This window comes from Camellia sinensis, chromosome 9, assembly GCF_055761805.1.
Source record: "Camellia sinensis isolate YWXY chromosome 9, ASM5576180v1, whole genome shotgun sequence".
Taxonomy (NCBI): domain Eukaryota; kingdom Viridiplantae; phylum Streptophyta; class Magnoliopsida; order Ericales; family Theaceae; genus Camellia; species Camellia sinensis.
This window is the reverse complement of record NC_138969.1, coordinates 159,100,417-159,244,595: the sequence shown is the minus strand read 5'-3', so window position 1 is coordinate 159,244,595 and position 144,179 is coordinate 159,100,417. Positions and strand designations below refer to the sequence as shown.

At 37.4% G+C, this 144,179-nt stretch overlaps 2 protein-coding genes and 1 pseudogene across 8 annotated transcripts; all 3 read left to right on the top strand.

Moving 5' to 3' along the window:
- Positions 1 to 46,764: 46,764 nt before the first annotated feature.
- Positions 46,765 to 118,155, top strand: LOC114322539 (protein MOR1). Of its 7 annotated transcripts, none has more exons than XM_028269886.2 (54): positions 46,765 to 47,180; positions 47,353 to 47,458; positions 47,588 to 47,711; positions 57,596 to 57,675; positions 57,793 to 57,970; positions 58,070 to 58,134; positions 59,975 to 60,057; positions 65,581 to 65,666; positions 65,827 to 65,940; positions 72,592 to 72,711; positions 73,750 to 73,852; positions 75,070 to 75,206; positions 75,481 to 75,546; positions 75,667 to 75,781; positions 75,880 to 75,920; positions 78,308 to 78,379; positions 78,500 to 78,604; positions 78,715 to 78,820; positions 82,141 to 82,253; positions 82,338 to 82,425; positions 82,637 to 82,737; positions 86,110 to 86,217; positions 86,410 to 86,515; positions 86,596 to 86,675; positions 86,759 to 86,908; positions 87,034 to 87,109; positions 87,248 to 87,372; positions 87,461 to 87,571; positions 87,661 to 87,810; positions 87,921 to 87,995; positions 88,089 to 88,170; positions 88,259 to 88,386; positions 88,473 to 88,574; positions 88,659 to 88,733; positions 88,827 to 88,922; positions 89,014 to 89,115; positions 89,221 to 89,322; positions 89,844 to 90,026; positions 90,099 to 90,210; positions 90,480 to 90,556; positions 90,633 to 90,712; positions 95,605 to 95,667; positions 95,792 to 95,918; positions 113,494 to 113,616; positions 113,729 to 113,806; positions 114,029 to 114,187; positions 114,276 to 114,434; positions 115,248 to 115,345; positions 115,481 to 115,637; positions 116,006 to 116,122; positions 116,211 to 116,306; positions 116,639 to 116,710; positions 116,794 to 117,088; positions 117,539 to 118,155. In XM_028269886.2, exons 1-54 carry the CDS (start codon positions 47,021 to 47,023, stop codon positions 117,802 to 117,804), a joined length of 6,093 nt encoding a protein of 2,030 aa, XP_028125687.2. In that variant the 5' UTR covers positions 46,765 to 47,020; the 3' UTR covers positions 117,805 to 118,155. The 7 variants fall into 7 exon arrangements, with proteins under 7 accessions (XP_028125687.2, XP_028125682.2, XP_028125681.2 ...); XM_028269881.2 differs by having other exon boundaries at positions 117,536 to 118,155; XM_028269880.2 differs by having other exon boundaries at positions 117,530 to 118,155.
- A 2,174-nt stretch (positions 118,156 to 120,329) lies between these two features.
- Positions 120,330 to 121,189, top strand: LOC114322566 (protein DMP7 pseudogene; annotated as a pseudogene).
- A 4,684-nt stretch (positions 121,190 to 125,873) lies between these two features.
- On the top strand, positions 125,874 to 128,167 carry LOC145799852 (uncharacterized). Its single transcript, XM_082889484.1, has 3 exons — positions 125,874 to 126,483; positions 126,945 to 127,095; positions 127,561 to 128,167. Exons 1-3 carry the CDS (start codon positions 125,874 to 125,876, stop codon positions 128,165 to 128,167), a joined length of 1,368 nt encoding a protein of 455 aa, XP_082745610.1.
- The last annotated feature ends 16,012 nt before the right edge of the window (positions 128,168 to 144,179 follow it).

Here is a 144,179-nt window from a genome sequence, read left to right as displayed (position 1 = left end):
TAAATTAAATTTCCAACTGTGGGATTTTCTAATATTAAGTTTAATTTCTAAAAACACATAAAATGAAATTTTGTTGTATTTTTCAGAAATAGCAACTGTCATTGATGATGATGCTGCTGCGGCTAATGTTGGTGGGGATCAGAACCTCGGGACAACTGGCTTGCCAATCCTTGTTGTTGCGACCTCTGTGGTCAACCCGGTTGTTATGACCTTTGTGGTCAACCCTGTTGTTGCTCCTGCTATTCTGAGAGGCTCGCTCAATCATCATGAGTGCCCAAAGAAGTTCACAGGAGTGAATTTCAAAAGGTGGTAGCAGAAGATACTATTCTACCTAACTAATCTTAGCCTTGCGATGTTTTTGAGTGAGGATCCACCAACCGTGGAGGAAAATGAGCAAGACAAACAGAAGGTCATGACTCTAGATGCTAGTCAGGCTTCTTTTGACGAAACTATGCTCTAAATGGCTTGGTAGATTCACTTTTCAATGTGTTTTATGCCAAGAAGTCGGCAAAGGAGCTATAGGATGCTTTGGACAAGAAGTACAAGATCGAGGATGCTGGGGCAAAGAAATTTGTCGTTGGCTGGTTTCTAGGCTTCAAAATGGTGGACTCAAAAATCGTCATCAGCCAAGTCCAAAAGTTCAAAGTAATTCTTTACGATATTCATACAGAGGAAATGTTCCTGAGTAAATCATTCCAGGCAACTGTGCTGATTGAGAAACTACCTAACGGCTAGAAAGACTTCAAGAACTATTAGAAGCATAAGTGAAAGGAGATGACAGGCGAAGAGCTCGTTGTCAAGCTCCGAATTGAGGAAGACAACATGAGGAAATGAGGGAATACGTTCACTGTGAAAGCAAGCATGGTTGAGCATAGCTAGTCCTCGGGGGTAAAGAAAAAGTGACAACGATATTGTGCTCGTGGTGGTGAGTATGAATCCCCGTTTGTTGAAATTTGTGCTCAATTTGGGATTATTCACCAGACCACAACGCCTTACTCCCCTCAGTCAAATGATGTTGCTGAGCAGAAGAATAGAACGTTAAAAGAAATGAAAAATGCATTGTTAATAAGTTCTGGGTTGCCACAGAACTTGTGGGGGAAGCGATTCTCTCCGCAAATTACATTCTAAATAGAATACCTCGGAAGAAAGTAGACAAGAGTCCATATGAATTATGGAAAGGCCGCAAGCCTTCTTATAATTTCCTATGAATGTGGGGGTGTCTTGCAAAAGTAGCGGTACCTACACCCAAGCGGGTTAGAATAGGTCTGAAAACTGTGGATTGTATATTCATTGGTTATGCACAGAATAGTAGTGCATATAGGTTTCTTGTGCACAAGTCAGATATTTCATATATCCACAAGAACACTATAATATAGTCAAGAAATGCGTCCTTCTTTGAAGACGTATTTCCTTGCCGAACCTGAGGAGAGGATCAAAGTTCTGAGAAAGAACTTGAAGATGATCTAGTAGATGATCAAGTAAATTATCAAGATGAAGAAGTAGATGAGCCAAGAAAAAATAAGAGAGCTAGGACTGCCAAGTCTTTTGGCCCGGATTTCTTGCCTTATATGTTAGAGAAAGAATCTCAAATTTTTCATGAAGTTGTGACTTCACCAGAAAGTCCTTTATGGAAAGAAGCAATTAAGAGTGAAATTGACTCTATTTTATAGAACCATACTTGGGAATTGGTTGATCTACCCCCAGGCAGTAAGGCCTTGGGGAGTAAGTGGATCTTTAGAAGAAAGATAAAGGCTGATGGGTCAATTGATAAATATAAAGCTATGCGAGTTATCAAAGGATACAGGAAGCAAGAAGGCATGGATTACTTTGATACGTATTCACCTGTGACAATGATAACATCCATTCGCATGGTGATTGCCATAGCAGCTTTACGTGGTTTGGAAATACATCAAATGGATGTAAAAACATCTTTCTTAAATGGAGATTTAAATGAAGAAATCTACATGGAGCAACTCGAGGGGTTTTCAGCTCCAGGACAAAATAAGAAAGTCTGTAAGCTTGTCAAGTCATTATATGGTTTGAAGCAAGTTCCTAAACAACGGCATGAGAAGTTTGACAACGCTATATTATCAAATGAATTTAGAATCAATGAGTGTGACAAGTGCGTACATGTTAAAGACACTGACAGAAGTTATGTTATTTTGTGTCTATATGCAGATGACATACTCATTGTTGGTAGTAATGATGAAATGATTAGAACTATCAAGAGATTGTCAAACTGTTTGACATGAAAGATATGGGCCTTACAGATGTCATTCTGGATATTAAGATTACCAGTACATCTAGTAGTATTGTACTTTCTCAGTCTCACTATGTTGAGAAGATACTTGAGAAATTTGGTAATCAAATACAAGTGTGTCTAGGACACTGGTAGACGTAAGTCTACATTTGACCAAGAATAATCGTGAAAGTGTCTCTTAATTAGAATATTCTCGGGTCATTAGAAGTTTGATGTAATTGATGAGTTGTACAAGGCTGGATATAGCTTACTCTTTTAGCAGGCTTAGTAGATACATGAGTAATCCGAATGCCATTCATTAGAGGGGCATTATACAGGTGTTAGGTTATTTACGCTACACCCGAGATTATGGGCTGCATTATACCAACCCAGCAGTACTAGAAGGGTATAGTGACGCTAATTAGATGTCTGATATAAAGGACTCCAAATCCATTAATGGTTATGTGTTTACCCTCGGAGGGGCAGCTAGGTCTTGGAAATCTTCTAAGCAAACGTGTATATCAAGATCAACGATGGAATCTGAGTTTATTGCTTTAGATAAAACAACTGAAAAAGTTAAATGGCTTTGCCAGTTTGTTGAGGATATTCCACATTGGCCGAAACCTATGCCTACTATCTGTATTCATTGTGATAGTCAATCGGCAATTGAACGGGCATAAAGTAATATGTATAATAAAAAGTCTAGACATATCCATCGTAGAGTTAATTCCATACGACAACTACTCTCTAATGGAGTTGTCTCTCTAAACTATGTAAAGTTTAAAGACAACATTACAAATCTGCTAACCAAAGGGTTAACTCAAGAGTTAGTAGAAACGTCATCAAGAGGAATGTGGTTAAGGCCTTTAGTAATGTTACCGGAATGGAAAACCTAACCTAGTTGACTGGAGATCCCAAGATCTAGGTTCAAAGGGACAACCTAATTTCGTATAATGGGTGAGTCACTAAAGAGATAAAACCTCTTGTCCATTCCTTTGTACAGTGATACCCTGTGAGAGTGGAATGTTAAGCTAATGCTTTTAATGACCTAAGTGATATGAATAAACAACCGTGGCATAATGAGATACCTTATATAAGTCACATATGTGAGTGCGAAGTGGGGCCGTTTCTTTAAGAATTGGTAAGGTCGAGTTCTTTAAAAACACTCACCAAACCAGGCTAATATTCCAAGGCCATACCGAACACACCAGTGAGAACAAGAACAATGGTTGGACTAACTCCTGTGTGAGGTCTATTGTCTCGGTTTACACAAACGGTAGAACAGTTCAAGACATTACGTTCACTAGTCAGCCAGTAAATCTGATAGGCTTTCACTACAAAAGGTTCAAGATCAACAGCTACCTTTTCTGATGTAGGGTTAATCTGTGTGTTCATTCTCAGCATCTTTGTTGTAAACATTGTTTGCTTTCTTTATTTGGTTAATTTTTATTCATGTGGGGGATTGTTGGAAAAAATGATTTTATGGTGACTTTAATGAGAAATTAAAGTAGGTCCCAACTATTGGTTGATGTGGGATTAAATGGGTTTAGATTATTTGTAACAAGGTTTTTACACTACAAAAAGAATGACCAAAAATCATTAAGAATTGAATGAGAAATTGTCTCATAAAGATGGCTTCATGAATGAGGTATTCGGAATTGCGTATAACTACCAATCCCACATTGATTGTAAAGAAAAACTTTGATAGGTATTTAAGCCTCAAGATTTTGATAAGGGCATGAGCTCTTTGAGGCATCCAAATTTTCTAAAGGAATGGAGTTATGGATACTTCAAGGATGGGCTTGGGCCAAAACTATAGTCCAAGTTGGTTATACAAAAATTACCACACACGAGCGCGGCCCACCCGCTCGGACCGAACCGAGCCAGGTTCAGGTCCATGGGTCTTGGATCTTGGATCTTGGGGTTGGGCTTGAGGCTTGCGGCTTGCTGGAATGGTCAGGTTTAGGTTGGACTGGATTGGTGGTGCACCAACTTAATCTTTTTGGGCCAAGTCTACTGCAGATATGTATATACACACAGGTTTATATTGTGTGTAACTCACACATTGAATCCCCATCAATTCTGTGCATTACTCCAGTAGTTTTGCAGGAGTAATGGGCTGCATTGGTTGCTAGCCTTCATGGCTGGAGGCTCCTCCTCTTTTCTCCATGGTATATAAATAGAGACCAACTTCTTTGGTTGTCAACATAGATTTTTTGCCTTCTAGAATTATACAATCATTTTGCTTGCTCCTATAATTTTCTTCCTGTGTGAGAAAGTGCTGCCATTGTCGGTTCACCAAAGCTAACAAAAGGTGCTTCTGCGTTAGCCGGTCTAAACCGTCGTATATTGGGAGATAGAAGTCGACATACCTTCAGCACCCATGATAAGGTGGCTAATCTGTTTTAAAGAAACTGTGGTATCTCACAGGTTTCAGTTTGTCTCTTTACCATTTTTCTTTTTGATATGTATTTATATTCATCATGTTTATGTTCTGGAATTTATTTTATTAAATATGAATTTATTTGTTTTGTTTAAACTACATAATTTGTACAATGAAAAAGTCATAATTCAAAAAGAGTTCTTCCTTTGATAATCTCAATTTGGTTTACTACAATAAGATGGAATAGAATGATTGTTCCTTTATAATGGTAATAATTGTTTCATTTGGAATTTATTTGCATCATTGTTTAGGGATAAATTACAAATACTGAGATTTACTTGAAATACGAATTGTCCCCTATAGTTCTAGAAATTACAAATATCCCATTGTTAGGATTATTTATTTAGTAGAATTAATAGGAAAAAAAATGAAATTCATGACTACTCTCCTCTATAATAATAAAATTACCTGAATTATTAATTGAAATATATTTTTGATAACATTAAAAATTGTTAATTGACTTGATAATTTATTAATAAAATGTGTCATTTATTATGCGATTAGAAACTAGAAGGGCGTGATGTAATTTCTAAAACCACATGAGACAATTCATATTTTAGATAAATCTCAAGGGATATGTTTGTAATTTATCCTTAAAATCAACCAAATACGAGAATAAACATGATGGAGTGATAATTGATAATTCCATTTCACTTCATTCGTACAAAAGTTTAAATGGAATGATTATTTCGTTAGAATGTCAATTTTTATGGTTGGTTGAATAATAAATAAATAAAAAGAAATGAAAGAAATATAAATTCCAAATAAATTCACTTTTCACCTATTTATGCCGGCAACATAAAAAAACACATGAAACATAAACTTAGAAAGTTGATAAATTATTTTATGGAATAGGTCGCTTCTTTTTTATGTTTGGATTCATCACAAGCAATTTTTTGAGTCACATAATTGAGATATTAAAGCAAATTGCCATTTGAAGCCATTTTACAATTTGATAAGAAATTTATATAAATGATACGTTTGTGGGAAATTCTAATATACACCTCTTTAAAAAGACATAGTATATGCACCCTTAATTATGTAATTTTTTTTTTTAGTTATGATTAATTTTCTTCTTTAGTCATAACATTATTTTAGTTATGACTCGTGAATTCTTTAGTTATATCTCATATTGTGTTTAGTTATGAAATTTTTTATTTTATTTTATTTATTTATTTTTTTTTTTTGTAGTTTTCACTTAGAAGATTGAAGGCTCTGTTTGGTTTAATTTTTAAAATGAGTGTTGAGTTTTATTTTGAAAGATAAGTTGTTGAAAAGAGTTTTGAAAGTTGAAAATTTGTTTAGTTATATGTTTTAAAAATAGTTTTTGGATGATTTGTAATTTTTTTTTATTTTTAATTGAATAGATGGGTGTGAGAGAAAATTTGATTGATTGATATGTAGAATATGAGAGAATGAGAGAGGAGAAAGGAGAAATGAGAGAGAAAAAATGATTGATTAATTTATTAATAATAAAAAAAAAAAAGGAGAGAAGAGAGAAAAAGTTGAGTTTTGAGTTTTATTTTAAAAATTAGTTAACCAAACAAGCTTTTCAATTTTTTTCATTCAAATCATGTTTTAAAAATCAAATCAAATACTATCGAAGTTATGTCCGTTTTCATTTTAGTTATAAAGGACAAGTGTTTCCCGTGATTTAATACCATTTCTTATGTCCCTGAAACAACAAAAATTGCTATTTGGAAATTATATTGTTTTATTGAGTTTTTAAAGTCAATTTTTTATTTTTTAAATGATAAATTACAAATGCACTCCTTAATTTTTACTTAAAATACAAATCTTTTCAAATTTTTAATCACATAATAAATGAGTTATTTTATTAATTAATCATCAAGTCAATTAACAGTTTTTAATGATGTTATAAATATATTTCAAGAGAAATTCTACTATGCACATCCCTTGAAATGAGTGTACCATATGCACCCCTAGTTATGTCATTTTCTTTTTTAGTTATGACTAATTTTTTTCTTTAGTTATAACATTATTTTAGTTATGACTCATGAAATTTTTAGTGATCTCTTATATGATGTTTTGTTATGATTTTTCTTTTTTAATTATAACTCAGAAAGTATTGAGTTATGTCATTTTATTTTTTAATTATAAGGTGCATATGGTACCGACCCTTTAAAAGATGTGTATCATAAAATGCATATAATCTTTTCCATATTTCAATTAACAATTCATGAAATGTTATTGTTATATAGGAAATTAGTTAGCAATTTTTTTTTTTTTGTTAATTTTATTAAATAAAAAAATTTGGTAATGGGACATTTGTAATTTCTAGAACCCCATGAGACAATTTATATTAAACAAATCTTAGGAAGTGTATTTATAATTTATCATTTTTTAAATAAATACTAGCTTGACAAATTAAACAACAAAAAGATATTTTAAATTTCCAAAAAATAGAAAATCATAGGATAATTATAAGTGTTTTTTCACTTTCTTTATCAAACTAGTTTTTACTTTTTTCTATATATATATATATATATATAGATATTATATGAATAGCCAACCAAACATGATAATTCATCACGAATAATTAGCTCTCTATTTAAACTATTTGGGCATCATTAGACAATAATATGGTGATCCCTCCAATCATCACATTTGCGTAACCAACAACCACACCAGGCCATAATATGCGATTATCAATAATCTCCTTCGGTCACCACCTCTTAAAATTATCTCTTTCACTTATTTTTAAAATATATATACCAAATATGTCTTTATTTTTGTTTTTACCAAAAATAAACATAAACAAATTTAATATTTTCTCTAAACAAACACGATAAACTATATGTAAGAATATCCATAAAGTGGCCCATATGCCACATATTTGTTTTATTTATTTATTTATTTATTTATTTATTTATATATATATATATATATTTATTATATATATTTAATTAGTTTAATAGTTGATGGGTAACTCACGTCTGTTCACTATCCCATATGGCGGTTTTATGGGACCTTACAACTTCCCAAATGGTGGGAAGTTATAAGGAGTTACACTTGGATATGGGTCCAACCTTATCTACATATATGCCTGTGATAGTCATCAAACACAGACGCTGTTTTGTGAATAGAATATGCTTGAAACTCTGTTCCTTCCACTTTTCCCATATAGTTCTGTAAAAGTGTTCAGTGAGTGGGTTTTGTTTATACATTTAAGATTTGACCATTTGTTTATACATTTAAGATTTGACTATTTAAGAACAAGATTCAAAGACTTGAATATCATGGCAGGAGGTATTCTTCTCTCTGAATTAATATTATTTTAATTCTCACAATTGGTATCAAAGTCACCTTCTGTCCTTGTTGTTTAGCGTTATTGTATGTCAAGGGGACCAAATCTTATTGCGTTCTGTTTTATACACTTCTTGGGCCTCTGTTCCGTTATGATTTCGACATGATAATTTTCTTCGTGTGTTCGATTTGTTTTGTTGGTAATAATATATTATTTTGGTTTACGCTTCCTAATATTTTGATCAGTTTGAGTACACCACGTCTCTGCTTTTAGCCCTTTGTTTATTTTCTTCTGTCAATGAGGTTTTGGAACTTGCAGGCTATCATACTTTTGAATATAAAATTGATAGTCTAATACTTAACAGTGAAGTTTCAGTCAACATGGTGCCATCATTATACATGACTTGTGATTGTGCCATATGGTTTAACATTATTTAAAGTTTGAATTATCAGAATAAATATTCATTGTTTGATTCATCTTAATATATATATATATATATGTATATGAAACTTGATGGATTAAAATATTAATTTGATGTCTATCAAAGATGAATTATTGCATGATGAATTACTTAGAGGGATTAGTAGAATTCATTCTGTTATGTGATTGTAGTATTTGCATCTAAAATTACTCCCGTTCTGAATCTATTTCATCTTGGAAAATTATTGTATGTCATTAAGCATTGATTTTTATTTATTGGCAAACATTAAAAACAAAAAACAAAAAACAAAAAAAACTGTGTCCTTTTATTTTGTATCAATTCTAGAAATTATCATGTTTTATTTGGATTTATTTGGTTTATTTTAAAAGGCATGAAAGGCATAAATTTATTTCTAGAATTTTCATAAAGAAATTTTAACATGTTGTTAAGGATGTTTTGCTTATTATAGTTGCATGTTTAAATAGTAAGCAAATTCAATTGAATTTCATGCAGTGAATTATACCATGTTCTTTTAGTTTTTATAATTTTTGAGATTCATTGGCATGTTATCTAAAATAATGTAATATTATATTACATGCATTAAGGTAATTATTTATGCATTGAAAATTCATGTGAAATAAGAGCATGAATACACTATGTGTTGGGCTTATGGAATTTATTTTGGTCCAAATTTTAAGCAAAATCTAGTATAAGGTTGAATTACACGTGTTTGGTCTTAGGATTTTTCATGTGATATTACTCTGATTGTATGTATTATACATTATGTGCATTAAAAGATTATGTATTTGTTGTGACTATAAGGATTTGCTCACATTAATAAATTCTACCATATTTAAAAAATTTATTAAGACATAAAGATGTGATTCTTAGTATTTTGATCACATAAAGTTAAAAATTAATTTGGCATTTTTATATTGCGATTATGTTTTATAAATAATTTCTTAGTCCCACAGGAAAGTAATTATTTATGAAATTTAATTGGAATAAGATAATGGATTGGGTATTAAAGGGATTGAACACTCTAAACCCACAGGTATGAGTTTTCTTTTCCTTAAATATTTTGGAACCCATTAGTCTTATTGTAAAGTAATAGCAAATCTAATACAGTTTAGTGACCTCTACCCACAGGAAGGTTTAGATTTGTTATTGAATTTGACATTGGTTGATTCAGACTATAGTTATTGTTTCAAAGCATTAATGATGTTCTTGGTAATTGCAGTGATTTCTACCCCTGCACTGTCTAATGAGTCTTCTCGTATTCCATTCTTGAACGGTGATAATTTTTCGGACTGGAAGGACAAAATCCTTCTAACATTCGGGTGCATGGACCTCGATCTAGCACTCTGTGTGGATGAACCTCCTGAACCCATGGTCGAGAGTTCTGCTGCAAAAAAGAGTTCTTATGATAAGTGGGAGCGATCTAATCACTTAAGCCTAATGCTCATAAAGTCATATATCAGCCAGAGCATTAGGGGCTCAATCTCACCATCTAATAAGGTCAAGAACAACATGAGGGCTATTAAAGAGTAATTTGTTAGTTCTGACAAAGCATTGGCAAGCACCCTAATGAACAAACTATCAGGAATGAAGCATAACAATTCTAGGAGTGTGCGTGAGCACATTATGGAAATGAGGGACATTACAGCTTGTCTTAAGTCCTTAGAGATTGAGATTTCTGAGTCATTCCTTGTCAATTTCATACTCAATTCTCTTCTTGTGGAATGTGGAGCATTCGAAATTTCTTACAACACACAGAAGGGAAAATGGTCTATCAATGAACTTTTGACCATGTGTGTTCAAGAAGAGGAGAGATTGAAGCATGAAAAAGTGGAAAGTGCTCATTTAGCAACACATAAAGGAAGGCAATAGAAAAAGGGCAAAGGTGATCAGAAATGGAAGAAGCTTGGTAAAGTGCCATTTAAAAATCATGGCAATAAGGATGCATGCTTCTTCTGCAAGAAAAAGGGTCACATGAAGAAAGACTGCTCCAAGTATAAGAAATGGCTTGATAAGAAAGGTAATTTCATATCTCTTGTGTGTTATGAATCTAATTTTGTTAATACTCATCAATATGATTGGTGGATTGATTCGAGTTCTACAATTCACATTGCTAATACCATGTAAGGCTTCCTCAGCCTAAGGAAACCGACGGGAAGTGAACAAGGCATCTATTCAGGCAATGGGATGCGTTCGCACGTCGAAGTTGTTGGAACTTTCAGACTTGTTTTAAAAAATAGCTTTGTTTTGGATCTTGAAAACGCAATTTACATTCCATCTTTTTCAAAAAACTTAATTTCTATTTCTAGACTAGTATAGTTTGGATTTGAATTTCAATTTGTTGGTACAAATTTGAGTTTGTTTAAAGACTCTGTTTCTGTAGGATTTGGTACTTTAATTAATGGTTTGTACAAATTAAATCTGGATCCTGTTCTTGAACAAAATCTTTTAACCTTGCATGATGATATCGGCATTAAACGTATTATTGTTGATGAGTCCTCCTCTATTCTTTGGCATAGGAGATTAGGACATATCTCCATTGAGAGAATAAAGGGGTTGGTTAATGATGAAGTCCTTCCGACTCTTGATTTTACCAAATTTGGTATTTGTATGGACTGCATAAAGGGAAAGCAGACCAACAAGACCAGTAAAGGTGCCAAAATGAGTGAGAAAATTCTCGGAATCATACACACTGATATTTGTGGACCATTTACTCCACCTTGTCTGAATAGTCAGAGATATTTTATCTCATTTATTGATGGCTTCACACGATACATGTATCTCTACCTCTTGTTTGATAAGGCCGAGACACTTGATGCCTTTAAAGTTTATAAAGCAGAGGTAGAGAAACAAACAAAAAAGAAAATTAAAATTGTGAAGTCAGACAGGGGTGGAGAATATTATGGGAGGTACACAAAATTGGAACAATTACCAGGTCCATTTGCTAAGTTCCTTAAGGAAGAAGTCATTATTGCACAATATTCAATGCCTAGCACACCACAACAAAATGGTGTTGCTGAAAGAAGGAACAGAACACTTATGGACATGGTAAGGAGCATGCTTAGTTATTCTAATGTGTCTATAAATTTATGGAGTGAAGCTTTGAAAACCGCTGTGTATATCTTAAACAGGGTTCCATCCAAGGTTGTTTCCAAATCACCGTTTGAGTTTTGGAAAGGATGGAAGCCAAGTTTAAGACACTTACACATTTGGGGTTGTCCAGCTGAAGTGAGGGTGTATAACCCACATTTAAAGAAATTGGACCCCAGAACAGTTAGTGGTTTTTTCATAGGCTATGCAGAAAACTCCAAGGGTTACAGATTTTATTGTCCTTCAAATTTACTTAGAATTGTTGAAGCCAAAAATGCTAAGTTTATTGAAGAAGTTGACCCTATTGGGAGTTATCCTCGAAAGATAGAGTGGAAGGAATCACGGGATCCGGATACAACACCCATGAATATAGGTGAATTGGTTGTCTTTCAAGATAATTAACCCGATAGTCTTGAACATCAACAAATTCAAGAACTTCCACCATAAGAGGAACAAGTCAACATAGAGCCTGTACCTCAAGTCCCAATTGAGACTACAGAATTAAGGAGATCCTCACGAGCTAGAAAGTCAGCAATTTCTGGTGATTATTTTGTATACTCAATGGAGTCTGATTTTGACATCGGACCTAAGATGATCCTATTTCATTTTCCAATGCCATGAATAGGGATGATTCTAAATTATGGTATGATGCCATGAAGGAAGAGTTGGAATCTATGGCTAAGAATCAAGTTTGGAAAATTGTCGAGTTGCCTAAAGGAGTTAAAGCTGTTGGCTGTAAATGGGTCTATAAGACCAAGAAAGACTCAAATAGTAATGTCAAACGATATAAGGCCAGACTTGTAGCCAAGGGTTTTACTCAAAGAGAAGGCATCGATTATCATAATACATTTTCTCCGGTTTCTAAAAAGGATTCATTTCGAATTATCATGGCATTAGTAGCTCATTTTGATTTAGAGCTACATCAAATGGATGTGAAAACAACATTTTTAAATGGGGATCTTGAGGAAGAAGTATACATGAGCCAACCTGAAGGTTTTTGTTCTGATAAAGATAGTCACTTAGTTTGCAAGCACAAGAAATCCATATATGGACTAAAACAAGCTTCCCGACAGTAGTATTTAAAGTTCCACAATGTTATTACTTCATATGGTTTTACGGAGAATGTTATGGACAACTATATATACCTTAAGGTTAGTGGGAGCAAATACATTTTTCTAGTTCTATATGTGGATAACATTTTACTTGCATCTAATGATTTGGGATTGTTGCATGATACTAAACAATTTCTTTCCCAAAATTTTGAAATAAAGGATATGAGTGAAGCTTCTTATGTCATTGGCATAGAGATTCACAGAGATAGGTCCAAAAGGACATTAGGACTATCTCATAAAGCCTACATTGAAAGAGTTTGGAGAAATTCAAGATGAGTGATTGCACTCCTAATGCAGCGCCCATTTTAAAGGGTGACAAATTCAGTTTAAATCAATGTCCAAAAAAGGATTTGGAAAAGGAACAAATGGTTAGCATTCCCTATGCGTCTGCCATAGGCAGTTCAATGCATGCTCTGGTTTGTACACGACTTGACATTGCATTTGCAGTTGGGATGCTTGGAAAATACCAAAGTAATCTAGGAATGGAACATTGGAAAGCTGCAAAGAAAATCATGAGATACTTAAAGGGAACCAAGGTATGACAACCCTCACCACTGATTAATGTTAAACTGTGACTGAGCATGATAAGTAACTGATAAGAACGAAATTCTGAACTGATTGTATGAGTGTATTGTTTCGAAGGCAGTTCTATCTGTTTGATTTCTGAATGAATCTGTTCATGTTTTAACTTTGAACTGCGAATTGAAGGTCTTATCGGCGACCGAACTAGAAATTAATTAGTGTTTTATGCTAATTAGAATTTATGTGATTTTATGGTAGGTTTAATTGAAATTTGATTTGGAACGATTAAATTAGATTAAATAATGTTAAATTGTTGAATCAAAGTTAATTACACTTTTGCCATACTAGTGGGCCACTTTATTGATACATGTTTGGAGCTTAATTAATTTTTGTCACACCATTTGCTCATCTTCTTGAGACCAAACCGTGAGAGAGGGAGAGTAGGAGAGAAAACTTGAGTTCATAAAAATTGGCTTGAAGAGTTAGGAGAATTGAAAGGAATTTGCAAAATTGAGCTTTCATACTTGAATTCAAGACCTAAGGCAAGGAGTTTATCCTCTTATTCATGTGTTTAAATTGTTTCTTGCATGATTCATGGAAATTTGGTGACTAGAGTCAAGAATTGAGTTAAAGGGTTGATTTGAGTAGCTAATCCATGCATGCATGCACATACTCTAGCATTTTGAGGTTGTCTTCATAAGAATTTCCACATGCATGTCTCCATTTGGGTTGTAGTCCATGAATTCATCATGTTTTGGAGTTCAAACTTGCATTTGGTTATGTTTTGGAACATTGGAATCCATTAGAACACTTGCATGTGATGTTCTTGCATTGTTCTTTAAGTTTCCTTTGAATTTGTGTTCAATTGACTTACCTATGGGCTTTGATTTTACAAATTGATCTTTGAAACATGTTGTATTATGGGTTTTCAAGTGTTTTCCAGAAAATTAGCCCAAAAAAATCGAATTTAAAGCTTTAAAAATCGAGTTTCATACTTGAGGATCAATATGAAAATTTTAGATTTTGGACCCACGCTCGAGCGTAGGACCTCACGCTCGAGCGTACACTCTGAGTACATGCACTGCCGCTCAAGCGTAGGAAGTCACGCTCGAGCGTGAAATGCATATGCGTAGAAGTTCATATGTTTTGCAGTCCGCTCGAGCGAGAGAATTCATGCTCGAGCGAGGATTTGAGTCTCACGCTCGAGCGGAGGTCGAGCGTCTGTCAAACGTGAAAATCATGCATCCAGTACTTTTTCATGAGTTTATAGTCTGCTCGAGCGTGGGAAGTCACGCTCGAGCGGAGCTCCTTTGTCTGCATGTCCGCTCGAGCGTAGAAAGCCACGCTCGAGCGAGACCCTTGTTTCAACAAAAATTTGAAAAGTGTTTTAAAGTGCATTTTTGCATCATCATTCCATCCTAGACATTCCTAGGTCAAGTTTAAGGCATCTTAATGAGGATAATGTTATAGAACCACACCTATATAGTTAGGGGCTAAGTTATTAATCCCGAGTGCGTGTTCGTTCTGCAACTGTAGGGTTGACATCCGAGGACGCTCGTTAGCTTGTCTCTAGCCCAGTGCTCTGTGAGTAACAATGTTGTAAAGATATGTTCAATTATGATTATTTTCTAAATGATCAACTATTCTGCTTACTGAACCGTTATTGTTTAATGAATGAATGTTTGTCCTACTTGTAAACTGTATCCGTGGCATCCATAGCAATTTACTGTTACTGTACTGTTACTGTTACTGTCACAGAGATCTCTGTCGGTTCCTATGTTTGGAACCACTATTGTTTACTGTTATGATGACCATCAACTGACTGTTTGGTCTATTAAGACCTACTGTACTGTTTTGCTAATGGATGTACCACATATGACTATTATGGTTCTAAATGATTGATTCACTGATGTAATTGACTGTTCTAATTACTAAAATGACATTCATTCTTAACCCCTTTACGCATATGTTATTCGCTAGGCTTTATATATATATATGTAGGTGTCCAGGCACCGGACCAGAGCTAGGAGCGTCGGGTTAGCTCTTGTTTTGTCAAAGCCAACCATTGTGCCTCACCTCGAGATTCCAAGTGCATTCAAGCCACGGCTGTTTTGGGGTGTCCAGATGCACCCTTTTGTTTCTATCTTGTAATGAATGTTTAAAACTCGGTTGTACAGTTTTAGTTAGGGATTTGGTCCCTGACATGGATGTTTGCATATACGTCACATGTACATATGTTTTGGTTATCGATGTGGCATGCTTATATAAAAAGTCTTTTTGCATCCAAATTATCATAGCTCATTAGACATCTTTTATTTACTGTTTTAGCTTCCGCCAGCCCCTTTACTCTGTATTACTGTCATTATTGTTAAGCACGCCTTCGGTAATCACAGATTACTGGGCGGTTACGGTGCTAAACCCATAGGGGCGGGTTTGGGTCGTGACAGAGTGGTATCAGAGTGATACTAAGCCACGAGTTATACCGCATACACATGTCCAAATGAGCTACAGGATGTCCTAGAAAAGTGATTAGGGCATTGCATGAGCATTGATAAAAATGTGTGTGGCCGTGATATGATTATATGTGCTAATGTGATAATGTGCTTAGGTAAGCAATTCCTATGTTATAATTACTGTATTGCATATAGTGAAATGGACAATGCAAGAACTACTGATGAATCTGAATCATCCGAGGCAAGGATGGCAAGGTTGGAAAGAACAGTTGAACTGTTGACCGAAGACACCAACAAAACCAACAGCCCCCACCTTCTCCAGTACAACCTGAACAGAATGTTAATGATGATATAATTGCTCTGACATAGAAGTTCAGTAAAATGAAACCCCTATCATTCTAAGGAGGCCTCGAACCACTAAAGGCCGAAGCATGGGTTCTGGAAACCGAAAAACTATTTGAGGTGTTTCCGTGTTCGGAGGCACACAAAGTGTTACTGGCTATCTTTACTCTACAAGAAGAGGCTAGACGGTGGTGGATGCTCGTCCGTGACACCAACAATGCTATGACTTGGGCTCAGTTTAAGGAGTCCTTCTTTGAAAAATACTTTCCCCAGGGTGTCCGAGACTGCAAAGTGACTGAGTTTGAACAGTTGAAGCAAGGTACCATGTTAGTAGCAGAGTATGAATCAAAATTCACCGAACTCGCCAAATATGCACCACACATGGTGGACACTGATTATAAAAAGGCCCGGAAGTTTGAAGGTGGGCTTAATGTCGAGATACTTGATCGAATTAATGTTCTAAAGTTACTGAAATATGTGGATGTTCTTGATCGAGCAATAATAGCTGAGTCGAACATCGAGGCATTGAAACAGACTGAAACACCAGCGTCTGAGTGGCGCGGTAAGAGACGGGGCTTCAAGTTTAAGAAAAGCCGAAATAACTCATTGAACAAGAAGCAAAATATAGGGTCAACAACCAGCTCTAGTCAAGGAAACAACTTCATACCACCCTGCTCCGAATGTGGAAAAAGGCATAAAGGAGTTTGTTATAAAATTTCTGGTGCTTGTTACAGATGTGGCAAGGTGGGCCACATGGTTAAAGATTGCCCTTCCACGTCTCAAGGCAATAGTAAAGCTGCAGCTAGTGCCGCAGCATCAACTGCCCCACCAAAACCCAACCCCAAAGCTACTGGAAAGGAGCCTTTAAGGCAAGGCCGGGTGTTTGCACTTGTACCGGGAGATGTGCAGAATACCGAGACAGTTGTGTCAGGTATACTCTCAATTTGTGCTCAAAATGCTTATATTTTGATTGATTCGGGGTCTACACATTCATATGTCTCGCATGCTTTTTCACGGAAATTAAATAGACCACTGGAACCCATGAACTATTTGTTAGCTGTATCTTCACCCGTTGGGGGATCCATGACTTGTGCGTATATGTATCCTGCATGTGAGATTGTTGTGGGAGATGCACATTTATATATTGACTTATTGCCATTGAACATTGACCATTTTGATGTAATTTTGGGAATGGACTAGTTAACAAAATATCATGCTACCATAGATTGTGTAACGAAACAAGTTGTTTTTCGTCCACCTGGATTACCTAAATTTGTGTTTAGTGGAGTTGGAGTAGTAACTCCCCCATATCTGATTTCATCCATGAAAGCATTTAAACTGATTAAAAAAGGTGTAAAGTGTATCTATGTTGCATATTGACGGTACGTACTGATACTAAAGCTGATGTGGACAGTATTCCTATAGTCAGAGAATTCCCAGATGTTTTTCCAGATGATTTGCCAGGGGATTTGATTGATAGGGAGATTGAGTTCATCATTGAAGTGTTACTGGGTACACAGCCAGTTTTCAAAGCTCCTTACAGGATAACACCTACTGAATTGAAAGAACTGAAAGTTCAACTGTAGGAATTGTTAGATAAGAAGTTCATCAGGCCCAGTACTTCGCCGTGGGGTGTACCAATTTTATTTGTGAAAAAGAAAGACGGCTCACTAAGACTCTACATTGACTACCGTGAACTGAACAATGTAACAGTGAAAAAGAAATATCCATTACCTCGTATTGATGATTTATTTGACCAGTTACAGGGTGCCCAGGTTTTCTCTAAAATTGATCTTAGATCTGGACATCACCAGCTGAAAGTCAAACCTGAGGACATTGAAAAGACTGCCTTCCGAACGAGGTACGGACATTATGAATTCCTTGTTATGCCTTTCGAAGTTACTAATGCACCTGCTGCATTTATGGACCTTATGAACAGAATTTTCAAACCATTCCTCGATGACTTTGTAGTTGTTTTCATAGATGACATTTTGATTTATTCCAAGAATAGGGAAGAACATGAACGTCATTTGAGAATGGCCTTGCAGACCTTAAGAGAACAGAAACTGTATGCTAAACTGACAAAGTGTGAATTTTGGCTTGATAATGTTATGTTTTTGGGTCATGTGATTAATAAGGATGGCATTTTAATTGACCCACAGAAAATTGAAACAATAGTAAATTGGCCTAGACCGACAAGTGTTACTGAAGTTCGCAGTTTCTTGGGTTTAGCCGAGTACTACAGAAGGTTTGTGAAAGATTTCTCCAAAATAGATCTACCATTGACTCAGTTGACTCAAAAGGGTATATCATTTGACTGGAGCGATCAAAGGGAATCAGCTTTTCAAGAATTAAAGACTCGACTTGTGACTGCACCGATTCTTACCCTACCCTCAGGTACGGATGGATTTACTATTTTTAGTAATGCTTCTTATAAGGGTTTGTGATGTGTATTAATGCAGAATGGAAAAGTTATCGCGTATGCTTCCCGACAACTGCGACCGTATGAAAAGAATTACCCTACTCATGATTTAGAACTTGCCGCAGTGATTTTTGCATTGAAAATTTGGTGCCACTACCTATATGGGGCTACATGTGAAGTGTACACCGATCATAAGAGCTTAAAATATTTCTTTACATAGAAAGAGTTGAACATGAGGTAGTGAAGATGGTTAGAACTGATAAAAGACTATGACTTGCAAATTTTGTACCATCCGGGGAAAGCGAACACCGTTGCCGATGCATTGAGTCGGAAATCGATTGGGAATTTAGCCTGTTTACTCACCGGACAGAAAGAATTGCTATGTGACCTTGAAAAATTTGAAGTTGAGATTGTTTTGCGTGAACCAGGTGGAACATTGGCTGCTATTTCTGCTCAACCAGCGCTTATTGAGGAGATTAAAGAGGAACAACACCAAGATGACTATCTGAAAAAGATCATTGATGAACGAGAATTCAAACCAAGGCCGGATTTCAAATTTGAAAACAATGTGTTGAAGTTTCAGGGAAGGTTGTGTGTACCGAATGATTCTGAACTGAAAAGATGAATTTTGCAAGAAGGCCACAACTCAAAACTTTCCATCAATCCAGGAAATACAAAAATGTATCAAGACTTGAAACTGGCTAGGAATGAAGAAAGAAATTACCGAGTTTGTATCGAAATGTCTACATTGCCAACAAGTCAAAACTGAACATTAACGACCCGCAGGCTTACTTCAGCCCTTACCAATACCGGAGTGGAAATGGAAACATATTACTATGGATTTCATTGTCGGTTTACCTCGCTCCAGTAAAGGTATGGACTCAATTTGGGTTATTGTTGATAGATTGACTAAATCTGCTCACTTCTTACCTATCAAAACAATCTATAATGCGGACAAATTGGCTACAATTTATATTGACGAGATTGTTAGATTGCATGGAGTGCCTGTATCTATTGTTTTCAGACAGGGATTCGAAGTTCACATCGAGATTTTGACAAAGTCTGCAAATTGCATTGGGTACTGAACTGAGACTGAGTAGTGCATACCATCCTCAGATAGATGGCCAGTTAGAAAGGACCATCCACACTCTGGAGGATCTACTGCGTATGTGTGTTCTTGATTTCCAAGGAAATTGGAAAAGCCATTTACCTTTAGCTGAATTTGCCTACAACAACAGCTTTCACTCGAGCATTGGTATGGCGCCTTTCGAGGCTTTATATGCCAGAAAATGTCGATCTCTTATCTGCTGGGCAGAAGTTGGAGATGGGCCTTTGCTTGGGCCCGAGATCGTACATGAAACCACGGAAAAGATGAAACTAATTCAACAGAGATTGAAAACCGCACAAAGCCGACAAAAACATTATGCGGATGTCCGAAGGCGAGACAGGGAATATGAAGTGGGTGATCATGTTTTTGTTAAGGTGACAACAATGAAAGGACAGACTCACTTTGGAGTCAAGGGTAAGCTAGCACCGAGATATGTCGGACTGTATGAGATCATTGAAAAGATTAATCCAGTAGCGTATCAAGTAACGCTCCCTCCTGAAATGGAGCATATACATAATGTCTTCCATATTTCAATGTTGAGGGATTATCTTCGGGATCCCTTCCATGTTATTGAGCCTACCCCTGCAGTGCTAAGTGATGACTACACTTATGAAGAACGACCTATTCAGATTGTAAACCGACGAATCAAGAAATTAAGGAACAAAAAAATTCCATTAGTGAAAGTGGACTGGCAAAACCATGCTGGCATTTATGCCACTTGGGAAAGGGAAGACGATATGATGAAAAGATATCCTGAACTGTTCCTCCCCTGAATCCAGTGTTCTTCCAAAATGAAGGTAATTCGAGTTTGGAGGACCAAACTCTTTCCAAGGAGTGAAGACTGTGACAACCTTCACCTCTGATTAATGTTAAACTGTGACTGAGCATGATAAGTAACTGATAAGAACGAAATTCTGAACTGATTGTATGAGTGTATTGTTTCGAATGTATTTCTATCTGTTTCATTTCTGAATGAATTTGTTCATGTTTTAACTTTGAACTGCGAATTGAAGGTCTTATCGGCGACTGAACCAGAAATTGATTAGCGTTTTATGCTAATTAGAATTTATGTAATTTTATGGTAGGTTTAATTGAAATTTGATTTGGAACGATTAAATTAGATTAAATAATGTTAAATTGTTGAATCAAAGTTAATTACACTTTTGCCATACTAGTGGGCCACTTTGTTGATACATGTTTGGAGCTTAATTCATTTTTGTCACACCATTTGCTCATCTTCTTGAGACCAAACCGTGAGAGAGGGAGAGTAGGAGAGAAAACTTGAGTTCATCAAAATTAGCTTGGAGAGTTAGGAGAATTGAAAGGAATTTGCATAATTGAGCTTTCATACTTGAATTCAAGACCTAAGGCAGGGAGTTCATCCTCTTATTCATGTGTTTAAATTGTTTCTTGCATGATTCATGGAAATTTGGTGACTAGAGTCAAGAATTGAGTTAAAAGGTTGATTTGAGTAGCTAATCCATGCATGTATGCACATACTCTAGCATTTTGAGGTTGTCTTCATAAGAATTTCCACATGCATGTCTACATTTGGGTTGTAGTCCATGAATTCATCATGTTTTGGAGTTCAAACTTGCATTTGGTTATGTTTTGGAACATTGGAATCCATTAGAACACTTGCATGTGATGTTCTTGCATTGTTCTTTAAGTTTCCTTTGAATTTGTGTTCAATTGACTTACCTATGGGCTTTGATTTTACAAATTGATCTTTGAAACATGTTGTATTATGGGTTTTCAAGTGTTTTCCAGAAAATTAGCCCAAAAGAATCGAATTTAAAGCTTTAAAAGTCGAGTTTCATGCGTGAGGATCAATTTGGAAATTCTAGATTTTGGACCCACGCTTGAGCGTAAAATGCATATGCGCAGAAATTCATATGTTTTGCAGTCCGCTCGAGCGAGAGAATTCACGCTCGAGCGAGGATCTGAGTCTCACGCTCGAGCGGAGGTCGAGCGTCCGTCAAGCGTGAAAATTGTGTATCCAGTACTTTTTCATGAGTTTACATTCCGCTCAAGCGAGGGAAGTCACGCTCGAGCGGAGCTCATTTGTCTGCATGTCCGCTCGAGCGTAGAAAGCCACGCTCGAGCAAGACCCTTGTTTCAGCAAAAATTTGAAAAGTGTTTTAAAGTGCATTTTTGCATCATCATTCCATCATAGGCATTCGTAGGCCAAGTTTAAGGCATCTTAATAAGGATAATGTTATAGAACCACACCTGTATAGTTAGGGGCTAAGTTATTAATCCCGAGTGTGTGTTCGTTCTGCAACTGCAGGGTTGACATCCGAGGATGCTCATTAGCTTGTCTCTAGCCCAGTGCTCTGTGAGTAACAATGTTGTAAAGATATGTTCAATTATGATTATTTTCTGAATGATCAACTATTCTGCTTACTGAACCGTTATTGTTTAATGAATGAATGTTTGTCCTACTTGTAAGCTGTATCCGTGGCATCCATAGCAATTTACTGTTACTGTTACTGTCACAGAGATCTCTGTCGGTTCCCATATTTGAAACCACTACTGTTTACTGTTATGATGGCCATCAACTGACTGTTTGGTCTATTAAGACTTACTACACTGTTTTGCTAATGGATGTACCACATATGACTATTATGGTTCTAAATGACTGATTCACTGATGCAATTGACTGTTCTAATTACTGAAAGGACATTCATTCTTAACCCCTTTACACATATGTTATTCACTGGGTTTTAGCTCATTGTTTATATATATATATATATATAGGTGTCCAGGCACCGGACCGGAGCTAGGAGCGTCGGGTTAGCTCTTGTTTTGTCAAAGCCAACCATTGTGCCTCACCTCGAGGTTCCAAGTGCATTCAAGCCACGGCTGTTTTGGGGTGTCCAGATTCACCCTTTTGTTTCTGTCTTGTAATGAATGTTTAAAACTCGACTGTACAATTTTAGTTAGGGATTTGGTCCCTGACATGGATGTTTGCGTATACGTTGCATGTACATATGTTTTGGTTATCGATGTGGCATGTTTATAAAAAAAGTCTTTTTGCATCCAGATTGTCACAGCTCATTGGACATCTTTTATTTTCTGTTTTGGCTTCCGCCAGCCCCTTTACTCTATATTACTGTCATTACTGTCATTACTGTTAAGTAGGCCTTCGGTAATCACGGATTACTGGCCGGTTACGGTGCTAAACCCATAGGGACGGGTTTGGGTCGTGACTCAAGGACTACTTGCTTACTTACAAGCATGTTGACTATCTTGAGGTGGTTGGACATTTAGACTCGAATTTTGCGGGTTGTCAAGATTCCAGAAAATCCACTTTAGGATATGTCTATCTACTAGCAAGCGATGCTGTTTTATGGAAGAGCGCTAAAGAGACGATAATTGCATCGTGAACAATGGAAGCAGAGTTTATAGCATGCTTTGAAGCAACCTCACAGGCTATTTGGTTAAGGAATTTTATCACAGGGCTTCAAATTGTTGATTCAATTTCTAGGCCATTAAAGGTTTATTATGATAATTCAGCTGCGGTTTTCTTCTCTAACAACAACAAAAGTGGTAGCCGAAGCAAGCATATTAACATAAAGTATCTTGCTGTTCGAGACTGTGTTAAGAAATAAGAAGTCAGCATTGAGCATATTAGTACCGATATGATGGTTACAGATCCCATGACAAAAGGTCTTTCTGTAAAGGTGTTTTCAAAACACGTTGAGGGCATGAGACTGATTGGTTAGCTCAATAAATTTTCTAGTTGTTGTTTTATTTTGTTTTGTCATGACATTTTGATTATTATTAGTGAAAAACATCATTTTGTGCACTTAAAGTATTTGTAATGCTATGCAGTCCATTGGGACTATTGATCCATAGGGATCATTGGACCCAGAATAACTTATTAGAATTTATTCATAAAGAATGACACCACATAAAGTTGAGAGTGTGATACAATGCAATACATAGAAGGAAATACTTAATTGATAGAGTATAACCGCCATGATTCGTGTATTATAACTCTAAGGTTTGGGTATTTTTATTTAATGGCCATAATCAGTTTGTTAGTTACCCGACAGTTGACAATGTATGTTATATGTGCCAAGTGGGAGAATGTAAGAATATCCATAAAGTGACCCATATGCCACATGTTTGTTTTATTTATTTGTATTATATATATATATATTTATTATATATATTTAATTAGTTTAATGGTTAATGGGTAACTGACGTCTGTTCACTATCTTATATAGTGGTTTCATGGGACCTTAACTTCCCTGGTGGTGGGAAGTTATAAGGAGCTACAATTGGATATGGGTCCAAGCCTATCTATATATATATGCATGTGATAGCCATCAAACACAGACGTTGTTTTGTGAATAGAGTAGGCTTGAAATTTTGTTCCTTCCACTTTTCCAATATGGTTCTGTAAAAGTGTTCAGTAAGTATGTTTTGTTCATACATTTAAAGTTTGACCATTCAAGAACAAGATTCAAAGACTTGAATATCATTGCTGGAGGTATTCTTCTTTCTGAATTGATATTATTTTAATTCTCACACTATAACCATTACCAAATGGCACCTCACGATTTCAAATCATTTTTATTTTCGTGCCATGGTTTTTGAAAATTCGAAAACTTGTTGATGCTTTTTAAAAAGCAAATCATTTTATTTGATTCTAATTTTCTGAATTTAATTTTTTTAAATTAATTTTTTTTGTTTTTCGTTTTTTTATTTCTAGTAAATTTTTTAATATTTTAAGCAATTTTTTTACTTTTTAGATGCACCTAACCTAGATGTATCTAAAAAGTAAAATATTTGTGAAAAAAAAATAAAAAATGAATAAATATACAAGAATAAGAAAATGTACTGAATTTTTGTATTTTATTTGTATTTTTAGTATTAGTGAATTTTTTAAAAAAAAATTTACAAATATTATATTTTTTGATTGTATTTATATTAAGTGTATCTAAAAATTTTAAAAATTTCTTAAAATATTAAAAAAATCACTAAAAAATTTTTTTAAAAAAAATTCAATTTTTAGAAAGTTGAATTTAGGAAACTGGAACTAAACAAGGTGAATAGTTTTCATAAAATTTTAAAATTTGAAAACTTTTTTGTCCCTATTAGAAAGTAGAATGTTTTCATAAAAAATCAAAATTATTTTTGCATGCCTATTTTGGAAAGTACATTAAAAGCTAACTTTTTAACTTTTTTTTAAAAAAATATGAAAAATAGTAGTGAAGTGATATAACTTAAAATAGTCAAAAAGTCAATAAACTAACTTTTAACCTAATTGCCAAAAGAGACCAATGTACAAACGATGGACAATTTGAAATTGTTCACGGTTTTTGTTTTCAGAAATGCAAAAACAAAAATGAAAAAAATAAAAACACAATCAAATAGGCCTTACTTTCATCCAAAAACTCATCTATTTCTCCTTTTTACAAAAGTAACCCACAACACCGACAAATTCTTTTTTTGGTCTCAAACCCGGTAATAAAATCTCAAAGCTCAAACAAATCACAAAAACTTATATGTTCATGTACAGTGTAAATTACTTACAGTTTTATATAGAAGGTATACATTCAAATTTTTTGTTATAAGATCTTTGAATGAATCTTAGCTCTGAACTATAAATTCTTAATTTCTTTTACGTATTTTTTTCCAGAATATATATATATATATATAGGGTAATGCTTCAAAAGGTATGTACAATATAAAAGTTATGACATTTGTATAGTTGATTATCACAAATGTTATAACTCAATTGTATAGGAGTTAAGACTAAAAGAAAAAATATATATATATATATATATATTATAATCAAACACCACACACATATGGGCTATAATCAAAAGCTTTTGGATCTTAACTAAAATAATATCATAATCAACATGTCATAACTAAAATTACAATATGCATAACCAAATCATAACTAACACCCAAATAAGTCATAATAAAAAATAACAAAAACTATAACTAGAGTCGTATGCTACACACACCAAAAATAAAAATTTCCATATAGATAATATTGTTGTTATGTGATAGTGAATGTCAGCTTCTATTGCTATTGGAAAAGGAGTTGAATGGAGGAAATGATTACTGTTGTTACTTTACTCTTAACCATAATAAGTGTATATTTATATTTATTTTTTATTTTTAAATTTAAAATGTTAGGTTTTTGTAATTGATAATATCATTTGATAAATTCCTTTCAATTGTAATTTTATTTGCTTTTTTTGTTAAGGATATGAGTGTTTTGATGCAAATCCAATTCGAATTGTACCTATGAAAAGGAGTTTGTGATCTTAAGAGTCTTTCATGTTTGTCACTTTGCCAACCTTGTACGGGGATCAAATTGCCCAGTCAACTCGCTAGGATCCAAGGGGCAGCACCATGACGGGTCCAAGGCAGCACCCAAGCAGGGTCGAGAGGCAATGCCCCAGAAGCCAAAGTTGTTTAACCACTCAAGCAGTCATTTGTGTGCTCAAACGGTGAATGGCACCATCTAGTATTTTTGCAGAACAAACTAAACTTTTGAAGGAATTCGATTTGCACTCAAGCGGTGGAGTCTTGGCTTGAGCGATGGGCACGCGTTTTAGTGAGTTCGCTTAAGTGATGAAGTGGTCGCTCCAGCGGTCTTCGCAGTTCAGTTTACTATAAAGTGAGCCGTTTGCTATTTTTAGGATTTAAGCTGTCCAAATTCTAGGAGAGCAAAACCACCAAGGTTTTCTATAGTTAAGGGTATTTTTATGAGTGCTTCCTTGATAATTTGAGAGTGATCAATGGATTAATAAATTTCATAATAACATCATCAAGAAGTTTGTTTGTTTTCTTTTATTCACAAAAGAGAGAAGCGTTTTTCGGTGGATTTCGAGAAACTTGAGTCTGAAGCTTTGATGGATTCTAGAGTGGCTCATTATCGTGGATTCAATATCGGTGTTGTGGATTCAACGTTGGGCAAGACAATTCTGAAGTAAAGGCGGTGATGGAAAAGGCACATTGGGTCGGTTCAATTCGAGCGTAGATTCGCTAGGCAATTGAAGGTACACATGTGCAATTCCTTTTTGTTTTCCTAGTAGATTATTTTGTGGTTTTGGCACGTGATTTTTAATCACAATTGAAGAAGCTCCAATTGTGAATTTTTTTACATTAAATCGTTATGTCGATTTATCTTTGATTGTTTGATTGAGATTGTTATTCCCTATTTAAAATTATAATATAATTACGAATCAATACATCTTGAATTTTAGATTTTCATAAGAGAATCAAATTACACAATCAATTTGAGAAGATGTCCTTCAGGATATCTTGAATAAAGTCGACATCTAATATGAATCCACCAAGATTTACACTTGTAAAATCAGTTTATATCTATATCGGTTGGTTATCAACCAAGATGTCACTTCAATGATAAAATCAACAAGAGTCATTCTCATGGTTGTTTTTGCAGTGACTTTTAACTTTTTTAATTATTTTAACCCATTACCAAAATAAGTCAGTGTACTCTATTTGCCTAGCATAGCAAGTATATCCTAATAAAGACTATTTCCCTAATTAGATTGGGATAAACATTCTTAAATAATATAGTCTATCTAACTTGTGAGTTACATCCTTACCAAAACTAACCACTAGTCACACTATTAGGACTCAACATTCTAGCAGTTATAACTCGGCCAAGATTTGGCCTATACTACGACCTCAACTATCACCTTATTGTTACTTGGCACCTCAGTCTAAAGTTCTGTCGCGTAGCCAACTTTATGATAAGATTTTTTAGAGCAAAGTAAAAGAATAAATTGAATTTTTTATAAGATATTTGAGGGCATGAAAGTCATATAACTATTGAAAAAAATGATAATTTACGTTAGTGGGCATGAGACTCGTTCGTCCATAAATTAGATTTAAAAAAAAAAAAAAAAAAAAAACTAACCTCATAGGGATGACATATGGGGCTAGGTTGCTCCAAAGGCCATTTTTTTTCCCCAACGATTAACTAACAAAAGGATATTTATAATATGATTACAAATCTCAAAAATATCACTATAATCTTTAGAACTACAGAGGTATTAACATATTAGTGAGAAACCTTAGAGGGTATCAATGTAATTTAACTATATGGTAAGAATGCTGCTAGGGAAATTCTACTTACACTACAATTTTACCTCTATTTCTCATTACACCATTAAGAAATAATTGAAATTCTCATTACACCCTTTATAATACCAAAACTAACCCTAAATTAAACTCTTTTTAAAACTCCTATAGGTTTTTCTCATTATATCTATTTCTTTTAAATTACTTCAATGTTATGTTACCGAACAAACTATATTTGTCCAACCATCTGTTGCTGCATGTTTACATATTCATTTCCTTAAAACATTTTTTTTTTCTAAATTTATGCTGGACTTGTTCCGTTATACATTGCCAAACAATTTGGATTATTCCAATGTTATGTTGTCGAACAAATTAGATTTGTCTAGTCATATGTTTATGCACGTTTACAGATTCACTCTCCTTAAAACATCAAGTATTGTACATCCATAAAAACATTCATAAAATTTGTCAACACACATATTTTCAAATTTGTCAATACAAATATTTATAAAAACACACTGAGATGTTATCATAATCCATCTATGTTGATAGTTTCAGTAGTTACTACATTATGGCTGACAAACATATGAAATTGATCAATAAGGGTAGTATATGCTTTCTCTTATCTATTAGTACAAGAGTGTTGAAAACGAATCCAATTACTTGCTTTTAGAGATACTAGATGACCAGAAAGCAGATAAATCTAACAAACCATTAACAATGCACTACTAGCCTTACTGCAATGAATAGAAGTACAATCCTTCAAAGCAAAAAATAAAAAATAAAAATGTTAGAAAATTAAAACTGAAAATGTTTAGCAGTGAGTTACCGGACATGTACTTTTTGTTCGGTAGAAGGTTAATAAACAATTATTTCTTGTTCGGCAATGGGTTATTGGATTTGTATTTTTTGTTCGACATTGTGATTCTGGGTTATTTGATTTTGTTCTATTTTAATACACCGAACCAAAGTCGAACAACCCTCTTCGAAAACAAAACAAAAATATAAAAAATAAAGAAAAAAAAAACTCGTCATTTCACTTTTTTGCTGGTCTTTCATCACTATTTTTTTGTCTATTGTTTTCTTTTATGATCAAAACACATAATTCTCACTTTTTGAAAGTAGATGTATAATAGAGAAGAAGAAATGAGAAAAGAAGAAAAAAAAAAGTAGAGATTAAAGTGTAATGGGTGTAAAGAGATAATCAAATCTATTTAATTTTTATTTTTTCTCCTTAAACGTAATTTCACGCATGGGTAAAATTGAAAAAAAAAATAATATATCTCATATGGAGGGGAGGTTCTATTTGCACACACCATGTCCTCTTTTCTCACACACTTAATGAGAGAATATGTTGGAGAGTTGTGTGCGGAAGATGTGTATAGAGAGAGAGGTGTGTGTGTAAATAGATGCTCCCCATATGGAGGGTGTCAAGAGGTAAATGTGTTGTATAAGTAGAATTTTCCAAAGAATAAAATATCTAAAGCAAAAAATATCTAAAATAGAGTGATTCTACTTATACCACTAGTTGACCTCTTTACACCCTCCATATGAGAAATTTTTTTTATTATTATTATTTTTTTAAAAAAATTTACCCATGTATAAAATTACTTTTAAGGATAAAAGATTAAAATTAAATATATTTTATTATCTCCTCACACCAATTGCTCTTTAATCCTTACTGTTCTTTCTTTTTTCAGTTTTTCTTTTCTACTACATATCTCTTTTCAAAAAGTAAAAATCATAATGTTTTAATAATAGGAAAAAAAAACAATGGATGAAGAAACAATGGTAAAGAACCATAAAAAAAGGTGAAATTGTGAGTTTTTTTTATTTGTTTGAAAGGTTTTAGCTTTGTTTTTTAAGAGAAGTTTTCGAATTTTGTTCTGTGTGTCAAAATCGAACAAAATAAAATAGTCTGAAATCACATTGTCGAACAACAAATATATGTCCGGTAACCCACTGCCGAATAAAAGATACATTTATGGTAGCCCAAAGCCAAATGTTTTTAATTTATTCAATTACTCATTACTGTGCATTTCCAGTTTCATTTTTTTTGTTAGTGTATATATATAGTTATATATTGTTGATTGGTAGTGATTATCGTACCTGCCATATTTAGTGTGTGTGATTGCTACATCTTCCTACTTAGTGTACATTCTATCCTCCTGTAAATATATGAGCCATTGTACTTGATTCAATACAATAACATATACAGAGTTTTACTTTTCTCTCTACATTATTTCATCATGGTATCAGAACAATAAATTTTCTCTTCACTCTTTTCTTTTGTTCATCAGCAGAAAACATCATGTTATTTCTGGTTTTTCCTTTTGGGTACTGATTACACATTGTTAGGTTATCCTGTTCAATATTTTTCCTTCAACCATACCATCATCTTTCTCAGAATCTCCTCACAATTCTAATCAAAAGGCCTCTCACGTGCCGCCTCCGTCGCCACACATTACTGTCTTCCATTGCCACTTGCCAACATGCCTCCACGCGCGTCTCTGTGATCGCTGATGTCAGCCCTCAGCCGTCGCTCCACGCCAAGCTAACTGAGCCAACTATCGCCATCCTCTTGCTAACCTACGTCGCGCATCCTCACTACCGTGCGCCACACCTCTACCCGCTATCGTGCGCCGCGCCTTGCTGACGCACGCTAACCCTTCTGCTGGCATTAGCCTGCCCTCTGCTGCTGACATTAGCCCTAGTTTGGCTCATTTCTTGTTTTGGGCTATTTTCACTCATTTTTGGGCTGTATTTTGGTTGGTTTGGTCATCTTTCCACCTATTTTCGACCTTTCCAACTCACTGGTACACTCTATTTTTTGTCAATTTTGCCACCAGAGTGCTGTTTTTATTTTATTTTATTATTTTTAGAGAATTCCACACCATCATGGATCGATCCAACTCTGCTCATCCTATTTCTGTAATTCCTGATGGATTTAATTATGTTCTCTGGGCCCAAGCCATGTCTGGATTTCTCAAAGGCCGAAAATTATGGCATATTATTACTGGGAATGTGTCTAAACCTACAAAGGGGGCTGCGAAAAATTGCAGCCAATTTTGCTGATCACTTCGAAGATTAGGAGAGCAAAAATTATCAAATCATCACTTGTTAGGCAATACCTCTGTCATATTTATCAATCTTTAGTTCGGTCGCTTTCAACTTGATTCAGTTGCTACCCCTGCTAAAGATATTTGGGACTTTCTCAAAGAACGATATCAAACTACTGGACTTACACATCAGTATCAAATTTAGAGTCACCTCCATCGCATGCAATAGGAGCTTGGTCAGTCTATTAAAGATTTTTTGTCTCAAATATATTCTATCTGGGATCAGTTTGCTCTTTTTGAACCTACCTGGCCTCATTCTGAAGATGCTGCTTTATTTCTTAAGTATTGCAATCAGCAGCGGTTGGTTCAGTTTCTCATGGTTTTCACCCCTCATTTTGAGCCGATACGTGCATCTCTCCTGCATCACAGTCCTTTGCCTTCTCTTGAGCAAGCTATATCTGAGCTTCTATCTGAGAAAACTTGTCTTGGTCCTTCCTCTACACTACATACGGACTCCGTTCTAGCTATTCCTCAGATATGGAGTTCTTTTTCTCTCCCATAAACTCCTCAGTGCAGTTATTGTCATAATCACGGGCTCCCCTCTACTCATCTTCTGTTTCGTTGTTCAGTCAGGTCTTGTCGCTACTGCAACAAAACTGCCCACGTGTCACGCCCCGTATTTTATCACTCGGATAACATTACCAATATTCATTAATTAAGTCCATTTACAAATAACATTTCATCCTTGGGTGAAATGATGAATAATTAAATATACATATTTCCTCTCGTTATATAACAATGACATTTACATGCGAATAAAAGAAATGCCCTAAGGCTTACAATAAAAGAAAGGGCACTACTCGTTATTAAAAAAATAGCACACAGCCAAACAACAAATGAAGTAGTACAATCCATCACTACATTACACTTATAAAATGATAAAACCCATTGTTTGATCTTCAAATCTGAAAAGCATTCCCTGTACACATGAACAGGCAGGGAGTGAGCAACCACTAGCTTACCAAACAATCTCATATTAAAACATTAGAAGATATGCGGGTACCAAAATACTCATACATATACGTGAAATCATATCATGCCAAAACCATATGATTTTATTACATAATCTTTCAAATCCAATTTATTTAATTAACCACAACAAGTCAAATAAATAAACATGTTTCAATAGCAACAGGACATCCTTTTCAATTCATTCAATTATCTCATTATCAATTGAATCAAATAATTAAACAATTCATCAAATCCATTTTATACAGTCTTATGAGATGAATGCATATGCCATGCCATGCTCAAAATATTTTTCTCATCTTTTGAAAATCTTACGCACAATGCCAATTTGAAAACACATTAATCCAACAATTTCAATAAAATTCCAAGATGGTAAATGCGACTCAGGTAATCCCTAGGCTGGTGTCTGCAAGTAGACTATACAAGTACTATCAAATTGTCATTTTTACTAATATTAACTGGAAGGCTCGACACCTGTAATTTGTCATTTTTACCAATATTAACTGGAAGGCTCAACACCTATCCGCGCGGGTTTCTGGTCTTTCACCATCGACACTCAGGCCAACTTAACTAATATCAAACTACACCCCCTAGGCGGACTTACCAACGTATTTACCCAAATCAAATCTAAATGATTTTGTTTCCCAAAAACAATTCCGTTCTCAAAACAATAGTTTTCAATTGCAATTCAAAATCCATGATAACAATGAAATTAGATGGCAATGCAATATGTAACAATGCATTAGATTAGTTCCAATTTCAATTCCACCACACAAGGCTCCATTGTGATCAAATTCCATATCTCTATCAATGTAATATCATAATACAATTCTAAGAGATAATCCAACAATATCTACATTTATGTAGTCTCCACATGTTAATCAGCATTTCCAATTAGTCATTTCAAGACAAATCTATAACATGCTATATTTCAAATTTCCAAAGTTCCAACATTTCGCATCCTTCCAAGAAATCCCTCATTAATGCAAATACGGTAAATTTCCACTGATAGTCAAAATAGTTATCTCTAATGTATTAATTTAAAAGATAACAACATGGATATACAATCCAACCTATAACCATAACTTGGAATCTCCCATGATTCCCAACATTTAGAAACAATTCATATTCCACATTTTAAAGACAAACTTTCAAGACTTATATGATTTTCCATTAAACTCAACATTTCAAAGGAATGACTAATACTCAATATTCCAAAAGTTTCATAAGTGTTTTAAGAATCAAAACCTCAATTTTTAAACCAAACAAAATCTTTTCTCAAAAATCCAACAACTCCCAAAACATTAACATTTAGAATTTTTCACAAATTGGAGCTCTCTCACTTTCAAATATCCGTACGTAATTTTATATACAAAAAATATATTAAATAGCAAGATTATAAGTAATCAACTCCCAATTTAACCAAACCCTCAATTTACAATTCAAATGTCACATATATAAATTTGATGTTCAAAAGCAACATATTAGCATACTCCAACTATTAAAATCAAAAATCCATTTCTCAATTGTCTTGACTCACACAAAACTTTCAATAAATTTTGTTTCACTTCAACCAAGATAACCAAAATAAATTTCACCAATATCTCACACTTATGAAATATTAACATTTTCATCCTAATATATCAAAAGTTATGATATAATCTCAATAACACACTTTTAACCATAAAGGATATAAACTTTTAACCAAACTAATTTAATTCACTAAATTAGTAATTTTCTTATATTCACATTTTTCCAAAAGAAATAATACCAAACATAACTTAACCCAACTCTTCTTTCAAGCATAATCATATTTCATGAATATAACACTTCTAGAGTTTTTAATCCCAAAACAACTCTATAATATCAACTTAACAATTTACACCATATTCATCAACATAAATTTATTTTTCTTCTCAAAAATAAATTCAAAAACTCAAAGATGAGATAAATATTTCAACATTATTTTCTCAAAGTAAATTATCTAACCATGATATGAGGTAAATACAACTCATACAACTATTAATTTTATTTTATTTTCAGATTTTTAACAAGTATTTCCAACACAAGATGATTTTTCCAAATCAATTTCAAAATAACAATATGCTTAACACTTCAACCTAATTTTTCTTCCAAAAATTACCAAACAAAAATCTGAAAAAAATATATATATATGCAATACCTCTTATAATGACATATTTTCTCGAAATAACCCTAACACAACTTTAATGTAAGAATATGAAGAAAGTCCCTACCTCAAATAATGAAGAAGAGCAGATCTGGAAGGCAAATCTTGCTCGTTCATGAATCTGAGACTACCATTGCGAAAATCACGACGAGTTCTCCGATTTTCATTCACAACACTTTTGCAAAATCTCACTCTAAAGACTCCCATTTGAAGTTCAAAGATTGAGCAACAATGGAGGAAAAGAAAAAAAGAAGAGAGAGAGAGAGGGGGACACACGCTGAGAGAGAGAGAGAGAGAGACAGACAGAGAGAGAGAGCCAAGCTCTCTGTTAATCAAAAGAAAAGCAAAGCAAAAAGAAGGGGAAAATGAGAGAGACATGGAGGGACAACCTCATGTGGGTTTGGCTTTCCAAAAGAAAAAAATTTGTTTCCCCAAACTATAATTTTTTTTGTAATAATATCTCAAAATTTTATAATATAAATTATAAAATGATATAATTTTTCTCACCACAAAATAAGATTTTACTCACTACGAAATATACACATTTTCATTCTTTATAAAATATATAATTTTTCACCATATGGTACACATCATAAAATCAACTATCAAATATTTATTATAACCCCTATATAATAAATAATAACAACCCTCAAGGTGGTTACTACCAATTACATAATTAAAAAGGGCTAAACAGTCAAACATATCTCAAGTCATGGCCTGAACACCCAAAACTTAATATCAAATTCTGTTTTAGACTAGACCGAACACCGATCAGTTTGCAAATTTTCATAAAATAAATACTCATCAATAAATTTTGAAATTTTAACCCAACATGCTAGACTCATATGGGAACAACATATAAAAATTCATAATTTTTTAAGATCGGGAACTATTTTTAAAAAATACAAAACTGAACCATTTTCGTATAGAATTTACACAGCAATCAAATTCGAAAATTTGCTCAATTAAATTATACACTGGCTATTTTTTAAAATTTTTTTTTTTTGGTCATTACACTAGGTCATTACACCACGGCCATCTCCAGCAAGATTGTTTTCGCAATCCATCACGTACATCCTCTACTGGACCATCCACTTATAGATTTCACTCACGAGGACGTTCTCACAATTTCAAGAATCAATCTTTGTCTATGCCTGCTCGTTGCACTGTTGTTGCTACTTCTGAGGACTTCTCCTCTTCTGACCCTTTGGATCCTTCCACTCCGGTCTTCTCTCAGACAGATATTGAAACCCTAATTAAACAGTTTCTCTCTACTTCTAGTACTCCTCCTTCTACTGCTTTGTTTATCATCTCAGGTACATCTTCCTGGTACTTTGATTCTGCATGTTGTAACCATATGACTTCTGCCATGAAAAATTGTTTTGAACTCAAACAACTTTATTACAATTTTTCCAAAATGGTTCAAACCCGGTTTTCCAAAACTATCAAAATCTTCCATTTTGATAATACTATGGAATACAGGGATTCTGAATTTTTATATTTTCTTCAGAGTCATGGTACTCAGCCTCACCGTTCTTGTACTGGCATGTCCCAACAAAATAGACTTGCTGAACGAAAACATTGACATATTCTTGATACTACTTGGGCTCTTATCATTTCTTCATCTTGTCTTGAAATTTTTTTGGGGGAAGTTGCCCTTATTGCTGTTTACACCATCAATTATGTTTCAACCTCAATCCTTCATAATCACACACCTTATGAGCGATTGTATGGTACCTCTCCCTCTTACACTGCTCTTCGAATTTTTGGGTCTGCATGTTTTGTTCTTCTCTAACCTCATGAACACACCAAACTAGAACCTCGTTCTCGTCTATGTTGTTTTCTTGGATATGGCATTGAACATAAAGGTTATCGATGTTAGGATCCAATTTCTATGTGTCTTCATATTTCTCGCCACGTAGTCTTTTGGGAACATAAAATGTTTGCCTTCCTTTCTTCCTTTCACTTATCTTCTTCAACTTCCAATCTCCACTTTACTAATCCCTCTGTAGATTTATTTCCTGATAATTTTTATGCAGGTCTTCCTTCTCCAAACACACCATTGCATACGCCTGATCCCATCGAGCCTGTTCTCCCTGATGGTCCTCGTGAAGTCTCTTTGGCTCCCTCGCCTCTTCATGAGTCTTCACCCTCTCTTATTCAACCTCCTTCTTACGGTCGTCCACAAAGGGTAACACAACCCAATGTTCGTTTTCGTGATTATATTGTTGGTTCTACTGCCTTTTCTACTTATGAGCCTTCCTCCTATCGTAAGGCCTGTTTTAACCCTTTTTGGCAGCAAGCTATAATTGATGAATTGCAGGCATTAGACAAAACTCATACTTGGAATGTTGTTGATCTTCTCCCCTAGTAAGACTGCGATCGGGTGTAAATGGGTCTATAAAATCAAGACTCATTCTGATGGATCTATTGAGCGCTACAAAGCTCGTTTGGTTGCCCGGGGTTTCACTCAAGAATATGGTATTGATTATGAGGAGACTTTTGTTCCTATTGCTCGTCTCATTTCTTTCCATAGATTGATTGTTGTTGCTGCTGCTCGTAATTGGGGCCTTTTTCAGATGGATGTGAAAAATGCCTTCCTCAATGGTGATCTTCTTGAGGAAGTCTATATGCTACCCCTTCGTAGGTCTACTGTCTGCAAACTACAACACGCCTCATATGGACGCAAGTAAGCTCCTCATGCTTGGTTTGCTAAGTTTAGTGCTACTATACTTGACTTTGGCTTCACTTTTAGCTCCTGTGACTAGACTTTATTTATTCACACCACTGCTCAAGGCATCACTCTCATTCTTCTTTATGTGGATGATATGATTATCACCGAAGATGATGAGGCTGGTATTCTTCGCCTCAAACAGTTATTTAGTCACCACTTTGAAATGAAGGACCTTGGTACTCTCAATTATTTCTTGGGTCTGGAAATCTCTCATGACTCATTTGGCTATTTTCTCTCTCAGGCCAAATATGCTTCTAATCTTCTCGCTCAAGCTGCACTTACTGATTGCAAAACTACTTCTACTCCAATTGATCCTCAGACTTGTCTTACTCCCATTGATGGCTGTAGACACCCCATTTTTGACCGTCCTCAAGACTTGGACGTCACCGCTTGAACACTCGGTGATCATCCATGTTCGTGTTTGTTTTGAGTTCCTGGAGGTCTTGGCTACACACCTTGCCTCAGGATCTCTCGACTTGCTTGTTCTGTGCTTGGTTTTACACCAAGGACTTGTTTGTTTTTGCACCTGAGGGTAGAAAGTAGCTTGCTAGCTACCCCTGATACCCACCGGCCATGGCTTGAGGCCACCGTTCGTGTTTCGAGGCTACCGGCCATTGGTAAAATAGTCCATTGGCCGATCGGCATTTTGTGTGGCCAGCCAACCACCTGTTTGGCCGATGGCCTCCTTTTCTGGCCGGTACCACCTTTTTGCCTTTTTCAGGCGTGGTGCATGCCAGCTGTGCCAGCTGGAATACACAAACCCTGCTCCCGTGCACATCTGTGGCTGTTTAGCCCCTTTTGCACCCTTTTGGTCTAGCTTCTTGAGGAAGTTTGGACCTTTTTCTTAGCTTCCTCAAGAAGCTTGGACCCTGCCTCAGCTTCCTCAGGAAGCCTTGGCCCCTTTGCCTTGGCTTCTTGAAGAAGCCTTGATCCTGTTAATTAGCTTCTCTTGGAAGCTTAGCATCTTTGATGGTCTATATAAGGAGACAAACCCTCTCCTTTGTTTTGGTTCAGCAAAATCAGACCTAAAACATATATATTCTGATACATACATCTTCTCTCTCTATATCTCCCTCTCTCTCCTCATTTGTGTGTGTTTGAGGGCCTAAAAGGGTGATTTGTTCTTACTTTTGCACTAAGACACACACCATTACACCATTCTTCGACTTTGGGAGGTGTTGAGGGTTTATTCTTAACGTTTTGAGCTGGTTTTGATCAGAAAAAGGTGGCTGGACTTGCTGTTCTTGAGGTGTTCTTCAAGGGTAACACTTTTGCTTTAGATTCCCCAATCTTGCACTAGCTTTTGACTTGCTTTGCATATTGATTTGAGCTTCATGTATAACTGAAAAAAGTCTTGTATTTGCATGCTTGAGATACTTCATTAAGGTCATTTTGTTGTTTGGGGTCAATCTCCCCCTCTTAGGCCTTGTTTGGCCCTTTTTGTACTCTCTTTGTTAAGTTTTGGAACCTCTTGTGTATTGGCCTTCTCACCACTGAAATCCAGTGGATTTTTAGTGGTAAAGAAGGGATTTTGAGGTCTTGCATAGGGGAGGGACACCCCCTCTCCCTTCGTCTCTTTATTATTATTATTATTATTATTATTATTATTATTATTATTTTTTGGCTCTTAATGGTAGCATGCATGAGTAGTTGTCTTTGGTACCATTTCAGAGGTTTTTGGATGTTGTTAGGTCACAATATGCCTCTATTTTTGGTCGGATTAATGACCCCTTTCGTGCCTAATATACTTGCCTTGTATTCCCCTATTTTGCCTAGAAGTGCATCTTGCATCTAGCCTACCATGCTCTCATATTTTGGCCTAACTTTGTGAAGTTCTTTGTCATGTCTTACCATGCTTAAGGTCTGTGGGGTGTTGTTTTGATCATATTTGCCATATTTGGTATAGCCTCTTTGCATTTTGGCTTGTGAGCCTTAAGGGTGTGAGTTATGTGCATGCTTTAGTTGGGTTGTTTCAATGATTTGGGGTCATTTTACATGCCGTCTCAGTCCTTAATCCATGCTTGCATGATTGCATTCATCATCCCTTTCATGTCTCGAAGAGTTGTCTTGTTGAGCCTTAAAATGAGCATTGTGCATGCTTATGTGTTTGAGGCTTTGGGTTGCCATGACATTGGGTTTTAGGGGTCCTTTTTGCTGCCAAAACTCTGTTTTACATTGAAAAATACATGCCTTATTTGCTTGGGGTAGGTGTTGAGTAATGCCCTCATTTGAGGTCTTGAATGCTTCTTTTTTTTACATCCATTTCCTAGCATATTTTGGCATCATCCTTCGTATGGTTTTCAGAGTTTAACATGAGTGTTTGATGTCTTTGTTTGTCACCCTTAAGTGTCCTTGAGGGCTCCCCCTCCTATGCTTAGGTGATAGGCCTTGGTGTGTGCATGCTTGCATGCATAATTTGTGCCATTTTTGGCTCTTTTGGCCACTGTTTTGGGGTGTGGCTGAGGCCTCCCATTTCAGTCTAAGTCCATCCTTGCGTATAGTAGTATGCTTGATTTATTGCCTCTAGTTGCATGCTTGCAATATACCATGTTTGCATTACATGATAGGTTGCATTGCATTGCATCTCGCATGCTTAATACATTACATTTGCATGCATAGGTTACATTGCATTTGGAATGTTTTGTGCCTTAGTCATTTCGCACATTTGGGCCATGTTTGCATACATGCATTGCATTGCTTGGTTTGGGGTGTCAAACCAAGCATGAGGGGTGAGGTGTGTTCGTACTCAAAGTGACGAAACATGTCTCACTCCTCGGTTGCCAATACCCTTGATCCCAAACATGATAGGGTGTGAGGCACTCATCTCTTTTATTGCATGCATTTTACATTGAATGGCAAGCTTGGCCTCTTAGGCCATCATGCATCAAAATGCATAATTGATTGCCCAAGGGTCGAGAGCCACGCTCCCTTGAGTCCATTGCATGATAGGGAGTGTGGCCACGCACACATTTGCTTGAAAATCCCATACCATACACTGTCTGTCCTCTGTTGTTGTCAAAACAAATTTCTGCAGGAACATTTGGCCGACTGACTACTTATTGTGCCGACCGACCAAATACAATTAGCTGATAGTTAAAACAATGGTCGGTATTCCCTTTGGCCGGTGATGTTCCCATTTGGTCGGTGATGCTCCTCAGTGTTCAGAGAAGCATCCTTGGGACTTGTGAAAATTTTCAGAGGAGCAAGGCAGTGTAAGCAGAGGCAACAATGGCATGGTACGTGTTTCCAGGCGAGACGAGTCAAGCATGCATTATTCGCGCATTCCGAGGCAAGGCTGCGGCCATCTTCCTTCTATATTTAATTCGTTAATTAATTAGAAGTTCTGTAATAATTAATTTAGCAGTATTCATTTGGTTGTGTAATATTATTTGGGCCCTCCGAGAGAGGGCAATTGTGTAATAAGTGTGTGTGGGTGTGTATATGTCTTCCAACCCTACTTCTTTCTTCCCTTTTATTTACTAGCTTTCGATGGTTAGTATTAGGACATATTTAAATTAGTATACCTTATATTATGCATGCGTGCATTCATACATTTGTCTTGCATGCATCGGGCTCGGCGCATCATACTAACTGCATTTGTGTTTCAATTCCAAATTAAATACGTGTTAGTTGTAGCATTTCACATGTCATTTTAGAATAGCCGAGCCTATTGTACTCGCATTCCTGCATGTGTTGCATTAGGCATTTCTGTATAGTTATGATCATGTATGGATTTCTAACATAGCTTTTGTTTTGGCTTGGAGTACTCGGTAAGCTTTTACGCTTTAGCATCCTTGCATACATGTGAGTGTTGCCATGACAGCTTGATTACCATGAGGTTATTTGCTTATGTGATATAACTGCTTGAATGCCTGTGGATGGAGGTTGAATTACCTGAATTGGAATAATGCATTAAAACCGTGAGTTTTAAGCCCACTTGATAGTGGCAAAAACCATCTTTTCTAAAGCCCAATTGAAGGTGGCAAAACCTGCATTTTAGCCTACTTACGAGTAGCAAACTGCTTAAAAAAACAAACATGAAATGTTTTGTTCTAACTCAGGCGATTCAGTCTATACTTGTTTGCTGTGCGCATCACATAGTAAATCTAAGCTAATAACCGGAATAAGAACGCATAATGTTTTCAAAACAAGATATCATGGTTAGTAGAGGCCGATCTTCGGATCGGGCGAAAGGGGGTGCTCATAGCTGACCTTCCCCAATCGTACCCAAGTTCCCGAGCCGAGGCAACTCTGGTGATGATGGACACATGGCCTTAGGCAAACGAGCCAGGGTTTCCTAAATTCTCCCAAAATAAAATATTTAGGTGGCGACTCTGTATCTGGCAAAGCAGTCCATGTTTGGCACTTCTTTACAAAAATCTGTTTTTCAAAACGATTTGCCGGATTTGGACTCTTTGGTTCAGATTAAGAACCGTGACAATTTGAGTCCGAACTGTAGTGAGCCCCAACGAACAAAACAGGGGATTTCCCTCGCGGGACGTTCGGGGGACGTCTACAATGGCACTCTTCTTCTTGATGCTACTCTCTACCAGCAGTTGGTAGGCAGTCTTATTTACCTTACAGTTACTCATCCTGATCTTTCATATACTGTCCACATTGTCAATCAGTATATGTTAGCTCATCACACACCTCATTATGATGCCTTGCGTCGCATTTTTCGCTATCTTAAGGGCACTCAATTTCATGGTCTTCACTATTCCTCTTTATTTTCTCTCAAGCTTCATGCTTATTCTGATGTTGATTGGGCTGGGGATCCCACTGATCGTCGCTTCGCTACTGGCTTCTACTTCTTCCTAAGAGATTCACTTATTTCTAGGCACATTAAGAAATAAACTCTCATTGCTCGCTCTAGTACTGAGGCTGAATATCGAGCTCTTGCAGATACTACCCAGAAACTTTTATGACTTTGATGGCTTCTTGTTGATATGGGTGTCGTTTCTACTGATGCTACCTCTCTCTATTGTGATAACCAAAGTGCCATTCAAATTGTTCATAATGATGTCTTCTACGAGTGCACTAAACATATTAAAATCGACTGTCATTTTATCCGCCTGCATGTTGTTTGTGGCACAGTCTATCTCCATTCTATTGCCTCTGCTGATCAGCCTACTAATATCTTTACCAAGGCTCATCCTCCTTCAGTGACTTAGTTTCCAAACTCATGTTTGTTGATGTCTATCCACCTTGAGTTTGCAGGGGCTGTCAGTGTATATATATATAGTTATTAATCGTTGATTGGTAATGATTATCGTACCTTCCATAGTTAGTGTGTGTGATTGATATATCTTCCTACTTAGTTTAACCTTTTTACTTAGTGTACATTCTTTCCTCCTATAAATATAGGAGTCATTGTACCTGATTCAATACAATAACATATACAGAGTTTTACTTTTCTCTTTACAATATTTCATCATCTTTTATTATATTTTTTGCTTGGAAAGATTATGCTTCTAGTCATTGTAGTAATGCAAGTACAATCATCTAGCTGCTGAACATCTTGAAAGGCACTAATTTGCTAGTAGATTATCTGAGTAAGAAACATTCTTATTAGTTGACATGTCAAAGAGTATGGTGCGACCAAAAAAGATATTGATTACATTGAAACATCCTTATTAGTTGACATGCCAAAGAGTATAGTGCGACCAAAAGAGATATTGATTACATTGAAATAAAGGGATGCCTTCAATGGGACAACAATAAAGACAATCTATAATGTACGTAAAGTGACAGATGGCTGGACAAATTTATTTTAGTTCGGCAACATGACACTGGAGTAATTTAATTTGTATAGAAATATATCACCGAGCATGCACTTCACAAATGGGCTCCAACTAATTTCTTGTTAAAGTAAAGTAAAATTATCCAATCGAACGACAACAAATGGCTTTAAAAAAATAATTTGTCTCGTACTATGACACTGGAGTAATTCAAAAATTTTAATATTATATTACAAAATAAGCTATCGGTGTAAAGAAAAAACTGAAAAGGTTTTGAAGAGTTTTTAGTTTAGAGTTAATTTTGTTAGTATAATGGATGTAATGAGTATCAAATTTATTTATTTATTGTGGTGTAATGAGATAGGGGATGTAAAGAGGTAAATTAGTGGTGTAAGTAGAATCACTCCTAAAATATCAATTTACATTAAGTTTAATGACTAAAATATCTTCTTCTTCTTCTTCTTTTTCCGTTGATTTTATTTAGGGTGAGCTATCAACAGGTCCTAATAGTTGGACTTAATTTCTATCAAATCCTATTGAAAATAAGTCATAGTAAAACAGCCGCTAAAAATAATTTTTTTGACATTTTTTTACGTGTCACTAAAAATTAACAATTAGTGACTTACTTTTGTCATGATTTTTATAAATTGTCGCTAAAACTTACAATTACTGACTTTTTTTCTGTGACGAATTTTTCAAACTATCGTTGAAAGTTAAAATTAGTGACTCTTTTTTTGTTACAATTTTTTTAAACGGTTAATAAACTTATAATTAGTGATTTTTTTGTGACAAAATTTTTAAATTGTCTCTGAAAATTAAAAATGAGTGACTTTTTTTAGTAGTGTTTGATTAAAAATTACATTAATTTTTACAGGACCTATTGGACAATAAGTCCACCTATTAGGACCTAGTAAATCCCCATTTTATTTAGCAGAAATATGCATATGGTTTACATTGAAAATAAATAAAAAATTTAGAATTTAAATTAATAAATTTAAAAACACAAAATTTATTTTGTTATAAGGTTCAAACCCTCATTTTTTTTTTGTTGCGAATTTACGTGTAGATCCTAATATTTCTAATAGATTCAAGGGCATTTTTCATCGAATACTATTAAAAAATGTCTTGAATTGTTAATTTTCACTGACAATTTAAAAATTATCCTAAAAAATGTCATTAGTTATAACTTTTAGTGACAGTTTGAAAAAATTGCAACAAAAAAGTCACTAATTTCAACTTTCAGCAATAGTTTGAAAAATTTGTCAAAGAAAAACGTCAATAATTGTAAGCTGTAGCAACAATTTATAAAAATCGTAACAAAAAAAGGTACTAATTGTCAATTTTTAGCGACATGTGAAAAAAAATTGTCAAAAATATTTATTTTTAGCGACGATTTTACTAGGAATTATTTTCAATATGATTTGATGGGAATTAAGGTCTATTTTGAAAAGTAGGTTAAAAGTCAACTTTTTAATTTTATTTTTTTTAGTTTTTTTGAAAAAACTGAAAAAAAAAGTATAGAGGCGATATGACCCAAAAAAGTCAAAAGATAAAAAACTGGCTACTAACTTGCCAAAATAAGCCTAAGTGCAACTATTAGGACATATTTATTTATTTTTGTAATTTTTCATGTTCTTATAAAAAAATAATAGATAGTGGCTAAAAAAAATAAAAAAAAGTGAATTACATTAATAGTCCTTATAGTTTGAGACTTATGTCATTTTGATCTCTAACGTTTCAATTGTGATACATTTAACCATAAATTTTGAATCTCGCTTCAAATAAGAACAATTCAAGACATTGTTGTTCATTTGAAGGGCAAAGTCGTCATACAACTTATTTTATATTGATTAATTTATATGTTATTTGAAATATAATGACATTTTTTTTAATGAATAATGTTGGAACTTTTTTTTGTTATAAGTTCCGTTTTGTTTTGTTTTTAGAATCTATCTTCATAATTTTTTTTTTCTAAGAAACTAAAAATTAAATTGGTGAAAAAAAATATTAAAAACACATTATTTTTATATAATTTTATTTTTCGGAAGGGTATAAATAATTTTTTTTGATATTTATTTTCGTTAAGTTATTTTTTATTTTTTCAAAAGTCAAATATGACGACAATTTTCATATTATTATTAAACCAATTCATTAAATCAAAAAATCTAAAACTAAAAACATTTCATATATTAAATATATCCATTATACATTAAAAGCCTAATAATCATCCATTACATGATAACCATTCAAAAATATCTGTTAATAACAAATAGAACCATCTATTACATGATAATCATAAAAAAAATATAACAAAAATAATCACCCATTACATGATCATCATCCAAAAACATACTAAAAATTAATTTGGTAATAAAATAAAAAATTAATGATATAAAAATTTATCATTTTATATAATTTTATCTTTAGTGAGTATAAATAATTTTTAAAAATTTAAAAATAATTTTTTGACATTAATTTTTGTCAAACTAGTTTATATTTTATCAAATTGATGACTTTACTCTTGAAATAGAGTAATAATATCTTCAATTGTCCTTATTTGTAATAAAATTTAAAATTTATAGTTAAATATATCATAATTGAAAGATTAAAGACTAAAATAACACAAAATTTAAACTATAAAGACCATTAATGTAATTTGTCCAATAAAAAAAAATCTTAACGGCACTCTAAAGATATTTTCAACGGTAAATTACATCTTGCATCCTTGCACTTTGCACCAAATTTCACTTTGACCCCTACACATGAAATCATCACAGTCAAACTCCTACACTTCTGGTCAAATCTCACTTTGGTCCTATCATATGGAATTGTGACAATCAACCCCTTATACTTTTAGTCAAATCTTACTTTGGTCCCTACATAAGTGCCAATATTCCATTTTTGTTACTCAATTGTTTAAATTTTTAACAGAATCTAGTTATGTGATAAGAATGTGACTTCGACATAAATATAAGAAAGGAAAATCATCTACTAATTTCACCAATACACACTTTATCTTAAAATTTAGATCAAAATATGATTGTACTAGGCTAAAAACAAAATACAGATTGTGAACAATTAAAAAGATGGACTAGGGTTTTTGCATAAATTGAAATCATTAAATTCTGTTTTTTATGGTAACACAATCTTTTGTTTATTCATATTTCTTTTTCTTTGATTTCTTTATCGTATTTTTTTTTATTTCAAAATTTCTATTTTCTTGCCTTTTCATCCCAATTTTTATCATACGAACACACACATATATATAATATTATATAACTCTCATGCGTTTATCACGTAGGATTAAGTGTATTGGTGGGAAACATGGATAATTTTCATTTTTTCCCCTCATTTTATCATTATATTTTTGTTACATGACTAGATTTTGTTAATGATTTAAAAATAAAGTAACAAAAGAGGAACATTACCACTTATCTAGGAACTAAAGTGAGATTTAAATAAAAGTGCAGGGGATTGACTGTTATGATTTTATATCTAGGGATCAAAATAAGATTTGACTAGAAATACAGAGAGTTAACTGTAATAATTTCATATGTAAGGGTCAAAGTGAGATTTTATACAAAGTATAGGGTGCAAAGCGGTAATTTACCCTATTTTCAAGGGAGAAAAAAAAAACACTGTTCGGAAGTTGCAATATGAAAATATATATACTGTTCGGAAGTTGAAATCTGAAAAAAAAAATTAATTTCGGAAGCTGATTGTTGTTTGAATTTAATGTATTCGGAAGTTGACTGCCGAAATAATCAAAAAGTTTCGGAAATCGACTGTTGAAATAAATCATCAATTTCGGATTCCTACTTCCGAACAAATTCCTCAATTTCGGAAACCCAGTTCCGAACGGTTTGTTCACGATCCGTGGGTCTTCGTTCGTTTTCAAAATGAAAAAAACAAAACTCTACGTTGCAAATTATATAGAAATGATGATTCAAAAGTAAACTCACCTAATGAGGATTGAAAATGTGATGGAATGCTTCAATGGGATGCAGCTTGGTGGATGAAATGCTTCAATGTATTTGCACACCTGGGTTGCACACGGTAAGCTTCTGTGTGATGGAATGCTTCAATATATTTGCACACATTAAGCTTCAATGGGTGTGTGTATATTCTCAAGATTGAAGATGGAGCTCAGCTTCAATGGGCGTGTGGAACTGGGTTTGGAGTCCGGGGGGTGTGTGTGTGTGTGTGTGAGAGAGGGTAAATCTGGAATGAACTATATGTGTAGTGAGTAAACTAAATTAGGAATTAATTTTTTTAGTGTGGGTAGCATGAAGGATGTGCAAAAAAAGTATTTAGGCTAAGTTTGGGAAGACTAAATAAGTGTATTTTTTGACTTTTTATGAAATATGGGTTGAATTTGGGTTGAATTTGAAGTGATATGCTAGAGAAGTAATGTGACTTAAATAAGATGATGCGACTTAAATAAGATAATGACTTTTTGACTTTATAAATTTTTTTTAGAGGACGACAATCTTGGCCTTATTGTGTTGATAGATGGTGCCGAGAAATTCAAACGACTCGTTTAAAAAATTCAAAAAACTGATTTCGAAATGCAAACCACTTCAAACGTACATTACATCATCCCAAAATCTCTCTCAAAAATCATCGCACGCTCTTTCTCTCGCTCTCTCGTACTCCTCAGAGAAAACCATACTACTCTCCCTCTCCGCTCTTCTTCTCTCTCTAATATTGTTTTTATTCAGAGATCGTTTGATATATATATAGATTGTTGCAATGTCGGAGGATGAGAAATTGTTGAAGGAAGCGAAGAAACTTCCATGGGAGGATCGACTGATGCACAAGAACTGGAAGGTCAGGAACGACGCCAACATCGACCTCTCCTCCGTTTGCGATTCCATCACCAATCCCAAGGATCATCGTCTCCGTGAATTCGGTCAGTTAGGTTTTCATTTCCTCTCGTTCGATCTTCTTTCGTTGCTTTCTGATTATCGTTTCGTCGATCCTTGTTTTTTTTTTTTTTTTTTCTCGCAATGTCACGTCTCAAACGATGGATTGTATATTTAGATCTCACATTTTTGTTGAATTGCTTTTGGTTTGATTGTTAGGGCCGTTTTTTAGGAAGACTGTTGCGGATTCTAATGCTCCGGTTCAGGAGAAGGCTCTCGATGCCCTAATTGCCTACTTGAAAGCTGCCGATGCTGATGTAGGAAGGTGATGAATTTTTTGATTGTTTTTTAATAGATATGGAGTAGTTTGTTTTGCATGATGTGGGATAGGCATTTGTATTTGATTTTTTTGTTTGAATTTGTAGTTCTGATTTGTTGTGTCTTGTGTATAAAGATATGCTAAAGAAGTATGTGATGCGATTGTTGCAAAATGCCTGACGGGTAGACCGAAGACAATCGAGAAGTCGCAGATGGTGTTTATGCTGTGGGTAGAATTGGAGGCTGTGGACGTTTTCCTGGTTTGTGCAAATTGAATATGATTTTACATTTTTATGCTCTGTATCAAGTTGAGATTATGCATTTGTGTTTATAATGATAATGATAATGATAGTGTTAGGCAGCTAAGAATGTAGTTAGAAAGTAGTGTAGCTTATATTAACTTCTTTAAGGCTCCGTTTGTTTTGGGCTATAGGGAGGGTTTTGGGACTAGTAATACCAAGGTATTACTAAAGCCCCTGGTTGTTTGCAGAGAAAGTCTTGGGACTATTAGTCCCTTGGTATTGCTAATACCCTTGGAAGGGGGATTGGTAAGGAGGAGGTAGAGATGGTATTAGAAAATAGTGAGGGGATTAGAAATTTTTTTATTTTTTATATATTGGGAATTTTTTTTTAAATATAATGTTTAATTTTTTATATTTTTTTATTTGTTTTATTATTTTATATAAAATAATTTAACAATTTCTCATTATTAATTCCCTCACTATCAATCCCCTCACTATTAATCCCCTCACTATCAATCCCCTCACTAACAATCCCCTCACTATTAATCCCCTCATTATCAATACCCTCCATTCTATCTCCCAAAACAAACGGGGCCTTAGTTTCTAAATACAAATGTTATTGCTTCTTATACCATTTAATTCACTGTACTTCATGCTTGTGCAGTGGTACGTATTTAGAGATTTGCTTATTGAATATTTCCACTTTGTCATTCTAGCAGACTTCATCATTGGCTTCTTAGGCCAAATTATCCATGCCGCACCTTAGAATAATTGCTATGAAATTCCGTGTAGTAGCAAAAATAAGCTACTCTGCTTTTTCTCAAAATTTATTTATTGCTAATGTAGCTTGCTTTTGTGGCTTAACATTGACTTTTTGTTTTAGGTGATGCCCACATGATTCAACCTTACTAGTTCCCGTGTAGGAAACTTAATTTTGCTTTAATCTCCATAAAAGTCTTACACATTTACATCAGAAGTTGATTAGTGTTAAACAAAGAAGGAAGTAGATAAAACACATTTCTTTGTTGCTATTTATGGGTTTCTAAGTTACATATCAATTTCTATTTTATAATCAGGAACATGACAAAGTAATGTGAATTAGCACTCGTTGGGAGAAGGTGAAGAGAGATAAGTGAAGAAGAGAATGAAGATGTAGAAAGAGATAAAAAGAGAAAGAGGAAGAAATTGGGGAACCAATCCCAAATCAAAATTTCAATAATCAATACCCAAAATCACTGCTAATAAATCACAATACATTAAAGATAGAGATCCTAAGAAACCCTAATTAAAGTAACCAAATATAATATATATATATATATATATTTACAATAATTAAATCATAATAATATAAAACCCAATAAATATAAATAATGCTAAAGTAAATCATTAATTCCCAAAACTTCAATTTATCTTCATCCAATGCCTTTCCATTTCCATCATAATGTTGTGATCTTATTTCGTTATAGTTTAAGGAGAACTATATAGATCTGGCTTTTAAAATTAGCCATTCTAATAGTAAAATTCATTGGGTTAAAAGGTCCAATTATGTATTGGATTAGTGAATAACTAATTATGGTGGTTGAGATTTATCACCACAAAAGGTGGTTGATTAATACCAACAGAGATTGATTTGGTTATCTTGGAGTGGTCATTCATGAAGGTGGAGAGAGTGATGTGGATAAATGAGCATATTGCGTGATTGGTGAGTGCCTATGAGATGTATTGTTGGTTGCCTTTATGGTATGATATGCTTTGGTTAGTTAAGAATGAGACTGATGAATACTATTAGTTAAGAATGCTCTTGTCTAGAGATTGTTAGAGCGAGGGGTGGGAAGCAATATTTGAAACAACAAGTATGTGGCTGGTTACATTTAGGGCCCGATGGGGTACAACTGTTTAAGGGCCTCTTGACCTGGGCCGAATCTAGTTCCTAGTAAGCCTAGGCCAAAGTAGTTGGACTATCCCCAAATTCAAGGCTCGATTAATTTTTCAAATATTGGCCTAGGTCCATCTCATGGATATAGCGGGTGAGCTAGAAGGGAGATATGAGCTAAAGATTATGGTTGTCAAATCTTGGATTGATTTTCCGAAAAAAAACAAAGAATTGTGAATCGAATCGAATTGCTTCATTTTATATATACATTTATAATATTATATTATATTATATATATATGTATATTATAATATTTTTTTGATAGCATGTGTAATTTTCTATATTATATATATTCAATTGGCATGTATAATATATATAATATAATATGTATTAAAGTGCAAGCGTGCAAGTGCTACAACAAGATATATATATATATATATATTATTAAAGAAGGTAAATGTGTATTCCTTTTCAGCATAATTTAATGTTCTTCTCACCAAACAACGAGACCCACACAAAAACCTAAAAAGACACAAAGAGTTGGCAAACAAAAGTAATCCACAGTAACAAGTAGATAGAGAAGAATATGAAACCCATGAGAAATGACAATGGGAAGAAGACAACTTTCATCAAATATGCTTTACATTACTTCATATTTTGGGTAGAATAGAGCATTACCATTGTTGCTTGATTTCTTGGTCAACTAGTTTGCTCTACTTTCGTCTTCGATTTAGCTCTTCGTTTAGCCCTAATTTCATCATTCAACTAGTATGTTATGTATCGATTTTTTTTTTGGGGATTCAAGACTCCAACAAGCGATGTTATTTTAAAGCGCTGGGAGGGAAAAAAATACACGAACTGAATCGTCTATAATTTTATGTATCGATGAGTCAACCCGATTCATTCGATTCCATTTTTGAATTACACGATTTAAGGGATTTTTGATTCCTAGTTGCAATTCGTATCAAATTGTACGAATTGCATTGCAAATTATATGATGGCTAAGATAATTTGCGGTTGGCTAGGAGGGAGATGTGAGCTAAGCTAGCTTGAGCCCTTGAACTAGACTTTTGTTGGGCTCTTGATTTTTTAAAAAAAATCAAGCCAAGTTTGGAGACGAGCTTCCAAGTCCTTACCAAGGAGGGCCTTACCAAGGGGTTTGAGCCTAAGCTGGCCTAGTGTCACAAGCTGACATTTCTTCTGCTTGCAACTCTTGCGGGTGGCGTGGCACCCTAGTATGGCGTGTTGGCCCCAAGTAGTCCAATGCACGCCCAGTGCCTTTGCTCGCATGCCGGCCCATGCTTGCACACTAGTGGGTGTCAAGCATGCCTTGGTGGCATTTCTGTAAATTCTAATATTTGGATAATATTGAGAATTATTGAATTATTTCATTATGATTCCTCAAACATGTGAGATGTTTCCTTGTACCAGTCAGAAAAGGGCTTAAGATGCTATTATAAGGGGGCATGGTGTGCTTCAACTTGTCTCCTAACCTGTGATGGGTTACAAATGAGCAACCTTTAGGCAACCATAGGGCCGGCCACTAACATACTAGTGAGTGTTGTCTTTGGTCTCCATGTGGGTTTGGGAACCCCATCGACAATGTCATCAAGGGGCATGAGTGCTGACACTGCGCTACTTCCTAGTGGGAGGTTCAGACACGCACTCGCGATGCCGTTTGTTATAGCATATTGGGATGCCATCTTGGATAGAATGGATTGGGCTATCGAGGCTGTGAGAATATATTGTGAAATATATTGTGAGTCTTACAAATTAAACTTAGAGTCCTATTAGAGGCATGATTGTATTAGAGTCATGATAGTATTGTATTTGTATTTCCTTTTTGGTTTAGGAGTTAGGGCTATATATATTCTAAGGTCTGATTGTAATTGATACACATTGAATATATGAGATACAGAAAGCTATTCATAAATCTTACATGGTATCAGAGCCGTGTTTGAAAACCTAAGGTTGCGATTAGTCTTCGCGAATCCTAAACACCGTCATCTCCTTGAGACAGCTAGGTCTCTTCTTTTCTCTGCCTTAGTTCCGGCTCTATTCTGGGAGGAGGCAGTTCTTACTGCTGCTTTTCTTCTCAATCGCATGCCTACTCCCATTCTTTCTGGTCGGTCTCCTTATGAGGCTTTGTTCTCCCAACTTCCTAACTACTCCCTCCTTCGTGTGTTTGGGTTTGCCTATTTTGTCCTTTTTTCCCGCAAAGATAGGACCAAACTTAGTGCTCGGTCTGTCCTCTGTGTCTTTTTGGGTTATAGTCCTACTCAGAAAGGCTATCGGTGTTACGACCCTGTTTCCCGTCGTCTTTATGTCTCCCGTCATGTTTCTTTTCTTGAACGTCTGCCTTACTTTCAGCTTCCTCTTGTCATTGCTCCAGTTTCCAAAGAAGATTTGGTTCACATTGATCCATTTCCTTTTGAGGTACTGTCTGATGAGTACATCTCCACAGTTCCTCCTGAGCTTGTTTCATCTTCTCCTCCTGCTTCACCTCTGGTTGCTTCTCCTCCTTCAGTTTGTTCTCCTCCTCCGTTGTTAGTTTATTCTCGTCGCAAGGCTCCTCCTCCACCGGTTGTCTCTACCCCTACTGCTGATCCTCCTGCTGCTGCCGACTCTGATCTTGTTGCACACCGATATCCTACTCGAACGCGTCATCCTCCAAACAGGTTAGGTTGGTCTATACATGTTTTTCTGCTTCCTATCGTACTTTTTTGTCTGCTATTCACTCCTTTTCAGAACCTCAGTCTTACAAAGAGGCATGTCAGGACCCTCATTGGGTTCACGCTATGGAAGATGAGTTGTCTGCTCTACAGAAAACTAGTACTTGGGAGCTGGTTCCTTTGCCTACTGGTAAGAACTTGGTTGGTTGCAAATGGGTCTACAAGTCAAGACTCATTCTGATGGGTCTCTTGAGCGCTACAAAGCTCGTCTGGTTGCCAAAGGTTTCTCTCAGGAGTATGGTATTGATTATGAGGAAACATTTGCTCCCGTTGCCAAGATGACTACTGTCCATACTTTGATCTCTGTCGCTGCTATTCGTTCTTGGTCTCTTTATCAGATGGATGTTAAGAATGCTTTTTTTAATGGCCATCTCACGGAGGAGGTTTACATGTGTCTTCCTCCTGGTCTTCTCCATTCCTCTGGCCAAGTTTGTCGTCTTCGGCATGCTCTGTATGGTCTGAAGCAGTCTCCTCGTGCTTGGTATGATCGCTTTCAAATTGCTGTTACCGAGCTTGGGTTTCATTGTTCTGCTTCTGACTCTACTTTATTTCTGAGACATACATTGGCTGGTTTTGTTACTCTCTTACTCTATGTGGATGATATGATCATCACTGGCTCTGACTCTTTTGCTATCTTTGAGGTCAAACAGCATCTCTTCCACACCTTTGAAATGAAAGATCTGGGTCCATTACGGTATTTTCTTGGTATTGAGGTTGCTTCTTCTCCAAAGGGTTATTTTCTGTCTCAGGCTAAGTATGCTAATGAAGTCATTCACCGTGTTGGTTGGTCTTACCGATACTAAGATTTTTGATACACCTATTGAGCTTAATGTGAAGCTTAATTCTACTGATGGTGTCCATTTGGATGATCCTACTTTATATCGCGAGCTTGTGGGTTGTTTAGTTTATCTGACGGTTACTCGCCTTGATCTTGCTTATGCTGTTCATGTGGTTAGTCAGTTCGTTTCTGCTCCTCGCTCTACCCATTGGGCTGCTTTGGTTGGCATTCTTCGCTATCTCAGGGGTATCATATTTCAAGGCTTACTATTGTCCTCTACTTCCTCTTTGGACTTGGTGGCCTATGTTGACTCTGATTGGGCTGGTGATGTTACTGATCGCAAGTCTACGTCTGGTTTCTGTATGTTTCTTGGTGATTCCTTGATTTCTTGGAAAAGTAAGAAACAATCAGTCGTTGCCCGCTCTACTGCCGAAGCTAAGTATCATGCTATGGCTCATGCCACTGCTGAGATTATTTGGCTTCGTTGTCTTTTGTTTGATTTGGGTGTCTCTCAGTCTTCTCCGACCTCTCTCTATTGTGACAACCGCAGTGCTGTTCAGATTGCCCACAATACTGTCTTTCATGAGTGGACAAAACACATTGAGATTGATTGTCACTTTGTTCGCCAACATCTGCAGTCTGCCTCTATCTCGCTTCCTTTCATCCCTTCAGCTTTGTAACTTGTGGACTTCTTTACCAAGACTCACACTACTGCTCGGTTTCAGTTTCTTCTTAGCAAACTCTTCGTGTTTTCTGCTAAAACACCTTGAGTTTGAGCGGAGGTGTGAGAATATATTGTGAAATATATTGTGAGTCTTACAAATTAAACTTAGAGTCCTATTAGAGGCATGATTAGGGGTGAAAGAATAACCGGAAGAACCGACCAAACCAACCGAACCGACCGAACCGAACGGTTTTCGGTCGGTGTTTTAAGTTTTCAATCGTTCGGTTCGGTTCGGTTTATGTTTTTTTGTACATTCGGTTCGGTTTACGGTTTTTGAGTTTTTGAACCGAACCGCACCGACTTATATAATATTAATAGGCCCAAACTGTGAGGCCCCAAACCTATGTAGGAATTACATGGCCTGAGTCCAAATTTTATGCAAAATGGATAGAAATATAGGCCCAAAATGTGAGGCCCAACTAGGGGAAAAAAAAGGGCCAAAAAATCGAAAAACCGAAAAAACCGCACCACACCGTAATAAACCGAACCGCGCCGGTTTATGTCATTTTTCTGGGCGGTTCGGTTCACAAATATGAAAAATCGAAATTATCGGTTCGGTGCAAAACTAGTGAAAAAACCGACCGAACCGAACCGATTTCACCCCTAGGCATGATTGTATTAGAGTCATGATAGTATTGTATTTGTATTTCCTTTTTGGTTTAGGAGTTAGGGCTATATATATTCTAAGGTCTGATTGTAATTGATACACATTGAATATGTGAGATACAGAAAGCTATTCATAAATCTTACAGAGGCATGCCATCATAAGGCCTTGTGTGCCAACTCGTGAACATAGGCTTGGGCTCAGCTATGAACGCGAGGGTCATGTAGCCTAACTAGTGGTTTGGTGACAACGCTGTTCCTTGTAAGAACAATTGAATGGCATGAAGCATTCCCATCATGCAAGGCACATTGTGCGAAGCTTGTGGGAAGGCAGAATGTTGAGAGGGCTATTGACATATGTTGTCATGCTCATGCTATATGCTAGTGCAATGCCTTAGGTGCGCAATGACCCTTGGTGGATGGTTTAGCATGTCAATGCGCGCATAAGGAGTTGAGCAGTGGCCGCGCAACTATCTGAGACGGGTGCAACAAGAGACCCTATAGAGATAAGCTTGTCAACTAGATTGAGGGTTCTACGTTGGTGCTCAATTGGGCAACATTGTGTTAGGTCAGTTGTGAGTCTTGTTGATGCGAGACGCCTTGATTGAGTTGGACCTCAGTTGGGCGAGTGCCTTGTTTGGTGCCATGAAGCGACATGAGCCGTGCGCAAGGTTTTAGAAAGCGGCCGCAACCGTAACATAACGCTGTTACATAACGGTTGTGGTGGTTACTGTCACCAATTATGACCGCTATAGCAGTGTGACAGAAATTCACATGTGTAATAGTCATTTCAGTGTTACATAACGTCTGTAGCGGTACCGTAACGGTTCGTTAGACACCGTTACACCATTTTACAATATTCTGAATAGTTTCATTTTCTCAAAAAAAAAAAAAAAAAAAAAAAAAAAAACTAAAGCTTACAACAAAAAAAACAAATACTCAAGTGATCCAAATCCAAAGAAAAAATCTTATATGAATTTTTTTTCTTTATAATTTTTTTTAAAAAATTTATGGCACAATTTTTATTTTATAATCCTCTCATTTAATAATTGTGAATATTTTTTATTCAGTTAGTTCAGGTATTGGTAAAAAATAATTTGTAGACATTTGAAATCAATTATTCTTAAAATCATTAACTATTGAAATAAAATGTAAAAAACTCATTTTATAGTGATTTGAAAATATGAAATATATTGGATCATACTTAAAAATTAACAAAAATTGATCGAAAGTTATTTTAAATTCCAATAAATGTGATTCTAAAAAAAATATGCGTATAGGTAAGTTTTCTTCAAATTGTGCAAAAAATGGAAAAAATCACGGTTCCGGTTACCGCAACTGTTACGTTACAGCCTTTACACTTCGCAACTGCTACCGTGTCACCGCAACCGTTACGGCTATCGCAACCGCTTTTCAAAACCTTGGCCATATGAGATGGACTGCGGGCGTTTAGCCTACTTGTGGCATGGAAGCCGAAGCTTCCATGTGGAGTTGTTCTTGCTAGACATAGCATTTGAGCTTGCATTTGACACGACGGGTTAAAATTCAACACTCGATGATCAAGGAGAGAGTTTAGGCGGGGTTGATACTTGGTGGAGTTCAAGCGCCTCATGGGAAAAAAATGTTCTACTACGCCTCTAACGGAGTCGGTCCGTGACACCTAGCCATAGGCTAGGGGCACGGTTGTCTAAATCGTACAATTCATGATACTATTCTATTTGAGTTTTCCAGTGAATAATACGAATCGTAGCTAGGAATTGGAAATCCCCTTGAATTGTGCAATTAAAATTGGAATGGAATGAATTAGGGTGAATTGTCGATACACACAATTCTAGACGATTTACTTCGTGTGTTTCCCCCCCTTCCCAGCACTATAAAACAACATAGTTTGGAGTCTTGAACCCCCCCAAAAAAAAGGAAAAGAAAAAGGAAATTGATACATACTGTACTAGTTGAATGATGAAAGATTCGGATGAATTGGTTCATATTGATCCATTTCCTTTTGATATTCCTCCTGATGAGTTTGTTTTTGATTTTGAGGTGTCTACTTTGTCTCCTAATAACACTACTAATCCCTCCCCAGCTCCTATTGCCCCTGCTCCTTTTCTTGTTTACAAGCGTCGCAAAGCACTTCCGAGCCCGCCTACTGTTAGTTCTACCACCCCTCTTACTGGCTCTATGGATCTCGCTCCTCCTGCACATAGCTTTCCCAAGCGAGCCCGACATCCTCCAAATAGACTTGGTTTTGGTAATACATGTTTCTCCCCTTCTTATCAGTCTTTTCTTTCTTGTCTTCATACTTACTTTGAGCCCAGGTCCTACAAGGAAGCCTGTAATGATTCGAATTGGATTGCTGCCATGAATGATGAGTTAACTGCTTTGTTAGTCATAATAGAGGCTTGAGATGAGAGATTTGGATCGGCCACCATGAAAGATTGAACTGCTTAAACATAGATTGCAAGGATCTTTGAAGAATTTGGATTTGTTGTGAGATAGTGTCTCTTGGCATTGTTTTGAGCTTCCGTTTCTTCCTCGTTTGGAGGGGTACTGCTCCTTTTGATTTCTAGAAAATGGAGATCTGTTTGTGATGCATAGTTTTGTTTTGACTTGTTTAAAGTTTTAACTTTTGTTGTAGACGACTCCTTGCCCTCTTTCTGTTTTTGCTGATCATAAAAGGAAAAAGAAAAAAAGATTAGTGTCGGTCCAACTAGGAGAGACTTTGAGTTACTAATTTTTTTGTAAGTAAAATTTTATAAAGAAAGATGGCACCAAGGGGGAGCCACATATATTGCTACTAAGAGAAAATGCAGTAAAAAAAACGTAAAACTACCATATATATGATCTGTTTTGTGCAGTTTCTTGTAAGCTGAAAGCTAATAATTAGATAGTAGAAGCTAAAAGCATCCCTTCCGCGGCTTTACATTTGTATTTCTATTTGGTAGCTACACGAATCCCAAATGACTAAGCTTGTACCAGCATTGCTACAATAATCATCATTGCTGCGCGTCTTTATTGGATCCTCATTCTTATGTGGCTGTTCTGCGTCCTCTTAATTATTTTGTATCCTTTTTAGTGTATTTTCTGTTCATTCTAGGGTGAGCATTTTGTTTAGTTGAGGTGGTCCATGTCTTGTGAAAACTTGTTTAGATTGTTTCACTGGGCATGTATTTTTATGAAGCAGTTTGATTGCAGGATGCTATGGAGAAAGCTATTAAAAACAAAGTTGCTAAAGCGGTTGTTCCAGCAATTGATGTTATGTTTCAAGCTTTAAGGTTAGCATATGTGCTTTCTATGAAGGAATTTTTTTATAACCATTCTTTCTATGATTTTCTAATTTTGGGGAATGATGCTTTTTTTTGTATTTGTTTTGTTTTTGTGCTTACAATTAGTGAATTTGGGTCAAAGATATTACCCCCTAAAAGAATTTTGAAGATGCTGCCTGAACTCTTTGATCACCAAGACCAACATGTTCGTGCTTCATCCAAAGGATTGACACTTGAGCTTTGCCGTTGGATTGGGAAAGAACCGGTGAAATCAATATTGTTTGAGAAAATGCGGGATACAATGGTATGTTTATTATTTATCGACTATTATCTTTGATTGGTGCCTTCTACTTTTTGATGTGGTTTTTACTTTTGTGGTTTGGTTTTCTATTTCTTTTTTAAGAAAAAAGAGTTGGAGGCTGAGCTTGTCAATGTTAGCGGGACAGCTAGACCGTCTCGCAAAATAAGGTAACCTTTTTACTGATTTCATGTTTTCTATTAAAATTCATGCCTTTCTTTATCTCAAAGAATGCTTGGACATGATTTATTTTGTCAAGCATTTGTTGAAGTTGGCCCTGTTTGGGAATAATTAAAACTGGTTCAAAGGATCACAACTTTTTTTTTTTTTTTTTTTTTTTTTGGGATCAAGATCACAACTTATTTTAACATTTTCATTTCTTGATTTCATTTTTTTTTTGGAAATAGAAAACAAAAAAGTGGAATTGACTATAAAATTTCCAGAACTTTTGGAAACAAAAAAAAGGTGTTTTATTTTGTTTTCGAAACAAGTTTTCACTCCTTCATGCTTCCTCCACCACTGGCCATCGGCTACCACCGCCAGCCAGTTGGCTGACCTCCGAGGATCCTCCAATCAGTTCCAACAAATCACTGACCATCCTCTTGTGAAGTAAAGTGACCCTCTCGTGACTTTCAATGCCCCGACCATCACCTCCAGACACCACATCTGGCTACCCTCCACTGCTAGCCACCACCTCCAGCAACACATCAAGCATTTTTTTTTTTTTAAATTTTAATTTTGCTATATTTTGTTTCAAAACATGTGTAAACGAAATGAGTTTTTTGTATTTTTGCATAAGAACACAAACTTGTTTCCTATTTTTATGGAAACAAAAAACAAAAAATTGGTAAGTCAGCAACATTACCAAAGTACCCCAAGTATTTGGTAAATGCATTTCAAAATTATGCAGGGCCCGCCTTTCTTGGACAAAGTGTCCAAAACTTTAAATAAAAAAAATGTTTTATTTTAAAGAATGATCCTTTAAAAGTTTCACATAAAATTAAATGAAAAATGAAAAAGATACGTAAATGTATTAGCATAATATATTCAAAATGCTGGGGAGGATGGTGGATATGTTGCAACTACATATGTTTGTTGTAGTTTGTTTGATTTTTAACTATTATGGTCTAGTAGTCTAAAAGTTCACGTAAAAATTGGATACAAGATTTACTTGGTAAAAAATAATTATTTGATTTTGAATATTTATACATGTATAACTACATAATATAATATACTTCTAAATAATATAATATCAATATATAATTATTTGTGGTGTGTTTGAACTGTATCTGTATCCTACTTTTTTGGAATTTTTTGTGTCAATGTGTTTATGTCGTGTCATATCTGTGTTTATGCTTCATAGGTCATTGAATATATCTAACAATGTTTGTTCCTTTTTCCTTGAACATTTTGCTATGCTACATTTTAAATTATTTTGTTTGCATTATTTGTTTTTTTTTGGTTGTTGTTGCAAATTGCTTATAAAGCTCACATGGAGTTGATTTATGTGATACTGGTTCGTAACATTGATATTGCGCTGCTGCTGTGTTTTTGTCTTTTTGGTGTGTATTCCTTCTTTTATGTTAACAAGTCTTTTGTTACTTGGGCTGGTGCAATTCTTTGTGTGGTTGTTGGTTTAGGGTCAACTGCCCATTGGTACCCCTTGTTCTCTGAACATTATGACATTAAAGATTTCTTCTTCTAATCCTTGGAATACAGTCATCTCTGTAGCTTAGCTCATTTTGTATATTGCAAGGAGCAACGGAAAGTATAAGTGAACTTTTTATTTAAAAAAAAGATATGGAATTTCGGGAACTTATAGCAATCATAAAATGTGTTTTCCTCCTTGTTAGTAGTATGATTGTTTCCTAAGGTAAGCTTGCCTGATATGTATCCTTTACTCATAATGACATAATTTTTTTATAAATATTCATTATCAGTTGGTTCAAATCTGCACTTGGTGCTTATTTTTTATCTTCAATAATCTGTTAATATTTTTCTTTCCCCCAGGTCTGAGCAAGACAAGGAGACAGAGCAAGAACCTATTTCTGAAGTCATGGGCTCTGGTCCTCCCGAAGAATCTGTTGCGAATGGTTTGTGATCAACTCTGTAAAACTATTAGGGCACATGATGTTTAAAGTTTACTGTTTTTTGTGACGCCCCCAAATTTTTGGAACATCATAAAATTTAAATAACAAAATAGCTTGCTAATAAAATTTTTAACATCTACTTAGGGAAATTTAAATTCTCAAATAGTCAAAGTTAACAACACAAAAAAATTACAAATCCACATACAACATCACAACATTTTTAATTACTAATACAAGAGATAATAAAATTTTATTTTGATAAAATTTTGACTTCATGTTAGCCAAGATTCTATATTTGTAGTAGGTCCAACCTCAGCTTCCATTCCTTGCTCGTCAAAATCTGGCATAAAACGCCAGGGCAACAAAATATATGCCATGAGTTTTGCAACACAGTAAGAAAACATAACCAACCTACCATTCTTTTTAAGAGAAAATAATCAGATAATAATTATGACAATTAAGAGAAAATGACGGAATTAATAGTATGATAATATAACAACAATTAAAATAATTTCAACAATTTTATTAGTTTAAGTGACACTCAAAATCTCACTAAAGAGATTTTCTTACCAACCACTAAGCTATGGTCACGGTTAATTTGAAAATCCCACTTGGTCAAATATTCAAGAACTACTAAAGATGTTCGCACCCAGAGTTATATACTCAAGCAGAGACATCCGTGGTCTGTCCCAAAGGAATGGTCTGCCAGGGGTACGTAACCTCCCTGTATGCCACCCGCACATCCATCTTTATCTCAAAACCAAATACCGATAAGGGTTCAAATAAGTCACGCACCATCTTAGGGTTTTGCGACACAATTTTATAAAAGTTATTAAAAACTAGGGCTTGCCCTAAACAATCGGTATTAACCCTCAATTGTTAACTTTGTATAAGCCGTTAATCATTTCAATTAATTCTTATATTAATCACAAATAATTCAAATTTAATTGCCAATAATGTTATGCTAACTCATTAAAATTCCCAACATAAAACATTACATATGTCACACAATAATAAATCAATGTACGAAATTTAAATAAAAAATTAATTTAAACCATGGTATGAAATGATAATTTAGATACAAAGAAAATAAACCATAACCACACACATGTATGGATTTTTAATTTATAAGATTAGACTAGCACAATATTAAATTTTAGTCCAAATAAACAATTGAAGTGATAATTTTGGTTCCTTCTCAATCTGCCAGAAATTTGCAAAATGTATATTTTGTAATTAAAATTATAAATAAATTACTTATACAACTCTAAAATTTGTAAAAATCTATAGAGTACTCAATAAATATGTTATGGTCATTTTTCAGAAAGCATTTTCTAAAAATAAATTCTAAATAATTCTGAAAAATTCCAAGAAAATTTATGACAGATTTATCACATTTTCTTAGATTTAATTCCATACTTAAATTTATAAATCAATTCCATAATCTAAAAATTTATTATGAAACTAGACTTTTCAAATTTCATTTTTGATTTAGAAATTACTGGATTTGGTTTAATATAGAATTTTTTATGATTTTTCAAACATATAGTAAAATCTGTCTGTAGTTCTAGATTTGATTAAAAATTTGTATAAATTCATACAAAACTCAATAATTGCTGCAAAAATTCCTAGATGAATTAGACATCATTCTCAACAACTTTGTAGAAGAAATCATCTCAACATTTTGAGTATAAAATTGCCTAAAAATTCGTACAACTGTTTGGCAGATTTAAGGACCAAATATAATATTCAATCATCTTTTTAATGATATAAACTACACATGCAAGTCTAATTTCACAATAATACCATGATTTTAAGACTACCAATATCTTCAAATTGATATATATAAATCACAAAATTTATATACAACTATAAATAAAATTCTATCTATAATTATTGCTATGAACGCAATCTGAAATTTTAACTTTTAAAAAAAATGAGTGGGTTAAGAGAATTTTCTTAATAATAGGATTGAAATAGGATGATGAAATGGTAGAAAATTTTAACTTCCTTAATCTCCTCCTCTTCTTCTACTAAGCTTTGTTGCTCACAGAATTTCCCTCCGATCAGTTTTGAGTAAGAAATGTGCACTGTAAGTAGGCATATTAATAGACTCCTCACTTGAGGCTCTTCCCAACTGCTTTTCAATGTAATCATAGAAACGCTCTTCAATCTCTGCACAAACTTTGAAACCAATGGCATCACAATCACTTTGGGAGATGAAAACCTTTTCCATGAATGATATACCACCAAATTGTTTTAGTGCATGATCAACTATGCCACGAGCTTCATGTGAACTCCGTTTAATGGAAGGAGGGAAGCAAATTGGTGGTTGAACCAGATCAGCCTCTGTCAACTCATACTTGTCATGGAGTTTTCTACTTGGACTGAACACGTAAGAAACCATCGCGGGGCTAACGACGGAGTAAACAATAGACTTGATGCCTAAACGCCGCGCCATGGTTGGTGCCCAATGAGCCAAATCGAAGAATATAAAATGGGGTTTGAGAGCTTTTAGAGAAGCTTCAATGGAGGGTTGTGTAAGATCCATGGCAGTCATGAGAAGAGGGTGCAATGGATAAGAAATATCTGTTGTTGTTTCAGCACCATGAGGGAGGCCATGAACATATGGAACTGTGACTGGAATGAAGGTGATGAGGTATGGGTTGAGATTGAATTGCTCAAGCTTTGGTTTTGTGTTGGTGGGTATGAAGAAATAGATTCTATGGCCTCTCTGTGCAAGCCTGTTGGAGATGTGAAGATATGGGGTTAAGTGTCCCACGTCTCTCTCTCTCTCTCTCTCTCTCTCTCTCTCTCTCTTCTAATCATTCTGTGGAGTCTAATCCAATTTTTCAAATCCAAGGAATATGATTTGAGCCTACAATCTACAATGCCATGCATAAGAACAAGTGGCATTCATTGCCACAGAAAATTCGAAAATTTGATTCTGGTTTTTTATTTTATTTTTTATTTGTGTGGGTTTCTTAAAATTGATAAACTAAGGTTTTTAACTAAGGTATTTAGTAAGGATAATTATCATGTTGAACTCTTATTAAAATAATTTATAAACAACAAATATTGAACATCCACAAAATTATCATTCTTAATAATGTCTTTGTTAGTGATTGAATTGGGTTAAGTTAAAACTAGTTTATACACTCATATATATTTTAGAAAGACTCTGGGTAAAATTAATTAATTAATTTATTCATTTATTTTCTTTTAAGAATATTTAAATGTGGGTTCTCACATTTTTAGTTTACAAAAAACATTAAACATGTTTATGTTTATTTTTTGTAAACACAAAAAACAAAAACATGTTTGGTACACGTGTTTTGAATTTTTGTTTTCAAAACAAATGAAAGAGATGGCTCGTTGGTGATTGTTGGCTGTTGAAATGGTGGCCGAAAGTGTTTGCATGACAATCGAAGGAGGTGGTGGCTGCCGAAGGTGATTGAACGACAATCAGACGTGGTGGTGGCTGCCAAAAGTGGTTACTACTAGTGGGAGGTGGTTGGCGGCAGTGGGAGTTGATGGTCGGAGGAGGTCATTGGTGATTGTGGCTGGTGGTAGTGATGAGCAATGGATAATGGTGGTTGGAATAGGTTGAAGAAAGAGAAAAAAATGAAGGAAAAAAAATTAAACAAGTGAAATTAACTTTTTTGGTTAGAAAAATTTTGCTAATTTTATGAACTATTTATAATTTTTGAAAACGAAAACAAACATCAAACGAGTTTTGTTTACAGTTTTCAAAATTTTTGTAAATATAAATAGAAAACTGTAAACATAAACATTAACGTTTATAGTTTTTTGTTTTTTTTTTTTTTATAGAAAACATGTCTTTGGTAGTGTTTATAATTTATTTATTTTTACAAAAAACATTATATATTTATTTTTGGTAAAAATGAGCAAATGCATGTTTGGTACATGTGTTTTAAAACTTGTTTTGAAAACAAGTGAAAGGGTTGGCTGGTAGGAGGTGATGGCCAAAAGTGATTGTTGACAATTAGAGAGGGTGGTTGAATTGAAGGTGGTTATTGCCTGCCGAAGGTGGTTTCCGTGCAATGGGAGGTGGTTGGTGGTGGCTGAAGGTGGTGACTGGAGATGGTGGCCTACCATTGGAGGTTGTTTTTGGTAGGAGGTGGTGGCCAATGGTGGTTGCTATCAGTGGGAGGTGGTGGCTTGAAAAAGTTACTGATGATGATGGTTGGAGGAGGTGACCAGATATAATATGCTCTGTTATCAGAATCTTACAATTCGCAATTCAATTCACAATTCGATTCACAATTTTTGTAAAATCGATACGAATCTATGAGTGAATCTATTTTGAAAGTGAATCTCGAGTGAATCTATTTTGAAAGTGAATCTCTAGTGAATCACACGATTCATAATCGATTCACGATTCGATTTATTTTTTACGATTCATACAATTTTTGAAACTATCGTGCTCGATATATTTTTGATTTTTTTTTTCTCCATCTTTTTGTGAACATAACATAATACATCTCCTAATAGCATTTAGTACCAAAATAACCAATATACATATACACGATTTGTTATTATTTAGTGATCATGGAGCATTTAATAGGATCCAATCAGATTCAATTAGACCTAACATATTTTTAACCTTTTTTTTCCCTTTAAAAAATTATAATATATCTTTTAAAGATGTTTAAGATTAAAGTAACTTACATCATGAATTATCTATTACTATTTTATTAAATTAAATATAGTTGAATATTATATGGTGAGGTCAATTATACCTTTTAAACTGTTTTAGGCTTTAAAAATAAAAGATCCTACATAATTCTTTATTGTTATTTGGTTATTGTTACTTGGAAAAGTATGTAAGCTTATTGTCCAAATATCAATATGGTTGTTAAATTATTGCTACTTTGAAAATTGAGAGTTTGTCTTTGTTTACTGTCTTTTATTAAGAATGGTTGAGGTAATATGGTGATCTTACACATTGTTAACTTCTTACCTATTAAACTATGAGATCATCATAAGATACATTTAATATCCAAATGTGTAGATATATTTTTCTAAGTAATTTAGAAAAAGTGATTGAATCTTTACGATTCACGATTTGCGATTTGAATCCCGATTTGACAACTATGGTGGAGGGGGTTGGGAGAAGTAGGAAGGAATGAAAACTTTTGTTCTAAACAAATGAAACCAAAATTTTGTTTTGTGGTTACAAGAAATTGGTAAATTTTTTGAACTTTTTTTCATGTTTTTGAAAATGAAAATAGATACTGAATGAGTTCTTGTTTACACTTTTCATTTTTTTTTTTTTTTTTTGTAACTATATAAACAGAAAACTGTGAACATAAATGTTACGAAACAAGTCATAATTTTTTTCCGCTTTCATTTTTGGACAAATGAGTTGGGAAAAGCTTAAAGTCTGATCTTCATGACAACTGAATTTTAGCATTGAATGCTTGGTATTCTTGACGTAACTTGAATTTCTGTATAAAAATTATCGCATTGAATGCTTGGACCTGATATATTTGTTGTTTTCAGCTCCTCAGGAAATTGATGAGTATGAACTCGTTGATCCTGTTGATATATTGACTCCTTTGGAGAAGACAGGCTTTTGGAATGGAGTGGTTGGTGCTCTTAGTCTTTTTCCATGTTATTCACTGACATTTAACTCTTGATTTGCTGTATTTCTCGTGTATAAATTCTCTCTCCTCTCCGATTAGTGTCATGAAGGACAAATTTGTGGCTGTGTTGCTTAATATCATTTTTAACACTTTTATGTTTTAGAAAGCTGCCAAGTGGTCAGATCGAAAAGAGGCTGTTGCCGAGCTAACCAAGCTCGCTTCGACAAAAAGGATAGCTCCCGGTGATTTCACAGAAATCTGTCGAACTCTTAAGAAGGTAATTTAATTATTGTTTATAAAATTCAGTCATGTTTTCTATATTTTATCATGTCTTGTTTGGATCAATCATGTTTCAGTGAAGTCTTTTCTTTGTGATGTTATTTTTTATTTTATTTTTTCTCCGTTTCATTTGCTGATATTTTTAATGTAAGGAATCTGTCTGGACAATTCTTACTCATTTCCTTGATAATGAGCCAGAGCCACTGATATTGATTTGATTCTTCCAATAAGAACTTATAAATGCATGATCACATGCTTGTGTTACTCTGTCACTGCATGTAAGAAATAAATGACGGTGGCAATTGAAACATGACTTGAAGGGTGAATGCTACATCTCATCGTCGTCATTGTCGTCGTTCATGGGTCCTTTGTCCAGATCACATGATACCCATCCACTTTGAAACAATAATTTGAGAAAGTGAGAGAGGATAGAGAGAGAGAGAGAGACACAATTGTTTTATCTGTCAAAAAATGTAATTACACACAGAGAAGGCACTCTCTTTTATAGAGAGAAATGGATGCCTTGGATGCCTTGGAGAATGTCCACCGAAAGCATGCCTATGATGATGTCCACCTAAAGTATACAATTATACAATTACCACCGAAAGTAAACTAAAGTATACAATTATACAATTATATACAATTTATATATTAACACAATGATACACTAACATCCCCCCGCAAACTCAAGGAGGGAAAGCATCAACCAAGTTGAGTTTGGAAACAAGATCATTGAAGCGGCCAGGAGGATGAGCCTTAGTGAAGATATCAGCGGGTTGATCGATGGAAGCAATAGGGAGAAGACGAACAGTACCACAGGTAACATGCTGGCGAATGAAGTGACAATCAATCTCAATATGTTTGGTGCGATCATGAAAAACATCATTGTGAGCAATCTGAATGGCACTCTGATTGTCACAATAGAGAGGGGTAGAATCAGAAGAAGATACACCCATATCAGCAAGGAGCCAGCGAAGCCAGAGAAGTTCCTGAGTAGTATCAGCAAGAGCTCGATATTCAGCTTCGGTGCTAGAGCGGGCAGTGAGGGATTGTTTTTTGCTACGCCAAGCAAGAAGAGAATCCCCTAAGAAGAAGCAGAATCCCATGGTGGAGCGTCGATCCGTAGGATCCCCAGCCCAATCAGCATCGGAAAAGGCACGCAGTTCAAGAGAGGAGGAAACAGAGAAGTGAAGGCCATGGAACAGAGTGCTTTTGAGGTAACGAAGGATGCGGAGTAGAGCAGTATAGTGGGGAGTGCGAGGAGCCGACATGTACTGACTGACAATGTGAACAACATAGGCAATGTCAGGACGAGTTACTGTGAGATAGACAAGGCTGCCGACGAGTTGGCGATAAAGAGTAGCATCAGAGAGAAGAGTCCCATCAAGAGGAGTGAGTCGTATCTGAGGATCAACTGGAGTAGAGGTAGTTTTGCAATCAGTAAGACCAGCACGAGCCAGAAGATCAGATGCATATTTGGCCTGGGATAAATAGGAACCAGTAGAGTCATGAGAGACTTCAAGGCCCAAGAAGTAGTTAAGAGTACCAAGGTCCTTCATCTCAAACTGGCGGTGGAGGAACTGTTTGAGGTGGAGAATACCAGCTTCATCATTACCAGTGATAATCATATCATCCACATACAGAAGAAGAAGAGTGGTACCATGAGAAGTAGTCCGTATGAAAAGAGCAGAGTCATAGGAGCTAGAGGTGAACCCGAAGTCATGAATGGCAGAATTGAACGTAGCAAACCAAGCACGAGGTGCTTGCTTGAGGCCATAGAGAGCACGCTGGAGTTTGCAAACCTGATGAGGGGGAAAAGTGGACCCAGGTGGAGGTTGCATGTAGACCTCCTCAAGAAGATGACCATTGAGGAAAGCATTTTTGACATCCATCTGAAAGAGCCCCCAGTGGCGAGCAGCAGCAACAGCAAGTAAACTGCGAACAGAGGTAAGCCGAGCAACAGGAGAGAATGTCTCCTCATAATCAATACCATATTCCTGGTTGAAACCCTTGGCAACAAGACGAGCTTTGTAGCGTTCAATAGAGCCATCAGAATGTGTTTTGATTTTGTAAACCCATTTGCAGCCAATGGCAGTCTTGCCAGGAGGAAGATCAACAAGATCCCAAGTATGAGCTTTATCCAAGGCCTGGAGTTCATCAGTCATAGCTTGCTGCCAAAGAGGATTAGTACAAGCCTCACGATAGGAGGTAGGTTCATAAGTAGAGAAGGCAGCAGATCCAACAATATAATCACGAAGATGGAGAGGAGGTTGAGTTACCCGGCGTGGTCGACCCGTAGGAGGATCGGTGGGAGGAAGAACTGGTGGAGAAGGAGGTGTGGCAATAAGAGGGAGACCTTCAGGAAGAGCAGGCTGAACAAGATCAGGAGTGAGCAAGGGCGTCTCGATGAAGGAGGAACCTGTATCAAAATCAGCAGAGAAAAGATCTATGGAAGGATTAGTAAACAGTACAGTAGTGGAAAGTGCGGGTAAGTGAAAGGAGGATAGCGAAGAAAACATTTGGTGCTCCCAGAAAACGACATGGCGGGAGATACGAAGACGTTTAGAGAGAGGATCCCAACAACGAAAGCCTTTATGTTCAATTCCATACCCAAGAAAACAACAAAGACGAGAACGAGGTTCAAGCTTGGTGTGTTCATGGGATTGAAGGAGAACAAAGCAGGCAGAGCCAAAAACCCGGAGATTGGCGTAAGGAGGGGGAGTGCCATGCAGACGTTCAAAGGGAGTTTGATTATGGATGACAGGGGAAGGAGCACAGTTGATAGTGTAAACAGCAGTGAGGGCAGCTTCCCCCCAAAAATTTTCAGGGCAGGAAGAAGAGAGAAGTAGAGCGCGAGTAGTGTCAAGAATGTGCCTATGTTTCCGTTCAGCGCGGCCATTTTGCTGGGACGTGCCAGCACAAGAACGATGAGGCAGTGTACCATGATGTTGAAGAAAGGAAAGGAAATCGGAATCCCGATATTCCATAGCATTGTCAGAGCGAAAAATTTTGATGGTTTTGGAGAATTGGGTGTGGACCATTTGGGCAAACCTATAATAAATGTGTTTAAGTTCAGACCTATTTTTCATGAGAAACAACCAAGTAAACCGGGAAAAATCATCAATAAAAACAACAAAATAGCGGGATCCTCCCATAGTAGTAGTAGGGGAGGGCCCCCAAATATCTGAATGTATAAGATCAAAAGGTGCAAGGGAAACAGACGTACTTTTATTAAATGATAAAGCAGGTTGTTTGGCAAGTTGACAGGGGATACAATCAAAATTATCAGGAATTACATGACCCAATTGTCCACTAGAAACCAAAGACTTCAAACGATTAACAGAAATATGCCCTAAACGACAATGCCAAAGATGAAAGGGAGATAATGAGGAAGTAGATGTAGGAGCAGCAATCTGAGGAGAGGCAGGAACATGAAGGTGCAAGAGTTCATAGAGACGTCCATGCTTACGGCCGATCCCAATAGTCTGCCCTGTCTGAGGGTCCTGTACCAAACAATCAGTAGCAGAAAATGTGACAGTTAGACCAAGTTCACATAATTGACCAATGGAAATAAGATTTAAGGTAAGAGCAGGAATATGATAAACTTGAGGGATAGATAAAGAAGGGGTGGAAACAGTACCAACATGACGGACAGACATGAGGGAACCATCAGCAGTATGTATTGAGGGAATATGAGGAGATGAAGAGAAGGAAGAAAAGATAGTAGAACTGGATGTCATATGATTACAACAGGCAGAGTCAAAATACCAAGAAGAGTTACCTGGGATTACAGACAAAGCAGTAGGAGGAGGTGTACCAGATGGGGAGAGAAGTTGTTTGAGCATGGCCTCTACATCCGTCGGAGAAAAGCTAGGGGTAGACGGAGCAGGTGACTCAGAAAACCCCGCAGAGGTGGCAGCATCAGTGTGGGGAGACTGATTCCCGGAAGCAGCAGCAGCAGCAGTGTGATGAGTCTGATTCCTAGAAGCAGTAGTAGCAGTGTGATGAGACTGATTCCCGGAACGATGAAAGCTTCCTCGGGAAGAGCCACCGCGAGAGGAGTGGCTATTGGACGATGATCGGGATGGATTGCGAAAACAATCCTGTTGTAGATGACCAGGACCAAGTTTGTTGCAGTAGCGGCAGGATCGGACGGGGCAATTGACCAGGAGATGGGTTGAAGGAAGGCCCCGATTCTGACAATAGAGGCAAGCAGTGGTCCGTTGGGTAAATGATGGCCGGTACGGAGGAGTGGCAAGAACAGAGTCCACATGATGAGTGTGAAGAGTACCGAGACGCGTCTCCTCTGATAGCAATTCAGAAATTGCTTGTTCAAGAGTGGGCAAGGGATGACGATGAAGCAGAGAGGCACGTACGGGCTCAAAGGAGGCAGTAAGAGCCATAAGAAAGTGCACCAACCTTTGCTGGTTGCGATAGATAGTAAATAAAACAGCATCTTCGGGGGTATGCCAAGTTGGTTCTGAAAGAGCAAGCTGATCCCAAACAGAGTACATTTGAGAAAGAAAGTCATTAATGGACTGAGTGGATTCTTGGCGCATGCGGTGAAGTTGAGTCTGAAGTTGGTATTGGTGGGCAAGACCAGTAGTCTGGTATCGTTCTTTCAAGAAATCCCAGATGTCTTTTGCAGGGGTAGTTACAGAGTCAAGCTGAAAGCGACCAAACTGAAGACTGATAGAGGTAACAGAGGTATTACGAAACCAGGTGATGATTTGGTAATTCTTACTGTCCCATTCCTCAAGTCGGTCTTCAAATGTAGCAGTAGGAACAGTAGTTTCATTAGTGTCACTGTCTTTTATCGGTTTAGTCACATCCCCGGTGACAATTCGCCAAAGCTTCTTTCCTTTGAGGAAGGAGGACATGGCTTGGGCCCACAGAACATAGTTTGAACCATTCAAAATAACGGAAATAGGATGGGAGGCATCAAGACGATCCATAATACTAGTTGAATAGGGTTGAAAGTAATAGGATAGACCTGTAGGAGCAAAATTAGGTAAAACAGAGTGTACCAGTGAGTTCGGAAGGTCGAAAATAGCCAGGAAAGGTATGCTGGACAGAGATGATGTCAGCAAAGATGTCAGCGGCGCACGTTAGCAGAGTGCAGAAAGGAGCACGTTAGCAGGAAGCGGAGGTGCACGATAGCTGTCAGGCGCAGACGCGGCGCACGGTAGTTGTTTCGGCGCACGCGGGTGCACAGTAGTGAAATGGCGCACGAGAGGCGCACAGTAGCAGGCGCGGCGTACGGAAGAGATAGGGCTGACGTCAGCCGCGGGTTGTGTGGGCGCGTGTGGTCGCCTGTCGGAAGTGACAGACGACGGATGGCGCGTGCGGGCGCGTATGAGAGTGGTGGCGGAACTGATGACGCGCAGTGGACAACGGCGGTGCGTGTGGGCGCGTGGAAGGTTGTCTGAGGCCGGGCTTGGTGCCGTTGGGCTCGTGAGGAAATTTCGAGTGGTTTGGTGTAGTGCCGCTGTGTATGGGACTAAACACCAAAATCACAAATTGCCAGAAATGTAACTCTGGGCTCTGATACCATGAAACAATAATTTGAGAAAGTGAGAGAGGATAGAGAGAGAGAGAGAGACACAATTGTTTTATCTGTCAAAAAATGTAATTACACACAGAGAAGGCACTCTCTTTTATAGAGAGAAATGGATGCCTTGGATGCCTTGGAGAATGTCCACCGAAAGCATGCCTATGATGATGTCCACCTAAAGTATACAATTATACAATTACCACCGAAAGTAAACTAAAGTATACAATTATACAATTATATACAATTTATATATTAACACAATGATACACTAACACACTTCATTGGAGATATATAGCTTCTGCTGCTCAGTGTCCTTTAAGAATTTTCTTTGACCTGCTTCTGCCAGTGCTTGCTATGCTAAAAAAGTTACAACTTGTTAATCAATTGACTACTCACATGATACTCATCCACCTCATTATCATAGCTATAGCTTCTGCTGGTTGGTGTCTGTTGAGGATTTTCTTTAACTTGCTTCTTCCAGTGCTTGCTATGCTAAAGTTACGACTTGTCAATCAATTGACTATACTACAAATTTATAAATTGTTAGTTGTACAACATAATGTGAGCTGATTCTATTTTCTACTCTTGAAGTCATCAATGTTTTGACACATATTGAACTCAAAAACTTTGTACAACTGAATTGATTGTTTGAGATTGTGTAATTGCACAAACTTAATAATATCATTCCATCTTTATGGCTAGTGAAGTTTGTGCCTCTCGGATTGTGAGAATTTATCTTTGGTGGCTAGGTTGCTTGTGTTGCTTGCCTGTAGGTGTGGTTTTGTTGCCCTCATGGGCGTGTCTCTGGGAGCCCTTTGAGTTCGTGTTTTGGAGCTTTGTTGTATGTCTTTCTTTTTGGTAATAAAATGATTACTCACCAAAAATAAAAGGGCAACTGAAGTTTCATTTTGATGCAAAGTTTAGGATTATGCTGTCTGATGTATCACTGCTCCAGTGCAAGCCTGATTTCTGAATCGGCATTTTTTAAATGCATCTATACTTATTTATTTTTTGCTTCTTTTAGCATATCTGCTTCTATACTTAATTTTTAACCCGCCACGTAGTTTCACTCATTTATTTACTTTTTTCTCGCAGCTCATTATAGATGTGAACATAGCTGTTGCAGTTGAAGCTATCCAGGCAATTGGGAATCTTGCTAGGGGCCTAAGAACCCATTTCTCTGGAAACTCACGCTTCTTATTACCCGTTTTACTTGTGAGCTTATCACTGAAGCTGTAGTTGCCCTTTTAATTTCAAGTTTGTGTTCTTACATTTATAGTGGGATGAGACATATTCATGAATTATGTCATGATAGCCAACATAGTTTGTGTAACTGTGTTTCCTTAATTCAGTCCCTGTTCTTTTATTACATTTGGAGTCACTGGAGGTGGCATGCATTTTAGCTGTGGCTACTAAAATTTATTGCTATAAAAGAATAAGAAAAAAAAACTGCTTTTGCGATTGATCCTTTGTTAGTCTTTTTTTTTTTTTTTTTGTGTGGTTATTTTGTTTAACTATTATTTGGTTGGCTTCTTAGATGCTTTAACCCACAGCATATACATTTTCTGTTCTTGTTAACCTGCCTATGCTGACATGGAGCAAACATTTAAATTTATGCGGGTCAAAAAATTGATAGTTTAAACATTGTAAATGCCTTTCATTCCTTTATGTAATTTTATCAGCTCCATTTCTTTTTTTTTTAATAAAGATATGAAAAAGGATTGCCTGACATACTTTAAATTTGCTGGATGGAGAAATTTCAATGTGGTCCTATATTTATTGGTTTTTTTTTTTTTTTTTGGTGTTTGAAAACTCTCTTTTTATCTTTCTTACTTTGGTAATGTTGCCAGTTTCCTGTTTTCTACAGAAATCAAGAAATATGTTTCCTTTTTTTTTCTTAATTTACAAAAATAACATGTCTGGTACACATGTTTTCAAAACATGTAAAAACAAAAACAAGAAAACATGTTAGGTGTGCTATTGAAGGGGTGGTGGTAGGAGGTGGGGGGTGGTTGGATGCTATGACCGGCAGTGGGAGTGTCCTGAGGTGGTGGGGTGGGAATGAGGGAATGGAACTTTTTTCTTGATTCCTAAAATTTTGAAATTGTTTGAAAATATTACCATTTTTTTGAAACAAAACAGTTTCCAACATATTTTTGTTTCCAATTTTTCAAAAATTATGAAAACGAAAAATCACCAATTATGTTGATTAGTTGTGTCAGTTATTTATATAATAAGTTTCTTCTTCAATAGGAAAAACTGAAGGAGAAAAAGCCTACTTTGACTGAGGCACTTGCTCAAACTCTCCAAGCGATGTACAAGTCTGGGAGCTTGAATCTTGCAGATATTGTTGAAGGTAGGTTTCACCAATATTAAATTTATTGCATTCATTGTTGGAAACTTTTATGATGTCTTCTATTTTTGCCACATATATTGCCTACAAGTCTTTACTTATCAAAAAAATTCTACGAGGAGTCCTCTAAAATATGTATTTAATTAGTTTTCCTTCTTCATTTTGAGACTCTACATGTTGCAATTTTGACTGTTTTAGCTAGTAGAGCAGTTGATTGTTTTTTTTGTTAAATTAATTTATTATTTTATATCTTTTGTTGCACTAAGTATTCTTTGGTACATGAGAACAGAACAATCTATAAAACCAAAATGAGTTGGATCCCTATCCCTGTTATTTCCTCATTTAATTACGATTCAGTACTTATTTTTTTCTTCTTCTTCTGATTGAAAATTTGAAGGCTTCTTGATGCAGCTATGTTGGTTTTTTTTTATTTTTTATTTTTTATTTTTTAATGTTTAATTAGTTGAAGAGTTTGCCAAAGGGAAATATGAAAACAAGAGAATATATAAACATCTCAGCCAATCAACGCTAGCGTATATCACAAACTACAGCAGAAACCCCAAGTCTCAAATTGAACTGTTGAATTGTTTTGCTCCTCTCCTTGCTCAACTATCTATATCTTCATTTGGGGGCCATAGTGACCATTAACATTCCAATTGCCAAGGAAAGAACCATGATTCATGCATTTAATGACTACAAAATTGAGATCTGATATAGACTTATAGGTCACCCCAAATGAATTTTGTTCTGAAAGGATAATGATTAAGCCTTGAAAGGGAGGCTGCTCTCAAGTCTTTAATAGAATTCACTTTTTTTTCTCTTCATGAAATTACCTAATTTTTTTATTGGGTGGGAATGCTGGCATGATATTGAACTGGAACTATCGATGTTGTCTGGCGTAGATCGCATCAATATTTTATTTTTTCAATGGGGCCTTTTCTTGCCTTTTCTTTTTGTCCCCTTTAACAAGTGTTAGGAACCTTTAAGAATAGGGAATAAATGTTTTTGCTAAATAAAAATTATGTTGCTGTCTACTGGTTTGTATTGTCATCATGTTATGATTTATTGATGCGATAGTTTAGCCAATGGAGGGTGTCCTTTTTTTTTTTTTTTTTGGTCTCATTGAATATGAGAATTGTTCTCTTGATTTTGTATGCTGAACATTGTGGATGTTACTTATGAACTTCATGCCAATTATACTAAAATGCTGTTTACTGCAGATGTGAAGGCAGCGTCAAAAAACAAGGTTCCGCTTGTGCGCTCATTGACTTTAAACTGGGTCTCATTTTGTATTGAGACTAGCAACAAGGCTGTCGTTCTCAAAGTGCACAAGGAATATGTTCCGATATGCATGGAGGTTAGTGAATTTCATGCCATTATATCGAACTAGACTAATGCATATCAAATGTCTCAATGTTAGATTTTATGTTAGTGACTGAATTGTTATGACCTTAGATGTAAAACAGGTTCTTGATGTTAATTAGTGTTGCATCTTTTCCATGATAGCTCATCTTTAGTTCAAAATCTTAAGACAGTCATTCTTGAATATGGATCATCTTAAATTTATATCTTTATATATATATACTTATTTTTGATATTGTTAATTCTATGCAAAATCAAATTATTTGTAGTGCCTCAACGATGGGACTCCAGAGGTGAGGGATGCAGCCTTTTCCGCTTTGGCCGCAGTGGGTAAGGTACTCCTTGCAATCACATTGCAACTTGAACAATGTCATGTCTTCCTAGTAAAACTTGATTGTTTATTTTTTTCTAAGTTTGTGAATTATTCTCTCTCTCTCTCTCTCTCTCTCTCCTAGTTGGTTGGCATGAGGCCTTTAGAAAAATTGTTGGAGAAACTTGATGATGTTAGAAGGAAAAAGCTTTCAGAAATGATTGGGGGTTCTGGAGCTGGTTCAGTTGGTACAAGTTCAGGTTTGGAATTACTTTAGTGTTTTAGTTTTGGACAATGATTCTTCTGCTAAACAAATGTACTCTCTTTGAGGTTTTCTGCTATTGTCATGATATGCCAGTTGCAGTCCAAACTTCCAGTGGAAACATTTCTTCTGTGGAGGTGGGTTTATTCTTTCCTTCAAATTAATTCTTATGCTTTATAATACCCTTTATCATCAGATTATAATATAGGATTATTACTTCATCTATCTATGATCTATTGGAAACTTTAGCTGTGAGCTACTAGGAGTGAGGGCTTTATGAAGTAATACTGACACTCATGTTTTTGGGGAAAGGAACATCTATACATGTAATGTTTTGGGATATTTAAAAAGGGTTATGCTTTTACAATTTAGTCCTTCCTTTTTCTCTCTTCTATTAAAGATAAGAATCCAGGAAATTTTCATTAGATAAAAGATGAGATACAGTGGAAGGACCAAGTCAATAAGGAATCTATATAACCAAATATAAATCAAAGATGATATACTCTTCAGATCCGATAAAATTTCAAGGAGATTGAAAATGAGCCATCGTAGAAAGTAACTAAAGAAATTGTCCTAGAGGGATGGGGGTGAATAGGGAAATTCTAGTATTTTGTTTTTCAAGTCCTTTAAACCTAATTTATTCCTTGTTCAATGTGTTGGTTTATTGTCTTGAATAGCTCACAATAAAGTGACTTACTATTATATCCTGAAACCAATCTCTTAATGATGTCGAAGTTGTTTTCCATTTTTTTATATCATTCACCAAGTTTTATGCTCAGGGGTTATTCATCTAAACCATTAATTGCAACTAATCGTGTTCAAGTATTCATATTTTCAAGGTTAACAGACTCAATCATACATTCAAAGCATATAAAATGAAGTGCAAGTAATCTAAAAGATGACAACCAAGATTATAGTGGTTCAACACATTCCCTAATGCCTAAATCCACTCCCGGCCTACCTTGTGCCCACATCCACCAATCCAAATAGGTTTCTCTTATGTTCACTCTAAACTTTTACACCTATAGTTATTTCATTGGACAACCTAAAACCTTTACAACGTAGTATCAATCAACAAAATACAAATAATAGGATTTTCTCGGTGTTATTGAAGGCATGCTGAAGAGCTTGAGGCATGTGAGGCAGGCCCCTTTTTCAATTGTGCCAAATTTGTTAACAATGTGATATCAACCCTTTGATCTAATGAAACACATGTCCATGCATACCCGTGTCCGTGCCTAATTTGTTAAAGATGCGTGCTTAATTTGTTAAATGTCTGTGCCTCATGTTAAAGATGTGTGCCTGTGTCCGTGCTTAGCTGTCTTCTAAGGTAGTAATGATGCCACTGGTCTGGAACTCGATATCTAGCCTATGCCAGAATTGCATTGAATGCAAGTGGTAGATGGTTCCTTGAATTTCACTGGTTTTATTGTAATGCATCTCAACCAAATACTTGCCTTTTATAATCAGATTCTTTCTTTCTTGGAGAGAAAAAAAAAAAAAAAGAAAAAAAGAAAAAAAAGAAGAAGAAGTAGATTTGCTATTTGTGCAATGAAAATTTTTGACCATAACCCAAATTTTATGGCACATAGTGTGGTTGTTTGGGAAGTTGGGTTAAATTTTTGGGTTGGTTGTTGTATTGAAAAATGTGTTTGAGGTTGAAATGACAAATTTGCCCCTAACATTATTTTTCCCAAAATTGATCTACAGGGGAAAAATGGTCATTTAACTGCTTGTGGGGATGGCAGTGATAGCCTCAGCCTACACTGTGTTGGTCACAGTGTAGGCTGTCCGTGCGATAGCCACTGTTTTTCTTTTTTTTTTTTTAAAAAAAAATCAATGGGTTAGTGTACTGTTTGAGGCTAAAAGGCTTTTTTATTGGTTGAGGCTATTTTAGCCTCAAACTTGGGTTCCCAAACACCCCCAGTGTTGCACAATAATCAGGTCACTCTACCCTTAAAGTTTGTGCCTTGTGGCATTTCCTTGGTCTTTGCTTTGGGTCATGAGATGACTCATCTCATGCATTTTGGATTACAAATCTTTTTCATGGATGATATTATCATTTCTATTTTCATTGTGGTAAAACTATTTTCGAGTACTCGCTTGGAGAAGTGTAAAATCAAATCATGATATAGTACTCCCTCCGTCCCATTTTTTTGTCCACCTTTCCATTTTGGTCCATCCCAAAATATTTGTCCACTTTCTATTTTGGGTATTGAAATTTTTTAGATGTCCAAATTACCCATTATACACAAGTACAAACACATTTTAAAATTCAAAATCAAAGGGTATTATTATGGTAAAAGTATTTTAAATTTTGAATTGATGTGTAATGACTGCTTGTTGGATTCCCCAAAATGGACAAATAAATTGAGACGGAGGGAGTAGTTAATTTAATCCTGATTGCTGAATGCGTGTAAAATTATGATCTCATGAATTTACACTTCTAAGATGTCACTCCAACCTATATACTTTGTTGTGGTTAGATAACTTCAATATTGTGCTGATGATAATCTGCTTGCAGGCTTCAGAAGGATCATTCACCAGAAGGTCAGCAGCAAGCATGCTTAGTGGGAAAAAGCATGTTCAAGCAGCTGTGAGTATTGTGTTCTTATAATATATTTTTTGTAGCATATTTGGTGTTATATGCATCTTGTGTTAGATAACATTCCCTGTATCTGGGTACTCGATTGATCTAGTCTAAGTGTTTTCTTAGCCTGCTAGTAAGAAAGGAGGGGCTGTAAAATCAGGTGTCAATAAAAAAGGAGATGCTGCCGGTCAATTAAAAACATCAAAACCAGTTGAACCTGAAGATGTTGAGGTAAATCATTGATTTTGTTTTATCTATTTGATGTTTGTCCTTTTTTTGCTTATTCTCAATGAACAAACATTGAAAGTTACACTACTTCTTGGCCTACTTAATATTTGCAGCCAGCTGATATGACTCTTGAAGAGATTGAAAGCAGATTAGGTTCTATTGTGCAAGCAGATTCTGTTTCAAAATTGAAGAGTGCTGTATGGAAAGAGCGGCTGGAAGGTTATTCTCTATGATCAATTTGGAAGTTGTCAGTTTCTATGATTTCTCTTGAACTTTTACCACGAGTTTTAGTAATCATGATGGGTAATGCAAAAGTATAAAATTTTTTGACTTGATTTTCAGTGTATGAAACGTCACATGTGTGATTAATCAAATTTATGTGCCATTTTATTTGCCTATTTAGGTGAATTGCCATTTATTTTATTTTATTTTTTATTTTTATCATTTAGAAGGATGTAGCTGTGTATAGACAATAATAATATGTCTGAAATTTACCGTTATCCATAGAAATATATCTCACAAGGCCTAAGGCCCCGTTTGTTTCGTTGGATATAAAATGGAGGATATAATATGATGTGGGATTTAGTCAGGATATATAATGAATAGGATATAAGTATTGGATAGTATATCCCCCAAGTCATGTTTGTTGACTTGATATATAAGATTGGATATATGTTATGCATGTTTGTTTTACAAAATATATTGTGGGATATAACAAGTAATTTCCAAGATTGCCCTCATAATATTATATTATATTAAATTAAATTAAATAATATTATATTATATTAAATTCAAAATTTATATTAAATTAAATTCAATAATATTATATTAAATTAAATTAAATTAAATAATATTATATTATATTATATTAAATTCAAAATTTGGTTTAAATTAAATAATATTATATTAAATTAAATTAAATTCAATAATATTTATATTAAATTAAATTCAATAATTATATTATATTAAATTAAATAATATTATATTATATTAAATTAAATTCAATAATATTTATATTAAATTAAATTCAATAATTATATTATATTAAATTCAAAATTTTATATTAAATTATATTATATTAAATTCAATTCAATAATATTATATTATATTAAATTCAAAATTTGTATTAAATTATATTATATTAAATTAAATTAAATTAAATAATATAATATTATATTATATTAAATTCAATAATATTTATATTATATTAAATTCAATAATATTAAATTAAATTCAATAATTATATTATATTAAATTCAAAAAAATATATTAAATTATATTATGTTAGATAGAAAAAAGGGTAAATTGGACTTTTTACATCATATCCCCACCAAGGGGATATGATATAATGGGGGGGGGGGTGTGGTATTGTATATCCTCCACTTTTGGGGGATATACAATCCCACCGGATATTATATCCCCTTCAAAAAAAAATTGCAAACATGGGATATATGGACCCCACCGGATATAATATCCAATCCCAATCTTTATATCCCCCAATCAAACAGGGCCAATGAGCTTTTTCTGTTTTTAATCAATATCTTGTTGATTATGAGGAGTTAATTCGGTGGACACTTGGAAGGGAGAGATTCCATTTGTTCATTTATTTCCATGATTGTATCAGTTATATCAAGAGCATATAATTCTTCAATTGCCTCAATGGCCACATCTTCTTTACACTCAATATCATGGGACTTCTAGTTCTTTTGGAATCTGAATGATCTTGAAACCACCGAATTCTTTTCCTTTTTGGTGATTCTTGAGAATGTTTCTTTGTCTAATGTTTCCTTTGAAAAAGGGTGTGGATTCTTCGTTCTTCCAGGTTGTTCTCTTGGAAGTCCTGTTTTGATAGTCCTATTGACAATCCAAATGTACAATTACTTCCCCCTTAATGAGCTGATTTGGGATGCTTGTGTGCCCTCTTAAGGTTAAATTATTTGCATGGACATTTTTTTTTTGAACTGTAAAAAAAAAGAAAAAAAAAAGGATGCTTTGAGGTGTCATCACTGTATCCGTGGGCTTAGGCCCCGAGGTAGCCGGTTGCTGGCTTGATTTAACCCAACCCAAAGGAAGGGACCCACCATCAAGGCACCAATAGAGTCCAACCACATGCCACAGACGAGCTCAGGTTTCGAGGGGAGTATAGGCGGGATCTCCGAAGAGAGCCAGCTGTGAAGCAGCGGAATTCACCACTCCCAGGAATCTGGGTCACACTTGTGGAGAGGGATGCCTTCTCTACTAGGCCACCACCCCTGGTGGTTATTTGCATGGACATTGACTCATAAGAAACTTAATACAAATGATTTGGTTGAAAAGAGAAGGTCACGTTGGTACTAGTTTCCGGAAAGTACGGAGAATTTATTTTTGCGTTGTCCTTTGACTCTATCTTTATGGTGGAAAGTATTTCATTTGATGGAGGATTGGGATATACCATTCTCTTGTGAGAATTTGTTATGCATTAATTTTACAGGATTCGTTTCAAGTGCCTATGCTTTGGCTCTTTGGGGATGTGTTGTTTGTGCAGTTCTTTGGGTTTTATGTCTAGAAAGGAATGCTAGGATTTTTGTAGGAGATTGGGTTTGGGGTCCCTTTCTCTTAAAGGGATTCAATTATTTTTATTTCTAGAGATTGAAGTGCTATTTGTAGAGTGTGAAGATTCCTTTCTCCCCCCTCCCCCTTTTTTTTCTCTTCAGTTGGCTTCTTATCCCCTCTTCTTCTACTTTTTTACTTTTTAATAAATTTCTTTTGTTGCCAACAAAAATAAAAAAAATTCCTGAATAAGTTTCTGCTAGGTTGTGATTTGATTCCTCATTTGTAAGGTATGTTACCTAGAGATGGAACTGTTGTCTGATATAAGTGCTGAAACCTCAATTAGCGATCATTGAAATAGTGGTTGGATTGGAGTATGATTTGACCTGTTATTAAGTAGCTTAATAGGTGGATAAATATTAAAGTATTTGTATAAATTACTGGTTTAGTGTCTTGGCCAAAATTTTCTCAGGACCTTCTATGTGCAGAGGTGACGTGTTTATAATCATGCTTGTATGTGTTAAAACTTTTCTCTGTCTGACGGTTTGATTTTACCATTGTCAAGTCAATATTGCCTTATCCCTGTTGTAGGATCATTCAATTTCTTAGCTACACATACGCGACACATTTCATGTTGATTCATATCGTAGTGTGATAATCCCTGCTTCAAATTGTTCGTTTTTAACTTTTTATTTTATTTTATTTTTTAATTTTATGTCATACCTATAATGGCATCTTAGATTCGAGTTGGAAATCACTTGCTGATCATTTATTTTCTTTAAAGTTTGGGATTGTAGTAATTGTTATATGCCGTGTGCATGTTGTGATGTTGGGGTTTCTGGTTCAAATTTTATATATGTAGCAAGTAAAGTGATTAAGTTTTATCCTTTATATCCCTGTTTGGTTGTACATCCTTTATACCTTTTGTTTGTAATTTTGCCCGTGTTATACTCTCATCTCTTGCTGTTTCATTTAAGGCTTAACTAATACTTCCTCTCCCATTGTCGCAGCAATTGTCTCATTTAAAGAGCAAGTGGAAGGGATAGAGGAACTCGACCGGTCAGCAGAGGTCTTAATCCGTTTACTCTGTGCTGTTCCTGGATGGAGTGAGAAAAACGTTCAGGTATTTAACTTTTTTGCTTATCTTATTGGCGGGGAATGTATGGGTATTGATAGTTTATTGATCAGCATGTATGGAAAATTACAGGTCCAGCAACAGGTTGTTGATGTTATCACCCATATAGCTGCATCTGCATCCAAGTTTCCGAAAAAATGTGTTGTTCTTTGCCTTCTTGGTGAGTATTCGGGTTGTTAAACATCAAGGAGTACAGTGGGATTGTTTAAACATACTTGAATTGGATAATTGGTGTCTGGGGCCTGGTTTTTTCAGCCAGTGGCCTCTACCACATCTGGTTGGATAGTTTTTTGCTTAAGTTGCAGTTGTATTATGGCAGTTTCTATCCATTGACTGATTTATAATTTTGATTTAATATGCCTTATTGATAGGCATAAGTGAGCGGGTTGCAGATGTCAAGACCCGTGCTCATGCCATGAAGTGCCTTACTACTTTTTCTGAAGCTGTAGGCCCAGGATTTATTTTTGAAAGAGTAAGTCTGTCTGCACTTTTCATACTTCATTAATTTGGCTATAAATAAAGGTCTACATGTAGCATATACTGTAAGAAAAACTGATGTATTATTGATTGATATATATTGATGTATTACAAGATTGATATTTTGTATTACAAATCAGAGTGGCATTATATAGGAGAGGGTTTGGGTAGTAGGTGAGGAGTAGTGGAGTGTAGTAGGTGAGTGTGAGTAGTGGAGTGTAGTAGGTGAGTATGAATGGTAAATTCTAACAGCCCCCCGCAAACTCAAGGAGGATAGAAACTAACCAACTTGAGTTTGAAGAGAGGAACAAAATAATAAAATACATAAAAATAAAAAAGGATAGGAGACACTGTATGGTCGTGTCAGACCGTTGGTGAAGACACTGGATGGTGGTGTCATAACGTTGTAGAGGACACTGTATGGGGGTGTCAAACCGATGTAGAAGACAGTTTATGGGGTCATGTCGGACCGTTGTAGAAGACAGTTTATGGGGTCATGTCGGACCGTTGTAGAAGACAATGTTGTGACAGTTGTTGTGACAGTTTACGGTGTCTTGTCGGACCCTTGTAGAAACTAACCGGAATCTATGTCGGGACAGTTTACAGAGTCTTGTCGGACCCATAAAGGAGCTAACCGGAATCAATGTCGGGACAGTTTACAGAGTCTTGTCGGACCCATAAAAAAGTTGCACCCTCAAAAGGTGTGCCCAAAGTTGTCAAAAAAGGCGTGCCATCAAAAGGCGTGCCCAATTCATCAAAAGGTGTGCCATCAAAAGGCGTGTCCATTTTATCAAAAGATGTGCCATGAAAAGGCGTGCCAGTGTGTCGGGCGGCAAGAGGCGCGCGATGCGCGTGGCTGCCTCGGCTATTTAACCATGACAGAGCCTGAGGCCGATGCAGAAGCAAAAAAACTGCAAAATCCTCTGTAAAACTCTTCGTTGTGCTGAGAGAGAGAGGCTGTAACACTGTTGTGCGGAGAGAGAAACTCTGTAATACGCTGTAACACTCTGTTGCCCAGAAAAATGGCCTCGTCCTCGTCTTCCCGTGGACTGCTCACCCTCTTTCCCGACCTCAACGAGTCAACGAGAGAGAGAACTGGTGCGGTGGCACTGGAACCTCAACCAAACACCGCTGGGTATACTCCGTTGAACTTTCCGATGCGGTCTGTGGAGCAAAGAATGGCAGTGCTGTCGGATGTGGAGGCCAATCAGTATACTTTGAAGGTATGTGTGGAAAGCATGACGGCGGTCACAAACCTATCGAACCGGCTGCAGAGTAGGACAAATGAGGTGCAGCAATTAAACTCCCAACTGGCTCTGCTCCAACGCATGTATAAGGATGCGCGAGCAGAGATAAGTGTGCTAAAGGCAGAAAACAAGGAGCTGAAGCGGAAGGCCACCGTGATGTTTCGATTTGGAGGTCCGCCATATGCTGCAGTGGAGGAGCAGGGAGTAGTGATCATGCCCAGTGGAGTGGGAAACACGGAGGCAACACCGGCAAGGGCCGCCCAGGACGGAGGCAAGAAGAAAAGACCGGCGGCAGAGTAGAGAAGAAAAAATCCCGCCTGTGGATGAGGTTGTTTGTTTGTTTTTTTTTTTTTGTTTTTTTTTTTTTTTTTTTGTGTTTGTTTTGATGTAAAAGTGTGATCGGGGTGGATCCCCTGAGATGAATAAAAGGACGTTGAGTTTGGTGTGCAGTGCATCTACGTCGTTGTGTTTTTTTTTTTGTTTTTTTTTGTTTTTTTTTTTGGTGGAAAAAAAGAATAATAATAAGAAATAAAATGAAGTGGGGGATAAATGTGAAGAAAAATTTCGGAAGGTTAAAGTAATAAAAAATAAAATAAAGGAAAGAAGGTGATGGGTGTGCAAAACACTGTGTGGTTCGGGTCCTTGTCAAAAGAGGAAATAAAATAAATATAAAAAACTATGAGTGGGGAACAAGAGTGGGTGGAAAGAAGGAAATAAAAGAAAAACATAAAGAAATGGAGTGGGTGTGGCGTATGATAATACTGTGTAAGAATGGATCCAATAATTTAATTAATCAATAAAGCAGCAACTAAAGGTGATGAAAAAAAAAAATAATAATAATAATAAAAGAAAGGTGCACATGGGTTAGTTGGAAAGTAGAAAAGGAGAATAGGAAAAGAAAAAGAAAGGAAAAGAGGGAGACAAAAGTGGTGAATGATGGGCTCTGCTGTGGTTATATGGGTTTGTGCAAAAGTGGTGGATGTGGGTCGGACCCTTGACCTCTCAGCCCTTGGATCATACGAAGAGCTTTACAGAAATCTGGCCAACTTGTTTGGCATAGAAAGATCAGAGATGTTGAGCCAGGCATGCTCACTTTGGACTATCTTCCGCAGATCTCCACTTCAACAAACTTCACTCGGGTCTGTTTCCCCTTGGATCGCAGCGACTTGATTATGCTGTCCAACCACCTAGAGTTCCCATTGGCAACCTTACGGACAATCCAAAGGACAACAAGAATTTATCTTGCTGGCTCACCATGGGAATTTCTACCCAAAATTCAAAGAAAGATAACGAAACAAAGACACCTATGTTCTTGCTATTTGGCCAGCCCATTCTAACAGAACAGCAGATCTCTCAGAGCTGCTCATCTGATGAGAATCCAGAGAAGACACCAAATTTTTCTGATGGATCGGGATCAGCGGTTCTCCAGAATGGTCCACCGGAGAGCGCATCTGATGATGGATCGCCCTGGTACAAAGATCACCAAAAATCTGAGTTTGGATTGGAGACTGGTCACTGTAATGTGTTTACAGCAGAGTCCTGTGGGGAGTGGCGGTAGTGGCGAGCAAGATGAGAAGGGAAAGGGTTCGACGGCTGAGGGTGTGGTGAATTCGGGTGCTTTGATTTGCTTCCACCTCCGAGGGAGGTTGCGAGACCGGAAACACACAACGGCGCCGTCAGTTGGCGAACCCAGATCGGATCCATTTGAAGAGAAGAATGGTGTAGAAAATTCTAGCGGATTAGATTGAGGCCCGGCGGGCGGCTAAGGTGAGGTTGCCGCCCGCCAGGAAGTGAAAATACTAGATTCTAAACCCGCTCTGATACCATGTAAGAAAAACTGATGTATTATTGATTGATATATATTGATGTATTACAAGATTGATATTTTGTATTACAAATCAGAGTGGCATTATATAGGAGAGGGTTTGGGTAGTAGGTGAGGAGTAGTGGAGTGTAGTAGGTGAGTGTGAGTAGTGGAGTGTAGTAGGTGAGTATGAATGGTAAATTAATACTTAGCTGGAGTCCCCTACTGAGGAAGGAAGGTCTGCTCTTCTATTGATTTGGTAATTTTTCCCTACTTTGTTGGTTTGACTAATATCTTTGAGTTTGCTTTGTTCTAGCTTTTCAAAATCTTGAAGGAGCACAAGAATCCCAAAGTTCTTAGTGAGGGCATTTTATGGATGGTTTCTGCAGTTGAAGACTTTGGTGTTTCACACTTGAAACTTAAGGTGTTTCCAGTTCTTATTGTTATCATCTCATCGAATTTCATATATTCTTCTTTTGGTTTTCCTTGTGGATAAGTGTTGCAGTGCATATTATGACAATTAGTGAATTGATTATTTATTCACTTATTGTACCTGTGAGTAGAAATGTCCTTGTTCAAATTGTGATAGTGGGATATTTCTGATTGTTTTTTATAGGATTTAATTGACTTTTGCAAAGATACCGGTTTGCAATCGAGTGCTGCTGGCACAAGAAATGCCACTATTAAACTAATTGGTGCTTTACATAAGTTTGTTGGTCCAGGTTAGTCGTCAACTGGTTTGTGAAACCATGGGTATCTTGTCCTGATGAGGGGAATTCTAAGGTATCATTTTTTGTAGCAGATATCAAGGGATTTCTTGCAGACATCAAACCTGCTCTTCTTAGTGCACTTGAAGCAGAGTATGAAAAAAATCCATTTGAGGTATGATTGAGATGGGGTCCACCGTTCTGTTCCTGATGATTTATTATTTTGAGGTTCTTAATTGCTCTATTAATTTGTTGCAGGGTGCATCTGCAGTTCCAAAGAAAACTATAAAGGTATTGGAATTCACATCATCATTGTCTGGTGGTGGGCTAGATAGCCTACCACGTGAAGATATTAGTGGAAAGATTACACCTATGTTGCTGAAGGGCTTTGAAAGTGCTGATTGGAAGGTCTGGGTTTTACCATAAATAGTTTATTGTAAAATGGTCTTGTAACTCTTGTTTTTGTGTGGTTGCGATGAATGAACTCTTGATTGGAATGATCCTCCTGAATATGCTGTTTCTTTTTGTTCCAGGTTCGTTTAGAATCAATTGAAGCTGTAAATAAAATCTTGGAAGAGGCCAATAAACGCATCCAACCAACGGGAACTGGTATTATGTCATTTACATACATGCAACAGTGATACATTTGTACTGTATTGTCAACATGTTAGTGTTACTTCTTTTGCTTTAAGGCTATTGCTTTTGTGTAACCAATCCCTTGATTTTTGTTTTGATTTTGACTTTCAGTGGAGTTGTTTGGTGCTCTGAGAGGGCGCCTCTATGACAGCAACAAAAATTTAGTAATGGCAACTTTGTCTGCTGTTGGTGCTGTTGCATCTGCAATGGGACCAGCTGTTGAAAAGTCTAGCAAGGTTTTTTGTTAATCCTAGATTTTGTTATAGCTTTGTATTCTATTGTCCTTTAAATTTTACGTTAATACTGGAAAGTGGTTTCTTGCAGGGTATTCTATCAGATGTTTTGAAATGCATTGGTGACAATAAAAAGCATATGAGAGAAAGCACTTTGACTACTCTAGATTCTTGGCTTGCTGCTGTTCATCTTGACAAAATGGTTTGCGTCTCGAATTTTTCTATATTTGTTTACCTTTTGTTTTATTCATCCCACTTCTCTAATACCATGACAATTTTTTTCTGTCTTAGATGCCTTGCCTTACTGCTGCTCTAATGGACGCTAAGCTTGGTGCTGAAGGGCGCAAGGACCTTTTTGATTGGGTATCAAAGCAACTGAGCGGATTAAATGATATGGTTGATGCCATACATCTCCTAAAACCAACTGCTTTTGCTATGATGGTATTCAGTATAGAAATTTTGAAAATTTTAGACGAAAATTAATCTAAGGGCAATATGCACATTCATTTTATCACTTGATTGAATTGTATGTTTTGTCCATTTTCATATAGGATAAATCAGCAGAAGTTCGTAAAGCAGCAGAAGTATGCATTGGTGAAATTTTGAGAGTTTGTGGGCAAGGAACAGTATGTGAACTCCAAAGTTTTTGGTGCATTTTTTCAATTTTGTTGAAATTTAGCAGAACTCCTGAGCTTTTTATCATCTTATTATATGTCCAGGTGTCTAAGAATATGAAAGATATTCATGGACCCGCCTTAGCTATTGTTCTTGAACGACTGAAGCAGTATGGGGCTTTCCAAGGTATGTTGTAGTAAACCTTGATGAGGTTTCATTTTCTCTGTTTCTTCGGCTTTGCAGCTTCATGCTAATATAGTTTTTTTGATCTCAGAAACATTTGAATTGGCAAAGGAAATATCGACTGGGCTGACATCCAAAAGTAGCTCAAAAGTTGGAAAATCTAGCTCTAATGGTCATGGTGATTGTTTACCAAAGCATGGAAGCAGGCCTGTTTCTTCGGTATGTTTTTACCCGCTTTAGTTATTGTTTTGTTTCTGTTTCTTGAAGAATGATAAAAATACTGATTTTTTTCATGGTTTGGGAAGAGAATTGTTTCAACAAAGGTCTCGCGGCCGGAATCAATTATGTCTCTGCATGATATCACCATTCAGTCTCAAGCTTTGTTGAATGTCAAGGATTCGAGTAAGGTATATATTGGATAGGTATACGTGCTTCAAGTCTATGTACTTTATTGGTTTAGTGCAGCTGTCATTGGATTGAGCTGTGTGCAGGCCAACAGGGAGAGATTGGTTGTCCGCAAGTTTAAATTTGAAGAGCCACGGTTTGAACAAATACAAGATCTTGAGGTATGTGCTTTTGAGCATTCAACGGATGGTTTCTTGCTTTGCTGTTGGATCTCTCAGAATTTGGCAGGTACCTTGATTGTTTCTATGCCGCAGAATGATCTTATGAAGTATTTCAGAGAGGATTTGCATAGGAGGCTTCTGAGCACAGACTTCAAGAAGCAAATTGATGGAATTGAGATGCTGTATAAGGTGCTTTTTTGTGTTACACATTTGTGGTGATTTGGATTTACTCTAAATATGTGAATGGCCTGCCTAATTCTAGCTTATGTTGACTTTACAGGCACTTCGATCCATTGAAAAGGAAATAGTTGAAATTCTGGATATACTTCTCAGGTGGTTTGTTTTGCGTTTCTGTGAATCTAACACAACATGCCTACTGAAGGTATGGTATTTGATTAATTCTGCGTGTTTAGATGTTCATTCTGCAGTCAATTCAGGTAATGGGTTAGATGCTATTAAATTCAGTTTTTGTGTTATTCAAAAAAAGGTACTCGAATTTCTTCCTGAACTTTTTGATACATTAAGGAGTAAGGGTTACATGATGACGGAGTCAGAAGCGGCCATTTTTCTTCCTTGCTTGATTGAGAAGGTACAAGAAGCCTTAACTGCTTGAATTTAATGCCTCTAGATTCTGTTAGAAATTTGCAGTTTTGTTTTGCCCAAGCTGAAAAGAGGGTGGAAAATTTGCGTGCTGGCAGTTTTTGTCCTGAATCCTTTGTCAGAATTCAATCTGTTCTGTTTTCTTGCTTTCTTTCTTTCCAATTTTTTTTCCCTATATATATATATATTTTGGGGAGATATTGCAGTGTTTATAACATAGATTGACCTTTTCTTTAGTATCAGTATGTTGTTTCTGGGTTAGGCCCCATAAAAATTGTTATGGATCTGTTTGCCTCTTTCTTTTTGTTTGGTTTGGATTTGCCTGGCTATGTTTGGAGGTTAGAACTTGGCCCAAAGTTTTCGCCGGGTTGAGATGCTTTCATTTTTACTTGTTTAATGCTAATTTTTAAGTACCACCATTACTTGTGTTTGGATTTTCTTAGTTTGGTTATCATGACATCAGGATTTTCAAACATATTTTTGAATTTTTGCCTTCTTCGTTTACTGCAGTCTGGACATAACATTGAGAAAGTACGAGAAAAAATGCGAGAATTGATTAAACAAATCATTCATGCATTTTCAGCAGCAAAAACTTTTCCTTATGTCTTGGAGGGTTTGCGTTCCAGAAACAATCGAACCCGGATTGAGTGTGTGGATCTTGTTGGATTCTTAATTGATAACCATGGAGCAGAGGTAAAATATGGAATGCTATTTGATCTTTTTTCTTCTTTGAAAGGTGCTGAGTCTTCTATAATTTGCCTACAGATTGTGGGGCAGTTGAAATCCTTGCAGCTTGTTGCAAGCCTAACAGCAGAACGAGATGGTGAAATTCGGAAGGCTGCTTTAAATACTCTAGCTACAGGTTATAAGATCTTTGGTGAGTTCTGCTCTTATCAAGCTGTAGACTTTATTTGGTGTTTGGTTTCTTGGAATACACAAGGGCTTGAAGTTTTAAATCCTGCTTAATTTTTAATTGATTGCTTCTAGGCATTGTGTTTGTTTTAATCCTTTTTCCATTAATTTTAACTTTGGGAAGAAATGCCAATGCTTGCTTACAGAAAATTATTTATTTAGTAGTTTTCTTAGAATGTTTATTGTATTCTTTAGTGTCAGCTGCTTGGGCTGTCTGATTCAATTTTTTCTTAGGTGATGACATATGGAGATATGTTGGAAAGCTGACAGAAGCTCAAAGGAGCGTGTTAGATGATAGATTTAAATGGAAGGTTGGTACATATTTGCACTAATTGTTGTGCTTTAAGTGTTTCTGCTTCTTCCATTCATCATGCTGTGTTTTGTCAGGCCCGAGACATGGACAAAAGGAATGAGGGAAAACCTGGAGAAGCAAGGGATGTTTTTAGGCGTTCTGTTAGGGAAAATGGGTGTGTCTCTCTAGATTTTCTACTAAACACCTTCCGTATTATTGTCCAAATTTATGTATTAGGCATTTTCTTCCTTCTTTAATTTGACTTTATTTATCGTGCATTGTTCCTTGAAGTTTTAATGCATGATGTTTGTCTGGATGTGAGAATATATCCATATGCAAGAAACATTCCTACTTTAGAAAATCTTTGGCAATGCATCGTGGATGCCTATGCTAAAACTGGATTATTTTTGTATTATTTATTTTGAAGTTCTTGTATATTGATCTTGATGAGAAAGACATGCAAACTCGGCATGATAATTAAAATGTTTAAATTTCTATGTCTTCGTTTTGATATTTGTTTAATATTTGTTCCAACACAATCCCTGTAAAGTGGTACATGTGCCAGTGCCAACAACCTTTTTTCTGGTCAAATATTCATTCTATGTGGTAATAGGATAGATGTGTTTAGTGATTAGTAAGATAACCATTGTCAAGTTAGTTATTTCAGGATGCATTAGGTCTTGAGCCAGACCAATCACTGTATTGTTCTTGAGAAACAAGCTTTTATTTTACTGCTACAAAAATTCTATGTTTTTTCTTTTTTTGGGATGAAGTAAAGTGGCTACTTCTTTTTCAATCTGATGGAGCTGTTTCTTTTTGACAAAGCTGTTGGCAAGTGGGCCAAGTATGCTCATGTTTCATGCATTCGATACTGTAAATTTGTGATGTTGTAGCATACAAAGATCACATCATCTGGTGTCATGCTTAGATAATTTTTTTCTGCATTTACACCTTACACTTGACCCTCCTTTTGTTGGTATCATTTTCTATGGGAAGACGTGAAGTTTGAATGGATCTTGTACCAGTTACTTGTAGGTGAAAATTCTCTTTCATGCAGTTCATGTTAGACCAAATGAGAAACAAATCGTTGCAATACTAAATATCCGTTATCGTCATAAGAAAGTATTAAGTCATACAAGATCTAGGTTTTTTAATCTCTCGTTCCACATGTCAAGATTGCTGGTGTCATTTCCTCTTCCTGTAAGTTGTGACAATGGCAACTGTTTAGGGTTTAGGGTTTAGGGTCTGATATATATATATATATATATATTTGTTGCTTCTGTTTCCTATTTCTTTGTTGGACTAGGCATCTTTTTTGTGAATGGGCCCGGCTGTTTCAATTGTTTTTCCAAATGGACAAGTTACTTACTGTTCACGGTTCCAGTTTCTTTATATTTAAGGTGTCTTTGAAATGTTATCCTGGTTATATTTGTTGTTATGTTGTTTTAAAAGTAATGTGTGCTTGTTTTTAGCTTTGTTCCTTGCTGTTTGTTATTATATTGTGTTAGAATTTATGTATTATTGATTAATGAATTGATTGATTTTCTGTCTATTACAAATGGTTCCTTATATAGATGTAGGTGTAGTGGATGTAGGTGTAGTAGATGGTGGTAGTGGTGTAGTGGGTTAGGTTTAGTGGAGTAGGTGAGGTGGTAGTGGTGTAGTGGATGGTAAATTCTAACAGCCCCCCGCAAACTCAAGGAGGATAGAAACTAACCAACTTGAGTTTGGAGAGAGGAACAAAACAAGAAAATACATAAAAATAAAAAAAGATAGGAGACACTGTATGGTCGTGTCAGACCGTTGGTGAAGACACTGAAAGGTGGTGTCATAACGTGGTAGAGGACACTGGATGGTGGTGTCATAACGTTGTAGAGGACACTGTATGGTGGTGTCATAACGTGGTAGAGGACACTGTATGGTGGTGTCATAACGTTGTAGAGGACACTGTATGGTGGTGTCATAACGTTGTAGAGGACACTATATGGTGGTGTCATAACGTTGTAGAGGACACTGAATGGTGGTGTCATAACGTTGTAGAGGACACTGTATGGTTGTGGCAAACCGTTGTAGCAGATAAAGTCTGGACAGGTGACGAGGTCACACCGGACCGATGGAGATGCTAACCGGAATCAATGTCGAAACAGTTTATGGGGTCATGTCGGACCGTTGAAAAAGCTAACCGGAATCAAATGTCGGGACAGTTTATGGGTCATGTCGGACCGTTGTAAAAGGCTAACCGGAATCAAATGTCGGGACAGTTTATAGGGTCATGTCGGACCGTTGTAAAAGGAGCACCCTCAAAAGGTGTGCCCAATCTGTCAAAAGGCGTGCCATCAAAAGGCGTGCCCAAATCATAAAAAGGTGTGCCGGACATGATGGCGAGGCACGTGAGCGCCTTGGCTTGCGCGCCCGTTTTGTCGTCTGTCGGCAAGTGGCGCGCGATGCGCGGATCGGCCTTGGCTATTTAATCAAGACGAAGGCTGAAGCTGAGGCAGAAGCTGAGACCAAAAAAAAACTGAGAGAATCCTTTAAAAAAACTCTTCCGTTTCTGAGAGAGAAACTCTGTAACACTTGCCCAGAAAATGGCTTCGTCGTCCCGTGGGCTGCTCACTCTCTTTCCTGACCTCAACGAGTCAACAAGAGAGACAACTGGTGCGGTGGCACTGGAACCTCAACCAAGCGCCCCGGAGTTTACTCCGTTGAACTTTCCGATGCGGTCTGTGGAGCAAAGAATGGCAGTGCAGTCGGATGTGGAGGCCAACCAGTATACTTTGAAATCATGTGTGGAAAGCATGACTGCGGTCACAAATTTGTCGCACCGGCTGCAGAGCAGGACAAATGAGGTGCAACAGTTAAACTCCCAGCTGGCTCTGCTCCAACGCATGTATAAGGATGCGCGAGCAGAGATAAGTGTGCTAAAGGCAGAAAACAAGGAGCTGAAGCGGAAGGCCACCGTGTCATATGCTGCAGTGGAGGAGTATGGGGGAGTGAACGTGCTCGGTGGACGAGGAAACACGGAGGCAACACCGGCAAGGGCCGTCCAGGACGGAGGCAAGAAGAAAAGACCGGTGGCAGAGTAGAGAAGCAAAATCCCGCCTGTGGATTTTTTTTTTTTTTTTTTTTTTGTTTGGTTTTTTTTTTTTTTTTTTTTTTATGTAAAATGGTGATCGGGGTGAGCCCCGGCATGAATAAAATAAGGGAAAGTTTGGTGTGCAAATCTGTATATATATATATATATTTTTTTTTTTATGGAAAAGGGAATATAAAATAAAATAAATAAAGGTAATATGGCAAATGATAGGAGAGTATAATATATTATACAGGTTTGGTGGGAACGTGGTGTGGTTTGAAAAAGAAAAAAAAGAAAATATGGCTCTTTATGCATGTGCGTGTCGGCAGTGTGAATGAGTGTGTCTGGGTGGGATGATAAATAAATAAGAAAAGAAGGGGACAAAAGTTGGGCGGTGGTTAATGGGATGATAATTTTGGGTGGAGGATATTTGAGAATAGAACAGGTTATATAATATATTTCTCTCTCCAATGTACCCAAAAACTGTCCGAGCATTTTTTTTATTTTATTTTATTTTTTTATTTTTATTAACCAAGCTTGGGTCCTCATCCTTTGGCAATACCCTTGGAACATGCTCTGTCGGAGGAACTTCAAAAGAGATGGCCGACTGGTTTTGGCGATTAGCACTGGTGGTGATGATGATCAAAAGAAGAAAGAGGGTCGACTGTACCCACTTGTTGTGAAGCCTTGGAAGCTGTCTTGCTAAGACAACTGTAGATCATAACCAAGGTCTTACCCAGAGGAAAGAGCGACTGAATCAGGGCAAACAGATTAAGTACCATAACAGCACCAAACAAGAAGGGCCCTAGGAAATTGAAATCATGGCCTCTCTTCGCAGCCCAAAACGTGTACAAAGGGAGACTTACAACCACCACAGTGGTTAGGATCACAGATTCTAATCGTAAACAACCCAAGTAGAAAATAATTCACCGGGTGTCGCTGATGATAAGACGCTAACGGACACAACACGATGAAAGGCATGAGGATGAGGATGATATAGAGAGCCAGGCCGGCCCCGGTGGTGGCGAAGAAGACGGAGATTGGGCGCACGGTGATCACCACGGCAACGACTGCGACGGTGAGAAGCAACTGGTTCCTGAACTGAGGATCTGAACAAGAAGCGGTGCGGCTCCGGAAGCTGCTATTGTTGGCTTATTAGGTTCGGCAGCTGAGAGTGTTAAAAGTGAGGCAGTTGCTAGTTCTCTTAAACTGCTATTCTGGAACTTGAGGAGCTCAACAAGAAGGGGGATGGCACCGGATGTTACTATCCTGAGTTTGTTTCGTTCATTTCTGACGGCGAGATTGAGGAGTTTGGCGAGGTTCGAAGGTGGGAGAGAAGAGCATGGAAACGAGGGGGATGAAGTACATGCAGAGTGATCAAGGTATGTGTAGAAAATTCAAGCGGAATAGGTTGAGGTCCGGCGGGCGGCCAAGGCGAGGTTGCCGCCCGCCGGTGAAGCGAAAAATACGAACTGCTTAACCTTGCTCTGATACCATGTTAGAATTTATGTATTATTGATTAATGAATTGATTGATTTTCTGTCTATTACAAATGGTTCCTTATATAGATGTAGGTGTAGTGGATGTAGGTGTAGTGGATGGTGGTAGTGGTGTAGTGGGTTAGGTTTAGTGGAGTAGGTGAGGTGGTAGTGGTGTAGTGGATGGTAAATTCTAACATATTGTTTGCTTATGTTGTCACAAGCAATGGCTACCAGCAGTTGATATTATTATTATTAATACCCTTCCCAGACCCCTAGTAGAGGGAGCCTTGTGCACTGGGCTGCTCTTTTTCTATTATTAATATTAATACCCAAAGTCTTTATGCTAGAAATAGTTTGTGTGGCTTGAACAAAGATTTGATTTTTCTTTTCTTAGCTATTAAGTTGTCTTGTCAACAGAAATAAATGTTTTGCACAATGTGTTACATGGATATTGTTGAGTTATAATTATTTTGGAAGTTTGACCTTTCAACATGTCTGCGTTATGATCTCTAGGTCTGATGCAGCAGAACAAAGTGGTGAAGTTTCACGGTCTGTATTTGGCCCAATCATTACTAGGTACTGCAGGATTTCTGCCTTTCAAATTTTTTTTTTCCCACTCAACTCTATTGCATCTTGGTTTGCTTATGGTGTTATAGTTATCCTTCTTTGGATTCTAATATGTATATCTATACTTTTTTAGGGAGAATTTTGCCCATTCTGAGCTTCGCATGGCGAGGCATTCAATTCCCCAAACAATTGCTAGTGCACATGGCCCTACTGACTGGAATGAAGCCCTTGAAATCATTGAATATGGCCCCCCTGAGCAGGTTCTCATTTACATTGTGTAATTTTAGTGTCATCTATTGTACAGATGTGTTAGATTCACATATATGTTGCCAGATCGAATTTGCATTTTCTGAGCTGTTAGCATCTAGTTGATATTTACTTTTTTCTTTTGTTTTTCCCTTGTTAGCGCACTTGGATTTTTGTTTAAGAGAGAGAAGAGAGAGCAGTTCTATCCCCATCTGGGCACAAGGAGTCTCACCCATTGCGAACATACCACATATTACTGGGATAAATCACCGTAAGTGGCCATAGAATCAACCCCTTGGGGCTGCTGGCCCTAGTACCAACTGTAGGGTTAGAGAAGAGACAGAGTTAGAAAATGAGTAAGACCTCATCCCGTTTTATATTGATAATAATACGTAATTACAGGAGTGCCATTAGGCATAAATCATGGGCCAACCCATTACATCAATCAAGGGAAAATAAAATCAAATAAGAATAAAATCTAGCAATTATTATTTCCTATTACAACATATTCTAACACTCCTCTTCAAGCTGATGTGAAGATATTTATGATGCCTAGCTTGTTGAGAATGTCATGAAATGGTTTCCTCCCTATTCTTTTGGTGAGAACATTTGCTAATTGGTCCCCAGTCTTCACAAATGGTGTACATATAGTGCCACTAGTGAGCTTTTCCTTGATGAAGTGCCCATCAATCTCCACATGCCTGGTTCTGTCATGTTGAATTGGATTATGAGTTATGTTAATCGCTGTCTTGCTGTCACAGTATAATCTCATGGAATTAGTCTAATGGATCCCCAAGTCTCCCAACAATAGCTTAATCCATAGCGCCTCACATATACCTTGAGTCATAGCCTTGAATTCTGCCTCAGCACTAGATCTAGCAACCATATTCTGTTTCTTACTTCACCATGTGACTAGGTTGCTTCCAACAAATGTACAATATCTAGAAGTTGATCATCTGTCAGTGACTGATGCAACCCAATCCGCATCATTAAATGCCTCCACACTAAGATATCCATGCTTTGAGAAATAAAGACCCTTTCTAGGAGAAGATTTCAAGTACCTCAAGATTCTCATAATTGCCTCTAAGTGGGAATGTCTAGGAGCATGCATAAATTGGCTAACTATGCTCACTGCAATGGCAATGTTTGGATGCGAGTGGGATAAGTATATGAGCTTATCAACTAGCCTCTGGTATCTCCCCTTTGATCCTCACTTAGTTTCTAACTCGGTTCTAGAGGTGTATCACATGGTCTACCTCCAAGCATTTCAATTTCCTTTAACAAGTCAAGTACATACTTCCTCTTGCATAAGAAGATGCTATCCTTAGACCGAGTTACTTCAAAGCCTAAAAAATACTTCAAATTATCCAAATCTTTGATTTCAAACTCCTTCAACCGAGGGATCTCCTCACTATCATCCCCTGTCAAAACAATATCATCAACATAAACAATAAGAGCTGTGGTCTTACCATGTGAAGAGTGTTTCACAAATAAGGTGTGATCAGCTTGACTTTGCTTGAACCCATATCTCAGCATAGCTTGAGCAAACCTTTCAAACCAAACCCTAGGAGACTGCTTTAGCCCATAAAGTGACTTCCGAAGCTTGCACACTTTACCTTTGGACCTAGCATCCTCAAAGCCAGGGGAAATATCCATATAGACCTCTTCTTCTAAGTCTCCATGAAGGAATGCATTCTTCACATCAAACTGATGAAGTGACTAATTCAAATTTGCTACAACAGAGTAGTATTCTCACAAAATTCATCTTAAAAACCGGTGGAAATGTCTCCTGGTAATCTACCCCGTAAGTTTGAGTGAAGCCCTTAGTAACCAGTCTTGTTTTGTACCATTCTATGGAACCGTTTGCTTTGTGTTTTATAGTGTACATCCACTTACACCCAATTAGATTTTTGCCTCTAGGTAACTCTACTAACTCTCAAGTACCATTTTTGCTGAGAGCTCTCATCTCTTCCATCATGGCATGTTTCCATTCAAGAATGGAGAGAGCATCCTGAAAATTGTTAGGCAGATTCACAGAAGAAATTTTAGACAGAAAGGCTTTATATGAGGGAGACAGATTAGAATAAGAGACATGATCAATAATAGGATGCTAAGTACATGACCTAACCCCTTTCCTATTAGCAATGGGAATATCAAGATCTGAGAACTCAGGAATAGGAGCATTAGGATTAGAATTACCTGGACTCTTAAGAAAAGGGGATGACTCCGGACACTCATCCGGAGAAGAAATTGGTAGTAGGGGAGGGAAAGTAGTCTCTTGCATCCAGATGACTTTCTGTCTATCTTTGTTCCTGACATAAACTTTGCCTTCTTTTTCCACAACAATTGCTGGCTCAACATCCTCTATCTGTTCAACCACTGGTGGTAGTGGCACACGAGTCTCTCCACACCAAGGCTCTCCCTGAATGGATGACTGTGACATTGGGGAGGTCGGAAAGTAAGGCTAAGACTCGAAGAAAGTGACATCCATAGAGATAAACTATTTGCGAGATGGAGGATGATAACACTTATAGCCCTTTTAGGTGGCAGAGTAACCCAAGAAAACACACTTAAGAGACTTAGGGTCCAATTTATCATGAGTGGGTGAATGATTATGGATAAAAGAAACACATCCAAAGGTCTTAGGGGATATGGAGAACCCAAAAAGATGTGGGCCCAAACAAAACCTGAAAAGGGGTTCGTTTCTGAAGGACTTGGGTGGGAAGACGATTAATCAAATAAGCGGCAGTGAGAACCATTTCCCTCCAATATGATCAAGGGACACACGTTTCAAAGGATAGACAACGGGCCACATCAAGGAGATGGCGATTTTTCTGTTCTGCAACACCATTTTGTTAAGGAGCATTAGTGCAAGGAGTTTGGTGAATAATGCCATGGGTGGCAAAATAATTGGCAAGACCAGGGTCAATATATTCCCTCCCATTATCAGAACGCAGAATTTTTACAACCGCCCCAAACTTAGTGCAAACCATTCTATGAAAGTTTTGAAACACAGAAAACACTTCACTCTTGTCTTTCATCAGATATACCCGAGTGACCCTAGAATAGTTATCTATGAAAGTAGCAAACCATCTTTGACCTTTTAAAGAAAAAACAGGTGGGATCTCATACATTAGAATGAATTAAAGAAAATGGAATTGAATTTTTATTAATAGAAGGAGCAAAAGAAGTTCTGTGTTGCTTTCCAAGTTGACATGAGTCACACTGAAAATCAGACACATTATTTTTCTCAAAAACAGAAGGAAAAAGATGCTTAAGAAATAAAAAAGAAGAATGTCCTAAGCGACAATGCCATAGCCATCTTCGTTGGTAGATGGTAACTGAATAGATAAATGAGCCAGCTTATCAGTCTGATGTAGAATATAGAGACTATGTTCCGCTCTACCACTGCCAATCCTCTGACTCGTGATAAGGTCATGAAAAAGACAGTGATCAGGAAAAAAACGTCACGCTATAATTCAAATCACGAGTAATACGACTCAAAGACGGAGATTAATACTAAAATTGGGAACATGGAGTACAAAAGGATAAAAGAAGGGAAGAAGTGGCATGAATTGAACCTTTTTCTGACACAGACGAAATAGTACTGTCAGTAATACGCACTAAAAGGGTTTATACTCTGAGAACAAGTCAGAGGAACCAGACATATGGTCGGAAGCACCAGAATCAATAATCCATGGAACAATCTTATGAGATATTACCTGAGTTGGCAAGGGAAGAAGAGGATGCACCAGAGACAGTAGTAGAGGCTTGACGGTCTAGCAAGTGGTGAAGAGCAATCTCAAACTTTGAGGCAGACAACCCAGAAACATCAACAGCTGGTGAGGCAATCGGAGCAGAAGGTGGTGGCTCAACTGTGTCAAAAAGATGTGCCCAAGCATTGGCCTTTCGACCTCTAGTCTGCCTCGACCTACCTTTTCGAGAACCGAGACGATCGCCTTGGCCACTAGGAGGAGCCCTATGTAGCTTCCAGCAAGTCTTTCGGGTGTGTCGAGGTTGACGGCACTTAGAAAATATGAGGAAGAACTCCGAAAAATATGAGGAAGAAGGAATATATTTATGTTATATTCAAAACTTCTTATCTTACAAGACCAAATGACACTCCTTATATAGGAGATATTACAAACATCATTATAACTCATTATATGCCACTTACATATTATATATTACCACTATCTACCACTATCATATTATATACATGCCACTATCTACCACCAACACCACTATCATATTCTATACATGCCACTATCTACCACCAACACCACTATCATATTATATACATGCCACTATCTTATTAACACAAATTTCCAGCACTCCCCCTCAAGCTGGTTTGAAGATATCTTCCATAGCCAGCTTGCTAGTCAGCTTATCAAATTGCTTCTTGTGTAGTCCTTTCGTTAGCACATCAGCTAATTGTTCACCTGTTGGAAGGTAGGTCATACAGATTATGCCAGCATTGATTTTCTCCTTGATGAAATGTTTATCCACTTCTATATGTTTTGTGCGATCATGTAGAACTGGATTATGAGCTATAGATATAGCTGCTTTGTTATCACAATAGACCTTCATAGGTGTTGGGTGAGAAAGCTTTAATTCTTCAAGAATTCTTTTAATCCACATTACTTCACAGATTCCATGGGCAACAACTCTGAACTCTGCTTCTGCACTACTCCTAGCTACCACATTCTGTTTTTTACTCCGCCATGTAACTAGGTTCCCACCTACAAAGGAGCAGTAGCCGGATGTTGATCTCCTGTCTGCAACACTTCCTGCCCAGTCTGCATCTGTGTATACTTCAACTTGAAGATGTCCATGTTTCTTGAACAGTAAGCCTCTCCCTGGAGTTCCTTTCAAATATCTTAAGATCTTATAAACGGCCTCAAAGTGCTTTGCCCCTGGTGAGTGCATGAACTGACTTACCATGCTGACTGCAAAGGCAATATCAGGCCGCGTATGAGACAAGTAAATCAATTTCCCTACAAGTCGCTGATATTGTTCCCTCTCTTTGACTTCTTCAGGCTTAGCAGCTTGTAACTTCAAGTTAGGCTCGATCGGAGTCTCCACCATCTTACAACCAAGCATACCTATTTCTCCAAGGAGATCAAGAACATATTTTCTCTGATCAACGAATATACCTCCCTTGGATCTTGCAAATTCCATTCCAAGGAAATGCTTGAGGGCTCCCAGATCTTTAATGTGAAATTCTTTTGCGAGTTTCTCTTTGAGGGCTGCTAACTCTGCTTCATCATTACTAGTTAAAATGATGTCATCAACATAAACAATCAAAATTGCAATTTTACTGTTTTTTGAATGTTTATAAAATATTGTGTGATCTGCTTGACTCTGCGAGAAGCCACAACTGATAACTGCCTTCCCAAAGCGTTCAAACCACGCTCTTGGTGATTGTTTGAGTCCGTATAATGACTTGTTCAATCTGCATACTCTGTCGCTTCCAAGTCTCTGCTCAAATCCCGGCGGTAGGCTCATGAACACCTCCTCTTCAAGATCACCATTGAGAAATGCATTTTTAATGTCAAGTTGATGTAGAGGCCAATCTGAATTTACTGCAAGAGATAACAGTATTCTGATGGAATTTATTTTAGCAACAGGAGCAAACGTCTCCTGATAGTCGATCCCATAAGTTTGAGTGAAGCCTTTAGCCACCAGTCTCGCCTTGTATCTCTCAACGCTTCCATCTGCGTTACATTTTATCGTAAACACCCATTTACACCCAACTGTTTTCTTGTCTTTGGGTAGATCAACTATCTCCCAAGTACCACTTCTCCTTAAAGCATTCATCTCCTCCATGACTGCTAATTTCCAATTCGGATCATCCAATGCTTCCTGTATATTCCTTGGAACAAACAAGTGTGAAATCCTAGATGTGAAAGCTCTATGATTTTTAGACAGTCTTTGATAGGAGAGATAATTTGCAATAGGATGTTTAATGCAATTTCGGACACCTTTCCTAATTGCTATAGGAACATCAAGGTCGGAAATAGAAGGAATAGGATTACCTAAAATTTCGATGCCAGAACTCGGGTGGACATTCGGGTCATTAGGATGGACATTCGGGTCATTAGGATGGACATTCGGGTCATTATTCCTCAGATGAAATCGCTTCCTAGTATAAACCTGAAGCTCAGGATTTAGATCATTTTGTAGTACTTTTCCCCCTAAACAAGAATCTTCTTGACTAGGCACCATAGAACTTGGTTCTCCTAAGTGATCATTATCAGACAGATGTGGTTTTTGTGTAGGATAAATGACATTGGGGAGCGGGATAGAAATATCCCAAAAACGGTCTTCTACTCCACTTGTCTCCCCCTGAAGAGAAGTGTTGGGGAAATAGGATTTTGTTTCCACAAATGACACATCCATACTCACATGAAATTTTTTGGTTTGAGGATCGAAACACTTATACCCCTTTTTGTTTGAGGAATAACCCAAAAAAACACATTTTATAGCACGGGGGTCAAGTTTTGAACGAAATTGACTGGGAACATGAACATAGGCAGTACATCCAAAAACTTTGGCGGGTAAATCAGAAAACAACCTCGTGTCAGGAAAAAAAGTTTTGAGACAATCAAAAGGTGTTTTGTATGTTAACACCTTTGTAGGCATCATGTTTATCAAATAAGAGGCTGTTAAAATTGCTTCACCCCATAAATATTTAGGAACATACATGTAAAACATTATAGCACGTGCTACTTCAAGTAGATGTTTATTTTTTTCGTTCTGCAATGCCATTTTGTTGAGGGGTATCCCGACATGTAGATTGATGAAAAATCTCCTTTTTTTTCAAAAACTCACCCAACTGCTCATTGAAATATTCTGTTCCATTATCAGAATGTAAAATACCAATTTTGGTTTGAAATTGATTTTCAATCATATTGTAAAAATTTGTGAATAAATTTTTCACGTTAGATTTTTTATTCATCAAATAAATCCAACATAAGCGGGTATGGTCATCAATAAATGTAACAAACCATCTTTTACCAGAAAGAGTAGTGATTTTAGAAGGGTCCCAAACATCACTATGAATCAAATAAAAAGGTTTGGAAGCCTGGTAAGGTTTTGGCAAATAAGTAGAGCGATGAAATTTTGCAAAAATTCAACTTTCACAATGAAAAGAAGAACAATCAATCCCTTTAAATAATTCTGGAAATAAATGTTTCAGATAAAGAAAACTAGGATGTCCTAGCCTATAGTGCCATAACATTATTTTTTCTCGAACAGAGATTGAACTAGTACTATTAAAGCTCTGAGCTTTTTTATTACTAACAGGTACTTCATCAAAGTAGTAAAGACCTTCAAGCATCCTAGCACGCCCAATCATCATCCCCGAGTTCTGGTCCTGAAATTCACAATGGGATTCAAAAAATGTAACACGACAATTATAATCCTTAGATAGTTTACTGACAGACAAAAGGTTACAGGCTAAGTTGGGGACGTGAAGAACAGCATTGAGATTAATTTTCTCAGTTAGTTTAATAAATCATTTTCCTACAATAGGTGAAAAACTACCATCGGCTATTTTGATTTTGTCATGACCAGAACAAGGGAAATAGGTACTAAATAAATGGGAAAAACTAGTCATGTGATCGGAGGCACTGGAATCTATGATCCACGGAGAGAAGTTTAGGCAAGAGAAGGCTTTAGGATTTCTACCTGTTTGTGCCAACAAAACACTAGGAGTACCGGATGAGGAGTTGGATTTTATCAGCTTTAAGAGTTGATCAATCTGCTCTTTGTTGAAGGGACCTGAATCGGCTTCATTAGCGGTAGGAAAGCCACGATTCTTCTCTCCTTGTTTGCTGCTTTTCCAGTTGACAGGTTTGCCATGGATCTTCCAACACGTTTCGCGTGTATGGCGAGGCTTGTTGCAAAAATCACACCAGACCCGTGGCTTATTATCAAACCTGCGCTGGTAATTTGCAGCCTTGTTGGCCGCAGCATCGCTAATTAAAGCAGAAATTTCAATTGATTCACCAGTACCTTTTTTCTTAAGCATGACGCTCCTTCGGCTCTCTTCCCTTCTGACTTCGGCAAATACTTTGCCAATAGATGGGAGAGGAGGTCTGCCAATAATTCTTCCTCGCACTTCATCGAACTCAATGTTGAGGCCGGCAAGAAACTTGTAAATACGGCTGTCTTCCACAGTTTTCTTGTGGTGGTTGTAGTCGTCAACCGATTTCCATTCGTATGTGTTGAAGATGTCAAGATCCTGCCACAACCTTTTTAACGAATTGAAATATTTGGTGACGGAATCATCTCCTTGACGAATCTCTCCCAACTTCAAAGTTAATTCGAAAACTTGAGATTGATTTCCTAGGTCAGAATACATCTGACTAACATTATCCCACAATTCTTGTGCAGTAGTATAGCGCATGTAATTAGAGCTTATATCCTCCTCCATGGAATTGACCAACCATGTCATAACCATGGAGTTTTTAGCGTCCCAACTGTCGAACAGCGGATCATTAACAGCAGGAGCCTTCTTGTCACCAGTGATGTAACCGATCTTTCCTTGCCCACGGATATACATCCGGACAGATTGTGACCAGCGGAGAAAATTATCACCATTTAGGCGGATGGTGGTGATTTGGACAGAGTAAGAGTTGGACGTTTTCACCGGAATGGCAGTGGCAGGGGTTGAAGTGGTTTCGGACGTGACCTCCGACATGGCTATGACGGTTTTAGGGCTGCTGTGTTTTTTGTTGCTCTGATACCAACTTAGAAAATATGAGGAAGAAGAACTCCGAAAAATATGAGGAAGAAGGAATATATTTCTGTTATATTCAAAACTTCTTATCTTACAAGACCAAATGACACTCCTTATATAGGAGATATTACAAACATCATTATAACCCATTATATGCCACTTACATATTATATATTACCACTATCTACCACTATCATATTATATACATGCCACTATCTACCACCAACACCACTATCATATTCTATACATGCCACTATCTACCACCAACACCACTATCATATTATATACATGCCACTATCTTATTAACACAAATTTCCAGCAACGGCAATAGTCACATAAAAGATTATCCTTCTCAGAGGAAGGACGAGAACCACGAGGCATGCGCTCTCTATCTCGAGAGGGTGCAGAAACCAAGGCAAAGCGATCAGTAGTTGCAGAAAGAAGCATTGCAAAGCGGCGACTCTCCTCATTCTGCACAAAAGCAAAGGCTTCCTAGAGAGAAGGAAACACATCCATGCCAAGTACTCTGCTCTGAACTGGATCATACTCTACATTCAGGCCTTCCAAGAACTTAAAGACTTGCCCTTGCTCCACAAACTTCCGGTAACCAGTAGAATCAGTAGGACAGAAAGGCTTGTAATCTTGAAGGTGATCAAGCCTACTTCCACCTATTGTTAAGGAAGGTAAAGTACTAGAGCATAATCATCTCACCTTGTACCGACCTTTCAATGGAGCGATGTAACTCGAAAGTCGGTGAGAAGTTTCCCTTCCTGAAATTAGTAGCAACAACCTCTCAGATATCCCGTGCAATGTCCATAGCCAAATAGCCCTCTCCAATCTTAGGGACCATAGAGTGGATCAACCAACCTATGATGAGAGAGTTGGTGATTTCCCATTGATCATAACTAGGGTCCGTGATGCTGGGTGCCTGTATCCTTCCATTAACATACCCATCTTCCCTCGGCTTTTCAAAAAAAATAGTCAGACTCTATCACTAGGCTATATAATTTTTGACCATTGAATAGAAAGTTGGTGATTTTTAGGCCAGGGTTGAGGTTTTCAGCCATAGTAAGAGGTATAATGGAACTCTCGATCTTAAGTAGCTGAAAGGTAGTGGACTCACTAATGGAATCTCCCATGGATACTCTCCTATTGAACTCTCAAACACAATGCCAATCACAAACCTGGAAGATAATAATGGAAGGAAAGACACAACTACCACGATGAAAGTATAAAAAATTAAAAACTCAGTGTTTTTTTTTTTTTTTTTTTTTTTAAAAAAATATTATTTATTTATTTAGAGAAGAAAACAGAGATGAAGGTGGTTTTTAGAGAAGAAAACAAAGACGAAGGTGGTGTATAGAAAAAACAGGGGCTTAGGCCATCCCAGTCAACTACCACATAGGACAACGAAGTGCCGACTGGAAGAGGGAACGATTGAAAGAGGTCTAAGGTGCCTCCAGGAGTGCCGACAGACCTATAGGGACAGACTAGGGTTGCCGACAGGCCTAGAGGAGGACAGAGGAGGCTTTTACCCTGGTATGGAGTCGACTGACCTTCGGTTTAATTGCGTAAGGGCCGAATGGCCAAGAGCTGTCGTTGGTTGGCCTAGGTAGGGGTCAGCTGTCCCAGATAGGGGTTTGGGTGGTCTGGGCAGCCTTTCGATGGAAGCAAGGTGGCTGTGATTGATGTGAGGTTTCTCCTATTGTGGCTCTGATACTATTTAGGTTTAGAGAAGAGAAAGAGTTAGAGAATGAGTAAGACCTCATCCCTTTTTATATTGATAATAATGCGTAATTATAGGAGTGCCATTGGGCATAAATTATAGGCCAACTCATTACATCAATCAAGGGAAAATGAAATTAAATAAGAATAAAATCTAGCAATTATTATTTCCTATTCTAACATATTCTAACATCAACCCCTCTCTCTCTCTCTCTCTCTCTCTCATCGGGCTTTGAAATGAGTCACACTACTCGGGCTTGACTTGTGCTTAACTTGATGAAAACTTGTTTGAGCTCAACCACTATAAGAAGCTTGAGCCACACATGTGAGCTCCTAAGGACCGTTCAGCCAATAATTGGCTTGGGTTAGTAGGCTTATGGGCTATGTTCTTATTGTAAATTCCCAAACTTCATGCCTAACTTGGTTGAACCATTGGGACAACTGCTGATTCCATACATTCTTATTTGATTGTTGGGTTGATTTGAGGACGCAAGTGTTTGAAAAAATCTGTACTGTATTGACAGGTCAATAGAAGTTATGGTAGATGTGCCAAATATTAATCTCACACTGCACACCCAAAAAACAAAAAAAATGTCTTGAATTTCCCACTGCATGGTTGACCTTTCTAATTGACAAGTAAATCCTAAAGATTTAGATACAAGTGGCTGATCATTGTATGGTTCCATTTATCTTTTTATTGTTCTGTCAAAATTGATGTCACTGAGCCTATAGACTGAACTGGGCAACTCATCTCGTGAAAGAAGGGCATTTCTCAAACTTGGTTGAGCCAAGCTTGAACTCTCTTTTTGATTTGCTAAGATGACCCTGGGCACAACACTTGGAGATGAATCTGGACACAATAATACTTGGCCCATGAACACCCCTACTTCAAACTATTAGATGTTAGATTTACATCTGAAAAGAAGAAGAACAATAAGAAAAGAAGAACATAGAGACTGCTGTGCTTATTATCCTGCTCTTAAACGTATTAGGGTTACACATATTTATAATAAAAAACTAAAGAAACAAATGACATGACTACTCTTACACACTACTACTTAACACTCCTCCTCAAGTTGGTGCAAAAATATCTCTCATGCCCGACTTGCAACAAATGGGGTGGAAAACCTTACTACTAAGACTCTTAGTAAAGACATCAGCCAATTGATCTTCAGATTTCACAAAAGGCATACATTTTAAACCCTTATTCAATTTCTCCTTGATGAAATGTCTGTCGATCTCAATATGCTTTGTTCTGTCATACTGAACAGGATTGTAAGCAATACTAATGGCAGCTTTGTTGTCACAATACAGTGTCAATGGTTCATTGCAAACTAACCTAATATCATTCAACAAGGACTGGAGCCACATCAGTTCACATGTATCATGCGCCATAGCCCTGTATTCTGCCTCTGCACTAAATCTGGATACCACTGTTTGTTTCTTACTACGACATGTGACTAAATTTCCCTCCACAAATGCATAGTAATCGGAGGTAGATCGCCTGTCATCTATAGAACCAGCCCAATCAGCATCTGTGAACGCCTCCAACCTCAAGTGACCATGATTGGAAAAGAAAATCCCTTTTCCAAAAGTAGATTTAAAATACCTCAAAATACGATACATTGCATCCAAATGAAGTGCACGAGGCTTATGCATAAATTGACTCACTATTCCAACAGCATAGGCAATATCTGGATGAGTGTGAGACAAATATATAATCCTTCCCACAAGTCGGTGGTACATTTCCTTCACAAGATCATCAACACCACTACAAAGATGGTAATTAGCCTCAATTGGTGAATCAACAGGTCGGAAACCTAACATGCTTGTTTCCTCAAGAAGATCTAGGACATACTTCCATTGAGAAATAAAGTTGCCTTTGTCAGATCTGGCAACTTCAATCCCAAGATCTAGGATATACTTCTGCTGAGAAATAAAGTACTTCAACGGACCAAGGTATTTGATCTCAAGTTCCTTGGCCAACGGCATCTTAAGATGTGTCACTTCTTTCTCATCATTACCTGTTACAACTATGCCATCCACATATACTATAAGCACAGTTACCTTTTCTGCATGGCGTTTGATGAACATTGTGTGATCTGCATTGCTTTGCTTATACTCGAACCTCAACACAGCCTTCAGGAATTTGTCAAATCAAGCTCAAGGAGACTGTTTCAAACCATATAATGTCTTTTTCAACCTACAAACTTTCCCAACTATAGACTGAAATGAGAATCCTAGTGGTACATCCATATATACCTCCTTTTTCAAATCACTATGGAGAAATGCATTCTTCACATCTAACTGTTGTAAAGGTCATCCCAAATTAGTTGCACATGAGAGAATAGCTCGAATGGAATTCATCTTTGCTACAAGAGGAAAGGTTTCTTGGTAATCCATTCCATATGTCTGAGTAAACCCCTTGGCCACTAGTCATGCTTTGTGTCGTTCAGTTGTTCCATCTACTTTCTGCTTAATGGTGAACACCCACTTACACCCTACAGACTTTTTTCTACTAGGAAAAGGAACCAACACTTGAAGTGTTATTCTTGCTTAGAGCTTGCATCTCTTCTACCATAGCTACTTTCCACTTAGGATCGCTGATAGCTTCCTCCCAACCCTGGGGAATACACGCAGAAGACAAAGATGAAACAAAAGTACGATATGTAGAAGACAATGAATCACATGACACAAATTTAGAAATGGAGTGTTGAGTACAAGCCCTAGCCCTCTTTCTAAGAGCAATAGGAAGACTCGAATCATCGACAGCAGGACTATCAACTACAGATAGCGGAATAGACTGAGGTGCATTACCTGAAACTGGCATGAGGAATGATGATGGGTCTAGTGGCATAAGGGAAGCTTGCTCTTTCAGACGCTGAGAATAAGGCTTAAGATCAACTTTGTCCAAACGACCACCAATGTCAAGCTCCATATTAAGAGAACTATTAGGCTCCCCTTCACCACAAATAACAATCTGTTGACTAGGAAGGAAAAAAGATAATTCGTTTTGATAGGCCATCTCCTCATCTGCAATCTCATCCATAACACTACTCTCCCTCGGAGGAGATGGCGGAGAAGAAAGAAAGAAGGCTTCAGATTCACGGAAAATGACATCCATACTAACATAAACTTTGCGAGTGTGAGGATCATAGCATTTGTAACCCTTCTGAGTAGCAAAATAACAAATAAAGACACAACGCACAACCTTAGGATCGAGTTTTCCACGAGTACGAGGTTGCAAATGAACAAAATAGACGCACCCAAATACCCGAGGAGGAAGAGAAGATGTGGGATATGCTACAAGAAGTAGTTGAAGAGGAATTTGGAATTGGAGGATACTAGAAAGCATACGATTAATAAGGTAAGCAGCGATAAGAATAGCATCACCCCAAAAAGACTTAGGGACATTCATAGTAAACAAGAGAGAGCAAGCAACTTCAAGAAGATGGCCATTCTTGCATTTGCCAACTCCATTCTGTTGAGGAGTACCAACACAACTAGTCTGATAAAGGATGCCATGCTCCTCTAGGTATGCTCAAAAAACTCCATCAACATACTTAGTCCCATTATCACTTTGAAGAATTTTGATTTGAGCATTAAAAAGATTAGTCACCATTTTATGAAAAGTGTGGAAACAAGAAAACATTTCACTCTTAGTTTGAAGCAAGTAAATCCAAGTCACACGAGAATAACAATCAATAAATGTAGTAAACCATCGATACCCAGAAGTAGAAAAAAAGGTCATTGAGCAATTTATAGTAGTAAGACTACTAACAGAAAGCAGGTTAGTGTAAAATTAGGAATATGATGCACAGATGAAAAAGAAAGTAAAGATCAACAATGAACTGAACCCTTGCCAGAGACAAAGGATAAAGTGTTATCAGTCACTCGAACCTTGTCTCGGCCAGAACAATGAGAATAAGAATAGAAAAGACTAGAGGCACCTATCATGTGGTCGGTGGCACCTGAATTGTTAAGTATTAGTGTGTAACTCATCCTGGGAAAGAGTGCTAGGCTCAGAAGGACTCGCAACAATCTCAGACACATGTGCTTGGAGACGAGTTGTACTATGATAACCTTGACCCCAGGTAGGGTGACCATTCAGTTTCCAACAATGTTCTCGATCATGTCTGTCTTTCCCATAATAATTACACTTCAATCGGTCTCGATCAATCGGACTAGGCAAAGGAGCTCGAGTACGAGGAGCAATAACCAAAGAAGAACGATCCTGAATAGAGGAATGAACCATAGCACTATGTCGACTTTCCTCTTGCTGGACAAGGGCATAAGCCTCGCGGAGGGTGGGAAAAGGGGAACAACTCAACATCTAGACACGAATCTGATCATACTTCAAGTTCAAGCTAGCAAGAAAGTCATACATATGCTCCTTCTCCACGATTTGTTGAAACAAAGTGGCTTCCCGAGAACAAATAGCCTGGAAGCTTAGGTAATAGTCTAGTTCTTGCTATGAACTACTCAACTTAGCATAGTATACTGTGAGTGATCTATCCCTCTGATCTAAGCTCCGAAGCTTCTTCCTCAACTCATATGCCTGTGCATCATTACCATGTTGGGATTACATCTGGGCTGCAGTTGTCCAATCCTATGAGCAGTATCTAAGAGAAGAAAAGACCGACTGATGGTGGGCTGCATAGAGTTAATGAGCCAGGTCATAACCAAAGCGTTCTTAGAAACCCATTGAGTACGCGAAGCGGCATCATTAGCAGGCTGGGGAAGGTCACCAATAATGTAGCCAGTCAAACGGCGAGCAGCAATAGCAAGGCTACAAGAACGAGACCAAATCAGATAATTGGAGCCATCAAGTTTCACAAGACTGATTTGAAGAGAGGGACTATCATTAAGAGTTAAAACACGATGCACGCCACCCTCTTCACTAACCCTAGGGTCTTTATCCTCAATTCCAGCCATTGAAAATCAATCCCCACAATAAATAACAGTCTAGGAAGCCAACAATGCTAAAAACTCAACAAAGGACCAGGAAGATACCTTTACAGACTGAAACAGAGCCAAAATCGAGCCAGGAAAGCAAAAAACGAACAAAAACTGAGAGAAACCTCACCAAGCTTTCAAAACGGTGACTCTAACCACCTCTAATGGTCCAGTCAACTCCCAAGGAAAGGGAAGGAAGGGAAGAAACAGCCCTAAAAGGGCTTCAACAAAAATTGGAAAAACATCAAATAATTACCAAAAAATTAAAAGAAAATCATGGGGAAGAAGCCCATGAAATTTCGAACCTTGAGGGGATTTTTTTTTTTTTTGTGCGCGCAAAAAAATGAAAAAAAAGAGGAACAAGGAAAGACCACAATCTTCAAGGAGGAAGATGTTGCTCAGATACCGTGTTAAATGTTAGATTTACATATGAAAAGAAGAACAATAAGAAAAGAAGAACAAAGAAACTGTTGTGCTTATTATCTTGCTCTTAAACATATTAGGGTTATACATACTTATATTAAAAGACTAAAGGAACAAATGACATAACTACCCTTACACACTAATACTTAACACAAACCCATTTATTACACCACTTTGAGCTTTAAGTCTTAGTGACTGCCAAATATTTTGATTTTTTGTTGAAATTATTGGGAATAATGAAGGTATACTATTTTGGGGTGTGGGGATATCCACTGGTTTGAAACATGGATGGACTTCTTTCTTCCTGCTAAACTGCTGCCCAAGGTTTTAAAAAGTGGTGTTATGTAACAGTTGCGGTGGTAGGTGCTATCCGTTATACCCACTTTTGAGTTGTGACAGAAATTCACATGTGTAACAGCCGTTTTGGTGTTATGTAACGGCCGTAACAGCCCGTTACACACTTTACAATATTCTAAATAGTTTCCTTTAAAAAAAAAACCGCTTACAAAAAAAAGACGAATACTCAAGTGATTCAAGTCCAAACAAAAAACCTTGAATGAATTTTTTTCTTTATAATTTAGTTTTTAATTTTTATTTCATTACATTAGCATGTAAAATAAAGAATATATAAACAATGATTGTGTTTATTTTTATAATCATTCCATTTAATATTTAATTGTAAGTATTTTTTATTTGTTACTGTAATGTGTTGTCTAAAAAATGTCTTTAAAAAAAAATCAGTAGCTCAAAAATAATTTTTGCTTATGGCATAATTTTTATTTGGGTAAATTATAAACACACCTCTTGAAGTTTGTTTAAAATATGAATTGCCTTATCTAATTTGAAAAATTATAAATATTTCCCGGTTAGAATTTTTTATTTAACAGAATTAATTGAAAAGGTGAAATTTCTAACTGTTCACCTATATAATAATAAAATTTTCTGAATTATTAATTGAAATAAAATTTTAACATTATTAAAAACTGTTAATTAACTTGATGATTTATTAATAAAAGGACCTATTTGTTATGAAATTAGAAACCTTAGGGGGGCATAATGTAATTTCTAGAATCACAGGGAGTAATTTGTAATTTAAGTAAATCTCAGGGAGTGTGTTTGTAATGTACCCTTTTTATTTTTATAATCATTTCATTTAATACTTAATTGTAAATAATTTTATTTAGTTAGTTCTTGTCTAAAAAAATGTCTTAAAAAAAATCATTAGCTCAAAAATAATTTTTATTTATATCACAATTTTTGTTTTTATAATCGTTTCATTTAATAATTGTAAATATTTTTTACTTAGTTCAGGTATTGGTTAAAAATAATTTTGTAGACATTTAAAATCAATTATTCTTGAAGTCATTAAGTATTGAAATAAAATATAAAAAGCTCCTTTTGTAGTGATTTAAAAATATTAAATATATTGGATCATACTTAAAAATTAACAAAAATTGATCAAAATCTCTCTTAAACCCTAATAAATGTGATTTTGGAAAGAAAAAAAAATATACAGATCGGTAATTTTTTTTCAAATTGTGCGAAAATTTTAAAAATTCATGGTTTTGATTACGACAACCGTTACGTTACAGCCTTTACACCCTACAACCGCAACCGTACCATCGCAGCCGTTATGGCAATCGCAACTGTTTTTTGAAACCTTGGTTTGTTCTCTCCCTCTCTCTCCCATGCCCCCATGCACTTTTCCTTGAGTACTAAACTATTCTGTTACGCTGCAGTCTGTTGAAGGAATGAAAGTTGTCTGCCATGAGTTGGCTCTGGCAACCAGCAATCCTGAAGGCACTGCAATGGATGACATTGTGAAAGATGCTGATAGACTTGTTTCATACTTAGCTAATAAGGTAATAATCGTTCAATCTTTTTGAGTGATGCCCATTTCTTTCTTGATGGACCTTAGTTGGCTTCTTAATTTTGAAAAGTCAAAATCTCATTAGCTTATAATATCTATTGCAGGTAGCCAAGACATTTGACTTTTGTCTTACAGGAGCCTCTTCAAGGTCTTGTAAATATGTCCTCAACACACTGATGCAGGTAATTTATTGTCTACTTCTGCATATTCTGCTTGACAGTTCATTTGATTGCCAATAAGACGGAAAAAAAACAAAGGAAGTTGGGACCATACAGCAATTAAGTAGTTGAAGATATATCTTATATGTTGGTGGTGGTTGTATTTTGTCTTTATTCATGAGAACTATATTGTGCATCAAAGAATGATCTTAGTTTTCAAATATAATTTTTACTTATTTGTTGCAGATATTCCAAAATAAACGAATTGCACATGCTGTCAAGGAGAGTACACTTGATAGTCTCATCACTGAGCTTCTGCTTTGGCTTTTGGATGAAAGGGTTCCCCAGATGGATGATGGAAGCCAACTCCTGAAAGCGTTGAATGTCTTGATGCTAAAAATCCTGGTTGAGTTTATTTCATAAAGCAACAATTTGGTATTATTCTGATGGGAGTGTGTTGGATCTTTTTACCGAGTACATGTTTCCAATGCAGGATAATGCTGAACGTACATCATCATTTGTTGTACTGATTAATCTCTTACGTCCATTGGACCCCTCAAGGTGGCCATTACCAACCTCAAATGAGTCTTTTGCCGTTAGAAATCAGAAGTTCTCTGATTTGGTTGTCAAATGTCTGATCAAGCTCACAAAAGTAAGTATCTTACTCAATACATTTTCACGAAATTGTATGATATTCTCAAGTGGAAAACCTCAGTTTGCATCATTTGGCTCTTGCAACCGGATAAACTGTTCTGTTTGTGTTTTCTATACTGTCTACATGAAGTGTAATGGTCCTCTTGTTATTTATGCTTAAAGAGTTTGAGGAAAGAATGGTTGGAAAGAGAAGGGGAGGGAATGGTAGCGAGTTTATTTGCTTATTTTCTTTTCTTTTTTCTTATTTATTTATTTATTTGTAAGGAAGGGATAGGAAAGGAGTAGTGGAGATGTTTGCGTCCATGCTCAGCACATGGACAAAAATGCACAGGGGTGGAGCTTTTCTTTTGCATATCTTCCCTTTAAACAATGTGTCTATATGCAAGGTCTAGCAGTACCTTTACAGTACCACCCGTCAGTCATGCTTCCCTATATTGATAGGTGGGAAGAAAATTTCTTTTTACTACGTCATCCATTTCAATCATTCTTTTCTTTTCCTTCTTTAGTTTCCATCTATCGTATGAAATGAACTATAAAGCCCCATCTTAATTGGCCAGCAACCAATTAAAAAAGAGAAAAATATATACAACCTTCTAGCATCCATAACTTGAAGACATTTCACATGAGTGACTTACAGAAATGACATAGTTCAGTTAAGTTTCACGGATGTATTCTTTCATTAAGAAAGAACTTAAATTTATATGTATGTTTTTTTCAATTTTCTTGTCTGCGAACATTTCTGCCATTGATATTTGTTTTATATTTCTTGGCACAGTTCAACTTATGTCATATTTGCTTCCCTATGGTGCAGGTTCTTCCAAGTACTATATATGATGTCGACCTTGATCGTATCCTTCAAAGTATCCACGTGTACTTGCAAGAATTGGGAATGGAAGAAATCAGGAGAAGGTATAGAATAAACCTATTTACGTAGATATTATCATCAAAATATAATGTCATGATTTCTTCACAGAGGATCCATGATATGAACTGATTGGATTTTCTTCCCTTGTGGCTGCCCTTTATATCATGAATTTCTGAAAGAGCTGGAGCTGATGACAAACCATTGCGTATGGTGAAAACTGTTCTACACGAGCTTGTTAAGCTTCGTGGCACTGCAATAAAAGGCCATCTTTCCATGGTTCCTATAGACATGGAACCTCAGCCTATTATTCTTGCCTACGTTGATCTTAATCTTCAGGTACCATGGCTGTTAGCGTATACTTCAATCTCTTGTTTGCAAGGTTTTAAATAATGGTATCGGGATATGTATCAGTATCATCAATACATATATATCGATCAATATCAGACAATATTAGTCGATATTTTTTTGAATGACAGTATCGGATATCCTAAATCCCAATATGTAACAAGTCATGCAATAAGTAACAGTCTATATTTTTTGATGAATGACAGTATCGGATCTCCTAAATCCCGATACGTAACAAGTGATACAATAAGTAACAGCCCATATTTAAAACTCTGCTTGTATGGTTTAAACTTTTGTTTCTTTCGTTCTTATTGCGTCTTTTTTTTTCTTTTCTCTTTTCTTTTCTGGTAATCTACCAGACTCTGGCTGCTGCAAGAATGTTGACTCCATCCGTTCCTCTTGGCCAAATTCATTGGGGTGATTCAGTAGCCCACAACCCGTCACCTGCCACTCACTCTGCCGATGCACAATTGAAGGTATTGAAATGCTTTTTTCCAGCTGGTCCATCTTGATTGTAGTTTTGTATGCCTAATAGAGTCTCCTGGTATTTTGTGCATCTTACAGAAAGAACTCGCTGCAATTTTCAAGAAAATTGGTGACAAGCAAACTTGCACCATTGGTTTATATGAATTACACCGTATCACTCAATTATATCCCAAGGTAATGACTTCCGGTTGTGTTGTTAGGTGCAGTTTGGTGTAGCTTCTGAGATTGGTTGTAGCATTTTTCTTTTAAAATTTTTAATGTGTTTGGAGTGTTTGGTGCATCTTCGATTTGCAACTTATAATGTAAAAGTAGCTTAAATAAGTTTAAAAAAAGTTGATTATTGTAAAGTAGGCGACAGGATGCTTTTAGCTTCAGCTTTATGAGTATCAGTTTTCAACTTGTAAGAAGCTGCACCATACAGGCCCTTAGAGTTTTTGCCTGCAGTGTGAGCTTCCTCAAATCGGCACACCTATATACTTTGTCTAAATCTATTTCTTTGTTTATAGGTTGATATATTTTCTCAACTTCAAAATGCTAGTGAGGCATTCCAAACGTACATTAGAGATGGTTTAGCCCAGGTTTAAGTCAACAACTTTACACAAAAATGTTCCTATTATGATGCGGCAACACTTAAATTAGATTTTTTTTACTTTTATTGCAGATGGAGAAGAATGCAGCAGCGGGAAGGACACCTTCAAGTTTACCGTTGTCAGCTCCTCCCCCGGTTTCCATAAACCTTTCCCCGAAGTGTGCTCCCTTATCACCTCTACATACAGATCCACTCAATGCAAAATCTCTAAACACTAAAGTTGAACCCACAAATTTTAGTTTACCTTCATCGTATGTTGAAGATGAGAGGGTTGTTAATGCCGTCAATTCAAGAGGACCCACTTCTGATAACTCGGATCTACTGAAGTATTTGGGTGACCAAAGGAATGATAGATTTCCACCAGGAGGTAACTTCCATTGTCAGATCTTGTTTGGTTTTCAAACTCAAAAAATGTTTTTGTATTTTTTTTTCCTTTAGTAAACTTTTTTCATATTTTGGTCCTTTTTTTTAAACACATTTATGTGTTTATTTATTTAATTATTTTTCCCCAGATTTTGTCACAAATATTTTAGGTAGATTTAGGTAGAGATTTGTGTTTGGATTATAGATTTAGGTAGAGATTTGGAAAGAGTTCACTGAGTTTATGTTTGGATTATAAATTTAGGTAGAGATTTGGAAAGGAAAAGGGAAACTATGGGTGAAATGTGAATGAACCCTACCCAAATCCATAATAGGAACACAATCTAAAGACAAAAAAACACGAAAAGTATAAAAACCCAAATAGTGTTCAAAAAATAAACCATCGTTTCTATATTTCTGATGGAATGACTTCAAAAAATTGATGTAGTGACAGCAGTTACTAGTGGGACGTTAGATGCAATAAGAGAGAGAATGAAGAGCATCCAGTTAGCAGCAGCTGCCGGGAACCAGGATTCCGGGAACAGACCATTAACGCACATGAACGGAAATTTAGCCCACAGCCTCTCTAATTCTCATGCTTTGGACTGTGATAATGCCGAAAATCCTATACAAAGCGGGGTTCTTCCTATGGATGAGAAGGCATTGTCTGGGCTACAAGCCCGGATGCAGAGACTTAAAAGTGGGTCGATTGAACGTCTTTAAGGACACAGCTGGAGGACACGGTGCAATTTGTAATCGTGTCATGGGATGCAAATCTTGTAAATGAAGAGGTTTGACGCTCGCATGTAATTATGGAGCAGTTGTGTGTATAGATGTTATATGCATATTCTTCTTGGTGCAATGAAACTTGGATTGAAGTTTGTAGTCTTCCATTTCTGGGGCAGAGATGTAGCCAAGTTAGGAGATGATTTGATAGTAGTTGATAATGTAGCACAAATGTGAGTTTAACAATTTTTGTTTTGTATATTTCTCCGTGTTAGTTTTGTTCTGTTCTGCAAAACTTCTTGTAATGTTGTCTTGATTTATTCGAGGATTTCGAATGTTTCTTAGAAACTGCCATTGTATTATTGCCCACTATCTTAGAATTGTGTTGTGATTTTTTTATTGATCTAGTGATTTTGTGTGACCTGATAAGAAATGAAGTGAGAACTGGTTCTCATGTTTGATTTACAAGTTAGTTGAGAAATGACGAGAAGGAGAAGTCCCCTATTTTATAGGTTTCATTTCTTACCAATAGTAGTGATTCTGGAGAAAAACAAGACCATTGGTTGTACATTTTTTATTATGTTGAGATTGCTCATTAAAATACATGGAAAGGAAAATAAATTTTACCCGTATTCTTATATTTCGTATTTTGCTTTTGTAATCATCCAAGTATGATTGATTTTTTCTTCTTTTCTCACTTCTTGATCCAAACGGAGCATTAGTTATAAATCATTTCGTAATTCATTATAAGATTTTATAGTTATTAAATTTGTGGCGATTGATTATGAAGTTTGTGGTGGTTGATTACAAGATTTTGTAGTGTTTTGATTCTGAATTAAATTGATTTTATATATGAAGCTTTGTGGTGTTTGTTTGTGAATTGAAGTGTCTTTGATTATGAAATTTTTGCAATATATATAGTTTTTGTATATTTCTGTATCTCTACCATATATATAAAGCTCAAGAAGGATGAAGAGAGAGAAGATGACAGGAAGGAGAACATTGGAAGGAGACGGAACAGACAAATGCATTCAATTAGGTTTGGAGATTGCTTTGATTTGGGGATTTGCATTGAAAATTTGGGGTTTTGATTGAGGAACTAAAAAATTAGGGTTCTGTTTGTAAAATTGTTCTTTTTTTTTTAAAATAGATTTGAGCTTCAATGGTTGTTGTATGTGTTTGAATTGAAAAATTATGGTTCTAAAACAGAAGCAGATTGTTACTTGATGATCGATCAATGAAGATCATGTTGAGTCAGAGTAACAAGAATGAGTTCAAGGGAGAAATTAATTTTGAGTACCCAAAGATTTGCTTACTATGATATAATGACTAACTTATATATATATTGTGCTAATGAATGAAAGATTGCTCATTTGCTGTAATAGGTAGTAAATTATTCTTACTTCGGCCTAATTCTGAAAGGCCAAATCTACTTATTATAAAAAATATTTAGGCGGTTTGGTCTCAGAATTAGTTGGTCTATTGGGATAAATACCAAGTTATCAACAAAATATATATATATATATATATATTTAGACCTAGCTACAAAGTTACAAACCAAGTAATTTGGTGATCATATCGCACAACTTCAGCCCATAATCCTCTGGTATTGAACATAAATTTCTAATTACCGGAGAACTATTATGCAGGTTGGGTTGCATAACTGGAGAATTTTTCTTTTTTTGTGTCTGTGGTAATAAGTATGTCTACTATGATATGTTATAAGAGCAAAAAAACAAAAAACAAAAAATAGATTATGTGGGTGTTTGGGAAGTGGGTTTTTTTAGTTATAGAATATTATTGGAGAATTTTTTTTTTTATGTTTGGGAAGATAGTTGAGTTTTTTTGTGATTGGATGTGATATTTGTGAGAAAAAAGTGAAATAATTATGGGGTTTGATGTGATTTGGTTTTGTAAAACATTTGTCTTGTAGTGAAAAAAAATAAAAATAAAAAAACCCAAAAACCAAGTTCCCAAACACCCCTTATGTTTGATTCCTGAATCACATTTCACACATATTTTTCTGTTTCAAATTACTACTCAAATTCATGATCCTAACAAAGTCTTAGGCTTTTTTTAATTATCACATAAATAAGCCACTAATGAATCCAACTAAAAGTCGAGCAAGGCCAGAATTTTTCTCTCATTGTTCACATCAATGGACTGTCAGCAAACCCAGAAAAACACCTTAACAGGCAATCCCACCAAATGAAACTCCCTATTTACAGTAAATCAACTAAAACAATCCCTAATTTAAAACCTATGTCATTACAGTTACAAAAACCCTTTAATACCATTCAAAATAACTTACTTTGCATGAAAGCCTGTCATGTTGACCTTCCCACCTTAATTTTGAGTCCCTCATTGGTGATTCTTGCAAGCCTATCTATCTCCTCTCTCCCACTGTCTTCTCCCAAATACCTAAAACAAAATAAACCCAATACATATACATATATAACCATTTTGTTATTTCATAGAAAACAATCAAGCTTTCAAGAGATTGAAACTAAAGGAATTGAGCCATGGACAACATCAAGCAAGAAATTGCAGCACCTCTCGAGGCAGCGGTTGAAGAACAATTAAGCCAACCCCTATTGGAAGATCAGCCATTAACACCAGGAAAACCAAAGAAAACCCGTAGACAAAAGGCGGTTTGAAAGACTTTCAAGATATCAGCTCATTTAGCAAATCTCCTCCCAACTGGTTCAGTCCTCACGTTCCAAATTCTATCCCCGGTTTTCACACACGAAGGCAAATGTCGCTCTTTTATAAGCCAGTCCATGACATTATGCCTCTTGGGGATCTGTGGCTTGTCTTGCTTCCTCGTGAGTTTCACTGACAGTTTCGAGGATGAAAGAGGGAAAGTCCGGTATGGACTTCTTGCCACGCGGTGGGGCTTATGGATTATTGATGGGCCTGTCACCATTCCAGCTGAGGAAGCAGCCAAGTACAGTCTCAAAATGGTTGATTTTTTTTATGCTTTCATATCCATAGTTGTTTTTTCTGCGGTTGCACTGTTTGATCAGAATGTTGTCAAATGTTTTTATTCGAACCCGTCTGATGAAACCAAGGAGCTGCTTGAAACATTGCCAATTGGGGTTGGTGTGATCTGCAGCCGGTTGTTCGTCGCCTTCCCTACCAACCGGCATGGCATTGGCTTCCCTCTCTCTCACCGTTAGTATTGTTTCATATTTTTTCTGTGTTTATTCTGTATTTACTTTGATTCATTTTAATAACATCTGAACAATGTATATGTATTGTTTCATTTGTTTCATATGATATATAGGATTTATAGGAGATTTGGAAAAAGGTTTCATGTCCTGCTGATACTACAATTTTAATGTATTTCCTGAGATGTATACACAAATCAGTTTTATGTCTATGTCTGTCTATTAATTTGATCATTATAGTAATTCTAATTGAATCATTTTTAACATAGATCTATTTTTGCACTTAAATTTTATCTTTATTGTTATGAGACATATATATATCTCATTTTTGTATGAATGGGAAGTGAGTGTAAATCTTCTTTGGCTTCCTATGCAGCTGTTTCATAGGCATGGATTGAAGTTCAAAGGCCATATAGGATTTGGAAAACTCTACTAGAAACAACAGCATAGCCATACATTGGCCTTGTATTGATTTCCATATGGGATTTTCTATTATATATAATTTATTTTACATCTCTCCTGTGGTGCCTTTTTCTCTCTGTGTCCATCTTTAATGAAATTTTAATTTGGTCATTATAGGGGTGTTTGGTAAAGGCTATTTTTGGACTTTTTTGGGTTAAAATTTATAAAAAGACAAAATAGGTTAACATAGTCAATAAGACAAAATGTTATATCAAATTCATAATCATTTCACTTTTTCTCTCACAAACATCACATCCAACTACAAAAAAATCCAACTATCTTTCTAAACACAAAAATTTTAACCTACTAAAATAACTTCCCAAACACCGACATATTATCAGTGGAATCAACATTTTGATTGTGTAATTATACAGAAAAGCTAGACACAACGAAAATATCGCCTTGAAAATTGCCAACATTTTCCCACTTGTATTTTGATGACAATTTTGATGATACATAAAAGAGCTGCTAATTATATGAGTTGAGACTTTTTATACTACTTTTAATCTTATATAACATTTTCTCATGTTGCAAAGAAACTTTTTTTATTTTCTTCTTCCCATTAGATTTTTATTTTTATTTTTTTGTCAGGAGCTTATGTTGGAATAATTTTTTGTGTAAAATAAATAACTTGAAACCAAATCAAATAAATAAAAATAAATTACTTACAAAATTTATTTTTCAAAATGAATAGGTACAAAAAAGATCAAGTCGAGTATGTGACACTTTGTCCTTAAAATAGATTCGCCCCGCTCCGGTGCTTACGAATAAATGACGTCTATTTTTCAGGATACAATGATCTTAGACAGATTGTAATAGCACTCCAAACAATCTGTACGGTGAACTAGAACATGTGTTTTATACTCTCAAAAATTTCTCTAAAAACTAGTATGAAGAACAATGCAAACAGAGAGCAAAAACGGGAAGATAATTAATTTTCTAGATGTGAAAATCTGCTATAAAGGTCTCCTATTTATAGGAAAGTTGGTGACTGTTTGGCAGATCCGAACAGGTATGATTTTGAATTGAACAGGTGTAATTGAACTTGAACAAATACAAAATTCAAACTGAATAGATCTGCTAGAAAATGGAACCTGTTCAGTGCAAACTGTTTAAATTGTTTGAACCTGCTGGAGATTGGATTGGAGGAGACACTGTTTGAACATAAAATTTGAATTCAAATTTGACGCAAAATTTGAATTAATTTCGTTTAGAAAAAATAATTTCCCACACAAATTTTTGAAAAAAATTGTAACAACCTGACCCCGTAGTTAACGACTAAAGTATGATTAAGGATGCCTAATTCGTAATTAAGACAAAATTTTGAGTAATTGCATGTGCATTGTGTTAATTTGGATTTATATCTGTCTGTCGTAGAAATATCTGTCGGTATTTCTGTTTCGATTTGAGATTTGAAGGCCTTATCGGCATCCGATTTCAAAATTGTTTAAGTTTGTGTTATTTGGGATTTTTAGAGCCTTATGGTGGGTTCAATTGAAATTTGATTTAAAACCAAATAATTAAAATAAATTTACTTAAACTTTAGCTAAGAGTAATTAAGTGGCCTAATTAAGCCTATATAAGGCTTCTATATACACTCTACACTCTCATTTTCTTCATCCTTGGAGACCAACGTGAGAGAGAGAGAGAGAGAGAGAGAGAGAGAGAGAGAGAGAAGATGGAAGAAGAAATTGAGAAACAACAAGGGAATTGGTAGAATTTGGAAGGAATTAGCTTGGAATCTTAGTGAATGCATCACCTAGAGCTTAATTGAGAAGTTGAGGTAAGGATTCAACACTTATTTTATGCCATTAGGCTTAATTTCATGTAAATGCAAAAGGAATTTAAGGTGTGGTAGCACTTGAATCAAGTTAGAATTGAAAGAATTTAAGAGTGATCATGCATGTATGCATATTTCATCATGTTTGAAGCAAATTATCAAAAGATTCTTGCATGCATGTGGTTATTTTAGCTTGGCTATGAGAATTCATCACATTCTACATCAATTTAGCTCATTTGATCATGATATGGAAGAGTCAAACTCAAGAAATGGCATGCATGTTATGTTCATATTGTGTTCTTAAAGTTTCAAGTTTTGCTTTTATGTAATTCACATGCTTTTAGGCCTTGATTTTGCGTAATTGCTTTCAATTTATGAAGTTTTATGAGTTTATATATGTTTTCTCAACTTTGGGCTCAAAAGGATGTGTTTTTGAAGGTTAAAGACGAGTTTGGAACTTAGGCGTGCAATCTGGAAATCCCAGATTTTGGTCGCACCGCTCAAGCAGTGAACCTTGTGCTTGAGCATAAAATACGAGTTCCCAGAACTTTTACAGAGTTTGAGGGTTCGATCGAGCGTAGGAAGTTGTGCTCGAGCGATCACTTACACCTTGGAGCCACCACTCAAGCGTAGAAAGTTGAGCTTACAAAATTTTATGGACCCTGTTCACTTAGTCTCATGCTCGAGTGACCGTCGAACAACCATTGAACGGAAAATTTACATAACCAGTACTTTTGCAGACTTTATAGACCGCTCGAGCGACAGAAATTGCGCCTGAGTGGACTACCCTGTTTTTGAAATTTTGAATAAGTGATCTAAGGCATATTTTGGCATCCTCATTATATCCTAGGCATTCTTAGGCCATGATTAAGACATAATAATGAGGATAAGGATTAGAAACACACCAAGATAAGAAAGAACCAAGTTAAAGAAATTCCGAGTGTGTGTTTCAATATGTATCCGTTCTGTATTTGTGTAGGTCACCTGCCATAAATCGCCTGCTATAGCTATTAGCTATCTATGAGTAATAACTTTGTAAAGCTATGTTCACGTTTAAGTATTTTCCTATGTGATATGACAAGAAATGATCTGTTTTCTAAAATGTTATGTTCTATATCAATGAATAATTGTCCATATATTAAAAAGTATTCATGGCATCCTTTGCACATGGCCCTTGCTTGGGGGTAACAATACTGTGGTCTATGAGCATAAGGCCCTTACCCCGAGGTAATATTATCGTAGTCTCATGGCCCTCACCCGAGGATAACAATATCTTGGCTTAGGTATGTTATCTGATCCCGGTACTAGAGATCCTTTTATGGAACTAGTCAAGTATGACCTTTAATGCTCTGTATCTGATTTATTAGTACTAATGGGTGTACCACATATGATCATCTGTGAAATTGAATAAGTACATGCTTCTGAACTCTGAATAAGAATATGGATCTGATATGGGACATCATTCATTAAACCTTCTATTCTATTATTATCCACTGGACTTTTGCTCACAATTTATATTATGTATATAGGTGATCAAGAGTGTGACCAGGCTCAGTGATGGCTACCTGGAAGTCTGTTGTCAACCAACCTTTGCACCTCCCGGGAGGTTCCCATATGAAAAAGTCAAGTTTTTGTGGATTATGTTAAGGATTTATTTTGTTCTTGTTTACTTGTACACTGGGCTAAGTCCTTTTTGATAATATATGTATGGTGATGCATAACTTATGTAATTTTGACGTCATATGTATATATTTAAGTTTTCAATATTCTGTCTCATGTACGTTAACAAAGCTCTATGGGCATTGTATGTTATATATATTTGTTTCTGTTACCCCTTATATTTTGTTATTCTGTTCAGAGGCCTTCAGTAATCTTAGGATTACTGGCCGGTTACGACGCTAAACCTATAGGGGTGGGTTTGGGTCGTGACAGAGTGGTATCAGAGCATGTGTTATACCTCACACACAGGCCCATATAAGCTATAGGATGTCCTAGAAAAGGATTAGCGGCATTACATCTACATGTGTGGGTGAGTGAACTATTTGAACATACTCGAACTAAAATGAAATGATGTGAACATATTTGAATCAATATGAAACAAATTGAATTGGAATTGAATACAGAGAACGAGATTATTATGCCTATGCTTATTATTGTCCTGTTTACCTATAGCAATGAAAAATACAAGAAGTGATGATACAGCTGGATCTTTTAAGGCTCAAATGAGCTGGATTGAACAAATGTTAAAAGCTTTAACAGATACAATGAGACAGCAACAAAGACAACAACCTATGCTCCCTCCACCACCTCCAGTGCCAGTTGAGCCGGAAAACACTGACATTATTTCACTGACACAGAAGTTCAACAAAATGAAGCCGCCAATCTTTCTAGGTGGTATTAAGCCGTTGAAAGTCGAAACATGGCTGCTAGAGACTGAAAAGATATTTGAAGTGTTCTCGTGCTCGGAAACTCAAAAAGTTTTTTTGGCCACCTATACTCTAAAAGAAGAAGCTAGACAATGGTGGATGCTTATTCGAGATAATAGTGGGACTATGGCGTGGAGCCAGTTTAAAGTGATATTTTATGAGAAGTATTTTTCCTAATGTTTTAGAGACCATAAAGTGTCAGAATTCCAAGAACTCAAGCAAGATAAGATGACTGTAGCCGAGTATGAGGCTAAGTTCACTGAGTTAGCCAGATTTGCTCCTCATATGGTTAACATAGATTACAAAAAGGCACAGAAATTTAAAGAGGGCCTAGATCTGGACGTGTTTGATCCAGTAGGCGTTCTGAAGTTGCCTACATATGTGGATGTACTTGACAGAGCGTTGATGGCAGAGGCCAATCTGGCAGCAATGAAACAAGCTAAAGCACCAACAACAAAATGGAGAAGTAAAAGATCTGGATCCAATTTTTGGAAGGGCCGTTTAACCTTTGCAAACAAAAAGCAAAATACTGGATTTTCAAGCAGTTCAAGTCAAAGTAGTGGATCTTTGTCAGTTTGTTCTAAATGTGGGAGGAAGCATAAAAGTGCGTGTTACCGTGTATCTGGTGCCTGTTTTCGATGTGGCAAGACTGGCCTCATGATCAGAGATTGTTCGATGAGATCTAACGATGCTAACCGTCATAAGGTAAGTTCAGCCGGATCTGTTTCTGCACCAAGAACAAATGTAAGAACCAATACTGAGAGAGAAACTTTGAGGCAAGGCCAAGTTTTTGCATTAGTACCTGGTGATGTACAGAACATCGAGTCAGTGGTGTCAGGTATGATCTTTATTTGTGCTCAACATGCCTATGTGTTGATAGATTTTGGTTCTACGTACTCTTTTGTGTCGCATGCCTTTTCCTGAAAATTAACTAGACCCTTAGAACCTTTGAATTATTTGCTATATGTATCTATACCATCTGGAGGCTCTATGTTATGTGCTTGTGTGTATCCTACATGTGACATCATAGTCAGGGATATGTTGTTATATGCTAATTTGCTACCATTGAATATTACTCATTTTGATTGTATTTTGGGTATGGATTAGTTAGCTAAATACTATGCCGCCATTGATTGTGTGGGTAAATCTGTTGTGTTTTGACCACCCGGTGTGCCTGAGTTTGTCTTTACTGGGAATGGGGTAGCTCCTCCGTCGTACTTGATTTCGTTTATGAAAACCAAGAAGTTGTTGAGAAAAGGGTGTCGGGCTACTTGTGTTGTGTATTGACTGTATCTTTAGATAGTGCTAATGTGAAAACTATTCCTGTTGTTTGTGAAATTCCTGACATATTTCATAATGACCTACCAGAGGAGTTAATTGATAGAGAAATGGAATTCACTATTGATGTAGTATCTGGGACCCAATCGATTTCTAAGACCCCTTACCGAATGTCAACCTCTGAATTGAAAGAATTGAAAGTCTAACTCTAAGAATAACTAGATAAGAAATTCATCCGACCGAGCACTTCACCTTGGGGTGCTCTAGTTTTGTTTGTCGAAAAGAATGATGAATTCTTGAGATTATGTATTGATTGCCGGGAATTAAATAAAGTAACAATCAAGAACAAATACCCCCTGCCCCGAATTGATGATCTATTTGACTAACTCCAGAGAGTCCAAGTGTTTTCCAAAATTGACCTTAAATCGGGCTATTATTAATTGAAAGTTAAGGCAGAAAACATTGAGAAAACCACTTTCCGGACTAGATATAGACACTATGAATTTTTAGTAATGCCATTTGGGATAACGAATGCACTTGTAGCTTTCATGGACTTAATGAATAGAGTGTTCAAATAATTCCTCGATAAATTCTTAGTTGTGTTTATTGATGACATTCTGATTTATTCTAAAAGTAGGAAAGGGCATGAATATCATCTGAGAACTGCCTTACAGATTTTGAGAGAAAAGAAATTGTATGCAAAACTCTCTAAATATGAATTCTGGCTTGACAGTGTAAGCTTTCTGGGGCATGTAATCAATAAAGATGGTATCTCTATTGACCCACAGAAAATTGAAACTATTGTGGACTGGCCAAGAGCAACCAATATGTCAGAAGTTCGAAGTTTTCTAGGGCTTGCAGGCTATTATCACAAATTTGTGAAAGATTTCTCCAAACTTGTTTTACCACTCACTCAACTGACACAGAAAGCTACACCATTTGATTGGAATGATCAAAGGGAGTCTATTTTCCAAGAGTTAAAAACTAGGTTAGTAACTGCACTAATTTTGACTTTGCCTAATGGTACTAATGGGTTTCAAATTTACAGTGACACTTCGTACAAAGGTTTGGGATTGAAATTGGGGAAGAATAAGATTGAAATTGTATTGCATGAACAAGGCAGGATCTTAGCTGTCATTTCCGCTCAACCTGCAATCATTGAAGAAATTAAAGAGAAACAACTTGACGATGAGTTTTTGAAGAAGATTGTTGGCTGGGATTTTTGTATGATGATAATGTGTTGAAATTTCATAATAGACTTTGTATACCGGATTGTGCTCACTTGAGGAAACGTGTTATGACTAAGGCTCACAGTTTGAAATTTGCTATGAATCCGGGTAATACGAAAATGTACAAGGATCTAAAACAGAATTTTTGGTGGCTTGGCACGAAGAAAAGTATTGATGATTTTGTAACCAAATGTTTGCATTGCCAACAAGTTAAAGCTGCACATTAACGACCCGCTGGACTACTTCAGCCGCTTCCAATACCGGAATGGAAATGGGAACATATTACCATGGACTTCATTGTGGGATTGTCTCGCTCTTCTCAAGGTATGAATTCTATTTGGGTTATTGTTGATCGTTTAACTAAATCTGCTCACTTTTTGCCTGTCAAATCTTTGTATAATACGGATAAGCTGGCTAACTTGTATGTCAATGAGATTATGAGATTACATGGTGCTAATATTTATTGTATCTGACAGCAATCACAAGTTTACTTCGAGATTCTGGCAGAGTTTACAACAGGCTTTGGGGACCGAACTGAGACTAAGCAATGCTTATCATCCACAGACAGACGGCCAATCAGAAAAAACGATACAGACTTTAGAAGATATGCTCAGAATGTGTACCCTAGATTTCCAAGGCAATTGGGAGACCTATTTACCACTGGCCGAGTTTGTGTATAACAATAGCTACCATTCGAGTATCAGTATGGCTTCGTATAAAGTTTTATATGGTAGAAAATGTCATTCTCCAATATGTTAGGCCGAGGTAGGTAACAGACCTTTGTTAGGCCCGGAACTTGTGCAAGAAACAACTGAAAATGTAAAATTGATTCAACAAAGATTGAAAATTGCACAAAGTAGCCAAAAAAGTTATGCAGATGTCCGAAGGCAAGATAAAGAATATGAAGTTGGAAATCACGTGTTCATAAAAGTGACTCCAATGAAAGGCTAGACACGATTTGGAGTGAAAGCCAAGTTGGCACCGAGATACGTTGGGCCATATGAGATTCTTAAGAAAATCAACCCAGTGACGTATCATGTAGCTTTACCGCCAGTTATGGAACATATGCATAATGTTTTTCATGTTTTTATGCTTTGGGAATATTTACGAGATCTATTCCATGTGATTGAGCCAACTATGTGCTTCTGAAGTATGATTATATGTATGAAGAGAGGCCAATTCAAATTGTGAATCGCAGAATCAAACGATTGAAGAACAAAAAAATACCGTTGGTAAAAGTTGATTGGCAAAACCACGGAGGAACCTATGTAACCTGGGAGACAGAGGAAGATATGATGAGGAGATATCCTGATTTGTTTCCTTTGGACCCGATGTTCTTCCAAAATGAAGGTAATTCGAGTTTGGAGGACCAAACTCTTTAAGGGGGGAAGCCTGTAACAACCCCAACCTATGATTAGCTGATAAACCATGATTAATTATGCCTAATGAGTAATTAAGATGAAATTTTGAATTAAATGGATGTGTATGGCATTATTTGTGTTTATGTCTGTCTGCTATAGAAATATATGTTTGTAATTCTGTTTTGTTTTGCTAATTGAAGGCCTTATCGGCATCTGATCACGAAATTGACTTGGTATATGTGTTATTTGGAATTTGTAGAATTTATGGTAAGTTTAATTAAAATTTGAATCGGAATCAAATAATTAGAATAAATAGTGTCAATTAATTATTAATTAGCGCCACTATTGGAGCCTATATAAGGCTCATGCAACCTCTAGAATACATTTTGCACTTCCATTTCCTTATCCTTGAGCTCAAAAACCGTGGGAGAGAGAGAGAGAGAGAGAGAATTGAGATAAAAAAAAGTAGGGAAATGAGGAATTGCTAGGAATTGTTGGAGAATTGCAAAGAATTTGGGAAATTAAGCTTCTACACTTGTGAATTTAAGACTCTAGGTAAGACTTTTGTCCTTAAGCTTGGTAATCAAGATTTTAATACATGAATCTAAAGAATTAAGTTGTGTAATACAAGAATTGAGCTAGAATTGATGTATTTGAGCCATATCATGCATGCATGCATAATTCTCATGATTTTGAAGTTGAATTCAAAGAAATTCCATATACATGTCCATATCTTGGCTTTGTTTTGTTCAAGGAATTCAACATGTTTTTGACCTAAACATCTCATTTGCTCATGATTGGAAACTTGGAGCTCAAATCATTTCATGCATGTTATGTTCATGTTATGTTTTCACAATTCAAGCTTGAGTTTGTACAATTAACATGCTATGGGCCTTGATTTCATGAATTGATCTTTAATTCTCTATGTTTTACAAGTTTAGACATGTTTTCTGGGGCCCAAAGGTTGTATTTTAAAGCTTTGAATTTGAGTTTTGAACTTGGGAGTGCAATCTGGAAATTCTAGAATTCTGCTCTCCGCTTGAGCGACAGAACCTGTGCTCGAGCGACCACTCTTTCTTTGGTACTCCCGCTTGAGCGACCAAAAGTTGGCTCGAGCATAAAATGCATGCTCCCAAAGTTTATAATTTTTGCAAACCGCTACAGCGATAAGAGTTGTACTCGAGCGAAGACCTCAGTCTCACGCTTGAGCGACCGTCAAGCGTGCGTCGAGCAGAAAAATCAAGCAACCAGTACTTTTGTAGAGTTTACAGACCGCTTGAGCGACCGAAATTGCACTCGAGCGACCACTCACAATTTTTAGCCTCCGTTCGAGTGAAGGAAGTTGCGCTCGAGCGAAGGCCCTGTTTTCAGCAAATTTTGTTATGTGTTTTAAAGTGCATTTTGGCATCCACATTGCATCCTAGACATTCTTATGCCATGGTTAAAACATAATAATGAGGATAAGAAGTAGAAACACACCAAGGTAAGAAAAACTAAGTTAATGATTCTGGGAATGTAATTCAGTACGTATTCATTCTGTATCTATGTAGGTCACGCGCCGCAAGTTATTTGATTTGTCTACTCTGTCTGTTTGCTTTGGAGCCATTTGTGAGTAATAACTCTGTAAAGCTATGTTTACGTTTAAGTAATTTCTTATATAATATGATATGACAATAAATGCTCTGCTTTCTGACATGTTATGTTCTAAACCAATGAATTATTGTCCATAGATTGAAAAGTATTCACGGCATCCTTAGCACAAGGCTCTAGCCCGGGGGTAACAATACTGTGGTCTATGAGCACAAGTGTGGCTCGCCTTTTTCGTGCCCCCTTTTGGAAGGTTTGAAAAGAAAGTTCTACAGTTCGAACTCCCGTGGTTCTAAATCTAATCTCCATGTGCAATGTGAAACTGATAAATATCAAAGAGTCCAAATCCAGCAAATTGTTTTGGAAAATTGATTTAGGATAAAAAAGTGCCAAAATTGGACTGTTTTGCTAGATGCAGAGTCGCCACCTAAATATTTTTTTTTGGAAAGAATTTAGAAAACCCATGACTCGTGCCAAAGGCCACGTGTCCGTCATCACCAAAGTTGCCTCAACTTGGGAACTTAGGTACGAGAGGGGAAGGTCATGAATTGAGCACCCCCACTCGCCCGATCAAAGATCGGCCTCTACTAATCATGATATGAATTTTTATAAACATTATGTGTTCTTATTCTGGTTATTAAACTAGCATTACTACATGATGCGTACAATCAAGTATAGACTAGTTTGCTCAATTTGGAATAATTCAACTCATGTTTGTTTGTGAAAATGATTTGAATTTGCCACCTCAAGTGGGCTTAAAGTTTGCGGATTTGCCACCAAACATAATGCGCTTAAAACATGATTTGCCACTCAACAAAGTGGGCTTAAAATACACATTCGTTGAATTGTTCCAATTCAAACAACAAGCCTTCATCTACAAGCATTCATGCAATTTAGCATTTAAGCACATAGTCTCATGGGAAGCATGCTAATCATGGCAACATTTACACTTATGCAAGTATGCTAAAGTATAAAAACTCACCTAGTACTCCAAACCAAGAAAATATGAGTTAGTAAAATATGTATGATTCCTAATTATATAAGATGCCTAATGCAACACATGCAATATGCAATTAATAGGTTCGGCTCCTGCACGGGGAGCAAATATTCCGGCAAGCCCGTACTCCTTTCTTCCAAGCTCTCTGTCTGTCTGATCGACCTGCGAACACAACGGCGGTGAGCTACCCGGTGGTGTGTGGCCAGAAAACCCTTCGACGGTCAAGTTAGCACACACTCTGGTAGAGAGAGAGAGAGAGGAGAGTTGAGTGTAAGTGTAAGTGTTTTTCTCACCAAATGATCATCTGTCTCAGCATGGGGGGTGCAGACATGCTTATATACCTTCTGCGCCCCAAATCTAATCCCATTAGTCTCTCGACACGTGGTGCTACTATCTCATCAGTCAGTACAAATCCAGCAATCACCACCTAACCAATCTGTTAGAGTACCTCGGCGGAGCTCGACAGATCGGCGGAACCTCCTCGGTTTATTCTGACCGCGCTGCGCGGTGTACCTATATGATCCATTCGTCGTGCTCCTGTACGACCGAGCTCGGCCGCATTCCGACGAGTCGAGCCCGAGGTAGGTCGGTCAGGTTAGCCGTCGGCCCTACTGCCGAGCTAACGCGTGCCTCCGTGGAAACCACAGAGGCAAGCAGACAGCCCAACCGCACTCCTAGTAGACCGGTTTCAGTACCAAGAAGCCAAGTAGCTCGGTCCACATACGCCTTTTGCCTTAACCGAGCAAAACCTTTCTGGACAAGCCCATGCTACCATGGCCCAATTATGTTCAGCCCATAATCTGCCCGGCCGTTACCGCGGCCCAATCCAGCTCATAAATCTCCCTTTCAATTGCCCCTTAATTCCGTCCGCAAAAGCGTGACCGGGATTACATGATCCGACCGGGGTAGACCCTTCCTCGGTGTTCGGTTTGTAAGACGACAACCGGGCTAGTTGATACGACTGTCTTCCAAACTCACCCGGTCGACGCCTCGACCATCTTGTCGCTTCAGTACTGACTCCGCCATCAATAGGGACACGTATCGCTCGCCCATTGGCCTAGAGCAGCCAACCATCACATCCCTTCACATTCAAATTTTTGGCGGTTCTTCACCCCTACAAACATGCCATATCCTCCTTCATTTCCTCCCCTTTAACCTTCGACGTTCCAGAGCTCTAACCTCCATTCTTGTTCTTTTTCTCCATTCGTGCGTGAAAACTCAGATTCAACCCCCTTCCTGGTAAGTCCTTTGAGCACTTTATTGTTATTTCACTTGATATTTCACATTCTAGGGCACTAAATCCGTAGGTTTTAGGATATACCCCTCCCAAAACCTTCACTTGCCCCTATTCTCTTCGCTGTTCTTCAATCCCAGTGATGAACACATGAACACATGAAGATCTGGAGCGGACCGGGCTCCAGGTCTTCTTTTGATCCCAAAACACATTGAGACCTAGCAACTTACAAGTTTGCCAAAACCTTAGTAGAAACCGAGGTAGACAGAGGACTTGACCGCTCTACCGGGCTAACAATTGGTCCGCTTGAGCGACCGAGCTCCTTGATTTGCCTTTGCGTCCGAGGTGGTCTAGCACTCTTCATGATCGAGCTAAAGTCAAGCTCGTTTTGCGTGACCGCGCTTCTACTTACACTTGCCATCCTTTTCCTGCAGAGTCCAAAGGGACCACAGTCCAAATACTGAGGCTCTCAAAAACTGAGCAGCCATCAAATAAGAGTTTGTGCCAAACCACCTCAGCCGAGCTAAGACTAGCCGGTCACACATGGGGCGCTATCACTTCTTGGTTGATACGCCGGCCGCTCTAGCCGCATTCTGGGAAGAATACGGTATCCCGGACGACGTCCACCTAGAGCTCGGTGAAGAGAAAACGACTCCTTAGGACAGATTCGACCAGTGCCCCTTCACCGTGCTTTCCATCATAGAAGGTGGGCTCTGCTTCCCGGTCAACCCGCTTATCTGCGAATTCTTGCGGCGTACCGGGCTAGCTCCAACCCAAGTTTCAACTAACACTTATCGAATAATCAACGGGTTCCACGAGCTAAACAACCTGTTAGGAACCAACTTAGGTCTGGCCGAGATACTCCGCCAATACACCTTAGGGCACACAAGCGATGGCCTCGCCTACTATTTAAATATCAGACCGGGCAAAGAGAAAATAGTGACCGGTACCCCAGACAAGGACTTGCATGACGATGACTTTTTTTGGGTGTCCGGCAACTATGAAACGGCCGAGGTGCCGGGCTAGTATATCAGCAAGAATTTCGGCGAGACATGTAAGTCGTTCTAATTGCTCAGTCAATTTGCCACATTTCATTGCTCTGTACTTAACATTTTTCCTACTTTCCTTTGTAGCAATCGACGCTTTGCAAGTCAACTACCGCTATCCCAACGAAGCAGCCATCAGAACCGTGCTCCACTACCGCAACCGGGATTGCCATGACCTCCTCGGTTACACACTGACATATAGATATTCAGCACCACGCTGAAGTAAAGTCACAAACTTTCTTCGCGCTCCATCTCCACCTCCTAATCCCACATTGTCGGACGTGCCATTCATTCGGTTGACCGAGGTAGAAGACATGGCAAAGAGAAGCCGCATCAGAAACCTCATCACGGCTACCTCCACCGAGCTACTGAGCATCCCAACCCGAACAGATGCTGCCGATCAATCGAGTGGGACCGTGGTCGCACTAGCGTCTCCTACTGCCGGGCTAGAAAAAGGCCACGTACCGCCAACCCCTCCGCCGAGCTAGTTATGGAGTTGAACACCGAGCAACCCGCAATGGCAGCTGACCCAATACCGCCTTGGAGGCCACAACTCAAGCACCGGGGTAAGGAGATCCCGACGAATGCCTCGGTCAAAGGTAACAAAGAGCATCTACTCGCCTTTGACCTATCGAAAGCCTTGCTTCTGCCGAGCGACGTGGTCGGCAGCGACCATGTGCTGGACACCCGGTTGGGGAAGTCCTCGGTCAAGTCTATGACCAGGGTAAGAATTTTTCCAGCTTTTACAAAATTTTTCAAGTGTTTGCTCGGTTTCTAATCAGACTCCACTTCTATAGGCCATCCAGAAACAACACTTGGTGTTGGAGCGCATTTATAGACTCTGGCAGAAGGCGTCCGACTCTGCCAACCAAGTAGAGCACTTTCAGACCGAGCTGGGGCGGTCTAAGGCATCCTTAGAGATAACAAACGTTGACAACTCCAAACTGCTCGGTCAACTTGGGACAGCCAAGAAAGAGAGAGACACTCTTCGAGCCGAGCTAGATGTGCTGAAGCAGTCCAGAAAGGATGAGGTGGACGAAGCAAACAACGCCGGTTTCAAGGAGGCCGAAGAGAACTACACCAAGCAGGTCGAGGCCACCAAGGACATATTCTTCAAGTTCGGTTGGAAGGCTGCTTGCGAACAGCTCGGCCAAGGATCTGGGACCGACATGTTTGTCTCTCCCTCCGTTGTTTTCCTGCCGATCTACATGGTGCCCTACGCTAATGACGTCTTCACCGCGTTGCAGGTTGAAGCCGAGGAAGAAGGTCCGGAGGAAGGCGAGGAGAATGCTGAGGGAGACGACCGCACTGAACCGGTTGACCAAGTTGAGAACGGCGTCCAAGAAACCACAGCTACAGTCGACCTGGAGGCAACCGCAGCCGGGGATGAATTCGCTGACCTGTCCCCCTTGGCTTAGTTTTTGTCTTTTTTGTCTTCTTTCTTTTTGTCTGAACATATAACCGGGCTATCGGCCCCTCCTCTTGTAATTATTGTGCATTTCAATGAAAAAGTTTTATTTTCATCAAGTGTTTGCACGGTCTCCAAGCTAAACAACTTCAGCCGGACAAAATACTTTGGCAAAACAAACCAGCTTGTTTAACTTATTTAACCGTAATAAAACATCTCGGTTTAAGTTCTATGAAAGTTGAATAAATCATCAACTCAGTCAATCGGAGTACAAAATCTCAGTTGAAATTTCAAAGTTGAGCAAACCATCAACTCATTCAACCGGAACAGGACATCTCGGTTGAGATCTCAAGTTGAGCAAATCATCAACTCATTCAACCGGAATAGGACATCTCAATTGAGATCTCAAAGTTGAGCAAACTATTAACTCATTCAACTGGAATAGGACATCTCGGTTGAGATCTCAACTTGAGCAAATCATCAACTCATTCAACCGAAGTAAGACATCTCGGTTGAGATTTCACAGTTGAGCAAACCATCAACTCATTCAACCGGAATAGGACATCTCGGTTGAGATCTCAAAGTTGAGCAAACCATCAACTCATTTAACCAGAATAAGACATCTCGGTTGAGATTTCAAAGTGAAAAACAACAATCAGAATGCTAAAGCAAAGATCAGACACTTCTATATATTGACAAAAAGAATATTACATTCTGAAGTGTTAGGCAAAAAATTCCTTTGCACAAAAAGAACACAAAAGCTAAAAATAATACAGTTTCAGGTTGGCCGCATTCCATGGCCGGGGTATTCCTCTTCCATCTCTTCCCTCCAAATCCTCCAAGTGGTATGCCCCCTTGCCTGCCAGACCGGTTATCTTGTAGGGTCCTTCCCAGTTTGCCCCTAGTTTGCCTTCACCTGGCACCAGGGTGTTGCTCACGACCTTCCGTAAAACCAAGTCGCCTACTTTGAACGGTCTGGGGTGCACCGTCTTGTTGTATTTTCTGGAAAGCTCTTGTTGGTAGGTGGCCACATGGATAAGAGCCTTTTTTCGGCGTTCTTCCATGAGGTCCAATTCCAGGTCGATGGTGTCAAAGTTTAGCTCGGGCTCAAAACTTTCACTTCTGAGGGTGGGCATACCAACTTCCAAAGGAATGACCGCCTCCATGCCGTATGCCAAGGCAAAAAGAGTTTCCCTGGTAGATCGCCGCGGGGTTGTTCGGTAGGCCCAAAGGACGCTTGGAAGTTCTTCGGCCCATTTTCCCTTGGCTTTCTCAAGCCGTTTCTTCAACCCATCAAGGATGATCTTGTTCGATGCTTCGGCTTGGCCGTTAGACTACGGGTAGGCTGGGGTAGAGTTGTAGAATTCAATCTTTAAGTTTTCACAAAACCCTTTGAATAGGCGGTCGTCGAATTGGGTGCCGTTATCAGAGATCAGAATCTTTGGGACGCCAAACCGCGTTACCATATTCTGCTAGACAAACCGTTTTACGTCCTTCTCCTTGTTCTCCGAATGGCTTTGCGCCGAGGAAAACATTCAGGTGATGACAAATAAAGCTCGGATCGATGCCGAGCATGTCGTAAGGCGACCATGCGAAGACTTTAATATTCGCCATCAAGAATTCCACCATCTCGTTCCTTTCCTGTGCGGTGAGGCTTGAGCCTAGCAGAAAGAACTTGTTCGGGCTATCAGTGTCAATCCACACTTCTACCAACTCTTCAACGGCTTTGTCCTCAGCTTTAGTGCCCACATCGTCAAGGACTCCCTAGTCTTCCGGGCCTTCTATCATTTGGACGAAGCCTTTGGCAGCTCGGCTCCCGTTCACTGCCACGAAGCATTGCTTCGACTTGATCGCTCCAAACCTCCTCAATTGCCCCCATAGCCGAGGGAAATCTCATTACCTGATGGTAGATCGACGCTACGGCTTGCATAGCGTGAAGCCATCCCTTTCCAAGGATTAGGTTATATGTAGACGGCACTTACAATACCCAAAACTCCACTTGCTTGACCACGGATTCCGCTTTGACCAGCAGAATAATTTTTCCCAAAGGCCACTCCAGTTGTGAGTTGAAACCAACCAGTAGCGAAGTTGCCGGAGCCAAGTCTGTATCTCGGAGTTTGAGCTGTTTGAACGCGTCGTAATACATGATTTCGACCGAGCTTCCCTGGTAGATCAAGATACGCTTGACATCGAATTCTTTGACGCGGAGTGTGACCACCAAGGCATCATTGTGCGGCGTCTGAATGCGCTCTAGGTCCCTTGAGGAGAAACTGATCACGTCTTTCTCTTCGGCCTTCCCCCTTTTGATCGCGGGCTGGACCAACAAAACTTTCCTCATGTGTTCTGCCTTCTTGATCATACCTCAGAGCTCGCATACATGCGCCGACTCTACTATACCGTGGATGACATTAACAACTCCTTGTGGGGGAAACTCCGGGTCATCCTATTCACGCGGGTCACCCGGGGCTTGATGTGCGGCTTTCACACTCCCATCAATGTAAAGGTCCAAGTGTCCGGCTGCGACTAGCTCCTCCAAGTGTTGCTTCAGAGGCAAGCAGTCCTCTGTCCTGTGTCTGTGCTTCCGGTGAAATGTGCAGCGATACCGCGGATTGAAGCCTTTTTGCGCATCACCTAACTTAGCAGGAAATCAGACATAATCCTCGTCACGGATTTCACTAAGTATACGATAGATTGGGATCTTAAAGACCGTGGTGATGCCCGTCCGAGCTTTCAGCCTTCTATTTGCATCAGCTACGTCGTCACGGGGGTATTCATCTCGGTCATTCTGCCAACCCCTACCCCGGTTTCGACGATTTGAACCTCGATCGGACTCCTTGGCGCGATCATTTGAACGACTGGCCTCCTGTCTGACCGCGTGCACCTTGCCAGCCGACCTCTTGTCTACTGCTACCGGAGTTGCCTTCGCGGTAGATGCTGCCGCATCATCCTCTACTCGGATGCGTTCATTGATGCGCTGCATGAGTTGGCCCATGGATGTCGGTTGGTGCATGGTAAGTGAGTCCCGCAATCTATGTCCGACCGGGAGACCACGCTTATATTGTGTGATTGCCAGGTTGACCGGGCAATCCAAGATCTCATTGAAGGTTTCCTAGTATCTGGAGTTGTATGCCTTGAGTGTGTCGCTTGGCTCCATCTTGACACTAAGAAGGTGGTGTTGGTTTTGAAACGCGTCACAAAGGCTTCCGCCAACTGTTACCACCGTTCAATGCTCCCCTCCGGCAGCCTCTCAAACCATTTCAAGCCCAGCTCGCCCAAACTTGATGGGAAGATAAGGCACATAAGAGCGTCATTCCGCCTATGTCCGGCCATGACCTGTCGGAAGTGGCTTACATGCATATATGGATTGGTCTTTCCGTCGTAAAGCGTGAACTTTGGCTGGTGAAAGCCCACAGGGAACGGAGTGATTTCTATCTCAAGGGAGAAAGGGGAGGCGCTCAGCCTTGCCAAATCCGTGTCTAGGGGGAGTGGCACGGCTAGGCGTGGTGGTGGCATTACGACCTCTTCACTGACGTGACCCCCGTAAGAAAGCCGCTGGAGCGCCGGCACCTTTTGAGCCTCTCGCCGGCGAGCCCACTCTTTCAAGACTGCCCGCAAGTCCTCTAAGCGAACGAAATAGGAATATCTTAACGCCGTCGCCAGACGTGAGGTTTAATAGGTACTATCTTGCGCGCTAGACTTCTCTGCATGCGCGTCGAAATCTCCAACCTTGTAACTTCCGGTGATAGAAAGGGACGGGGTGTGTCACTAGCTTTAATTGCCTGAACGATAGAGTTGGGTGCGCTCACTGTGGTCTCCCACTCCAACTACACCCTTCCCTTTCACATGCCGCTTAAGATCCTCCATCTCCGCCGCCATTCTCCGGATGACAGCGTCTTGGTCCCTTAGCTTGTGTTCCAGACATCCGGCGTGCGATTCTCTCCGCCGCCGGTGTCCGTCTAGACTCCGCGAATGACCAAAGCTTCTTCTGCGCTTATCCCGCGCGTCTCTGGAATGTCCTCCTGAAGGAGTCTCTAAGTCCGCCATGTTTAGAATGGCAGGGAGTCCTTCTCTCCGTTTAGCAAACTCCGGGGTGGCACCGTCGATGGCGGACAATGGAATCTCGTCGTTGTTCGCCATGAAAGGCGATCAGATGAACTTGAAAGACAACGTGTTGTTCAATAGTTTTCCCACAGACGATGCCAATTGTACGGGGAGCAAATATTCTGGCAAGCCCGTACTCCTTTCTTCCAAGCTCTCTGTCTGTCCGATCGACCTACGAATACAACGGCGGTGAGCTACCCAATGGTGTGTGGCTGGAAAACCCTCTGACGGTCAAGTTAGCACACACTCTGGTAGAGAGAAAGAGAGAGGAGAGTTGAGTGTAAGTGTTTTTCTCACCAAATGATCATCTGTCTCAGCATGGGGGGCGCAGACATGCTTATATACCTTCTGCGCCCCAAATCTAATCCCATTAGTCTCTCGACACGTGGTGCTACTATCTTATCAGTCAGCACAAATCCAGCAATCACCACCTAACCAATCTGTTAGGGTACCTCGGCGGAGCTCGGCAGATCGGCGGAACTTCCCCAGTTTATTCTTGTAGACACCCCATTTTTTACCGTCCTCAAGACTTGGACGTCACCGATGGAACACTCGGTGATCATCCATGTTCGTGTTCATTTTGAGTTCCCGGAGGCCTTGGTTACGCGCCTTGCCTCAGGATCTCTCAACTTGTTCGTCTTGCGTTTGGTTTTGCACCAAATACTTGTGTTTTTGCTTTGAAGGGCAGGGAATGGCTTGTTGGCCATCCCCACACCCCATCGGCCTTCCCTTTGCATCACCAGCCATTAATTGCTGCCACCGGCCATGGTTTCTTAATACCAACGGCCGGTCGGCACTCTATATGGCCGGCTGGCACTTTATTTGGCCGGTGACCTATTTTGCTGGACGGTGTGACCTTTTTGCACCCTTCAGACTTGGTGCATGCCAGCTGTACCAGCTGGAATGCACCAACACTCCTCCCCGTGCATAAAGTGGCTGTTTTGAGCCTTTGCACCCCTTTTCCTTCTAGAAGGTTGAACCCTTTGGCCAAGCTTCTTGAGGAAGCTTGGCCAGCTGTCCAAGCTTCCTCAAGAAGCCTTGACTCCTTTGCCCCCTTTGCCCCTTTCACTTAGCTTCTTTGAGAAGCTTAAACCATTTCCCTTTGCCTATATAAGGACCCCTCTTCTCCCATTGTCAAGGGTTGGTGGTTTTGAAAGAAAAACCAGAGCTTATACATATATATATTTGATATATACACCCTCTCTCTCTATATTTTACTCTCTCTCCTCCCTTGTGTGTGTTTTGTGGCCTAAAAGTGTGTTTTTACCTTAGTTTTGCACTAAGACACACACTACCACACCTTGCTTCGAGTTTGAGAGACATTGAGGGTTGATTCTTAAGGTTTTGGACTGATTTTGGTCAGAAAAAAGTAGCTGGACCAACTGTTCTTGAAGTGTTCTTCAAGGGTGAGTTTCTTGCTTTATTTTCTCCAATCTTGCATTGGCTTTTGACCTATCTTGCATATTGATTTGAGCTTTGTGTATAACTAAAAAAAGTCTTATATTTTCATTCTTAAGAACTTTCATTAAGGGTGTTTTGGCATTGGGGGTCGAAATCCCCCTCTTAGGTCTCTTTTGGCCCCTTTTGGTGTCTTTTTCTTTAAGCCTTATTTGCTTTGTTGTATTAGCCTTCTCACCACTGAAATCCAGTGGATTTTCAGTGGTGAAGAAGATGGTTTGAAGTCTTGTACAGGGGAGGGACACCCCTCTCCCTTTGTGTCTCATTTGTGCATGTTTCGGGCTCATAAGGGTAGCATATATGCTTGGTTGTTTTTGGCTCCATATCAGATGTTTTTGGTGCTATTTAGGTCACATGTTATCTCTGTTTTTGGTCGGATTGGTGGCCCTTTGCATGCTTAACATACTTGCTTTGTATTCCCTTGTTTGTGCCTAGAAATGCATCATGACTTTTGACTACCATGCTCTCATATTTTGGTTTCACTTTGTGAAGTTCTTGACCATATTTTGTCATGCATGAGGTCTGTTGGCCACTGATTTGGTCTTGTTTAGCATGCTTGATATAGTTGCTTTGCATTTTGGATCATGAGCCTTGAGTGTATGGATCATTAACATGCCTAGCTTGGCCTGTTATCATCATTTGGCATTAGTTGAAATCATATTCCAGTCCATATAATGTGGTCTTACATTGTCCTTTGTGTCTCTTTCAATGCCTTGAAGTGTTGTGTTTTCATGCCTTGACATGTGCATTGTGTATGCCTATGTGTTTGGGTCATTTTAGGGCTGCCATACCAGCGGGTTTTGGAGCTATTTTGTACGCTAAAATTCTGTTTTTGGGTTGTATAGTTCATGCCATGCTTGTTTGGGTTAGTGGTAGTGGAGTGCCCTATTGTTATGCCTTTGCCTTGGGCCCTTTTTGACTTGCATGCTTGTAGTGCATTTTGTCCATCACTTGAGACACTTTTGGCCACTGTTTTGGGGGGTGTTTGAGGCCTCCCATTTCAGTCTAAGTCCCTTCTCGGACATGGTTGTATGCGTGACTTGTTGTCTCTAATCGCATGCTTGCATTGTACCATATTAGCATTGCATGATGAGTTGCATTGTAGCATTGCATGTTAGGAACATTGCATGCTTGCCATGATATGTTGCATTACATTTGGCATGCTTTGCATTTTAGTGATATGTTGCACTTTCGAGCCATGTTTGCATAACATGCATTGCATTGCTTGGTTTGGGGTGTCAAACCAAGTGTGAGGGGGGAGAAGTGTTCATACTACAAGTGATGTAACGCGTCTCAACTCTCGGTCACCGAGGCCCTTGACTTTGGCATGATAGGGTTTTGGTATTCATTTATATGTTGCATGCATTTTCATTGAATTACAACCTTGGCTTCTTAGGCCATCATGCATCAAAATGCATGATTGATGGCCCGAGGGTCGAGGGTCATGCTCCCTTGAGTCCCTTGCATGATAGAGAGTGTGCCCGCGTATACATTTGCTTGAAATTCCATGCCATACACTGTCTGTCCTTGTTGCTGTCAAAAACCAGTTTCTGCAGGGAGTTTTTGCCGACCGGCACTGTAGAGTGCCGACCGGCCATGGATTGGTGGCCGATAATATGAAACCCCAGCCGATGGATAAGTTCCATGGCCGGTGGGTATTCCCTTCAGCCGATGGTGTCCTACAGGGTTCAGGGAACCTGTCCCAGGATTTTGGCAGTTTTCAGAGAAGCAGGGCAGTGTAAACAGAGGCAGCAGTGGTATGGTACGGGCTTTCGGGGCAAGATAAATCCGAGCATGCATCATTCACGCATCCCGAGGCGGGGGCTGCGGCCATCTTCTCTTTGCATTTAATTTGCTAATTAGATTAGAAATTTTGTAATAATTAATTTAGTATTATTTATTCGGATTGTAATATTTATTTGGACCCTCCGAGTGAGGGCAATTGTGTAATAAGTGTGGGTGCGTGTGTGCATGTTTTCCAACCCCCACTTCTTTCTCCCTTTTATTTACCCGCTTATGATGGTAGACTAGGACATATTTAAATTAGCATACCTTATGCTATGCATGCGTGCATCCACACATTTGTCTTACATGCATCGGGCTCGACGCATCACTCTAACTGCATTTGTATTTTAATTTCAAATTGAATACGTGTTAGTTGTAGCATTGCACATGTCATTGTAGATTAGCCGAGCCTATCTTAGTTGTATTTTGCATGTGTTGCATTAGCCATCTTAACATGAACTAGGATCATGCATATGATTACTAACTAGTTTCTGTTTGGCTTGGAGTACTCTGTAAGTTCTTTTGCTTTAGCATCCTTGCATGCGTATGAGTGTTGCCATGATAGCATGATTACCATGAGGCTAGCTGCTTATGTGATATAACTGCTTGAATGCCTGTGGGTGAAGGTTGGATTGTCTGAGTTGGAATAGCTCATTGAAATCCGTGTTTCAGCCTACTTGCGAGTAGCAAATTCCAAAACATATTTCAAAACAAACGGATATGCAATGCTTATTTCCAAATTAGGCGATCTAGTCTATACTTTTGTGCTGTGCGCATAACATAGTAATTCTAGGCTAATAATCGGGATAAGAACACATAACGTTTTCAAAAACGGATATCACGGTTAGTAGAGGCCGATCTTCGGATCGGGCGAGAGGGGGTGCTCATAGCTGACCTTCCCCAATCGTACCCTAGCTCCCGAGCCGAGGCAACTTTGGTGATGACGGACACGTGGCCTTTGGCACTGAGTCAGGGTTTCCTAAATCCTCCCTTAAAAAATATTTAGGTGGCGATTCTGTATCTGGCAAAGCAGTCCATGTTTGGTACTTC

What these genes read in the sequence shown, in the direction of transcription:
- LOC114322539 (XM_028269880.2), top strand. Translation starts at nt 47,021, where the DNA reads ATGTCGGAGGATGAGAAATTGTTGAAGGAAGCGAAGAAACTTCCATGG. An exon ending in TTTCACACTTGAAACTTAAG is followed by an intron (nt 86,218 to 86,409) that starts GTGTTTCCAGTT and finishes TGTTTTTTATAG; the next exon opens with GATTTAATTGACTTTTGCAA. An exon ending in TTCCTTGCTTGATTGAGAAG is followed by an intron (nt 89,323 to 89,843) that starts GTACAAGAAGCC and finishes CGTTTACTGCAG; the next exon opens with TCTGGACATAACATTGAGAA.
- LOC145799852 (XM_082889484.1), top strand. Translation starts at nt 125,874, where the DNA reads ATGACTGTAGCCGAGTATGAGGCTAAGTTCACTGAGTTAGCCAGATTT. An exon ending in CATCGAGTCAGTGGTGTCAG is followed by an intron (nt 126,484 to 126,944) that starts GTATGATCTTTA and finishes CTGTATCTTTAG; the next exon opens with ATAGTGCTAATGTGAAAACT. An exon ending in TCTAAGACCCCTTACCGAAT is followed by an intron (nt 127,096 to 127,560) that starts GTCAACCTCTGA and finishes TTCTAAAAGTAG; the next exon opens with GAAAGGGCATGAATATCATC.